The sequence below is a fragment of the Scomber scombrus genome, chromosome 18 (assembly GCF_963691925.1).
Source record: "Scomber scombrus chromosome 18, fScoSco1.1, whole genome shotgun sequence".
Lineage (NCBI taxonomy): Eukaryota > Metazoa > Chordata > Actinopteri > Scombriformes > Scombridae > Scomber > Scomber scombrus.
Window position 1 is genome coordinate 25,287,597 of NC_084987.1, and position 137,430 is coordinate 25,425,026.

General features: G+C 39.4%; 8 protein-coding genes and 1 non-coding gene across 9 annotated transcripts in view; 6 read left to right on the forward strand and 3 right to left on the reverse strand.

Moving 5' to 3' along the window:
* Window positions 1-10,650: 10,650 nt before the first annotated feature.
* csnk1da (casein kinase 1, delta a) lies at window positions 10,651-29,210 on the reverse strand. The gene is made up of 9 exons (XM_062438337.1): window positions 28,776-29,210; window positions 19,972-20,082; window positions 17,863-18,011; window positions 16,703-16,931; window positions 16,425-16,595; window positions 16,157-16,305; window positions 15,865-16,033; window positions 15,511-15,623; window positions 10,651-13,465 (listed from the first exon to the last, which is right to left on the reverse strand). The coding sequence occupies exons 1-9, from the start codon at window positions 28,849-28,851 to the stop codon at window positions 13,415-13,417; spliced, it is 1,218 nt and encodes a 405-aa protein (XP_062294321.1). The 5' UTR covers window positions 28,852-29,210; the 3' UTR covers window positions 10,651-13,414.
* A 2,313-nt stretch (window positions 29,211-31,523) lies between these two features.
* Window positions 31,524-44,621, forward strand: engase (endo-beta-N-acetylglucosaminidase). The gene is made up of 14 exons (XM_062438953.1): window positions 31,524-31,723; window positions 32,927-33,006; window positions 33,115-33,316; window positions 34,441-34,589; window positions 34,700-34,854; window positions 36,206-36,354; window positions 36,448-36,619; window positions 39,281-39,387; window positions 39,523-39,634; window positions 40,835-41,022; window positions 41,116-41,258; window positions 42,340-42,439; window positions 42,536-42,647; window positions 43,457-44,621. The coding sequence occupies exons 1-14, from the start codon at window positions 31,617-31,619 to the stop codon at window positions 43,847-43,849; spliced, it is 2,169 nt and encodes a 722-aa protein (XP_062294937.1). The 5' UTR covers window positions 31,524-31,616; the 3' UTR covers window positions 43,850-44,621.
* Window positions 44,622-46,444: 1,823 nt separating this feature from the next.
* scpep1 (serine carboxypeptidase 1) lies at window positions 46,445-54,965 on the reverse strand. Its single transcript, XM_062438702.1, has 13 exons — window positions 54,835-54,965; window positions 54,443-54,582; window positions 52,607-52,696; window positions 52,225-52,380; window positions 51,105-51,179; window positions 49,842-49,914; window positions 49,455-49,492; window positions 49,227-49,355; window positions 48,555-48,639; window positions 48,289-48,402; window positions 47,483-47,620; window positions 47,235-47,398; window positions 46,445-46,683 (listed from the first exon to the last, which is right to left on the reverse strand). The coding sequence occupies exons 1-13, from the start codon at window positions 54,893-54,895 to the stop codon at window positions 46,621-46,623; spliced, it is 1,326 nt and encodes a 441-aa protein (XP_062294686.1). The 5' UTR covers window positions 54,896-54,965; the 3' UTR covers window positions 46,445-46,620.
* Window positions 54,966-56,520: 1,555 nt separating this feature from the next.
* Window positions 56,521-63,404, forward strand: coil (coilin p80). Its single transcript, XM_062439202.1, has 7 exons — window positions 56,521-56,777; window positions 57,396-58,389; window positions 59,582-59,671; window positions 60,688-60,735; window positions 60,903-60,975; window positions 61,229-61,317; window positions 63,048-63,404. The coding sequence occupies exons 1-7, from the start codon at window positions 56,524-56,526 to the stop codon at window positions 63,093-63,095; spliced, it is 1,596 nt and encodes a 531-aa protein (XP_062295186.1). The 5' UTR covers window positions 56,521-56,523; the 3' UTR covers window positions 63,096-63,404.
* A 1,388-nt stretch (window positions 63,405-64,792) lies between these two features.
* On the forward strand, window positions 64,793-86,881 carry rab11fip4a (RAB11 family interacting protein 4 (class II) a). The gene is made up of 15 exons (XM_062439131.1): window positions 64,793-64,945; window positions 73,998-74,085; window positions 74,483-74,571; window positions 78,840-79,003; window positions 79,108-79,269; window positions 80,431-80,565; window positions 81,657-81,692; window positions 81,946-82,054; window positions 82,809-82,912; window positions 83,112-83,252; window positions 83,948-84,029; window positions 84,230-84,367; window positions 84,457-84,603; window positions 86,535-86,678; window positions 86,765-86,881. Exons 1-15 carry the CDS (start codon window positions 64,793-64,795, stop codon window positions 86,879-86,881), a joined length of 1,809 nt encoding a protein of 602 aa, XP_062295115.1.
* Window positions 86,882-90,872: 3,991 nt separating this feature from the next.
* Window positions 90,873-95,120, reverse strand: LOC133999841 (caspase-3-like). Its single transcript, XM_062439165.1, has 6 exons — window positions 95,071-95,120; window positions 92,692-93,035; window positions 92,579-92,613; window positions 92,046-92,148; window positions 91,401-91,953; window positions 90,873-91,216 (listed from the first exon to the last, which is right to left on the reverse strand). Exons 2-6 carry the CDS (start codon window positions 93,026-93,028, stop codon window positions 91,069-91,071), a joined length of 1,176 nt encoding a protein of 391 aa, XP_062295149.1. The 5' UTR covers window positions 93,029-93,035; window positions 95,071-95,120; the 3' UTR covers window positions 90,873-91,068.
* Window positions 95,121-96,108: 988 nt separating this feature from the next.
* trnav-uac (transfer RNA valine (anticodon UAC)) lies at window positions 96,109-96,181 on the forward strand. Its single transcript has one exon. It is a non-coding gene; the product is annotated as a tRNA-Val (tRNA).
* A 1,983-nt stretch (window positions 96,182-98,164) lies between these two features.
* LOC134000189 (zinc finger protein 354A-like) lies at window positions 98,165-114,768 on the forward strand. The gene is made up of 6 exons (XM_062439526.1): window positions 98,165-98,349; window positions 101,395-101,657; window positions 101,753-101,999; window positions 107,677-107,922; window positions 108,016-108,195; window positions 111,173-114,768. Exons 1-6 carry the CDS (start codon window positions 98,215-98,217, stop codon window positions 111,338-111,340), a joined length of 1,239 nt encoding a protein of 412 aa, XP_062295510.1. The 5' UTR covers window positions 98,165-98,214; the 3' UTR covers window positions 111,341-114,768.
* A 14,948-nt stretch (window positions 114,769-129,716) lies between these two features.
* Window positions 129,717-137,430, forward strand: part of igf2bp1 (insulin-like growth factor 2 mRNA binding protein 1) — a 55,077-nt gene continuing 47,363 nt past the window's right edge. The window contains exons 1-2 of the mRNA XM_062438760.1: window positions 129,717-129,891; window positions 131,143-131,203. Of these exons, the coding sequence (XP_062294744.1) occupies window positions 129,717-129,891; window positions 131,143-131,203 (236 nt within the window). The remainder of the gene's footprint in view (window positions 129,892-131,142; window positions 131,204-137,430) is intronic.

The window sequence follows — 137,430 nt, forward strand, 5'->3', positions numbered from 1 at the left end:
TGTTAAACACGGTTACCAATTCGTCAGTGCGAAGTAGACTGGCAGGGGACCTGTGGCCATCAAGATCAAGTTGGGGTGAACCTTGCATGGCCCAGACAGAGGGTTGCCACAGTACTGCCTCTTGGCTTCCAGCAACCTTACCAGAACAGAACATCTCTGTGACCATCCCCGGCAAGTAGATACTCTACCTATCTGAAGCAAAAACTTTGAAACACTGTCAAAGGAGGACCAAGAAGCCATTGCTATTCTAGAGAGCAAGACGGTATGTGGAAGAGATTTTTTTTGTAATGCCACACCCTTGCTCAGATTGAAGAATGCACCCCACCTCCAATCCTCTCCAGAGGCTGTGATGCCAAGCCTTAGGAGCACAGAGAGGTGGCTCCTGAAGAACAATGACGTACCCAACAGTGCTGAGATCAAGAAGCTTGAAGTTGCAGGCCTTGTGGTTGCCCACTCCAGAGATGACAGAGTGGGGGGAGCCATGATTTATGCCCCATCACATGGTTCAGCACAACCAGAAGAATTGCATCATCTTCAACTCCTTTTATGAATATAAAGCACTAACCTAAACAATGCTTTCCTCCCTGGATCTGCACTTGGGCCCTCATCCTGGGGTTTTTCTCTGTGCTTTTGTCAACACAGCATGGCCATTAGTGGGGATACAAAGGGAATGATTCTATTCCCTCCTAAGGTTTGTTCAGTGCAACCTGAAGAAAGAAACATGAGCTGACACATGCATAAGTGGCACGTGCTACCCTTTGGCACGACCCCCAAAGGCACATTATTGACAACGGCAGCCAAGGTGAAGATATCAAATTCTCAGTAGAGAGATGTTTTTACGTGTAAAACTGCATACAGAGCATTGCATCAGTAAAAGAAGCAAGGAAGTTTCTAGACAAGCAAGAAGGTCTCCTCTCATTGGTTTTAAGATCAGACAGTGGACCATCAATGTCCCTTCTGTGGTCAGCCATCTCCCCCAGGAAACACAATCCAACAGTAATGAACTGTGGTTCTCACAGTTCTTGGACCGGTTGTTCTGGGAAATGGCACTGCCCCTCTTATACCATTGGCTACAAACACTGACATTCCCTTTTATTGTGTGCATGAATGTTCAACCAGTAAGTTATATGTTGTTATCTTAACACTGAAACCAAAAATGGACTTGTAGCCGACAATGGAGATAACAGACGCAGTTATTTTGTGTGTATGTTGGGTTGCCATACTTCTGATTAAAATAGTTACCAGTTTTACCAGGTAGCTGTACCTCTGTTTGATTAAGACTGGTAAATCAGAATCGATAAGCCATGTCGAGATATCTGATTACATGTCTTATATCATTACATTATGTTCAACTACTCTGCAAGCAGCATGTCAGTGTTTCGCAGTTGTGTAATCATGTTTATTTTCATGGATATCAGATTGTATAATTGCTAATTGCAGTAGCTTCTCCTAAGAAACTCACATGTAACACCTATTCTAAAATGTGACTGACCACAGAGTTAGCAGGTCTTTGATGTAGGTAGTACTGGTATTGCTATTAGTGATAGTACGCCTACTATCATACTATACCTATGCTTTGTAGCATTTGTACACTTTGATTATCATTGCTGTCTGTTCATTCATTGTTAGTAACTTCATCAATGTCAGAACTGGGCTTCCATTATTGTCAAGCCCATGTACATTATCAGACACAGCTACCTAACCTGATGTGTATATATATTTTATGTCTGATTTCCGACCACACGCCTATGGTCTACTGTACTGCTGTATTGTATTAAGGATAAATCAGTCACTAAACAGTTAAAGCTGCATCCTGTCTTCTGTCTACTGTGTTCTGACCAACACCTCGGGGCAAGTGCTATCTCAAATATTCCTCAACCAGATCCCCCTATTTTTCATTAAGGCTCTCTCTACATATCCCAGGCGAAAAGTCAAAAGCATCCTTACCAGTTAATCACAGAGGACATTGAAATAAAATTTAAAAAACACAGCATTATTCTTGCATTGTAGAGTAGAGACACTTTGCCCTTCTTTTAGTATGATAAGGAAAGGCATACGATCAGACTCCAAAATAATGTCGTCTGGCTGTTTAGTTATATAGTTGGGGATGACAGCTGAATTTAATGTTCTTGCTCGAGCACACTTTAACACAACAGATGGGATCGGGAAAGAAAGAAAGATACAATCACCACTCTACAAATCATAGCTGACACCCTGTAGCTTTGGAGAAATCATAAGGCTCACTCCTTTTGTTACTTACAGATTTTCACGGGGGAAATATATTAAATATTAGTCAAAGTAACATTTTACTTCGGAGCTGCATCCACTAGTACCTCAGTTAATGGAGCAGGGTTATCAAAGCAATCAAGGGGTTTTCGAGGCAAATCAATGAAATGTTCTTTACTGACCAAATCTGACACCTGACCTCAATCCAACTGATGTTTACTGCTGAAGACCAGACTGAAGGCAGAAAACCCCAGAAACACACAAGGTGAAGATGACTGCAGTACAGGTGTGGCAGAGCATCAACAAGGAAGATAACAAGTTTCTATGGGTCAGAGACTTCAGACAGTCATTGACTGCACACTAATTAAACACAGTATATGACTTTATCAGCTTGGTGACACCTCATTTGGGTCACTCTGAGGTGATAACAAAGCTTTCTGTCAACCTAAAGGTACCCTATAGAGTTTTTAACCTCTAATAGCAGCTTTTTTTATTACGTATTAAAATGTCAATTATCAGTTTGGTAAGTTGCAGTTGAATCCACATACTGATTCTAATATATTTCCTCATCAACTCCTGTCAGTCTGCATTTACAAGTCAACATTAAATAGAGCAAAACTGTGGTTTACTGATGCACTCTATCCTATTATGGTTGGTAATGGGCCGGCACTGTTGCTGGCCCTCGTGATTTATAGCTCCACTGGGTCTCTGCAGGCAGGCTTTCGCCATCACAACTATACATTAGTACATCAGTCAATAACACCCACACATTTAGGCATAGGTTAAAATGTTAATTGTCTCTCTGGATTTCTACAAATCAAAGCAGTGACGATGCTCAGCTGCTATAAGGAAATGGCTACTGGCTCTATCAGCTTATTTATAATTTCTTGAAGAGCTGAAGGATTGAGTTTAATGCAGGCTGGGCTGAGGCCGAAACAGCCAAGAATCCAGCGTCTCCAGGTAACATGATCATTTCAAGCCTCACACTGACGGGAATCTGATGTGACCAGCCTAAAAAAAACTTTAGACCAACAGAGCCTGTATGTTTAAGTCATTCTGTAGTGCAATATGCTGCATTATTAAACACACATAGATTTAAAAAAAATATCCTGGATATAGTGTTTGGACAGCAACATTTGCCTTCATAAAAAAAAAGTCCTCTGAGTGTCCTTGGATGGAGGATAAAGTTACAGTTTGTGCCAAGATCTAATTGATGCTCCTTTTCTTATCAGCATACAGCTCAGGTACACTCTCTGATTTTAGCAGTCTTAAATGTCCTCAATGTCCTCCCAGCTCATATGATATGTTGACATATCAAAACTTTTCACTGTTCAGTTTTAAAACATCAACAGTGTGCTATACTTCTGGGAACACTGGTGGATGCATTAACAAACCTTGAAGGTAGACTCAACACATCCTAAAAGCACAACATATTTCACATTTTACATGTTCCCTCCTTAGGATTATATACATATTCTTAAAAGAACTGCCAGAAGCAGTTCAAGCCAAACTGCACTGTTGCTTTCCTAAAAGCCAAGTTCATCTATTCAAAGCATAATTCTGTTATCCAGAAGGCTAATATATGTTTAATTGAATGTGTAATGAGATCATGTTTGTTATGTAATTTTACATGCTGCATGACGTTGGCTCTGACCTCCAAATGTTTGCCATACACAGGAACAACAAAAGCACACATTAGGTAGGGTTCCAGACAGGCAGCAGCTGCACAGCTGAGGTTAGTTTGGTTGGACTTCATCTCTAAAGCTACACTGGTAAGTATTTTTTATATTAACGCTGCACATCTAACACCAAACAGCAAACAAAGGTAGCAACTAGCAGGTAAAAATGTTGGAGCCAAACAAAGCTGACAGGAGAGTGGATTTTGGACTTATATATTCATCAGGTGGTCATTAAAATGACTTCAAATGAATAATTTAATGTTAGTCTGTGTTGTCTTAAAGCAGTGGTCTCCAACCCTGCTCCTGGAGAGCTACTGCCCTGCATGTTTTAGGTATCTCCTCACTCTAACTCGTTATCAAGCAGCTGAGGCTCGTCAAAGGGCTTGATAACGAGTTGATTATTAGAATCAGATGTGTTAGAGTGAGGAGATACCTAAAACATGCAGGGCAGTAGCTCTCCAGGAGCAGGGTTGGAGACCACTGTCTTAAAGTGTACATAAGCAGCTTGGATGTTTCCCTGCTGCCCCCTAGAGGCCAGAAATGAATTGATGCACATTTAAATGTTTAATTTAAAAACAGTTTGATAATGCATTGACAAAAGCAACAAGAAAAGGAGAAAATTAAGTATTAGCACATAAAGTGATGGTGCCTTTATACACTACAATGAAATATAATACAATGCAGAATGCAAACCAGTGCAAAATTCTATTTATTGTTCAACTGAATGATCGCAAGACTGACGATTTTAAGGCAATTATTTATTTTAGGACACTTGTTGATTTTTAGACATTATTTTAACAATTAGGATGCTGCTATATGGAATGCTGCTGAATTAAGTTTCGTTGTATTGTTTTATCAGTGCAATGAAAATAAAGTATCTATTCCATTCTATTTTGATTAAGCAATATTGTAGCTAAGTTGTTTAAAGCCATGGAACCCACATAAGCCTGGTAGCAAAGAAATGAAAGCCTGCAGTGTTGAACTTTTGCATACAAATAAAGGTCTGTTGCGTCCAAGCTCTCGCCAAACAAGGCCACACAATGCTGATTAAGCCTATCACAGCAAGATAAATCTCTGTATTTCACAGTATACAGTTTTTAATCCCGTATCAGGATCGTAATTCTCATGCTGGCCGGATAACGTCATACTGTGCTCACCAGAGACTTCTGCCAACCAAGTGGCTAACTTCTAGTTAGCTCTCTACGAACTTCAATGGGCATAATTGAAGACTAGACTTTCCAAATGTTATCGGATTGAACGGACCAAATTCTGATAGTGATTGATAGTCATTTCGTGGGGGTTAGGTGACGCTCTGAACAATCATCCATCATTTTACAGCCCCAAAAATAATGACGGAGTACAGCGGAGCCTGTAATGTTATGCTGCGTTCCATTTACCTCGGAAGTTGGAAGCTAGAGCTGGGAATGTCACACCCGAGTTTGAACCGTCTCAGTTTAGAAGTAAAACCAGTTCTTGACAGGTTAGCCATTGATAGGAATACCAGTTCATAAAAATACATTTTGCTGTATTTTGTTCATACAAACAGCGTAGCAACATGTCCACAGATAGAAGTTGGACATTTCTGTGTGTATCACTGATCTAATGAGACACAAATATGACAAAAGTGCTAATAAACAGGATGTTACTACAACTTTCACACGGCTACCGTCTTGGATTTTGAGGTTCGGGCTGGTGAGGTTCATCCGACTTTCCTACTTCAGGGGGGGCGTTCCAGTTGAAATTTCCGAATAGGAACTCGGAAAAATTCCGGGGTCAACAGTTTTTGTAATTACTCTCACTGCCTGAAGGGGGAGACAAAAATCTCACGCTTTAACTTTAAAGAATAATTTACAAAGATATCATGGAGTTAAAATATTGAGTAAATACATCTTTATAGACAAATCAAATTGATTATTTTAATTGAATAAAAGTTATTAATAATTATAATGACAATAATATCAAATCCATCACTTGAGTCTCGTGCCCTTCACAAGAAAATCTTTTCAACTTTTTTTTCCATTTAGTTTTCTCTCAGTAAATAACTCTACTATATTGTATAAATAAATAAAAACAAAAATGATCACTAAACAAGCACATCCTGAGTTGTTCCACGAAAACTAACGTCACTCTCCACATCATCCCTGCATGGAGACACAGTCTTTAATGAAGACTCTGTCTGGATGCCGTTGCTTACCTCACCTCTGTCACGACATGGACCACCGGCTGGCATCGGAGAGCCAATAAAAGGGTCTCACTGTGGGTGTAATCAACGCCTCCCTATTCTTCATTCATGCCAGTCCCAATGCCACAGACATGCGTATAGGCCATATAAGAAGAGAGAGCGGTCCAGGCTGCTGGGTATCTTACCGGGTGATGCTGAGAGAACACCCTCCTCCTGACTCCTGCCTCCTACAACGGAACCGCGTTTCTCCCTGCACGTCTGCCTGCGGACTGCTCCCGCTCTGCTGGGTCCTAGTGCACCCATCTTCACAGTCCTCACTCAACAGCACCCATGAGGACGCCGCCCACTTTGCTATTTTGAGCATTCTGTTTGTTTGAACATTGTAGGAAAGACTTCTAACGAGATTAACATCAAGATCAACCGAGAGGCTAAAATATTGGCATGCTGTATCTTTGAGAAAAAAACAGACATAAAAGGTGTTATACTTTCATGAAGTTGGGGGACATTCAAGAGACAGAGGTAAAAAAGGGGTGGACAAAATCAAATTAGTCAAGATATCTTGACTTTTATAGTCATGCTCTAAAAAAGCTAAACGCCTACACTTCCCACAATGCAACTTGTCTTTAATTGAATTCTCCTTGTCACATAAATTCCCATAACTTTCTGATTCAAATGTGTCATCTCAGACTTGACAAAGCTTCTCCAGAGCCTCTGAAAACTATATGGTATGGTCTATTTGCTTTTTTATTTTCTTTCTCCCTTTCTATTTTTCTGTACTTTGTTTTATTTTTTTTATTATAATTGTGTTCTTTTTTAAATTGTATGTTTTAATGTTTCACATTTTTACTATAATTTAGTTTTATTTTTAAATTTTGTTTAATTGTATGTTTTTAGGCTTCCAATTCTTACTGTTAAATGTTTCTTTTTATGTAAAGTACATTGAGTTGCCCCTGGGTATGAAATGTGTTATTTAAATAAAGCTGCCTTGCCTTGCCTTACAGTAAAATTGTTCAAGTGCTCCTTTAAAAGCCTGTTTATTGTTTGTTTTTAACAGTGAAACAACCTGCTCATCTGTTTAGCTAGTTTCTTATCACACAATTTTTTTATTATTATTTGAAGCTAATATGACGCTTCAGCTGTCCAAATGAGTCAAATCAAGTCTTTTATGTTTCAACGTTACAGTGTTTTTAGTGGCAAAGTCCCCTCTTTATTTTATTATACTTCCACCACAGCTCATCAGGGAAACACTAAGAGGGAATTTGATGTTAAAAAGACTGTAAATGTGTGAGATATCCACTTGATATGACTAACTCAGACTGCTGAAGACTCATATAAGCTTCACATCTACTTTGAAATGAATGTGTGGACACTGTGGATTTTAGTCCTCCATCACTTTCATTGAAAGCACATTTGAAGGAGATCTTTTAATAGTCAATATGAACAAGAGGAATGATTACACAGAGGAAAACCTCCTTCCCTCCTTCAGTGTTCATATAGACACCTGAATAATGGTTTACGGCACACTTGAAAAATTGTGAACCTGTCCTTTGACCTAGAAAAACAAGTTTAGATTGGACATAATCCTTTCCTTTACAATAGAAATGTTTATACTCAACATACTACTGTTTAAAAATATATCAAACAGGTGTGAAAATGGAATAATTACTTTAGATTTTGGCCTTTTAAAAATACCAAATATTAAAAAAACAACACCTTTAACACATTAACTCTGTTGGTTTACCATCCCTATCACATGATCCATATTGATATAAAAATATTGACATACTGCAGCTTTAAGAGCAGGAGAGACTCATGCTTTAGGGTATATTTGCTTGATTGAAAGGTGTCCTCCTGTATCACAGCCAACTGTGGCGATTGCTGTTTGCTCATCCATGCTGTGTTGCACCTGGAGGTGTGTTGCTTTGCTCTTGTAATGCTCTGACAGACAGAGTGTTAATAATAAGGGAATAAATAAACTCCTGTGCTGTTGCTGTGGGGGAAGAGACTATGGTCTGCTGACGTCAACACTCCCCCTACCCCACTTCAACCGTGGATAGGGAATGTGTGTGTTTATGTGTGTGTGTGTGTTATCTCTCACTAACACACTCAACTCATCCTAGCATTTTCACTTCAGTCATTTTCTTCTGGATGCTACACTGCCCCAGATGGCTTGTGTGAAGATGGATGCTCACATTTTGTTCTACTAATGATAAACCCAGGAATTTTCTCGATGTATATAACCATAATCTGAACCAATCACATTGTTTTTTGTTTCCTTTCTCTCCTTGTTTGTGCTATCACTGTGGCAGTTATTCTTATCCTGAGCTGGAGATCCTGCAGGGAGGAGCAGCATGACCTGTTGTATAACTGTTCTGACTGTGCAGCAGCAGCAGAAACAGCACGCAGGTGCTCGGACTGTCCAACAGCACCACCCAGTGGTTATATTATGGCATTTCATCCTCTGAACCCTGCATTGATTTGCTATTACATACTGAACTGTGAAAACCTGCTCTATTATAACACCTGTTTGAAGCAGTATCTATTAATATTGCCTTAGTGGAAGCAGCATAACCTGTTTAAAATATAACAGTGACATAATATCAGCTCATGAGGTTGTTATGGTGAACAAAATAGCTCTCTATTTACACACTTACATAAGACGCAACAATAGCAGAATTTTTACAAATGCTACTCCTTTAAAAATATGTTTCTTCTTCTTCTTCTTTCAGTTGGATGTTTGAGCTTCTCTGTGCAGAATGGTGTACGTGCAGTATTTGTGCTCACATTCATCTGCTGACAATCGTATTGTAAAGGGGCGAGCCTACAAGCAGGATATGTGACATCACTAATACTTTGTAAGCCAACCCTGGTCCAATATTCAACTGACACAAGTGTGATGTGGAAACTTGAAGCCTGCAGTGCACAAACACTGAGAATGGACTTCCTGGACATCTTGTGTCCAGCAGGAAAACTATGTTATTAATGATATTTGTGTATTTACAGAGTCAGGGATTTTTAATGAGGGTGAAGTAGTAATGTAGATGTAATTTTAAAGATCTTAACAAGACAAGTGAACTTTTTTTGTGGGAAAACCACATCAGACACAGATTATTATTCAATGAGAGTATTTTATATAAATCTTAAAACATGTCTGGAGGGGGTCTTTAACAATAATACCGAGCCAGATGGAGATGGAGGTCACATGGTTATATGTTACAGAACCCACTCTTGTTAATTTGCCAGGGGCTAAAAATCTCATCCTGGTTGTTTACTTTAATTATGAGTGAGAAAGGGAAATATTTAAGCACAGCAGTGCTTTAAGCTACATGCTTACAATGTTCACCACCCTCTAGTTTAGCCTATTACTATGCCAACATTTGCTAATTAGCACTTAAAGTAGGTATCTGCTCACAAACCAAAGTATTGGGCAAATTAAAAACTGCACCCAATGATGGAAAACAGGCTCATTAAAGTCATTAAGGTAAATCCTTGGAGGATCATGAATTTCTGCATCAAATTTCATAGCAATTCGTCCAATAGTTGTTGAGCTATTTCAGTCTAAACCAAAGTGGTGGACAGAGTGACAGTCATTCATACAGCCACGCAGCTAGTGGAGCTAAAATATTGATTTGTGCCACTTTAATAGAAGTGTGTGAATCTATATTTTTCTATGCAACAGTGGGCTCCATGGAAGAAGACCCAGGAGGATTCCACAGTTGAAAGAAATGTTTTGCTAAAATTCATATTGATGAGTCACAATGCTTGTGGGAGAAACTCCTTTGGACAAAGGAGACAAATTGGAGCTTTTTGGTAATTTATACCAGCTGTATATTCACTGTGACACATGGAGGAGGCTCAGATAGGTTTTGGGATTCTGAATCTTTGCAGAGTACAATGAAATCTCAAGACTATTAAGGCATTCTGGAAAGAAATGTACTGCCCAGTCTCAGAAAGTTCCATCTCACTCACTGGTCATGGGTCCTCCAACAGTATAATGACCCAAAACACACAGCTAAAAGCACCAAAGAATAGCTACGGACAAAACATTGGACTACTGTGAAGTGACCTTCTATAAGCCCTGATCAATGAAGTCTCATTGAGAGCTACTGAAATTGCTTGTTTGTTTTTTTGTACTAATAAGCTTTTGTCAGACTAACTCAGGGATGTTCAAATTATTCCATAAAGTGCCATCATGCGGCTGTAGGTTTTCATTCCAACCAATCAGGAGCACACCAGGATTGACTCATTTTATCAACTGATCTGTCTTCAGACAATTGATTGGTTGGAACAAAAACCTGCAGGCACATGGCCCTTTATGTAATAGATTGGATATTCCTAGACTAACCTTTTTACTTGTGCCAGTGATGCTTCTACATCACTTGGGTCCGTGACCAAGTTGAAGAATTTCCATGAAATGTTTTCGTTCCTCCTTCCTTAGAATCCTTTAAGTTCCATCACCATTCTTCTAAGGAAAATATAAAGGAAAAGTTGACCCATTTCATACAAAAAAAAAAAGGTTATCCGTGTCACCCAGAAATATCCAGTCAATAAAACACAAACAAATACAAGTACTTATTAATTTATTTACACAATTTTAAAATACACAAATACAGTGGCATTACAAATGAGGAGCAAAAGTCTTAAGGTGGGGGTGGAAAAGACGAAGATTTCCCATGAATCCACAGTAAGACGCATCGTGGGACATGAGTAACCATCTCCACTGTAGTTAAAAGCAAAAATAAATCAGACAGGAGGTGACAACATAAGAAATAACTGAATGAAGCAGACATGAACGACAGACTGAAAAACAAAACAAAAAAACAACTACAATCCCATGTAAAGTGTACTTGCATTTATCATACCCATCATAAGTGAGACAAGTTCATCAATCACTTGTTTTGTTTGTTTCTCAAGCCCACAGGTGATGTATGCCTATATTAAAAAAGAAAAAAGAAAAAAAGAAAGAAAAGAACAACCTGCTATATAGCAGGAACTCTAATGGAGTGAAGCGTTCCCTGTCCCTCCGTACACTGTCATCATCCCGAACCGGAGAGCGGCTGGTGTGGATGTGGTAGACAGAGTAGGCACATCCTATACACAACATCAGAACAAACACGTACAAATAACCACTACGACCCCCCTTTTCCCCCCGCTTCAACTACAGAAAATGGCCTACAATACTTTGCAACCAGTCTACCACATCGAGAATTTTTTTCTACTTCAAAAGAATCTTTCATTGGTCAGGTCGGCGGACCAGAGAGGAGGACTCAGCCGTGACCTCGTTTCTTAAGACTACGCTCCGTCCAAAACCTCTCCAAAACCTCCCCCAGTTCCATCAAGGCTTGGTGTTAAAGAACACCCGGCCATTTTTTCCACCTGGACTCTCGCGTCGTAGTACGTCTTAGCGTCGTGGTGGGGATGTGTTGAGCTGGTCGGTTTAACCCAAGTCTGATGATCATCTTCAACCCCTTGTTTCTCTCACTTTACTAAGCTTTGTCTGAGCTGAGTTTTTTAAGGGTTGCAAAATGATTTTAAACTGAAAGGAGTTTCCCTATTATGGGGTTGATCTTCAAAAACTTAAAATTGCTGCTTCAGAACCACAAAGGACATTTTACAACTGTTTTCGCAGGCTCAGTAAAATGTGTAATAATTGGTGGAGTGTCCCTTTAACGTAGATGCTGATGTACTTTAAATGTGCACTCATGAGTTTTTTAATTACTCGACCAAAGATCTATTTATCTTGCTCAGCAGGAGGCTTCTCTCCAACATAACTAACATGAACCTGCTGCCTACAGTTTTTGAAGGTTTCCCCAGCTCTGTTAGCTCCGGGCTGGCTGACTGAAACGGTTTAAGAAGTGCAACATCAACGGTGAAAGCTGGAAATTGTGGCGAGTATCATCACATTTTGGAAAAGACATTGTTTAAGCGCTTGTGAAGTTGTTTTTTTTGTGGTGGTCTACTGGGCTAAAGGAGGACTGTGTTGTTTGGTTAGCCACGTCCAGAAAAATGTGCAACGTTCGGAAATTTTGGTCAGAGTGGATGAGCGTTGAACGAAGACTAGGTAGGAAATGGTTTGCTTGAGAACAGGAAAAATTGTTTTGGACTCAAAGTGGAAACAGATGGAAAGATGGTCTGGAGTGGCATTTAGGAGGTGAAGGAGTTTAAAAAAAAAGGGGGGGGGGGCAAATAGAACCCCTCAACATGTTCATCCCCACCTGTTTGAGCTTGTATAACCCTAGGACAGAACCACACGAACACACAGAAAAAACCACATCACTATGCACCGGGTTTTTAAAAAAAAGAAAAAAGAAACGTCTCATCTATTCATCCATTCACTTTGGGCAGAATGACCCTACCCTCCTCCGTTCACAGCTTTCCCAGGCAGCACACTGCAGTCACAACCTGAAGACGGAAAGAAAGAAAAAAAATGTGCTGCATGTTTTTTTTGTTTGTTTGGATGTTCCTGGTTCTCACACCTGAGGAGGAAAAGAAAAATATGGGATTGCCTTTAAAAAACTAAAACGTTAACATTTTTTTTAAAAAGTCTTTCATCCCACGTTTTAAAAACTAAAGATATATACTACCTTAAATTTTAAATCTAAAACATCTAAAATAAAAGAATAAAATAAAGGAAAACGTGTCGACTAGTGGGATTAAAGGAGCCCCTTTTTTAGAATCCAGAAAAAAAGAATTTAGGCACTGTCCTTTAACACTGTCTTCTTGTTTTCTTAATTACAAAAAAAAAAGAAAAAAACCCACGCGATTTCCCCCCCAGACAACGTACAGACTTGTCCCGATCCATTTACAAACCCAGACAGCTTTGTGGAGCTGTGGAGCTGGTGTGAGAGACATTTTTAATGCTTAACACGAATAAAAGTAGTAAAACCAAAAGTAAAATTTTTTTTTTTTTAAAAGAAAAGAAAACAAAAAAAAAAGCCAGAGAAAAGTGACTCCATGGCTTTATCAACAGTAAGGAAGGTGGAGGAGGGGAGGAGGGAGGTTTCCACATCTTCCATGGGAGTAAGAAGGGGGGAGGCTGTGGCTGCTACTTTGTCAAGATGGTTCTCTGTCACACACACACGCACACACAAACACACACACTTTTCCTGGTTGTGCATCTCTCTCTCTCTCCCCTCCTCCTCCCTTTGTCAAGTGAACAAGAGTGCAGCCAGACTCTTGTGTCCCGGTTGTTAAAAGTCCTCCGCGTCCTCAAAGAGTCCTGTGTATATATATATATTTATGTGTGTGTGTGTGTGTGTGTGTGTGTGTGTGTGCTGCAGGTGGTGCATGTTGAGGCCTCCGTGGTGCACGGGTTGGATGGGAGGTTTCACCGCGGGGCTGCAGACTGGAGGCCGCTGGGTGTGACCCGGGACAGAGCCTGACAACGACACACAGAAAGAGGATTTTAATGATGATGTCATCAACAATAATCAACAGTTAAATGTTGGTTGAACACAATTTTAAAGTTAATATCTTACACTGTAACTTTTGTATTATTATTTATTATGACCATTTTAAGGCAAGTATATATTTTAGGACACACACACATTATTCATTATGCAATGACAATAAATAATTTATTCTATTATTCTCCTGTTTTATCCACCTGTCTTCTATTTTAGCTTCATTTTATTTCAAATTTAACACTTAATTGTATTTAAATGTATTTTCATGTCCCCATGTGTTGTTGTGTAAAGCACTTTGAATTAAAATGTGCTATACTAATTAATCTGCCTCGCCTTGCCTAAAGAGTATGTTATGTAACAATAAATACATTGTCTTGTGTTATTACATTATGAGCACAGTTGCTTTAATATAGTATCAACTGTCAAGTCTTTATACATGTATTTATTAGCTGGTTTTCTCTAATGGAGCCTCGCAGCCATTGTATTTGACATGTTTGAACTTGTTGAACACTCTACAGTGACAGGGATATGCTCAAGTCAAGTTCATCTTTAAAGGCGCATCATGTGATTTTATTAGTATCCCCTTACTGCACAGGCTTCCAGCGTTATGATTTGTTGGAATTTAAAAGGTGCCCATTTCACTCCACATTTAACACTTGGAACACTGACAAGCTATTTTTGCTACTGCTGTTTTTTCATCCATGTTTGCAAGCTCTTACTCTTCTTCTACACTGCCTTTAGCTGGTGCATAGCTATGTTACTTTGCGCTTTACTGCTGCTAACTGTCAAGCAGCACAATACCATGAAACTAGTGGCAGGAATGTATACTGCATTGAAGTATATGTGATACGAATAAAACAGGAGGTTGCAAAAACATTCCTCCATTGTGCTACTGCTGGTCAAACACTAGTACATTTAAATATCTGAAACAAGAACTTGTAAACTTATTGATAAGAAGCAGTATATTTTTAACCAGGACAACACACAGAAAAGCTAAATCCATCAGAGTAAATCCAGATCATCCTCACATCTGTTCAGAGATACATTCCTCAAATTTATGTTCAACACGTTATGGATCCAACATTTAACACTCAATTCTAACACCACATAAACTGTTACTACTTTATTTAATCTCTGTTCTATTTATTTATTCAGTAATCTTAAAATGAGCAAAAATACAGTGAATTTTTTTGTTCATTTGGGTGAAATGACCCTTTAAAAATCAAATTAACTCGCTCCTTTAAATGGACAAATTGTCTGCTCTATAACAATGCTGGTAACTGTCTGGCTTTACACGTATACACAAGAAACAGTCATAGCCGTGCATATCAATGTATGCAAATGAGTTTAATTATTCATCCTCTGCTTCATTTGCTTATTCATGAGCTGCTTTAAACAAGATAGCACAGCCGCACACATCATAAAGATACAACAAAAGAGGACTTTAGCTCAGTGTGTGTACAACTCTTGATCAACTTCTAACATGTAAGTGTTGAGTAGAACAACAGCAGCTGGTGTGTGGTAGACTGAAATGCATTTAACATTCAGCCTTTATTTTTCAGTGTTAGTGAGGAGTGGCTGTGACACTGTTTGACCTCCTGGGGGAGCACTAGGTCTACAAAACAGAGAAGAACAAAGCAGCCAGTGAAACCATTAAACTGCAGATTGCTGTTGGAGTGACCTCAGCGTCTGTGTACATCCGCACTAACGGAACATGTTGTTCCCCTATACTAACTAACTAACTACTGTTGTTATCAGACTATGTGTAATATTTACTTTATGTATTTAAATATGTTTATGAAGTGTGTGCAACCGTTCTGTTATCTCATGTGTTCTCTTCTTGTTTGTTTGCTGACTGATTCGACGAAACAAAACCAAAAAGGGGAAGTGACATTCTGTGCAGCTAAAGAGGAAGTGTGCCCTCGTTTTAATGCTGTCTGACAATATTTTGCACATTCTGTTCTCTCGTGATATACACTTCCTTTTTGAAGTCGTGCCAATCTTCGTGTGGGTTTACCTGTGAGGTGGACATGCGGGATGTGTCCTGGCGTCCCGTCAGGTCTGAGGAGGAGATGTTGACAGGTGCTCCGCGATGAAGACGCATGCTGACCTTCCTCTCCTTCTCCAAACCTGAGGAAGAGACAATATGAAATGATTACAATCAGGGGAAAGAAAAGATGAAGTGACTTTGTGTTTGTTTGGCTCTTTATAGCTTTGAACACACAATTCTTTAGGGTATAAACTGCAGCATGTGGAACAATATAAACTACAAGATCTGCATTGTCAGCAGAAAACAATTTACACTGGTAGATGAAAAGATTTGAAGGGGCGCTTGACTAAAAAAGGGTGTTGAATGTGTGTGTGTGCTGACCTGTGTGTGATGCAGGGTTGAGCGGTGAGGGGGCTGCGACGTCCTGAGTTGCTCTGGCTCTTCCTGAGGCGGAGGCCAAGCCCCTGGCCGCGGGGTTCCTGCCGTGCCTCAGCCTCTCCTCCCGTTCCCGACGCTCCCTCTCTGTGTCCTCCACGGCTCTGTTGGCACCCTGAACACACACGAAGGGGGTTTAAGGTTTGTCTCTCAATGTGTACAGTCCTGTAATTGGGCTTTAGTAACAGAACTGCGAACAAAGTGAGAAAAGTGCAGATTTATGATATACGCAGCTTACAAATTTGAGCATGTTCCAGTCGAAGACGTAATCGTAAGAGAAGCCTTGTCTGTGGAAGAGGTTCCTGAAGAGCTGGCGGAGGTAAGAGTAGTCAGGCTTGTCGTCAAAGCGCAGCGAGCGGCAGAAGTTCAGGTATGTGGCGAACTCCGCTGTAGAAGAAGGAGAAGACAAGAAAACTTACACTCAGCTTTCTGTCACATACAAACACATATAATACCAACAGGAACCATGCAGAGAGGCACAGATCTACATAAAAGACCAAACTTACATGGGTAGCCTTTGCAGAGGACCTCGATGGGCGTGGACATTTTCTTCTCGCTGATGCGTTCATACTTCTGCCTCTTGGTGGCGGCTTTGAGGCCTTGCCAGGGCAGAGAACCCAGGTTGAAGTACATGAGGACATAGCCCAGAGACTCCAAGTCATCCCGTCTGGACTGTTCTATAGACACACGGAGACAAAAGAGGTCTGGATCATCAGCCTGGAGGACTTTTAAAGATGCTTATACAGTCATGGTAAAGTCTTTACGTTCTGGGATGTGGTCTTACCGATGCCCAGATGTGTGTTTATGGAGGCGTAGCGGGCCGTGCCGGTCAGGTTCTTGTTCTCGCGGTAGGGGATGTGCTGGTGTGTGCGGGCGTCGCGGTACTTTTTGGCCAGACCGAAGTCGATGATGTAGACCAGGTTGCCCTTCTTGCCCAGACCCATGAGGAAGTTGTCGGGCTTCACGTCTCTGTGGATGAAGTTCTTGGAGTGGATGTATTCGATGCGGCTGATCTAGAGGGAGGAGCGGATGATGTAAGATACAAGAAACGCCCTATTATCCAGCATCTAATCAGTGGGCTTAAAAGTTAATCTGGGTGATGTTGAGGCTTGTAGAACTCCAAACCTTTAGATTTTGCATTATGTTAGGATTAATCCATCAATGTGTTGTGGTGTTCTCTGGATGATGTAGGAACATTTTTAAAGGAACACTGCTTATTGTGCTCCAGAGATTCAAGCCTGTTGTTCTTTTAGCTCTCTTTCAAATATGAAGGCTGTAAACATGAACTTCATTCTCACTATCAGCTGTATTTACTGTAAACCTCTTCATTCAGTTTTTACAGCCTTCCAACATACTTTATAAATGGGAGATTTGCTGTTTTTCTTAGAGTTAGATGAGAAAATGAATACAGCTCTCATGCCTGTATAATAAATATAAAGCGACACTCAGCAGCTGGTTAGCTTAGCTTAGCATTAAGACTGGAAACGGCTGGAAACGATGCTGTCTGAAGGTGACAAAAACCCACTTGCCAGAGTTCAAAATGCTTTTAATTCAAAGTTCAAACTTCATTTTGTTCATTTACCGTTAGTCTAACCGTTTCCCCTCTGTTTCCAGTCTTTATGCTAAGCTACGCTAACCGGCTGCTAGCTGTAGCTTCATGTTTACTGTACAGGCATGTGTGGTATCAATCTTCTCAGCTTACTCTCGGTAAGAAAGTGAGTGGGTGGATTTCCAAAAATATAAAACTATTCCTTTAAAGTCCTATATATCCTGTGTTGGAATGCTGTGAAAAAATGCAGCCAATCGCCTGAGTGATTGTTAGTGATTGAGTCTGATGTTTATAGTCCTCACATTTCTCTCATCATTTTCACAACAATAATACAACAACAATCCAGGGACTGCACAGGTCCAAATGCCTGACTTATCCTCCTCTCTGGCTCTCACCATCTGGTCAGCCAGCAGCAGGACAGTCTTGAGGCTGAACTTGCGGGAGCAGAAGTTGAACAGATCCTCCAGGCTGGGCCCCAGCAGCTCCATCACCATGACGTTGTAGTCGCCCTCGGCGCCACACCACTTTATCGTCGGAATCCCCACTGTGGGAAGAGAAGGCATTTAGTACTCAATCATTTAGTATGTACATACGAATGGCAGGCTGCTTTACATTAAGAGTGATGAGGTTGATCTAAAAGACGCTGGTGTTTATAGAATGTAGGCTGGCTTTACTTTAGCTGGGATTATGTAACTTGTACTCGCAGCAGGCCGCAGCAAGTTTTGATTCACTGGAAAGCCATGTGTAGATACAAAGATACAGCACCACAAATATACCCACAATAGTTTATTTAGCAGTTATTACAAAACTGGTGTTTTGTGGTTGGTATGTTTTATTTTTTCCTGCGTGTCTGCTGAGCTAAAACTGAAGTGAAAAAAAACAACTTTCTGTGGCTGAGACCTGTTTTCAAATTTGTATTCAAATGTCTGATACAGGCTGGAGTCATGTGACAGAACAAAATGACTAAAACCTGAAAGGCTTGCTCATGCAGTCCATGTGTGCCCCCGCACACGCACGCGCACGCACACACACACACACAGAGGAGGAATGTTGAGGCACAGGCCAGCTGGTTTAGTAGTAGCTGCTAATTGGCTGACGTTGCCGAGGCAAAAAGAGGCCATCTGGCATTTCCTTCTACAGGCAGACAGCGACAAAATGCTTCTGCTCAGCACCTTGCGCCGTGCACACACACACACACACACACAGGCTCTGCATCAGCTATTTATATACGTACAAACGCAAATACATCCCACAGTCCCGGTCACCCAACATGCCCTGCTAAATCCTACCGTGCTGGAACAAAAATACAAATGCATGTGGTTGTGCTGACTGAGCTGAACTTTCATATGCTCACATAGTGGAGCGGAGCGTTTGATCAATTAAAGACGGCTAAATGAAGGAAAACTAGTCTGAAAGCTGACTTTGAAGCGTTCCACAGTTGTCAGTTTTCTTCAACAAGTTGTAGAGATCACTGATTTGTTTTTAAGCGGCCAGCAGCATCTCTAACGCCGCTGTTCGGACATATAGACGTAAGTGGCTCTCGCTCCTCTCCCACGCCTCGGGCTTGTGGGCACGGTGAGTGTCGAGTATGTCATTTGCATACACGGCTCAGATTGGGCAAGTAGTTTGGCGTAGTGCCAGTTTCACTACGGTGGCACACAACAAGCACTTCTTCTTCCTCCTGAGCAGTAAGTTTCCATGTGTTGCTTTTAACAGCGGGTGTGGCGTTGGTTCTGTGATCATGTGGTAATGTCAGTCCTTCCTTCAATTAACTCTATACTGAAATAACGGATTAATGGATGAAGTGCCATGAAATTAAGTTCAAACATTAATGCTCCCCAGAGAATAAACTACATTTCATCTAGTCACATTTTAAATGGTTCATTTCTTCCATTTATGACTAAATAGCAGTTACACTAATGATATTCCATGACAGCCTAAGCTTTAATTTGTGTTTGGTGTGAACAAGTAATTGTGTATAATATAGAATGACCTTCACATTTATACTTTTTAAATATAAAAAGTGATTTTTGGGTTTTTTGAGGTGTTTCTGAAGCTGTTTCACCATCATGCACTTACTACTATTACTTTTATCCAGCTCTGATGAACTCCTGCATTTACTTGCACTCATCTCAGAGCACATCAGCACGAAATCAAACTTTTCCCATCAGCAGCGTGGTTCAAGAGCATCACTTCACAATGAACGGCACCCTGTCATGTCTGTGTATTAGTCACAGATGAGTTTAAATACATACAGTGTTCAGGTGGAAATAAGAGAGACTATAAAAAAATCTGAAACTCTTTCCATTAACTACCTCTGCTTAGTTTTTAACTCAATACACAGTAACTTCTGATTTACACTGATTGGTTAGAGGAGTGTAGGCTTATATTTCTAAGTGCTTGTAAATATTAATGTTGACTACTTAGTTCCTAAAAGCCCCAACAAGACTTCACGGAGTCGTACGTTGTAGAATTTATGTGTGTGCGTGTAGAGTATACTGTACCTCCGCCTTGCATCATCTTGTAGATTTTGCTCTCTATGTGGAGCTGTGGGTGTTTGGTCTTCACACATTCTAGTTTGATGGCCACCTCCTCTCCCACTGAGATATCAGTACCTGGAACACACAAACAGACAGAAATAGAGAGGTTAGCTTCACATCCTTATGCTTTCAAAATATGACATACAGTAGTTTAACAAAGTACACAGGAGTGGATTCATACAGAGTAACAGCTCATCTGCAGCGTGGAGTATAAAGTCAAATGAGTGCTGCCGTCAGGTCAAAGTCCAGCATGAAACTCGCCTTTATATGAGCTTCATCCAAGCCCACTAATTCTATGAGGCTCACGTAAGCTGATAATAGTTTGCTTTGTCACAGGAAACAGAAATCCTTCAGGCTTTGATACAGAAGGAAATATCAGTGGATGTTAATAGATCTTCTTTCATGGGTCTTGTGTCTGCTTGCAGATTCCTAACAGCTCTCATTATATCTAAACTCCTGTAAGAGACAATTTGAGAAGGATTGTCACTCAGAGACTCTCAGCTGCTCTGTGTCATCTGACAAATCAAGCGCTCCAGCTGCTTTCTTCCCAAATATGGTCATGGGGTCCCATTCCCTCCACATAAACACAGCAACTGGACTCCAGGCTATGTAATCCTGTTTCACACACATGCACACACACACATGCACACACGGGCCCCATATCATGTAGCGTAACCAGCAGCCGCCGATGCTGCATCATTGATCTCTCTGTATGATGTCATGTGGGCGGGGCGGGGGAGCACTCAGCAGGGCGGGGTGCACGACCGGGGCCGTGAGCTCAGTTTAAAGCTGCTGTGTTGTACATTTTACACACAACAGGGTCAATAATGCAGCGGTGGTAACTGTGTGTATGAGGCTGTGTAGCATGGAAAAAGCTGCAGTGATGCTGCTGCTGCTGCTGCAGGTCATCTACTCTCCTAAATAAAAACAGCACTGGTGTGACTCTGGCTGCCTGCTCCACATTCATATCTAAGTCAGTTTGAGTAGTGACTTAAAAAGGGTCATCACTGGCTCATAATGTGAATTTTTCACATGGGATTGAAAAGAAAGATATCACAGTGTGCAAACTTTACTGTGCATTTTCTTCAGATTAGTTTAAATAACACAATATATTTGAGTAGTTAACACCCATATGTTGACTGTAGGGCTGCATTTTAATATATGTCAGATAATCAAATAATACTTTTGTGCATTAAACATTAATTATAGTGAAATATAAAGGGTATAAATAACATTTTGGCTCCGAAAAGGACGGAAACCATAATTATCAAAATAGTCTGATTCATTTTACATTCATCTACCAATAGATGGATCAAATATTGACTGATATATCAAGTGACCTACAAGTTGCATCAGTTCCTTTAATCTTTCCAATCACACTGACGTTTACAGTGATGTATATTGGATGTATATTTGTTACCAGTTCAGTTCTGCAGTAATCTTGACTTGACACTTCAAAGGTGGTTTTATGAGTGAATGATGCAAACTGTGCTGGAGTATTACTTTCATAATCTGACTGCTCCTGTTTAAATCAATGAACTGAAAATGATTTATAAAGTACATTTGTTTAGTGTTTATTTGGTTTCACTTTGCTATCATTTAAATATGAAGCAGTATATTAAAAAAGCATTTCAATGACTCATGTTGGCTCTGATAAAATGTTAAATCCATCTGTTATTATATACAGTAAATGATTAACTGAGCAAATAACTGATGACTGAAAATGCAAATAACAGCTACCTGCAGCCTTAAACTTCATGTATGAGATTTGTTGTTTACTTTGTATTTGAGTGTCAGTGAAACACACATCCAAAAGACTCGTAACGACTTGTTCTAGTTTCATGCTGGCCCGATCAATATCTCAACCAATCAATCAGTTGCAGTGAAAAACAGCAGTGAAGGCTGCATGCAGACTGAGCAGCACGTTTCAGTGTCGGTTGCTCCTGCATCACAGGAATGTGATTTGTGTGATTTCTATGGAAAGCGTGTGTGTGTGTGTGTGTTTTTATCCTTAAGCGGTTGCTGGGGAAACATGTTCAGACACATCCCTCCACACAAGCTCACAAACAGCTACAAAGAAAAACTAGCGAGTGGCTCAGGTTAAATATGCTCATATGAAAACATATTTTCTCATTGCTATATTAATTGTCTAGAATAGATTATAAAATGGTTAAAAAAAGCATTCGGATTTTTCTCAGAGCCTGCAGTGATGTCTTCAATTAGCTTGTTTTGTCAAAAAAACAAACAAGAGATTCGATTTACTGTCATATGACTTTAAAAAAAAGCATCAAATTATTTCATTTTAGCAACAGAAACTAGACAATGTTGAGCTACTTTCATTGAAATGATTTATCTATTATGAAAAATAGTTGTAATGAATAAATATAAAGGAGAAAAGTTGCTACACAGCTGTAACATTCTATTAATAAGGAAATGCTTATTGCTCATTAAATATTGTCATGCCACAGACATTTTGTTATTTGGATGTTAATCATCACGGCAGGAACTTCAAATGATCAAAGTGAACGCAGAAACCGAGCTCTCGCTCTGAAGTGTCAGTCGTACATCTGTGGCGCACGCGGGCAGATATGATAAGATGTTGTGAGATAAACCCGTCCCCCTATTCACAGCTGAATCCTGCGTCTACAGTCGCGTGGGACATGTCAAGCTAGCAGAGTCGACGTGTTGCACAGGAGAAGTGTCAAAGTTGGGAGTATAAGCTTTAGGTGGGGGGCTTCGGGACAAAGACCGCAACGTGCAATCTGTTAATGCGGCCGGTCGCTAAATCTCAATGTTCTTCCTCCAGGCGTGTCGACTTAATGAACCCGTCACCCTTCACACACGAGTTTTCGCAACTCAGACGTTTCTGAGAAGCGACTGTCTGGGGTGACGTGAGCGGCAGCCGCGATAAACGCAGCACAGTTTCTTTTCACACCATATAACCACAAGGGGAAAAAAAACAAACCACAAGGCAGCAGTTAATGTAGTCAACAGCTCAGGTTGTCTGTTATTGTTACAGCTTTATGTACATAAGTTGACCGATCCCTTTAAACACACATCCTTTTCAGTTTACCTCATCACTAACTCAATAAATATGTTACATAAGATCAGATCTAGTCTGGCAGGCAAACTTAGGGCAGTGTCACCACATAGTTTACCCCCACCAAAAAAGAGTCTCTATTAAAAACACACACACACACACAAGGCCTTTGCTTTTTTTTTTTTTTTGGGGGGGGGGGGGGGGGGGGGGGGGGGGGGGCATGTTGCTTCAGGTAGCACTGAGGGCATGAAATGTGATCCAGGGAGTCCAGTTTGAAGGTTTCCAAAACTGTGCACAGGAACTAGTCTGCAAATGTATCAGAGTGACACACACAAGCTTAACAGGACGGTTGTTATTGATGTTATAATCTCAGAGAAGTGTGTTCTTGCATATATTGAGCGCCTGTTTGAATTCGGCTTTATTTACCATTAAAATCCATGGAGCTAGAAGCAGGCCATGCCACGAAGGGGGAACTAAGTGGGGGTGTATTTAATTGTTACACAAGACTTGCTGAGAAAAATTCAGTTGAGGGAGTCTGGACGATGACACACACACACACACACACACACACACAGCTTCCTCTCCGGCTTGTTTCAACGCGCATACCCAACGTGCGCGTCGTCTGCCACCACCAGCAGATAAACACCGCAGGAGATGGGACAGGAAATCTGTGTGGAAGTACGACCTCGGCCGCCTGCTGCCCGGCCCCCGTGTGGTGAATCAGCGACAGTTTTGCTATGAGCTTTACAAACGGGACCTGAATATTTTAACGGCCTGCGTTCGCGCCCACCCAGTCGCAGCAGCATTCAGTACGAGGCTTTGTTCCAAGAGCTGACCTCAGAATTTTCTCCTCCTGCCAATAACAAACAGCCTCTCGCACCGATACAGGCAGAATGAACCGGGCCTGACATCAGCAATATTAAACTGAAACAACTCCAACAACAATCTAATATGAGCTGCTGACAGGTCACACAATCCACCGTCACTCCTGTTTTCCCTTGGTTATAGAATTCATTGACTTTAGTGACACTTCTGCTTTGAAATCACAAAAACACACAAAGTCCCGGCTGATTAACCCCTGTTACGTTGAATTTGTCACCGGAGTGGAGAGGGTGGGAATGATGAGTTGAGACAAAAACATGAAGCGGTTATACAATCAGCTGGCAAGCTCCCCACTATCAAACCCAACCGACGGGTCATGTGGAAGAATACAGTGACTCTGAATCTTCCTGGTGTTTGTTTAGATGTGGGTTGTGTCTCTGTGTGTACGGTACAGGGCTGGGATGTGTTTTTGCCGAGCCCGGGCTCAGATAAAGCTTTTGGTGGTCATGTTTTTGCATGGCGGGTGATGTGGGTTGCCAGGTTTGGACAGGGAAGAAGAATGTGTGGAATAAAAAAAGATAATATCTGAGGCAGAGCTGCATGGATTCTGAGCCCTTTTTAAATAGCCGTACATCGTGAGTCTGACAATTATAGAAGAGTGAAACGCTAAAATTGGAGTGTTCTTTTAAAGTTGAAAACATAACGAGAACGGAGATCTCCTTTCCAATCTTTTTATCTTTTATTGCCAGCAAAACTGTCAGCAACATAACAATAAGTAGCAGCGTAGCTTGTATATAAACAAAGAAAGAGACATTTTTGTTTAACACATAGTATGTATACAGTATACATATACTTTACATTTTGCTGATCATTTGTTAGATTTTCTTGTGTATCTCTTCCGCACATTTTATCTTTTTAACATTCGGTTTCACTGGTGTATAAATCTGTCAGACTCTTAACCACACTGCACGTAAAGTGTGCATTCATTTGTGCCACAGTAACACTGAATGCATGGTTAAAAAAAGCCACAGTGTAATAAAGTACACAGATGGCTGGTCAACAGCAGACGCCTAAAACTGTAGAAACTACAAACTGTAGATTTGTTGAAATGTGTAAAAACAGCTGCTGTATTGTTGAGTAGATGTGATTAAGAAGCACATGGACTAAAACATGCAAGACTACTGCTGTAGTATTTTTATAATACATTTTGTTTATACATAATGTCATGTTAGCTTGGTGTTGACATGATATTGAATTTACAGTTAGAGTAATAAGTGGGTGGACCTTTAAAGGGGCCTTATTATGAGAAACTCACTTTTTTCAGTTCTTTAAGGTATATATTTTGTTCTCAGACATGTCAACTAACACACAAACTGAAATAAAACAATCCAGTCAGTTTCATGTGGGCTGACTTTCTCTGTACTCTGGCGATTCAACATGCCATGACTTCTTCGTCTTCTTACATCAATTGGGGTTTCATTGAAATTGTACCTCCCCCCCATCCATGACTCTGTCTGAGTCTCCACCCGCTAAATAACCTGACATTCACCATGTTTCTCTAGGCAACGCTGACCAGGACCCTACTTAACTAAGCTGAGGGTGAAAAATGTGTGTATCCTGGGGTTGGACCAGGGCACAGAGATCCCACAAAGTCCCAGCCAGCTCTGGTGGAGAGAGTATTTCGAGTGTGGACGAAGCAGCGACAATGTTAGCATAGCCCCGATCTGAACTCCATTCAAAAAAACAAGCATTTTAAAAGTTGTTTGCTTGTCGTCTTGCAGACAGACCAGACAAACCATCATATCTCAGCATTCATTTGACCCGTTTACAGCAATTAAATCACTTCATAAATCTACATTTATTCTGGGTTCAGTAACATCACTGCGCTGGTTGGGGACTAGTCGGTGTTGGTTGTTGCTCGCTGGCTGTTGTTGGAGCGAATACACCACAAATTATTCCTGAGTCAAACTCACGCTAGTAACACAAGGAGTTCGGTGTGTTTACTGCATCGCTCATGTGCACTGCTATCTTTTCTCTGCCGTTCATGCACAGCAGTTTCAACGGGAGCCGCCACACCCTGCGGAGGAGGGGGTTGAGGTGGGCGGGACAGGAACTCAAACCAGCCGGTTTAAATGGGGCTGTTTCGAAAGGAAGAGAAGGCTGCTGTGGTGCTCGGTCCTTGTGCTATTAAGACCCTAATAGACCGTGTTAACTGTGTATAATATTTCCCTTTAATTTAGAGGAATGAAATAATAACTTCCTTTAACTCATACTACATCTAACAGTCACCGTACATACATAAAAGGGCACGTAATGCTTTGGAAACAACAGTGCTAGTATCCTGGTTAACATTACATGATATCACACACTAGCATCATGCTGTGGGCGCTGAGGGTCAGACCTGGGGGTTTCTGGGTATTCTACTTCCCTGGTTGATTAGCTATCAGTGATGAAGTGACACAGTCCACGGCCAGTTAACACACTTCATGAATTAACAATAGCTCTTCTCCATTGTTGTGTAGATGGCCGAGTCTTAAGCTCAGAAATGTGATCAGCTGTTCTCAACCGCCGTTGCCAATAGTCATGGACTTCCAACATGGCCGCCAGAGGATGTATTACAAGTCAATGTCAGGAAGGTGGCCGCCTATACATTTAGTGTATATACTAAATAAACAGTAGATTTACTTTTTCCATGATCCACTCTGCCTGTATAGTGAATTACCTTCAACCAGCACACCCATTCAACCTTTACCTTTAGCGAGGAGGCAACACACCCAATCAATTATTCCAAAGACTATCAAATCAATAGGCCACAGCCTTTGGCACTTAGTAGATGAAACTGAGTCACATATGAACATGCACCCCCCTCCAAAAGACAGACACTGAACAAGCAGGATTTATGAACCATCTTAATGTCAAAGGCACCTAAGCCGAGGCCTTGGCGCCTGATTTCATTAACCCTCAGATACTGTTGATATTATGAGCCTTCACACTTTGCCCTTTTAATTAACATACATCAAATATCTGCAACACAATCATTTCAATGAAGTGTATTAAATGTGAAGAATGCAACAGTATGTTTGAATTGGAGCCGATATCGGCCTATCACAGATATATCGGTATCTGTGAATATGTCGTTGATATGTACTGATAGTTTTATTTTTTACCTTTATATTTACATGAGTTAATATATACGTACAGATGGTTTTTGTTGTTGTTTTTTATCATAGATATTTATATGTGCCGATTTGTATTTTTTTTTTTTTTAAGTATATTGGCAGCATTTTATGTATATTTGATCCATTTTCTTGATTCAAGTTTAATATATGTTCCTTTTTCTTTTCTTAAATTCAGTTATTTATAATGGTTAAATTCCCAGTGGTGTTTTGTACTGTTTCAGTGCACTAAAATGTATTCTTAAACTATAAAATATCATTCCTCCATTACATATCTTTATCACAAGTGATTAATAACTACATTTGAAGGATCACTGCAAAAAAAGAAAGGTGTGTATATATATATATATTCTGTAGATATAACTACCGGTTAATATATCCATATCTAACATCCAATATCAGTTGGGCTCTAGTTTGAATGGTGATTTTTGAATTTTTTTCAATTAAAATGATGAAATATTTCCATTTCAGTATAGTCAGCGTCACATAAGCAGAAGTTGTGTAATTGCTGGCTATAAAAGAAAACATGTTGAGGGTGTGTTTCCTGCTCTCAAATGTAAAACTGACTGCAATGTTGGATCCTGATCAGTCTGTATGGGTTAAATGTATAATCCAAACATAATAAACATAAACATAATAGACATTCTAACAAACTTAACAACTTTCCCTTCATAATTAATATACATCAAAATTCAGCTGCACAAATCATTCGTATCATAAACACAGTGTGTGGTTAATCTTTAAAGTTTTAAGAGAGAATAAGGAGAAAAAACCTTTATAATGACACTATAACATATAGTCTATTAAATGTGAGGAATGCAACAGTATGTTTGAGGGGTTTTTTTTCATTTGAAAGTTGAAATATTTCCATTTTTAGTATAGTCAGGTTCACATTAGGAGAAGTTATGTAATTTCTGGCAATAGAAGAAAACGTGTTGAGGGTGTGTTTACCGCTCTCTGATGTAAAAACAGGTTACAATTTAAACCTGAACACACTGTAAAAGGTTAAATGCATAGCCTGAATTACCCAAAACTAAAACACACTACACATTATGACAACTGTTTTATCACGAGATTCAAATGAGTGTTATTAAATTAAACCTTATCTTCTGGGAAAGACTCCTCTGTTTATGAACCACTGATCCCATCTTTCTCCAGAGAACAGAGGAGAAGACTGGCCTGCTGTGTTTCAGCATCAGTGAGCAGGTTACATGTCATTTACCAGTGAAGGGTGGAAACTGGAAACATTTTTAGCCTGGTCAGCTTCTCTATTCCCGGACTATATTATATCATTATTGCTGCTCTTGCTTCCAGGTGAGTAAAGGCAGATGACTCACTCATATATGATTGGACGCTCATTAGCTAACGATATAAGTGCTGATAAAAGGTTTAGCTACACAGCAGCCGTTATCAGTAAGGCCTCATTCTTGTCGTTAATGCGGGTTAATTTGACTCATTTCACATTATTGGACGTCAAACTCACATATAAGATAGCATAATTCACTGAGAATTATTACAAACCAACAGTTGTATTGTAACTGCTGTTTTACCAGACAGGTTGCTATCCTAAAAGCTAATGTTGCTAACACCAACACAGAACAGCTGATTACTGACTAGCAGCTCGTCTGGAAAGGAAACCAGCTGCCAGTCTGTTATAACGTCGTGTATCAAGTTAACATGATAGAAAACATATACAAGCATTACTGTTAGCTTTTTTCACTAGGACTTACCAAGGTAGATGTCTCCAAATGATCCACTTCCAATTTTCCTGCCCAGTCTGTATCTGTTTCCAACTCTCAACTCCATGTTAAGCTCTCTGTGGTCGGCCAGCAAAGATCGCTAGCTCCAAAAATATTCAAGTAAAATGTTCCGTTTTTAAGGTCCAAAGCTTGTTTTAAAGCAGAAGAGACGAAAACATCCGGCTTGGAACCCGTTCAGGCGGTGAATTGTCTTGTCTCCGGGTTGAAGTCAGCTTTCACAATCTTTCGCCACTTGTTTTAAAATGCTACAAACCTCATATTGCGGTAATACGGTACTCATTAAAAAGCTCCAAGTGTGTACTTTATGCTCTTGCTATTTGCGAGACGGATGAGTGTTAATTATCCAAGGATGAAGATGGATTTCGAATAGGTTAGATACGCAGTTGTACCAGATCCTCTTTCCTCTCGGTGTCTCTGCTCCCTGTTCAGATCCTGCTGGGTGATCAGCTGCGTGATGACGCAGGGACACAGCCGCGTGATGACGCAGGCGCTGCCGGAGAGCGCATCGGTGAAGATGAGTCAACAGCTACCACCGCCGGTAACAGCTCCACCCTAACCCCAAACCCTCCGCTTTCAAAGGGGCTTCTCAATTTAATAAACTTTGAGACAATAGTTCTAAACTTGTGAGTCACGTTTGTTAAGTCATAAACGCTTTTAAGCCTATCATTGATTTTTTGGTTTCCTACTGAGTTGCTAAATTCATGTTCCCTTCTCTGCTTTTCCTTCCTGTGTTATTTTACTATCCTGTTTAATCCCGTTTTATTCTATTTAATCTCAATTGTATTTACTAATGTAGTCCTGTAAATATTTTTTATTTCAATGTATATGGTGTACAAATAATAGCAGGCATAAAATAAATGTACTTTTTTTAGTTGAAATATTGTTTTATGAGTATATATTTACCAGTTTAGTGTTTTTAACGCATTTTTTATTTGTAATTTTCAGGTAAACTGCTATTCAACCTGTACCTACCAATGTACAGCTCAAGAACAGTATTCAATAAGATACTGTGAAGCCCAATTATGGAATAGAAATTTGCATTTACTAACTGATTCGCTGTCTTTGCACAAATACAAAATTAAACTCAAAATGCACTGAAGACAAAAGATTTTACATAATCCTGATTTAAAATATTTTTAATTTTTGAAACGTATAATGTTTGCTGTTTTGCTTTATTTTATTTTGCGATGTTTGTACATAATATTAATTAGGTTAATGATATGTAGCCTATGTGTATTTTGATATTTTACTTTGCATTATTATTGTTTTTTATCTCATATAAGTGAGGTTTTAAGATAAGCCCATACTTTACATTGTGTGTTGCATTCAACCTCCACTGTTACATATTGTAATTGTGTATTGCACATGTCACTTTTAATGTTTGATCTCATTTCAAATGTTATATCCCATTTCAAAACTAGGCCTATTATTAATCCATTCTGTAACCTAAATACATTTTCAATTACATTTTTAAAATTTTAGTAGCCAACTACTTTGTTTAGGCTATTTCATTATTTATTATTGGATCTATTGCTTATTACCTTTCTCTTGTTCTACTTTTATTCTTAAATGTTGCATTTGTGGGAGCAAACACCAACACACTATTTGTATGCTGCATACTCAGCTAATAAACACATTCTGTTTTTAATGTCTTATATCTTATTTATACGCTAAAGCACTTGGAACGGTTGAAAGGTAGAACTATAATAAACATGCCTTGCCTTCATTGCTAAAACTTCAGCTCACACCACAACTCCTTTCAGTGCTTTAGAACCTTAACCCCATCGCACCAACTTGGGCGAATGATAACATTCATTTTACATAATTACATCACTAAAATTACATGATTACATTTGAAAACCTGTTTAAGCTCAAATAAATTACGACTTCTTATAAACTTAGAATGTTTCTAGTGCAATTCTTCGACCGTAGCTAGCACATGTAAATGTATTCAGAGAATTTACACTTTTCTAGATAATTAGTTTATTCTTACAAGACCTTTTAAATGTAGTTCACTGACACACGTAATAACCTGTGTATGTCTATGACGTGATCTAAATACAACATTTACATACAGTAGGCCTACATTAAAACCTTAATCACAGACCTCACTGATTAATTGTCAGCTTGATCAACACACAGCACTGTTGTTTATGAGTGACAGTACTATTAGGCTAACAGTACTGTGCCTTAATGCTCCTTTGGTCACTTGCTGGGGACTAATCTCCTCCTCCTGAATTGCTCTGGTCTTGCACAATAACAAAAGACTGTCTTCTTTGTCCAGCTGGCTTCAGTCCATCCTCTCATTAACGCTAAACTGCACAAATGTCTTTATAACAAACATTAAACATAAACAAAGTCACTAAATAGAGCTAACTGCTATTTAATAGGCTAAAAACTCAACTTTAGTCTATTCTAGCAATTTATTTTAATAATGTAAGGTACAAACATGCAAAATAGGAAGTGTATATGAGTGTTTTTACATTGTCTGTTTAATAATAGGATTTTGCTGGTTGTATATATTGTCATTTATCGACATAGTGCTTTCATTGTGGAGAATTTGCCCGGAAATCCTAGCTGCAAATTGCTAAATGCTAATATGTATAGGATCAACCGGAGCGAGGAAATCTCGCGGGGGCGATTAGGATTAGAGTGTTATCGCACTAATCTCGCGAGAGAGAGCAAACCGTACCTCCTGCTGCTCCAGTTCAGCAGCAGCAGCAGCTTGACATTTGTGTCTCACTACTCTATATCCTTGTTCCTCACACAGCTTGTGAATGCTTCCATGCTTTCTCTGTCAAACGTAATGCAATGGAGCCGTCCGTGGATGTAAACAAGCGTTCCCTGAGAAGGAAAGGAGAGGACGGAGAGGATAACGAGGAAGTCGCCGTGAAAAGGGACAAAAGTGAAAGCAGCCGGTAAATCTTTCTACTTTTCAATGACTTCCAACACATTTTAACTCTTACTAACTGCTTGAGCTACAACTTTCAGTAGCAGTTTTGACAATATTAACCAACCTCAGTCACTTTCATTGGTAGCTATTAGTGAGTTAACCTACTGTTACTTTACATTTAAAACGAATAGCTCTATGTGTATGTGTTGTTACACTTTGAATCATTATCAATAGTGTTGCCACGTAAAGCAGAGGTAAGTAAGAAGGACTTTTCACAACCTGCCAACCTAAAAGTTGTTATTATCATTGAGTATGAACTGTTCATAAAGGTTATTTTAATATTTAATATATGAAATTTGTGTCAGACATTTCAACATCTCATTTACTCAAAGAGGAGCAGTAGTCATTTAATATTGCAGCTCCATAAAGTTGAGTTTGAGATTAGAATAAAATAAAAGTTGTGTGGGGGACATGAGCTTCAGTGCCCAGGGGCCCATGCGGGTACTAATGCAGCCTTTGGCAACACAATAACAATTTTTCATTAGACACCTACTCTGGTTATTATCCCCATCTTAAAATAATAATCACACCTCCAGTTCGTAACACATGGTCTCTTCTGTTATGAATATGAAGTCTCCAAGCCTAAGCTGACATTCCTATGATATCATCATGGTTATTTTCTCAGGCTTGACAAAGCTTCTCCACAGATGCATTATAATTGTGTGACTGTGTTTCACTTCCTAAACAAAATTCTTTCTGTCCTCTCTCATTCATGAGTGACCTACTGTGGAAAAAAGGCTTGTTGCATGCTAAATAATTATTGTATTAATAACAAACTAAAACAAACTGTCTGAAGAAGTCTTATAAACTAAATATGGTCTATTTTTTTTTTTACTGTCTCCATTTAAATTTATTTTGGAGAGATATGGAAAACTTGCTAAATGGAAAAATGTGTACCAATGTACAGATGAATGGATTTGATGTTATGTTATAATTTGTGTTCTATGGGATGTAAAGCAATATGACTGTTGGTAAATGTCACATACATTTCACATCTTAATTGAACATGAATTATTATTATTTATTTAGTATTATTTATGGGTTCAAATTGAAGTATGTTGTTTTAGTGAATAGGTTCAGTGAAAGGTGTAGAGTAAAAATACGGACTCATAAAAAACAAATGAGGAAAAGTGTTTTACTGCTCACATGTATGTTGTTCTTTCACCAGGTTGGAGTCTTGTTTGGATCAACCCATGGATTCAGGCAGCATCCATGAAATTATCAAGTACGAACCCTCACCTCTGCCAGGTTAGTGGCTTTATCACCAGTGGTTCAGTGTTGCATCAACAGCACACATCTGTTGTGCACAGCTGTCTGGTGAACACCAACTATCTTTAATTTCCTCTGCCTCCCCAGTCAAACTTTATGATGTTGACACTACTGAGCCCATCAGCTCTGGTCTTCAGACTTTGGACGAGCTGTTGTCATGGAGACGAAGCGATGCAAATCCCTTTAACGTGGCAGTTTTCCCTCTGGCGCCTCGGGAGCCTTCTCTGGCCAGTAGTCCACGTCGGACCTTGGTGTCTCATGATATGATGGGCGGCTACCTGGATGACAGGTATGGAAGTATATGTAGTGTTAAACAAGGAGTACAAAGACAATGGTGTCCACTGTCTGTATGTATGTCCTCGCATAACTCAAGAACCGTTCATCCGATCCACTTCACACTTGGTGTTTGTATTGCACGTTTAATCTGAACTATAAAATGAAGGTATGTCTGTATGTATTTGTGTCTTTTGCGTACCTTGAAAGCTGTTCATCTTATTGACTTCACACTTGGCTAGTGTATTGCTGAGGACTCAAGGAAGTGCAGTGTCCAGTGTGAAGTTGTTTGAATGAGCAGTTCTCAAGAAATATATAAAAATATCTCATCAACAACATTGCTTTGTTTCTTCTTCTGCCTGTTGAGTCAACAAATTCCTCTCTGTAAATACAACCCACATTGTGGTTGCAGGGAGGATTACATCCATAGTAATAGGAACTACCATAGAGAATGAAAGAGTTAGGGACGTAGGATGTATGTTCAAGACATAATCCTGCCTTTCATCTGATCGGGTAACATCGGAAAATTGTAGAGTCTACTGATAGTCTGCATGTGAAGCTTTTAGAGTCTAGTGATAGTCTGCATGTGAAGCTTGTAGAGTCTACTGATAGTCTACATGTGAAGCTTTTAGAGCCTACTGATAGTCTGCATGTGAGTCTTTTAGGGGACAGGCACTGTTCTCTTTAAGTATTAAGAGACCGGCCCATTCCAAACAGGCACTGCACCAGTATTAATAAACTGTGAATAAACAAGTGAACAGCGAGCCTCTCAGCTCTGTGTCTAAGTGTGGAGTACACACCTTTATACATTTTGGACAAGCAAACAGATAATTTGGCAATCACATCAGGCCTAACTGGAAATGGCTAAATGATGCGTAATAGTCAAATAGTGTTCATTAAAACCCATGAGTTATTTCCACCACATAATATTTATGTTTTAATATTTTGGTACCCTGTGAAAATAAATAGGAGCACAGCTAGTGATCAGAGCTGTACACCAAGTCAGAGAAAAGTTTTTTTTTTTTTACATGGCGTGCTCTAAAAAGAGAAACGTAGTCTTCTTACTGTCTGTCTTGATCTTGTACCTGTGTTCACATCCATGTTCTGTAACATCATATCATGCTTTCTTCTGTTGTTCAGGTTTGTGCAGGGGACACATGCAGAATTTCCATATGCCTTCTACCACTGGCAGTACATAGATATTTTCAACTACTTCACTCACAACATGGTGACTATTCCTCCTGCTGTGTGGACCAACGCTGCACATAAACATGGAGTCACAGTTCTCGGTGAGCCAAAACCCATGGTTTGAAAAAATTCAGCCGTCTCAATGAGGCTTCCTGTGCTTGTGTCTTCTCTGACATATGACATGTCATGCTGTGATTGGCCTGCTTTCCAGGGACGTTCATCACGGAGTGGACAGACGGAGGCGTTGCGTGCGAGGCCTTCCTGAAAGATGAGGAGTCATACCGAGCAGTGGCCGATAAGCTCGTCCAGATCAGCAACTGCTACGGCTTTGACGGCTGGCTCATTAACATAGAGAACTCCCTCAGTGTGAGTACACAGACCTTCACTGCTTACATTTACATGCTTAGACATTCTAAACATGTGCTTAGATTTACTTTTAAGAAAGTATTTCATCATTTTTCATCAGGTTCTTGGTATATGTTGCAGATGTTGATAGATAAACCAACATCAAAATGTACCAGTTTTCAGCCCCTCACTTGTGCACACATCCTTAGGAGTCAAATCCGTTCATACTCCAGGCTTCAAGAACTGTATGCATTACTCCAAAACATCACAATTCCTGTTAATTTAACAGAGTTTAACTTATCTGTTAAAACAGCATATAAGTAACCTGAAAACAGCTGTGCAGTGAGATCTGGTATACTTACACTTGAAATGAGTCATTACAGAGAAAGTTAGAACCAACAAGATGTCATCATATTCAAGTACAGCCACAACGCTACAGCATGTTCCCACATCTGTGTTTACACAGTGCAAACATGCATACCTATAAATGCTGCTTCCTGTTTTGTGTTCCTGTCATAGATATTTTCTGGCTGTACTTGACTTGTATTACTCATTGTGAATGTCATGTACTCGTATTTGTATGCATTCCTGCAGCTCTGCAGATTGTTATGACTGCGGAGCTTAGTATTTATAAGCCATCATCAAATTTCATATATATAAGACACAGAAAAATGTGTTAAAGAGAATGACTATATAGTGGTATATATTGGGTGCATTACAACAGTATAGGCGATCACAGAGGGCAGGAAGGGGCTGAGTTTAACAAGGCTGTCTTGGTGTCCAAACGTGCAATGATGAACAAGCCTATTTTTTAATCCATTCACATTGATTTCCACTTGCACAGGGCAATATATATGATATTAATCCAAATATTTTGATATGAGACTAGATATCGTCTCATATTTTTGGATATCGTAATATTGTGATATGGCTTTTTCTGCTCTTAAAGGCTGCATTACAGTAAAGGTGATGTAATTTTCTGAACTTACCAGATTGTTCTAGCTGTTCCATTATTTGCTTTTACCCACTTGGTCATTATATCCACATTACCAATGATTATTTATCAAAAATCAGTGTTTAAATACTTTGTTGAAGCACCAACAGTCATCCCTACGATATTGTTGCAATATCGATATCGAGGTATTTGGTCCAAAATATCGTGATCGATGATTTTGTCCATATCGTGTTATAGTGTTGAAAATAATTGGTTTGATTTTTAACTTCAGTAAGTGTTAATATGACTTATAATTTTCCTTCCATAATGCTCAACAACAATAAAATTCACTCAAATAGAACACATGACGTAACAGCAGACGGTGGTACGTAATATCCTGTGAATAGACAGATGATGTGTGTTTCCCTTTGCTTCCAGGTGGGAGCAGTGAAGAACACGCCTTTGTTCCTGCGCTATCTGACAGACCAGATGCACGAGCGAGTCCCTGGCAGCCTGGTCCTGTGGTACGACAGCGTGATCCAGAACGGGCAGTTAAGATGGCAGAATGAACTAAACCAGTCCAACAGGTAGACAATGGAAGAAAAGTATCCTAGATGCCTGATTTTGAGAATTTAGTCCGTTCATTAACAGCAGGGCTATCAAACACCTCTCCATAACAGGATGTTTTTCGATGCTTGTGATGGCTTCTTCACCAACTACAACTGGACGGAGAAGAACCTGGAGTTGATGAGGGACTACAGTGAGATCCAAGACCGCCAGGCTGATATCTACGTTGGGGTGGACGTGTTCGCCCGAGGCCAGGTGGTGGGAGGAATGTTTGATACAAATAAGGTACGCAATGGAGATAATATGTGTCTGTTAATGAATATGAAGAACCTTGTGTTTGTCTGTAACCCCTCAGATTTATCTATGGTCTACATTTACTCAGCGTCATACATTTCACGTATGCTTTATGTCACTGTTCTTGCTAAATGTATAGATACAGCTGTATCCAAGAGTTTTGAATTCTCTGCCACCAAAGAGGTTTTTGATCAGGCACCAACCAAACTCTATACATTTTGTAGTATTTGAAAAAATTCACAAGATATCACTTTTGATTCATTAATTTATAGGGATGTCACGATCTCGATTGTAAATCGAATATCGATCGAAATGATGTCACGATCTCGACCTTCGAAATCAAAGGAGGAATCGAGGCTGTAGCCACGCCCCCAAAGTCACATCCAGCAGGCGAGTCAAGAGGGGGGAAAAAAACAGACGTGCTGAAATGCAGCGAGACATTACATCCTTTAACCTGAACCTGCAGCCGGTAAAAAAAACACCATGGTAACCGCTGATAGAGGACACACATCAACCAAACTCGAACTGGTTGTCGGTCCGGTGGGGGGGGGGGGGGGGGGGGGTTGGTCTAATAAGCAGCAACACAGAGCTATCAGGACGCTGTGCTCTCACACGCGCTGCATTGCACAAACACACACGTGCGCACAGATACTCTCTAGTGCACACTCTTGCTCGCTCGCTGCAGATTCCGGGAGATAGTATGTAATCCAATCTCCCTGAATCAGGGAGACTACCGCATATTGATAGCGTCTCCATGACGCCCGCAAATGAGACGTATTCTCCCAGAATCTGGAGTGAACGAGCAAGAGCGCGCACTAGAGAGTGACAGCGCGTGTGTGTATGTGTTTGTGTGACTATAAATGCAGCGCGTGTGAGAGCGAAGCGTCCTTATAACTCTGTGTTGCCGCTTATTAGACCGATCGCACCCCCCGCCCCCGAACAGACACCTAGTGTAACCCCCCACCCTCGGAATGGACCTCCCTGAAATGACTTTCTGCAGGTTGTCTGCACTAAAGCAATAACCAGCGCTGTAGGGGTATTTGTAGCACCAGAGATGCTACTGTTAGGATACAGTTAGGACAATGTTAGGACGGTTAACACACTTAATTGTTCAGGGATGGCTATGGACATTAATGATGATTTAATTTAGTTTTTGTTTTGTTGTGAACTTGAATATCATCTAATATGAAGAGTGCACACTGCAGTTACTAAAGGGTCACTAGATGATTCTTTTGTTTACAGTAAGTTTCCAATTGACTGCTGAAACAAGTAATTGTTACATTATATTGCTAATAAATTATTTAATTTTGACAGTAGGGCCTTAGTGTGGTACATTACAAACAACTGATGGAGATTATATCACTCATGATTACTCTAAAAATGGCATCTGTGCTAAAAGGACCCCAAAAAAAAGGGATTGAGAATCGAATCGAATCGAATCGTGACCTTAAAATCGAAATAAAACCGAATCGAGGATTTGGAGAATCGTGACACCCCTATTAATTTAACAGTCCAGTTAGATTTCTGTAATGGCAATTGTTCAGCTTTCCATTTCCAACTGGACAATTTCCAGATGTCATTAATACACAGGTATGTTTGGAGTGATCTCATGCAGACCCAAAATAGCAGATTTTCTAGTCGTGGTTGCAGTTTGTTATTTATTGAGGTTCTTGTACAAAGAGACAAACATACCAGTTTGTTTCCAGTTCTACAAGCTATAATGTGTTGCTCTATTCCTGGTCTGCGGAGAACTAAGTGTGCTCCCCCCTCCTGTGCTTCCTGTCACCTACACTTTACACTACATGTACAACCGTGTACATCTAATGACCGCCACCCAGTGTCCAAAATAATAATGCAAGATGGAGCTAAACAAAATAATATGGCATGCCAATAATAAACATACATGGCTCCTACATTTTCTATAAATTCTCTCTCTCTCTGCATTATGGTGTAAAAGCTGTTTCTACACACAAGAACACTATTCTGGTGGAGAACACAAAGCCATGATTACCCATCATTCCAAAACATGATGTTCTCAGTGATGGCTATCCCTGATTTCTATACAAACTAACACAACTTCAGCTATAAAGGTCAACCTTACCTTACTTTACCAGACCTAACTCAAGCAGGTTTCATAGCATACTGAAATAAATGGAAAATGATGGCAAGAATATGTTAGAATCACCAAACGCTGCTAGTATACCAACAAATTAAATGCTGGTACTCAACTTAGACTATAAACGTCCAGGTTCAAGTCATTTTTGGGTGTTTGGCAAGATGAGAGGAAACAAGGTGCAACAAAGGTCATGGTTGACCTAACCCCTGAGCTACAGACTGTTCTCTTTATTCATCTAGACTTGAAACTAAAACTTATTTTCATGTCAGGCTACTGTTTTAACAACCTGGTTGAAGAACTTGGGTAAACTAACCAAACCTTGAATCTGAGCTAACCTTTAGATTTTAGCCGGTATCTCTACAACTACTCTTGCCATGATTTTTTTTTAGAGACCTTCATGGTGCCAAGAGAATGAATCTTAAATAATTGCCATGAAATTATCCATCCATCCATCCATCCATCCATCCATCCATCCATCCATCCATAATGCAGCATATCATTGACAACATCCATCTCCTTGTGTTGCTTCTCTGCAGGCACTAGAAGTCATCCGAAAACACAACTTCTCTGCTGCCATCTTTGCTCCAGGCTGGGTGTACGAGACCCACGATGATAAGAGAGAATTCCGCAAGAATCAGGACAAGTAGGTTCAACACAACACTGACTTAAATACACACATAACCATTGGCTTAGGAAACGGAAAAAGGCAGTGTGTGTTGGTAAATAAATCGATTGATAGATTTAGACTGAGATGTTTTTGAAACTCTCTGGTCTGCAGGTTCTGGCGTCTTCTGTCAGACTACCTGTACGTCCATCGACCAACATCACCGCTCCCCTTCATTTCCTCCTTCTGCCAGGGCTTTGGGAAGGCTGTCTACTGGAGAGGACAGGTACTGAATTACATTACATTTTAAACGTTGTTCTGTTGTGGCTGTGCTTTTATTCCAAGTATCTAGTTTGGTGTTGTTGATAAAATCACCAAATTATCAGAGGAGTGACACAATTCCAAATCCCAGTTTCCACCAAAAAATCCCAATCTTGCTTTCACACAGCTTCATCTGAATGAATCACCAGTGCACTGTGTGTGCTGCGCTCGCCCCCAGAATACCACACGGATGACTAAAATACCAAACTGCTTACTGCTTGAGTGCTGCAGACCTAAATAACCCAGAATCCATAGCTAGCTAGGACTACCTAAGATAGTCAGCACACAGCAACTGACCAACTTCAGTTGAACTTCTACAATGTGAAATTTTGTTAAACATTGATAACTGTAAGAAAAGCGAGGGTAAATATTTGGCCATCAGTCCTCAGCAGCGTTATTATATCACAGCTGATTTCAGCTTTGGCGACCAACTGTTTGAATGAAAATTCTGACCGTGTCTGAAATGTTGGACCATTAGTGACAGCTGCTACAACCCACGTCTACAAACCAGTCAGAATGTGTCATGAAATGCACTCTGTTTTATGCCAACATTAAGCACCATCTTTTGATAAAGTTAAAAAAAACAAAAAAACAGACCAGTGCATTAGCAAAAGCTTGCTCAGTCAGATTTTATTATGTTTAGTTTAGTTCAGTGTGGTCACTTTAAATGAATGCAACTCAAATACACATGTAAATAAATAAAGTAAATAATCATATATCTGTGTTTTCTTCATATCCTTTAGAAACAGTGGCAAACCAAAAGGTATATTCATTTTTTGAATAGATCTTTATTTACATAACACGCACAAGATCTGAGCTGTAGTGTGCTTTTGTGTGTCCAGCTTCTGGGGTAAACTTCAATTACTATTAATCCAGTTTTTTACTAAAAAAGAATCACTCCTCACATCTCTGATTTAGATTCCAGCTGATAATAAAATGTTACTTCTAGTATACAAAGCTCTACATGGTCCAGTACCTCTGTGACACACTAGTTGGATGTAAGTGGATATAAGTCTTCCTGTCAGACCTTTTAAATCATCTGCTACAAGCCTACTGGTTGTTGTTAGGGTTATATTAAAAGCTGGTGAAGCTTTTTAATGTTTAATATGTGATGCTTTGGATGTGTTCAAATGTCAACATATTTTGTTGTTTTGTGTGTACACAGCGTGAGGTCAATAGGAGCTGGTTCAACCTGGCGGCCCAGGAGATCCAGCCTCTGTACTACCATGAGGAGCTGGAGGGTGGGGGCTGGCTGAGGGGCCGTGGCTGCCCTGAGGACGCCTGGAATGGAGGCTGCTCACTGCTGCTGGAAGGCCTCATCCCTGCTTCTCACACAGCTTCAGTGTCTGCCAAGTATGTATGTTTTCCTGCTCACAATTACTTCAGTTTCACCTGCTGAAGAAAGCTAGCGTGTGATCTGCAACAGGTTCTTTGTGTATCTCTCAGGATCTTCTCCCTCCATGTACCTCTTCCACACAAGACCCTGGTGAGCCTCATCTATAAACCTTCTGCTGGGATCACCGTGTCCCTGGAGCTCAAGACATCAGACGCCAGTCTCTGCACACACATGGGAGCCCAGGATGTCGAACGTGAGTTTCTTACATTTCATCCGTCATCCACAACCCCCACAGAGCAGCCCTGCAAAAATCACCCAGTTATAATTAAATGTTGGGCAAGAGGCATGATTTTATGGCTCTGTGTTTAGTGGCTGAGGGAGCTTTTTAAAGTCTGAGGAAATAACCCTCATGATGTCATAGTGATGTCATCAGGATGGAGGTTGTGGTTTCACATTTTTAACAGAAAACCCATCTTACACATGGCGTTGTAAAGACCTGAGCGTTTACCAGGCAGGGAGGGTCCGATTACAGGCATTATTAAGTTGCATTATAGGAAGTGTAGGATCCAGTGATTTTGCAGCTTGGCCCGTAGTAGCAGAAAAAAAGTTTGGATATCTTTGGACATTCTTTTTAAAAAATCTGTCTCTTGCAAGTCCCCCAACTTCATGGCAAACATTATAAGAGTAATACTAAAACTCATGTTATAGAGCCTTACCGATATATCGGTCATCCGATATTATTGGCTGATATAGGCAGCATTTTATGTATATTTAATCCTTTTTCCTAATTCAAGTTTAATATATTCATATTCAACTCCTAGTGAGGTTTACTGTTTCAGTGCACTGATGCCATTTTATAAAAATTAAATGTATTCTTAAACTTTAAAATATCATGTCTCCATTGGTAACCACATTTGGGGAAGACAGTGTGTTTATGTACCTATTCTGTATATATAAAAATATTGTCCGATATATCAATATCGGAATTTTTTTATTCCTTAATATGGGCATGGTTATCAGCCCCAATAATCCAGTATCGGTCGGGCACTATTATGTATAATCACAAAGAAGTTAATCAGATGGAGTAGAACAGGTAGATTGATACAGCATTTTGGACATGATCATTATTCGGTATTCATCAAGTTGAAATGAGCAATTTACAACAAGTTGAAGAGAGTTTGATGAATCTGACTTGAAACACTTGTAGCCTCACAAAAACAAAATAAGACAGGTTTAGATTAAGAGTACAGAATTGTTCTTCCATGTATTTTTTGGAATATCTAACCTCAGTTGTTGTCAAGCGCTAACTGTTTTTGTGTATTTTGTGTCTGCAGTTACCAGCATGTCTCCTGAGGTTCTGGATGAGGGTCATCAGCTGGTGAGCCAGTTCTCTCAGCTGTGTGGAGACTTTAATCCACAGGGTTGGGCTGTCAGGTGAGGCACCCTAACAGCTACGTTCACAGACTTTCATTACAGAGTTGTCGTAATCACTTAAGTTTTTCTGTCCTCTTCGCATGTCGCTGTGTGCAGGTGTTCACAGTTCGAGCTTCGCGGCTGCGCTCTCAGAGAAGTTTGTTTCAGCATCCAGAGGGATGGAGAGCCCCAGGACACACATTTCACCTGCAGGGTGGGAGAGATCATGGTGAGACAGCGACTCTGATAAAAGCTGCCACTGTAGATAAATGTGTTGAATTGGGTGACAGAAGATCCTCTAACACAGGTAAACTATTCCATAAAGGGCTGTGTGCCTGCAGATTATTGTTCCAACCAATCAAGAGCACACATGATTCGACCAATCAACTGTCTGAAGACTGAGATCAGTTGATTAAATGAGTCAAACCCTGGTGTGCTCCTGCTTGGTTGGAATGAAAACCTGCAGCCACATGAACCTTACTGGAATAGTTTGGACATGCCTGCTCTAATGGGACATGTTGACCTTTCCTGTACAGCAGTACACATAAACACACTGTTTATTATTCATAATACTGTTAAAATGAACTCCTGCACTGACATTTCAACTGCTTTCATTTCTTCAATGGAATGAAACTTCAACTGGCTCCAGTTGTTTTCACTTCCATTTCCAGGACAGGACTATTAACAGTTACTTTAAATTATTTCAATATTTCTATCTTGACTTCTACTACAGCTTAAACTGTGTCAGTGTTTCCTTTCAGTGTTTACACTTCAAATTTCACTTCAAATCCTTTCAGGTCTCAGTTTTTCACCTTTTTACAACAACAAAAAGGTTTTTTCCCCCCAACTCCTCTCAGGACTTGAACTTGTACTAAATTTTCATTTGATTCAGTGTTTATATTTAAGCTTCAACGTCTTCCAGCACTTCAATTTTAATGGCTATTTCAGCTTCTACTGGCACTTCAGCTGTTGCAGGATTTTCGACTTATATTCATCAATGTAATACAACATTTGCTCCTCTGTCCCTCTCTCTACAAGTTCCTGGATGTAGCCGGTCTTCAGGTACCTCCCGAGCTGGTTCAGGGTTTGTGCATTTATGACATTGTGTGGCTACGCGGTTCCGGCACCTCTTCCTCCCCGGTCCTCCACCTCAACGCCACCCTGCGCTGGGAATACCCGACCAAACTCGTACGCCACTTCAAAGTGTACTGGCGACGGCTGAGAGGACCCGATCCACGAACCCCTCCAGGTCAGCTGGTTTTGGTGGGCTTGGCGTATTCAAATCTGTTTAGGGTAACAGAGCTGGCGGTGCCGGACCCCCCCACACTCCTGGAGCTGGTGGTGGAGCCGGTGATCAGGAAAGGCTTCCTGGTCCCAGAGAGCCACTGGGGAAGAAGAAGCCTGAGCTACGCAGAGGATTTCACAAAATAACTGTTCACACGTTATCAAGCTACTTCTCTGTGACTCTTCCATACATGGTGCTACAACTGTGGCACTGATGTAACACTCAACATTTCCAAGTGGGAGCATTACAATAGCCTTCAAGGATATGGAATGAAAGTCTGGGAATATGGAATGAAACATATTTATGATACCAAACTAGCACCATGTGTTGTTTCAGATATGTAAAGTCAGCTTATCAAACAGGTCATACATAGGTAACAGTGAGCATTTATATGCCACTCTGTATACTATGTACTTTTTAACAACAAGGACCCATCACCCAAATGATTTTTTCAAATGTGATATTATATCAACAACTAAAGTGTCAGTGGCAGCTAAAGTGTGATTAATGTTTTAAGGTTATTTATACTGTAAGTAACTTTACAGCACTTATATTTTAGTCTTAAATACTGACAATCAACCGAGACACAGTGTGTTGACTTTTTCCATATTTAACCAAAATCATGATCTTTCCTTAATGTGAACCAAAGTGTTTTTGTGGCCTAGACCCACCACCAACCAGGGATGCAGGTTGCAGCATATAAACTCCAGTCTAGTGTCAAAGACCTGCTTACCAACCACTGCAACCACATCTGTATGAACACAAAAGACAATAAACATTTTCTGCACTGCAATTATGTTTCCTCAGAAGCTATTTAGTAGCATATACAGTGGCAACAAATAAACACACACACACACACACACACACACACACACTGTTTGTCCAATCAGCATTTTCACTTTCATTCCATATTCTCAAATTTCCCCATTAAATTTTCCATTAATTTAACAAAACGTCAAGCCATGTTGTGACTTCTCATCACTGCCATGTTGCAATATCAGTGATGTTATTGTTAATTGATCATCTACATATACTGTACAGATTTATATTGACTTAGCATGACTTTTATACATATAAATGCAGTCAAGAAGATGAAATATAAATCATTAGAATACCAATTATACATTTAGTATAGCTCAACTAGAGCCTGACTGATACTGGATTTTTGGGGCCGATACTGATACTGATATTAGGTAGTAAAAAAAAAGGATAAAATATACATAAATGCCTGATGCCTGTATAACTTTATGTAATCGCATATCAGACAGCATATACACATACAGTGATGGTATCGGTGTATATGTCGTCCGATATGCACTTAAATATATAATATGTAATTATATAATTTTTTAAGTTATATAGTCTGACCAATATATCAGTCGGGCTCTAGTATCAGTAAATCATTATATGTGGACTTGGTTCATTCCTTATGCAGTGGTTGATCCACAAGTGTGCTTTATAAACTGTATGTTAGCAATATGTATAGAATAATTGAGATTACTTGAAGTGCAGTTATTGGCTTGTTGGATTTGTAGTTATGCAAGTGAGACACTGTATGAAATGGGTTTGCTAAGCTCCATGTGTACTACTACTACTACAACACCTCATTATAGTACCCTACAGCATGTTATCAGCAGCAGTTTATTTCACCTCAGTCATACTCATATCACGTCTAAATCCAGTACTCCAAACAGCCGGCAACACTAGTAATCGTTCAGGTGCTTTATTGTAAATGAGTGAATGCTTATGCAGTTTTATATTTTTCTTCATTTAGATCAGTTTGTCTTCACGTTGTCTTTCTGTTGATCAGTGAGTAAGAAAAGCATACTCATTGTGATTCACTGTTTTACTAAATCATGATGAAAACGTCCAGGGAAGTGGGGCAAAGGAAACATACTTTTTAATAGGCAATGTTAACAAATTAAAGCTTTAAGTTGGCACTTTAACCCTCTTAGTCTCTGTTTTATTTCACTACAAATGACTGAATACTGGCTGACAGTATATGTATTAAGTCCACAACCATGCTAGCACCCTTGTGAGGCTGTGGCATGGATGTATTATTACAGCTAGATAGGGCTCCATCTATCAGCCCTGCAGACAATTTCCCCCCAGTGGTCACTCACGGTATTGCAGCACAAATCCCCCTGCAGCCTAAAAAGCATTTTCCCCATAGACCACCATTGGAAAACAGGTGTCTATAAAACTGTTGACAGGACACCTCGAACTGCCAACAAGCTCAATAATGACTTTTTCTAATATGGACCACACAACACAAAAGCCAACCTGGAAGATAGAAACTTTTTTTGGTATATGCACCAGCCGAGCAATCCTTATTGGCCTCAATGGGCACCATATTCGGTCCAGTATCCAGCTCTTCTGATATGTCCATATAAGCTGTAGGTGCAGCTGTGATTTAAGCTAAATGCTAAAACCAGCATGCTAACTATAATGTTTACTTTTCAGGCACTTGTGTATTATTAGGTGCCACGTCAAATATGTTGAAGTTTTCAGAGTGGGAAGTTTCCCTGTAGTAGTTACAACTTATGAACATATGACATTTTCCTGTCAGAATGACCTACTTTAGCAAAATGCAATCAGATCAACAATTTTATACCTCTCTAAAATGCAACTGTTGCTCTAAGAAAATCTGAAGATTGATGTAAAAGCGTGCAGGCACATGGTCCTAATAACAAAGACCATCATTGAACGGTTTGATACTGAACCAGAGAAGAAGCCAAGACTTAAAAAAACACAAATCATCTTTATTGTGGTTGATTGCTGTATCAGAAAACTGAGATTTTTGATTTGGTTGAGCAGAAAGTGAAATAGTAAATAACAAAAAAAAAAGGAAAAAAACAAAGTGATGTGATCATTGTGATTGTCGGAGCCATTCCAGCTGGCATTAAAAGGGGGTACATCAGACCTGCTGGGTGATCATCTTCATCATTTGCAAGGCCATAGGTCCTTGATCTGAGGGAATCTGTAACAACAGGGGAAAAAAACACATTTAATATTCACTATGGAGAAACACAAAATACTGCAGCAGCAAATAGGCCACAGTAAACACTAGCATATAAATGACTGCTCAGCAAAAATACACACCTTCAAAATAAAATTATTATTATTAAGATGTCATTTTAGGAGAAAATAAGTCATTACAAAAAATCTTATATTTCAAGAACTTAATATGGTGTAGTATTATTAGATTGGACTATATGTGTGGAAGATTTAAAATGCCTTAATAAAAAACAAAAATAATGTGTTCATGCCAAAATTTTAAAAAAATTTACTGTCCAATTATAGCATGGGTGTGGAAGCATGGTCAGAGCTCATTTGTGCTGACACAAGCAGATGGCAGCTATGATAGACAGCCTTTCATATAAACATAACTCGTTTTCTGTTCTCTCCTAAAATTGTGACTTTATTCTTGTAAAAAAAACTTGCTTGAAATGATAAGAAAAAGTGGCCCAGTATCATCACCATCACAGTATCTGCATTTCACAGACTACATCATTCCAGCTGGTGTCTTACCATGTGACCGGCTTTCAGGATCCAATAGAAGGCAAAGTTCTTGTAGTTCTTGCAGAAAGCTCCGGTAACCCCTGGGGAGACCGGGTCATCGAGGGCAGTCCACTTCAGATTGTTAAATCCAGATAGGCCGTCCCACTTCAGCCGCTTGACCCACATCTCCTGACCTGAAAGAAGAAAGTAGAAATGAAAACACTTGGATCGTTTACACTAATGATGCACTAATAGTTTGAGTATGTTGAGTAGTTTACCCATGGTGTCCACTATAAGATCCAGCTGTCCATTGTAGACGGTGACGTTGACTCCAGCGCTCAGCAGCTGGTCGACTATATCCACCACCGGCTTCATGAAGTCTCCTGACATGTAGCTGAACACTGCCTCTGCCTGACCTGAACACACAGCAAAGACAGTTTTCATCTTTTGAATTTGTAAGTAAATATGAAACCAAACCTGTCAGATTAGACTGTATGCAAAAAGACAAAAAGGAGGGACACATTTACAAATGTAGGTCTGTCTGTGACCCAAATTTCATGATTATTTTAAAAGCAGCCCTGGATAAAGCTGACCCTTTCAAACAATACCAATACTTACACCAAAGTCATATTTCAAAGACTTAACTAAACACACATCTGCTTACATCTGGAATAAAAAATTGCTCTGAATATGGACAGTTTTTAGACAGGCAGAATGAAGATGGAAGGTTTGTTCCATCAAAATAAATGTATAATTATTAAACATTGGACACATTATAATTTGGTATCACTGTGTTCTCTGATTGGTGCTGAGCTTCAATTTAACATGGCTCAAATTATGGTTAGTGGTCAATTTAGTGTCCCCCCAGATGAAACTGTATTCCAATTGTGGGTTACAAAAAAGGTGCGACCTGTGTAAAGGACTTTATTAGAGAGGGTTAACATACCCCAGTCTAATCTCTACTGATAATACTTTATAAAAAGGGACCAGTTCTTAAGTCAAACTGTATTTTTCCACTTGTGGAGAAAGAGATGCTTGACTCTTACAACAGCTCTGAACCGCTCAGAACACTCAGATACAGTACCTCCCCAGGTGACGTTCTGGGGGATGATGCCCAGTTTCTTCCTGATTGGTCCATTCATCAGCTCACTCAGTGATTGACTGTGGAGGGGTCGAATATGGCGACGGGCCTGCAGAGCTGTTGGCAAGAGGAAGAACGTGAGTTATAAAAACAAATGGACAAATGAGTATTAAAAAGGACTTATATTTACAGATAAGCTGTCATGTAATGAACACATTCATTCCATGTCACCAAACCCCAGCAGCTTTTTTATTTGTTAAGTGTCTTACAGATGAAGTCCTCTCCTGCTGAAGAGGTAAGTTTCTCATCTGGCTGCTGTGTGAGGATGTTGTAGAAGTTGACTCCGTTGGTGTTCTGACATGACAATCAAAATAAGACAAGATGTCACGTCATGATCCCTAAATGAAAACTGGGTAGTAGTGATGTAATGTTTTTCTTTTTAATGTTAATTGACACACAGTTTCATCATTTACAGAATCCAGACCAATATATCAGACCGATATTGGCCTATTACAGATTTATCATATCTATGATTATTCCATCCGATATTTTTTTCAACGATCTATAGGCTGTATTTCATGTATATATTTAATAATTTTTCCTAATTTAAGTTCAATATATACATATTAAATTCCCAGTGAAGTTTACTGTTTCAGTGCACTGAAAAATCAAGTTTATTTTTAAAACTGTAAATATCATGGCCTCCGTTACATATCTGTCACAAGTGTCAATCAAATCAATATTGGAATTTTTTTACTCTCCAATATCGGTAACAGCCCCAAAAATCCAGTATCGGCCGGGCCCTAATTAGATATAGTCCTTTGCATTTGCTGATATGCTTTAAATAGCTGCATGCATATGAAAAATAACAGCATTGAACAATGAAGCGTGACATTTCCTTCATTGTGCGGCAGCTTTGGGTCCCACTGTGTTCTACAAACCTGCTCCACCACAGTCTCCATGACAGACCACAGTTCAGTGGCTTTCTGAAACTGCTCCTGCTCCACTGCTTCCTTCACCGCCTTCGCCGCACTGCTGACATCGTTCAGGCCGTTATCGTCCAGCAGCGACTGCACAGCAAAGAGACCCAAAACTCAACACACCAGCGTGCTTCCGAAATCTCTCTTTTTCTCAAATGAGAAAACATTTGCCTTCCGTTTGTTACTTACAGTAGTGTAGAGGTATGGTCCCCATGTCATGACAGAGTCTGTGGATGAAACACAAGTGTAACAGTGAGAAGTTTGGTCTCCTTTCTCTTTCTCTAACTCTGCAGCCTCTTATATTGAGACTGACCAATGTAGTGTTTTACTTTTCATGTATTGGACTGTGATTAGGTAATATAAGTAAAAACAGCAATACACTCCTGCTGTAGTACCATAAGAACTCCCTTCAACAAGACTTGGAGTCCATCAAAATACCTGCATTTGAGTTATTTGAGAATATTCAAGTCCTTACTTGTGTGGCATATTTCCAGTAGCATTTCAATGGGTTTGTTATTTTAAATGAAACATGTACCAAAGGTTGAAGTATAGGTGTAAAGAGAGACTGATACTGACCCAGTGGGGATATCCATGAATCCCCAAGTGCCACACCAGCAAAGTTGCATTTCACTTTCCCTTGTGCTATGGCCTGGACAGACAAGAGACAAAAAGTTAATAAAACAGCACCTGGTGTTGATCACTGTATTTAAAAAAAATTTTAATCAGTGATAAAAAGTTTATCCTGTAGGGTGGTCCTATAGAAGAGGCTGTAAAATAATTTAAATCAAAAATGTTACAAGCGTTCCACTGTAACACCATGGTACAAGGAAATCTTCCAATGGAGAGACTCAGTATAAAAGGGCAAAAAGGGCATCTTTATGAATATATGGCAACCTACAAACTTAAGTGAGCTAATCATGAGGTTCTGGTACACTGAACAGGACAAACACCTGTGCTCTACATTCTTGACATGTGGCTGATGTGTGATATTGTTATACTGATGCATACTTTATAAATGCTTTCACTCTGCTAGTACCAACCCATCTAAATGCCTGTTCATGTTCCAAGAGGAGTGTTATACCTCACCCTAACCCTAACATTACTAAAAACATCATTAAGTATTTCCAAGTCAGTTCTACATCATCAATAAGAGAAATCGTCTGATTGTTGCTGTAACACAATGGTCACTCATCATTTGCAAAGATATCAATATACAAGTATTTATGGAGTAAAAATCAATCAAGAAAAAGGATTTCTCTGGGAATTTATGATATGGACAAGTTGAGCTATTAATTAGTAGTTTAAGATTAAATGATTCAAATACATTTAAAATTTCAGAGATAGGAGGACAATCACTACCAGTTATATTTCTCCAGCAAGGACAATCTCATTCAAATCTATGGTTGTTTATTCAATTATGATAAAGGGTCACTGCTTGCTAAGGGCTTCTGTAACAATCTACAAAAGTGGTAAATTCGCCCTCAAAAAATTCCCGCTTCAAGGCAAGAAGTTCAACTTCTTTACTCAACACTAAAGCAATAAACGTTTTATGTTAATACTGCTATAAAGACCAACTTTTGTTGACTGTAATTTTACTAAAGGAAATAGAAGCTGTTATATAGATGTTATACACCTTCTGTAAAACATTACAGTTGTTTATTACTACTTCTCTAAAACTATTTGCTGATTTTGCAAGCCATGTGACTGTTCTTTGGATCATGTTTTTTTCGCCCACTCATCCATCACATGATAATTGTTTAGCACAGGGACTTTCTTATATCAATAAGTTTAACGTGAAGGTTGAGAAGTGAAGTGGTTACATCCTGCTGTCAGACTCACCTTGGTGAGTTCCATGGAGATAGCAGCAGCCATCTTCCCTCCGTATGACTCAGAGAAGATGTAAAAGGGAATACTCTGCAGATAATACAATTATATTAGTGTAAATTTAACAATAGCATGTATGGGATAAGTGTAAGTAACCATGGTATGTATTTTTGTATGGTTTTGGGGGGAAGTTTGATGTTTCATAAGCAACTGTCAATGAAGCTGAGTTAAGCTAGCCTCCAGCTAGCTAAAATACTACTCTTACTTGATCAACATTGAGAGCATTTCTACGTAAAGAAACTATTCTCTTTAAAATGCATGTGATAACACACAATGGGCTGTTCCATTATTAAAAAAATATTGAAGACAACAAGAGAAATGTCCTGTCTGAATGCAAACTAGACAGGAATTCCTGTTTGTATCATTGACATTTTCATATTTGCTGCATCAGACACACAATTTAATTTTGTGCCCTCCTAGTGTTTATATTTTTGATTTTTTTGATCAGAACATTGCTACTTGTGTGTAGCGTTTTATCCTTTTCGCAAACAAAAGGCTGGCTAAGGTAGACTGGCTGGCTAAGCTTAGTAACTAGTTACGTTAGCCAACTTGTTAGCTATAGTTAGTACCGTTCTCCAGTTCTGAGTCTTGCTAGGAAGTTCGCCAGCCAGCCTAACCAAGCTTTTATTGGTTAGCCTGCATCAGCTAGCATTGTGCAATACACTCTACCCAACCTTTCTTTAACATGTTCAATTTGATTTTTTTCCAGTTAAACATTACAAGCATTACTGAGAATAATAATTAACTTGTTGGCCATAAACATGTTGAGATGTCCCAATCTGTCTGACACATGAAAGCATTTAATAACTAACTTAAGTCCTACCACAATGGAAATTTCATTCGATACTCCTGAGTGTTTGGCCTTCTAGGTATGAGAACCTTATGTTTGTTAGACCAGATAATGCTGGCACTTGAAAATTGGATTGCAGTATTACAATGTTTGTGGGTTTCTGGTGTCTTCCATGAAATTTAAACCAGAACTAACATGTTCTTAGCCACTCCTGTTTCACTGTGGAATAATATAACATGCTTCGGTGAAGATTACTACATTGTCGTGAGTGTCCAGCTGGCATACCTGAAACTCATCCCTCTCGGTGAAGAAGTGTTGGAGCAGTACCAACATGTCCGAGGCCACCGTGGCCACATTGGTAGCATAGCCATCTGGCCTCTCGGCGTAGCTAAAGCCAGTCCCCACAGGGTTGTCTACAAATAACAGATTGGCTGCCTGTACCTGTAAGAGCCAACACATAGAACCATGTTAACCTGCATGTCCTTCCTTTCAACAGATTTCACATAGAGAATCGTTGCAAGTACAAGTTACAAAAAGGTGTCCGTCACAAGATGTTGGGTGAAGGTTTTTAATACAAAAGGCAGGTAATGACTCAACTGAGTGGACTCTTCCTTGTTTCGTAGTTTCTGATCACTAAACAGCGTGTTCAACAAACCATAAATCTTACCCAGCTTGTCTTCCTTGGCTTAAGGTCCCGATCCAAAGGTCCAATCTCCTCAAAGTTCCCAAAGCCACTTCCGGAACCTCCTGGACCACCCTGAAGACACATGAGTAGACATTCTCGTCAGGTTCAAACATTAGGAGCAGAGGTGTCACTTAATACAGCAAAAAGGCCATAAACATACTGTTATTTAGACACTTTAAGTAACGCAATTGATCACAAACGATGAGATGAAATTAAGGGTCAAGTTTGATGATTATAAGCTGGACCATATATTATAGAGACAGAGATACATTGCTCTCTATCAATAGTTTCACTTTCTCTAATCAGTTTTATTTTAAAAAGGAAGAGCACAGGGCACATAAATGTTTTAATGTTGTAGTTCTAATGAGGATTTTCACTGAAGAAACACCACAGTCATTTGGAGGGTAGGCTCTTACAGTTAAAGACACTTTGCATTAGTTAGTTCCTCCTCTGTAGATAAAAATAGAAGCAACCCTCTTTTTACTCATTTAGTCACATGGCCAAATGCGTTTTCCTATTTATGTGAAGATATATATATATGAACAGCCAGCTTCTAATTTTAACTCTGCTTATTGAAACAGACCATATTTACCAGTTTGAGTGCTGTTCCCTACAAATTCTTGTGTATGTAACTATCAAATATTTCCAAAGTCATACCATATTGTTTCTGAAATTTGAATGCAGTCTTCCTACTTTTGCAGCAGCCATTGGTTTTTATATATTTAACTATGATTAAAAAAATCAATGTGCAGATACTTTAAACCTGCATCAGTCAGCGTTTTAGTTTTGCACTTCCATAAAGTTGGAGGACTTGTGACAGACTACAAGCAGTGGATCAAAATCGAGGAAGCAGAGGCAGAGATGACTCTCTGCTCCCAGCTTGTAATGCAGGCTTTGTTATACATTTGTGTTTGTAAGCCCAAGCTGATGACATCAAAGTTACTTTGCACTCAGAAGACAATACACATCTGTATGTACAGGCTCAGAAGTCCTCTGTGTGACTGGTAAACTGATCTTGATGTGTAACTTGGGTCACTGATTGGGAATCAAAATCTCATTTTTCTTGTGTATGCAAAGGTGAAAAATGACAATAAACTTGAACTTGAACTTGAAAATAAGTGTCCCTTAGAGGATATGTTTACACTTTATTATACTATTTTTCCAAATCTGCCCTAAAACCACAGTCAGGAGCCCAAATGAACATTGAAACCTGTTTTTCTTCCTGTAATCATTCCTCCTATTCTATTCTTAGATCCATTCTTAATGCACATTCAATGTAAGTGATAGGGGGCAAAATCCACAGTCTTCCTGTGCAAAAATATATTTAACCATTTACTTGACACTAAGATGAAGCTTCAACTGCCCAAACTAGTCAAATCAAGTAGATATCTTTATGATCCTTCCGCTGAAGCTGTACAGGAACACGTTTTTGCACAGAATGAGGACAGCAGATTTGATCCTTTATCACTTCCATTGTAAATGTATTATGAAGGCATCTTCTAATAGTCAGTATGAACAGGAGGAATGATTACAGTGAGCAAGATCTGCTTCAATGCTCTTTTGACCTGACTGTTGTTTTCAGACATACTTGAACAACAGTGAATCTACCCTTTAAAATCTGCTTGTCATGGTGTTCAATGAAAAAGATGACCTACTTCATATAACATCTGCTGACTGACTGGCATTCCGGAAGTTAGGGGAATACCAAAACAACCAGAATCAATATACAGTATGCAGTGTGTGGCTTGGTGCAAATAGATTAAAACACGCAGAAACATGACCTGTCAGCAGAACACAGTGGACCTGCTCGTGTCCTACCTGCAGCCACATGACCAGAGGCAGATCCTTGTATTGTGCAGTCTGGCTGTCAGCATAATACAGCCACCAGAACATGTGGGCTCCATTTCTCACTTCCACATAGTTCCAGGTTTCTTTACCCGCCAGAGGACTGGAGAGCCCTGCGCAGAACAATAACAGTCACTTTCCGTGTTACTTACAGGACAATTAAACTCAACTAGAAAACCAGTATCGTATTAAGCTCTTAAAATGAAGCGTAGAAATCAAATTATTCTTTCGTTTTGCAATCAGCTGAGTCAAGCCATCATGTAACATGAAACCAGTATTAGTGATCGGTACGTCTAACTTTAGCCGGTCAGAAAACAGTATATTAAATCACTTTAATGCACATATAAATAGACCATTAATCATACCTTTATTGACGATGACGGCGAGTAAAAACAACACACAAGAGGCTGCCTCGGTCCGACCCATTGTTGTTTAGACGTGAGTTAGTAGACTGCGCTCAACTGCTTTTATTGCTACAAAATCACGTGACCCTGCCTGGTGTCAGCTGACTGACTTCCTTTTTTGTTTGCAGTTCAGTTTTGATTTTTAACTTTGCACTGCAGTGTAGACTATACTTAAAAAAATTAATTTAAACAAACAATTGAATAAAATGTGAATTTAAGCAATTAGGACAGACAGAATTTACTGCTTTCTAACGCCTGATGTTAAACTGTTCATTAAAGGATAAGTTCATCATTTTTCTAATTTGTCTTAAACAGTCAGGAACCCAAATGAACACTGAAACACTGTTTTTCTTGGTGTAATCATTCCTCCTGTTCATACTGACTATTAGAAGATGACCTTAATAATGCACTTACAATGAAAGTGATGGAGGACAAAATCCACAGTTCTCCTTCTGTGTAAAAATGTATTTAAAAGTTGATCTGAACCTAATATGAAGCTTCAACCATGCAAATGAGTCAAATCAAGTCTTCTATGTTTCAACGTTACAGTCTTTTTAATGCCAAAGTCCCTCTTTTTGTTACTATACTTCCACCACATATCAACAGGGAAACACTAAGATGGAATTTGATGCTAAAAAGACTGTAAATGTGTCATATATCACTTGATATGACTAACTCACACTGCTGAAGCTCAATAGAAGCTCACTTACACTGAAGGAACATTGAACTGTGGCTGCATGATTTAAATCTGTAATTAAGCTTGCTTCTCCACGCCAGCAGAGGGCAGGGTTCTGATTGAGTGGCTTTAAAGAGGACGCTGGCCACGTGAAGGTAAGACTTCCTGTTGAGCATTTGTCCTTCAAAACAAAAGTACAAATCACCACAACCACAAAAGGTCGTTTTTGATTTTAATATTATAAAAAAATAAAATGCAGCATATGTAATTTCATACAGTATAAGCTGTAATCTTACTGATACTGTTCTTACTGACAGCAACTAGCATCCATACTGAATACACTTTTGGACAATGTAGGCAAGTGGTTCCCAGCTTTTTGGCTTGTGTCCCATTAAAATAAGGCAAGATGCTTCATTTTATGGTTGCAACATCAATCATTTAAACAAAAGAGGGCTTTTGACACAATTTTAAATAACTTTTAGAGCATAAATGAGATAAAATACAGAGCAAAGGTTGAATTTATTTTGAAGAAACCGTATGTTTTCATAGAAAACCGTATGTTAGGAATATGTTTTTTTCTTGTCCAATCATCTCACAACCCCTTAGATCAGTCCAACGACCCTTTATAGGGGTCCCAATCCCTAGATTGGGAAACACTGATGTAGGCCATTGTAACTAATAGTTTTTATATCATGTTAATACATTCTTCACTGATATATAGACACAATAATAAAGAATAGTAAGAGTAACAATGCAATTGTAAATGTAAGTAGGGTATTAACAAACGGTCATAAATTGTCACTTTCTAATAAGCAGTTTATATAAGCAGTTTACTTTTGCACATGTTAATCATTTGCAAATGATGTAATCTGATTATATGCAGCCTCCCTGTTTATCTCTTATTCTGAAAAGTCCGCCCGGATGTATATCACGTTCATGCCGGTTCGAGCACGCGCGCGGTGTGTTTTGCATCCATGATGGCTGCTCATAGTAACAACTTTATCCGTGTGCGTTTACACTTTGACTACCCGCCGCCGGCTGTCGTTGATTGCCGCATGTGCTGGCTGCTCGTGGACCTGAACAAGTGTCGCGTGGTGGCGGATCTGGAGAGCATCATCAGAGACAAGTTTCAGTTCAGCCGCAGAAACATCCTCAACCTGTTCATAGAGGACTGCTACCTGCCGCACACTGAGAGCATCTATGTGGTGCGGGATAACGACAGTGTCAGGTGCTTTTACTGCTGTGTTTTTCTTTTTGTTGCTATAGCTACATGTTTGAGCTTCACTGTGCAGAATGATGTATGTGCAGAGTTTGACACTTAAAGGCTGTTTTTACATGCATCTGCTGAAAGTAGAAAGTGTCTCTGTGCTCGGTATACATCTGATTTTAAGGGCATGATTTGTGATATAAGAATATGTTTGGAGCCAATCTTAAAGTAGTATTAAACTGACACAGATGTGATGTGGAAACGTGAAGCTTCCAGTGTACAAACACTGAGAATGGACTTTACAGTGAAGTGGAAAACATCTTGTGTTAAGCAGTTAAACTTCTGAAATGAAACATACCTATATAGATTATGTAATTTTTAATGGAGGAGTTTTTGTGGAAAAACTGTATCAGAGTCAGACACTAATTATTATTCAAATTATTTAGAGTCCCAGGTTCAGGGGCCCCAAAAGACACAATTCCATTGTCAGCTGCAAAGTGTCAGGGGACACCCCTCAAAGTTATGACTGGGTATTGGTACTTGATATATTCTCATTTGCTCCTGGACAAGGTGGCAGAAAGAAAATATAATTCTGAAAAAGTTAGTCTCTTCCTTTAAAGATGTGTTTCTGTTTTCTAGGGTGAAGGTGGATTGTCTGACTCAGGTGAACGGGCACAGCAGCCATTCAGATACAGCAAGTGAAAACTGCAAAAAGAGAAGTAGACCCGCAGAAGAGGAGGACGGGGCAGGAGAAAATGGAGTGAACGTAGAATGGAAGAAAAAAAAGAGGAAAAAGAGGAGTGAGGAGAGCCCAGAGGGGGACCCCAAGCAGACTTTAGGTGACGAGGGCAATAAGAAGTCGCCAGAGAAAAAAACAAAGAAGAAGAAAAAGAAGGCGGCAGAGCAAAATACACCAGCTGCTACCCCTAAACCAGCTGCTTCTACTAAAAAAAACCCAGCTAGTGTAGACCAGCCGATAAAAAGCACCAAGAAGCCTCCTGTGGCATCAAAAACACAGAATGCCTCCTCTTCAGATTCCAGCAGTAGCAGTGAGGAGGATAAAGCTCCCAAAAAACCAGCTGCTAAAAAACCAGCTACCAAAACACAGTCCTCCACCCCTGCTGCCACCAAGGCGCCTCCAAACACCAAACCTGCCAAGACGAAATCACGCCCTCCCCCGTCATCCTCTTCAGATACAGACTCCTCATCCTCCGATGATGAAGCCACCAATGTAAAAATCCCGCCAAAAACCAAACCTTTAACCTCCGTGACTCCCAAGTTAACAGAAAGCAGTATCTCTAAATCTCAGCAGTCTACAAACTGTGCACAGAAACCGGTTTCGGGTGAGTCTGTGCCTCCTCGTGATGACGAAGAGGAGATAGAGTTCATCATCCGAAAGCCTTTGCAGCAGCTGGCTCGAGGTGTGGGTAACCAGTCATCTTGGCGAGGTCACGGCCGGGGAAGAGGCATGTTTGGCAGCGGTGGTGGTGGTGGTGGTCCTGGAGGGAGGGGGAGGGGTGAAGGTAGAGGGGGCTTCACAAGGCGTAGCGGCAACTCCGAGTTCAGCTATGATGGAGCCAAGGAGCCGTCCTGTCAGACTGATTCACTGACCAACAAGTCGGTGGTCCTCCAGGTCTGTCTGAAATATATCTACGATTTCATGAGTAGACATGAGTGTTAAGATACTGTCATTTTGAATACCATTGCTTTACTCAGTTGTTGAAATAATAATAATTGAAATAACTGATTTATCTTTAAGGTTAAGTTATTTTTCTTCCATAAAAGAAAATATTCACGATTTAAAGGAACTTAATAAAAACTGAAACTAGTCTCTATAGAGAAAGGTTTTCATTGACAGTAAAGTCCCACCATCTCAATTACTCTTGCTACGCCTGTCAATATTTCCTTTCCCGCACTTTTTATGGAGATTACAAAGATAACGGTGGCACATTTACCATGAAAATATGCAGTTTTTGAAAAATGTTGATTTTACACAGATGTAGCAAAAGTAAACTTCTCATTTCTTGCTGGCGATTATCAATTTTGTCGGATAAACGGACAGCTCTTGCTGGCAGATTTATCGGCTGTGACTGGCTAGCTAATTAAGCTAATGTTAGTTCTGTGAGCTAGTTGAAAACACACTTCTAGTAGACTGGGGCTTCCTCGCTATGTAGAAATAAAGACATGGTTGCTCAGAACAGGAACACGAATGCTTATGTTCTTGTTGGGATGTGTTTGGCAAAGTTAACATTATCTCTGGTAATGTTGGCGGCGGTTCCCTAAATACAAAAAACCTCAAGACAGAGCTGCTAACATTACCCTAAATGCTAACAGCATCCAGGGCCAAACAGAACCTCTAACTCTATAATATATTCTTGATTTGGTTTCTACGGTATGTGGTAAGCTAGTTAGCTGGGAATCCTAACGTTAGAGCAGAAAACCACATAGTTTAATTAATTTAGTGTTCTGTTTTTAGTTTTCTAAAGTCTAACAAAGACGCCCCCCACTGAATTCTTTATATAAAGAGCATACTCTTACTAAATCTTCATTGTTTTAGCGTATAAAGAAATAAAAGCCTGACAGGCCTGCTGTAGCTAGTTACATTTGTTTAACTTTAATTGGACAGACAGTGGTTGTAGGGGAGGGTTTAGTAAACAGTCCAAAGCTGAGCATGGTATTTTTAATAAGTTCTGCTTCAGTCACTGTATTATTAAGAGTAAACAGTAAATATGTTTTGTGCATGTAAACATGGTCATTGTATGTACATACTGTGTGTGTGCAAAGATATTGGATTTAATCCTTCCTGCATGTGTCTCTGTGTGCAGAATGGAGTAGAAAGTGCTCCAAAACAGGACTACAGCTCCATGCCTCTGCTAGCTGCCCCTCCACAGGTGGGACAGAGGATTGCCTTCAAGGTATGCCGAGTCCAGTCTTATTAGCTACAGCTTATCTGCTCTCACTGTACTTAGGCTATTTGGCCTCATAGCCTTACTTCCACTGTTCAGGTTTGAACTATAATGGGAAAACTCTCATTTTTCCTCAAAGTCTCCTGAAGAAACTGCTTTCAATCAAAAATGGTCATATGAATTTTTTGTTACCCTTTTTCATAACATTTGGGGGCGGCTGTGGCTCCTGAGGTAGAGCGTCGTCCACCAATTGGAAGATTGGCGGTTCGATTCCCGGCTCCTCCAGTCCACATGACGATGTGTTCTTGGGCAAGAAACTTAACACCAAATTGCTCCCGTTGCTGCGCCAACGGTGTATGAATGGTTACTTTCCCTCTGATGAGCAGGTTGGCACCCTGCGTGGTAGCTCCTGTCATCAGTGTGTGAATGTGACATGTAATGTAAAAGTGCTTTGAGTGGTCATTACGACTAGAAAAAGCACTATATAAGTACAGTCCATTTAAGTACAGTCCACCTTTAACATCTTTTATAAACTACACAAGTAATTGATTAATGAGAATGTAATATGCAGACTCCACAAAACATTTGTTATTTACAGTTATAAGACAGAAGCTGATGGTACAAATAAGGGTGTGAACTTAATTTCACGTTAGCAACCGAACTAAGAATTAGCAAGCTTGCTACCTTTTTCTCCATCTTCAATAAAAGTCTTTATTTAATTAAACGATGTGCTAAGAAATGGAAGAGAGGAGTGAACAGCACAGCATAAAGAAAAAAGAAATAAGGTCAGAGTTATTGTGATTGACTAGTGCTAGCATGTTCCTAGCTAGCTAATGTGTGAGCAGTTAGCTCTCCAGCTACATTATTTCACCAACTAGCTCTTACTAGTATTCTGTTTATACTGTTTTAAACTGATGCAGGTTCAATGTTCTCAAGGGAAACTTCTTTCTGTGGAAGTGAGAGCTTGTATCAAGTTGTGAGCTTCGTTTCCTAACACCATTTCTTTTTTGTGTATGTGTTCACAGCTGCTGGAGCTAACCGAGAGCTATACGCCAGAGGTATCAGAATACAAGGTGAGTAAGATTTTCTGCTGCAGTAATCAAAAATGCCAGTCAGAGTGTTGACGATTTATCTCTTGCTATTTGAAAGTACATTAGACAGAACACACTAATGAAGTTTTGTTCATTCATATTACTGTAGTGACTACGTTACTCACTTCACATGTTGCTGTACATTTTAGGAGGGAAAGATTGTGGGCTTTGACCCAACCACCAAACAGATTGAGCTGGAACTGCCTCGAAATGCCTCTAAAGGTAAGGACCATTTCACCATTGATGGGCATGAACTTAACATTTGAAAGACTTAGTTTCAAATTTAACATCTCCACATGCCAAACATTTCTTTGTTCTTTGAAAACTTGAAATTCTGCAGTATCATGGATTTTTTTAGAGTGAAATTACACACATAAAATTTTACAAATCGTTCACTTAGCTGGAGCAGGTTGTACAGTATTTTCCAACATATTAAACACATTTATTAATCATATTTTTTCTGCTTCTGTCTCAGTTCACGTAGAGCCCGGCAAGTTTGACCTGGTCTATCAGAACGCAGATGGCTCAGAGACGGTGGAGTACGCTGTGTCCAGAGAATCTTGTGTAAGTGTTATATATCATATAGCCACTACTTTATTAATTACCCAGAGAGCAGCAGCTCTTCCCATCTGAGGTTTCATGGGGTTTGCCAGCTACATAAGGAATGGTCTAATTGTTGTGTAACTTGAAGCTTCATATTCACTCTCCTTTTATTTCTCTTTTGGCTACCACCAAAAATCCAGCTCTTCAACTAGTCTTTAACTTAATTTATCTGCTGTTTGGTGCTAGGCAGTTTTTGCTAAAAAAAGACTTGCAGTTTCCAGCCTTGAATATCAATCCAATGAACTAAAACAGGCCGAAAGACTCAGTAGACCTGCAGTTTAGCAACATTTTGAGCCAAATTCTGATTGTGAGGTTGTTTGCTTAAGTTGTCAGGTCCTTGTCAGTCACCTCTGGTCAAACCACAGCCATACAGTCCTGTTTAGGTCTGTCACGATAACTACTTTTGTTGGACGATATATTGTCTCAGAAATAATCGCAATAAACAATATTATTGTCATCATTTTATACCACTGATATAATAGTATAATAATGCAAGAGGGGCGGGGGCCGGGGGGTGGGCAGAGTTATTTCCCTTTAATTCTTCTGCAGAGTCTCCACTCAGAACATACACAGTGAGGAATGGAGGACGCTACTTGCTTAGCCAATGTGACATAAATAGCTTCTTAGCTGCTAATGTGAAATATGGCAATATGGAGGTCAAAAAAATGATCAGGTTCATTTCAATGTATCATACGATAAGTCCATATATAGACATGATGTTGTTGATAATTACATTATTGTATGATTAGTTGATAACGTAATTATTGTGACAGGCCTAGTCCTGATCAAGCATGTATTCTGAATGTTGACCTCATGATAAATCATAACTAAGGCTGGTTTTGTTCTGAATTTTAACTTTAATTGTTGCTTATTTAGTCTCGAATATGAATAACTTTAGATTAGATTCCTGACATTAAATTTTAAACTTTCTTAGCCCCTGAAAGGTAAATGTTTAAGTAACTTTAACCACACTTTTACATTTACTGTATCATCATATCATCAGGACCATATAGTCACTATACACACCCTTTACTTAAAACAGATGCTACTATAAGTATGAATCCTGTGCTGATACACGGTCTTTTAAAGTTTCTTTATCAGTTTTGCCTCCACTATTCTTCTGTGTGTTTCCTGTTCCTGTCTCACCATCAGCAGTCTGATGGGGAACAGGAGCCGCTGCTGCTCAGAATGGCCACTTTTCTAAGTTCCTCTAGGCAAATTATTGTGTTAGCGTTCATTTTGTTATATTGGCTCCCTTTACAAGAGAAGTATTAAAGATCTCATATCTGTACACAAAGCTTATTCCCTCATGTGCCTTATCAAATCACAACTGGTCTACACAGATTGAGTTGTGTTTGGGTCCCTGACTGTACAATTGGCAGTTGACAACCCTTACAGTCAGCATAAGCAGTTAAAGCCAAAGCCTTTCCTTTTGTCTTTGAGCCCAGGTTCTACCCCCCTTCTCTCTACTTTGAGTGAGCCCATTCACCCAGTGATCCCCTCTTTTCAATTACTCGTACAAACAGGAGAAAGGTGGGGATTGACAAAAACTGCTGCATATGCAGAACACAGCAGTTATTGTCTTTGGGATGCTGCATGATGTGGTATTGTTTTTGATAATATCAGTACAGATGTTGTTTTTAATCTAATTGTAATCAGGTTGAAATAATATCTGTACTTTCCTCCCACAGCTGACAGAACGATGGGACGCCCTGCTGGAGCCAAGGCTCATCATTTAAATGTGAAAGACTTTATACATTCACTCTGTTTGGAAAGATGGATTTGGCTTTTCTGCAGTTAATTTTATTTTAGGGTCATTTTAATATTAACCAGAGTCACCTCTTCACTTGGCATTTGACAGCTAAGAGATTTATATATTGTTAATTCAATTTTATTCTCTGTGCTTCTAGATAAGTCATCACTTTCCACAGAAGAGCTGCTACATTGCAAATACAGATCGAAAAATATTAAAACTTTTAGAATTATTGCATTGTAATTGGCATTGGATATAAAATACTGTATTTTTTATTTGTAGGTAGGATAAATGATTGTTTCCAGTACTGGGACGTAATGGTTTTATGCTTTGTACAGTGATGCAGCTTCAGCTGTCAGTCGTGTATAAACTGTTTTTCTAATAAAATACTGAGACAAGATGGCTGTCATACTTTGCAATATATTCCAGCAGGGAGTTGTCACGAGCTATATGATACCGACAGAGCTGTGGTCCAGACAAAGACAGGTCATTTAACAACATCTATCTATCTATCTATCTATCTATGAAAAGACACGTTCTTGTTGAAATGGTGTAAAAAAAAAAAGGAAAAATTAAAATGTTCACTTTTTAAAGGATGGGTTCACAATTGTTCAGGTCTGTCTTAAAACAATAGTCAGGTGCCCAAATGAACATTAAAAATGTATTTTAAAGGAGCCAAAATTCAGAACCATCCTGAGCAAAAATGTGTTTAAAACTATAACTAAAGCTAATATGAAGCTTCCTATTAAAAGTAGACCTCACTCACTCATATATTTTTTCACTTTAAAACCTGTGCAATGACAGGATCAAACTAAGGTATCTTATCATTCAACACCAATAATACTCCTGTACACAATGTTACTATTTTTTTTTACTATATGTGTTATATGTTCTTTTTATTGCTTGTGTACTTAGTTATTATTTATTGTTCTTTATTCTTTCTATTGATGCTCTTTTTATATTTTACTATCCACTTGCTGGTGCAATAATGTAAATGTCCCCACTATGGAACTAACAAAGGAATATCATATCAAATTAGTCTTTCAGCATTCATGTAAAACTTTTTTTAATTTTTTAAGATAGTAGAGAATTTTATACTAACAGGAGAAGACTTACTATCACATCATTTTGACGTACTGTGAGTTTGTGGACATTCCTAGGGTTTAATATGTTTTATTTGTTTGGCGGTAATGAACCTCCATACAGTTTCACACAGTCCTAGCCTTAAATAGCTTTCAGCACTAGATGAAAGGGTATTTTAGGTCACGGAAGTAATTGCTTAATGTCCCGTTTTATTTTGGTAGAAAGCAGGGAATAGGGGGCGGGTGGTAACACACCTCTAATTTATTTATTTATTACTCCAATTAATTTATTAATGATACAGTAACAAAACAATTAGGCGTCAAAAATGATAAAAGCCATCATAAAATCCATGCATTTATTTTTTTTTAGCTTGTTGGCATCACACCTGTATTATTAATTGGCAGCTGATTCTGACGCAATGCCTCGTGCCTGAATCGTAAATCATCGTCCTTTTCCGTAGGTCGAGCGAGCGAGCGAGCGAGTCTGCTTATGTCACAGCAGCAGCAGTCAGTCCGGCGGAGCTGAAGACAGGAACGATGATGGCGACCGACGAACCCGCTCTTTTACTGTCCGTTTCATAAAGAAAAACAACTCCCCGCGATGGAAGGACATGCTTTCCCCGACCAGGAGCAGCTCTTGCTGTTTCTCAGGAGGCTCAAGGAGGTTTTCGATGTGTGTGACGAGGATGCTGACGGATTCATCCGGGTGGAGCACTTGGTGGACCTCGGTCTTCAGTTCGGTCAAGGAGACGAGGTGGGAATGACTGGTTAACCATACACACATAGCTCCTTTACATTAGTCTACATCTTATTTAACCAGCTGTAGTCGGTCAGCTAACACTTAAAGTGGCGCCTCATAGACATTATAATCTCCTGACAACAACAGACAAGCTGTCATATGTACTGAATGTCACAGGTGTGCTAGTGACTCATTACTCATGACATTTGATAGCTGGTGGTATATCTGTTGGGTTGGATGTCAATGATGCTGTTTGACATGTATGACAGATCACTGCAATGACCTGTCATGTTTACTACCTTCAAAATCTGTTGATCTCTTTGTGTGTCATTCAATCAGTTTAAAACTGTAACCTTATAGGAAAACCTGAGGAAGCGAGGGATTAATTGGATGCAATACAAGTTTACAATTGACAAAAATCTATTTTTTAAATAAACTTGGGATAAAAAAACTCGGCATTAAAAAAGATTCAGAGAATGAGATCTTTCACTTCTAAAGCTCCTAAACCTATTTTGTAGTGTTTCATTTTACGTATGCTAACACACTTTCATTTAAAATACTTTTGATATCTGCAGTTTCTTCATAAGGAATCATTTTCTCTGTTTGGTGGTGTATTTTGTGAAAAAGAGGTTTTTGGTGTTGACTCATAATCTAATAGCAAGGCCTTCCTTTTTGCAATGTTATATACTGCATATACTGACAATGCCGTTTATACTGTGTAGGCCTGCAACTAACGACTATTTTCATTATTTGATTAGGTATTTGTTCTATAAAAGGTCAGAAAATGTCAATTACCGTTTCTCAAAAACCCACGATGCAACCTTAGATGTCTTGTTTTGTTCTCATCAATAGTCCACAACTCAACGATTCACATATAAGAAGCTGGCATTACAGAAGTTAAAAAGAGCTGCAATGATTAGTAGATTAATCAATTAGTCAGTCGACTCAAATTTAATTGGCAACTATTTTGTTAACTGATTTAAAATCATTTTTTAAGAAAAAAATGCCAAAATTCTCATGTTCCATATTCCTAAATTCATCTACGATAGTAAACTGAATGTATTTTGGTTGGGGATTGTTTGTCCGGACAACACAAGACATTTTAGGTTGAATCTTGTGCTTTGGGAAACATCAACATTTTATAGACCAAACAACTAATTGAGAACTGATAATGAAGATAATATCCAGTTGCAGCCAAACATTTAATATTATTTTCTTTAAGAAATGACTTGATTATCAAAATACTTCAGTTTTCTGTAGAGCGACTAGGGCTGACTGTTATTTCACGTATGACGATACCTGTTCCAATCTATACTGATACCAACTGAATAATTCATTTGATACCCATCATGTGAATAGAGGCATTAAATTGAAAAAAAATGACCACTCCTCCACATCTAAATGATTAGATTTTTTACATAAAATTATTAATATTTATTAATCGAAGAATGCTTGTGTTGATTGGCTGTGAGAAAGTCCATACAAATAGTCATATGTTGTAGCTCTGGGTGCAAAAAGGATCGACTGCAGGTATCGTTTGACGGGAGATGTTTCCATACTACTTGGTATGAATTTATTTTGGTCGATACCTTTTAAGGTGTCGAAATGACTAATTGATACCTTTTAAACTGACAGTCCTGCCTGGTGATTTTACTACTACTGTAAACAGTTACTAAATTGGTTTCTAAGATAATGCACTATGCCATGTAGATATTCAGATATGTTGCGAATAGGGTTTTATTCATAACACCATCCCTACTACAATCATAACAGTTACACTAGTGACAGAGGCCTCATTAGACATATCTGTCCAGTTACTTGCTTGGTCCATTGTGGATGGTTCTGTCTCCTCTGCAGACTCGTATCAGACCAAACACAACTACACTTCCTGTATGTTTGGTCCATCATGTGTCCCCATGAGCTGGTCAAGCAGCAGCCATTGAATGTGTGGAACCTACATTTTCGTAGTCTTAGCCCTAGTACAGTGTCATTTAGAGTGGCAGCCAACCCTTTTTTGCTTGTGACCCTTTGAGTTCAATCAAATAATGACTTTTCTCTTCACAGATTGGTTCATTTGAATAGCGTATAGTGGCCATAGGAGGTTAAACTATATGTATATAAACACAATTTGTTGTGGTAGAATTTAGCTTTCTTCTTATTTTCCACCTGGACGATCCTCTAGCACCTCTTTGGAAGGGCCCAGACCTTCAGGTTAGGATCCACTGATTCAGGGGACGACTTATTGTTTGCGAGTGTCAGACCACAGATTATACAGTTCTCCAGACACCACATCAGTGTGACATCAGCTATCCTCCTGCGTTGCCATGCTCACCATTTATCGAACCCAATTTAATGGGTTTCAGCATCAGCGTTGTAGGTCCACTCTCCATGGTACTTAACCTAGGGCTGCCAGTGATCAGTTTTATCTCTCAGGTATCATTTCATTGCTTACATTTGTGTAGCTGTACATGCTCTTTGTTTCTATGTTGCTTTCCATACATCATGTTAAAGGATTTAGTTGGTGATTTTCTATGTTTTTCTCATTGTGTACAAATTATGACAAACATCATTTTCATAGATGATGTAATATGTCACCCAGTGCAGCGGTGTGACTCACTGACGTGTTTTTAACAGTTTCTGAGCAACACAATAGGTGTACGGCACAGAGGAATAAGATCTATCAGATTTTGGGTACGCACACAATATTTTAAAGTAGATCAGCTCATTGCTGGTTTGGCTCTGCATGAGATTGGTTGACAATAAGGAAAAACATAGAGCCAAATCCTTTAAGCTGTAATCAGTACAACTGTAAGAGATTAAAGGGATACTCCATCTATTTATTATTACTGCACTTCTATAGAACTAGGCAGATTTTTAAAAAATAATGTAAAAACTGAAGCAAGCTTAACTTGATCTAAAATAAGAAAAGGCCAGTTTTGAATAACCCAAAATAGTTCATTTAATGTGTGACTGAAACAGTCAAAGCTCCAGCAACACTTGTAGTATAAAACAACTTTATTATTAGACCAATGTGTTTGGGCTTGCAGCCTTCATCAGGGTCATCATAAAACATGTTAGAAGCAATATTTAAAGAGTAGATAAAAAAAGAAAAAAATTCAGAAAGGTAAAAAAATATATCCAGTCATGTGCATCCAGACATGTATTAGCCAATGGGGTATCGACCAAGATGGGTTGGGACAATCATTATCCCAGACAGGCAGGGAGGCAAGGGGAGTATCCTATAAACCACATGTCTGACACCATATTTGGTCCATAAACCACAAAAGTGCAACCAAAGGGGGTGATACTCCAGTTAGTACACAAGTGGCTACAATCTAAACTGTGCCTACTTGATATGCTGTATTTATCTTTAATGTGTGACTGTAAATGATTCCAGCCAAACGAGCCTTAAAAACGAGCCTCATATTAGTTTTTATAGGGACCAGAGAAAACATTGATGTATGTGGCTGTAAAGGTTGCTTCAAATAAACCAGGAGTTTAAAATGAATGAATTTAGAGACAGCCTCTGAAGATCCTCATACACATCAGCATGACTCATATGAAACAACTCAACATAAATCTACTGTACATAAGCTGTCATAGATCACATTTAAAGATAAAAGATGAGACTCAGTCATCTCATACTCAGTATCAGCCTATCCCTAAATGGACTGCAACAACTGGGCGACTCTGTGTAGTTTATCTATCTGTTTCTGATAGTTTACAGAATAAAAGATACTCTGGATGATTAGAATAGAATATAATAGAATAGAAGTCTTTATTGTCAGTGTACATGTATAACGAAATTGAAAGCAATCCTTTTTGGTCCCATAAGTAAAAAGTGCTTATAAAAGATAGTATAACTATAAAAAATAAATATGTAGTACTAAAATTAAAAGGAAGGTGAAACACATAATACACACATCCCACATGCTGCTGTCATTATAAATAAATAAAATAAAAGATAATAAAATGAAATAATAAAATAAAGTCACAATAAAATAAAGTGGGTAAAACCAGAAATGTGAGGAGGGGTATTAAAATTTAAAAAAAAGATGAGAAGAAAATAAAATGATAAAACAACTAAGAGGAAATGTTTTGTAGTAAAAAGCAGACATACAAGGTGGATTATGAAAAGGAGGATGGTTGGGATTAAGTCAGATCCACTGTGTGTGATGTATTTATGGATGTGGACCAACATTGTCTCCATCAGTGTGCCATGTGGTTAAGATAAGTAATCCATTACCAAAAAAAACATCACACCACCATTATTTTTCAGTCAAACTTATCGTTACCGTCATATAGTGATATACAATGAAATGAACTACCTGTTAGTGTGTTCACTTCAGTTCTGACAGCCAAGGTTTCTGAGCATGTTGCTGTTTGTCAGCCAAATCAGAAGCTTGAGGGCCGTTTCCACGGCAGGAACTTCGAGGTAATTTTACGGGGTCGATGGTGAGGCTGACTCGGTGCTGATTGGGTATACTCAAAGCGGAATGTGACGTTAACAGAAAGCGCCAAAATAAGCGGCATTTTTAAAACCAAGCAGTAGAACGCGACAATGGAAACCATTGCAGGATGATTACGCCACCTCCAGAGTCCGGTGGGACCAAGTGAGAGGACATTCCTGTAAAGTTCCCAACTCCAAATTTTTACCCAGAACTTCCTTAATGGAAACGGGAATTTGGATGTTGGATGATCCATAAACGGACCACCAGAAAGTTTCCGATATGCTCCCTTTTTGCTAATGCATGCACAGACAAAACACAAGTTGAACATAAGAAAATTAAAAACACATTTTGAAAGCCAATAGCTGGCTGAGAGGCTTGGAAATGATTTTAAAAATGTGGTAGGATATATTAGAGCTCATGTATTGTACTAACGTTGCTAAAACTCAAGAATTAATTTAATATGAAGGATATGTCATCTATCTTATTACCACCCAGTTCGTCAAATACCTTGTTACACCTGTGTTAGAGTAACTCAGGTTGGTTGCTGTTGTGTAGAACAAGGAGGAAAGAGGAAACCAGTGGAGAAATGTGTATGAGTAGTAGATGAAGCAGATGAAATCCTGGATAAATAATATCTGAACAGTGACAGTGGATTTTTCTTTTAAGCTGTCATGGCGGCTGAGCACCCAGAACACATCACTAAAAATAACTCTCCAGCACTAAGAGGACGCTACTTCTTCATCTTCCCCCTCCCCTCCTCTCACCTCTCTCAGCGCCCCGCTCGTCTCTGTGTTCTTTGTCACCATGGCGACGAGAGCTACGCGATGGAGCCCACGAGCCGATTGGCCGGTTATTAAGTAATGAAATCCGCCTAACTGCCGGATGCAGCCTATGAGACGACGCCATGCACCAGCACTGTATTTACATTAGCTTCATTTAGAAAGCTGTATTCTCTCCAATGACACTCCAGAAACATCAATGCAGTGTGTGGATTATAGAGCTCTACATATTAAAATATCATCTTTTATTTCACATGATAATCTTGCAGCCGTTCCTGTACTGTATGCATGCACTCAAACACACCAGGGAGTATTGCAAGTACACATACATTATTTATCAAAGCACTTATAATGCATTTTATATAATGCATGTGCTTTCTGTATTCAGTATTATTCGTGCCTGGATGACTGTGAGGAAAACATAGCTTTCATCTATAACATTACTGAGCTGTATTTTCAGGAGTAAACCATGTTGTGCTCACTTTAGCCCAGATTTGGAACTTAATCTTTCACATTGCTTACATATTGTTTTCTATTACAGCTGCAGACTCATTTTAAAGGTCTACTGCTGATGTATGGTTACAGTATGTATGTATTAGTTAATGAGAGACTTCAAAATCACGGATATAAAAGTTGGCAGCCTCAAGCTCTACATTAAAAACTTATAATATTATAATATAAGCAAACATCCTCTAACTTCTGTCGAACTGTCTAAAACACATGCTGCTCTCATGCTGTCATACCAATAACAAAAACCCTAATGTTGTAGTAAAAGTGTGTGTGACCTGAACTGGTGACTATTCAACCTATATATGGAGAATGAAAAAAAAAAAAACCCACAACACAACAAAATCCAGCACATCTCTGAAATAAGGTAAATTCATCAATTAGTTGAAGTCTATTTTTTGTTATAATTGATGAATTATTTAAGTATAATATCCATCCATCCATCCATCCATCCATCCATCCATCCATCCATGTCTGAATGGTGGTTTTGACTGGGTTGGACAAAACAAGACATTTTCAGAAGTCAATAAAAAAACTCTTTTACTAAAAATAGCCCTATCTAACTGATAGTGAGCAACAACAGTATGTGTCAGTGATGTATTCATCTTGGATTTTACTAGTTGTTTAAATGGAAGCTTTAGGTTGCATCTACATTGTTGGACATCCCTTAATTATTATAATAGGTGCTATAGAGGCATGATTATAATGCATGATAAAAAAACAAGCTTTTATCTGAAGTCAAATGCAAATTCAAATATTATTTTTGTCCTAAGAATTACAGATACAAAGTAGTCTTCTGCCTGTGTGTGACACTTAGGACTCTGCGGGCGTTCGATGTTCAATGTGCGACACAGAGAACTATGAAGTTCAGGCACAGCACGTCAACATCTGCATTAAGCTTGCGTGATGATGATGTGGCAGTGAGCTCTGGGGATGTGCGACTGAATGTATGTGTGTGTGAGATAACATTCTTCAGAAAAACACGCCGCCCTGTGAACGCTGGTTGTTCCACAGCATACGGTCATTCTGATCTGCTTATCCACACTCAGAAACATTCTCCCTACTAATGCTCATTTCCAGATCAAAGCTTACGTCAGATGATATTTCAGCACCTGCTCTGAGCATGACTGTTAGAGCCACCGTCTTTTGATGTGCGACTGTGGGCTTATTTCAACCGAAGGAAATGTTGCGTCAACATTGTGTCAAGAGCAGATAGATAATGATGATGAGGGCAGAAATTAGGCTACAAGGCATCATCGGCAAAGATCACTTCTGACTTTCTCATGCAACTGAATGAATCAACTAAAACAAAATAGTGCATGTACACCAACAAGCCAGTGAGTTCATTTCATTAGTTCAAGACACACAATTCAGTTCATTCTCCCCTAAAATAACTTCTGTCATTTTCTCATCCTCCACTCTTCTTTTCTCACACCTCCATCCTTCCTCCTCCCTTTGTTTCCATCTGTGATGTTTATTTTTATGTTTCTCTCTGCTCTCTCCTCTTTTTCTTTTTCGCTTTGAAACATGGACTGAAACTGTACTTTCATGTTTAGATGCTTTATAAGAGAATACTTAAACAGTCTTTGACCTTCATTACATCTTTATAAATTCTGTAAAAGGGAGAAAGGAGGATGAAAAAAATGATTACACTGCTATATGTATATATACATATACATTTTAATTTATTGAAGCCACATAAAAGCTGAAATCCTCATACATTTTCATTATTGTTATATAACAGATGCTTCTTGTATTGGTGCTCTTTGATGCAGCACCAGCAGAGGCTGCTGGTGGAGATTGGCCGGTTTCCCGACTAGGTTCAAGGAAATAAACTCAGTTCCACTTATATGTGGTGGTAATGTGCAAAGAAACACAGCTACGCTGCTGTAAAGGCGATAAAGCTGTAAACATGGAATACATGGGTGTAAACCATTCAGGGAACCACACAGGAACCACTCAGCTCTTTAGTTACACTATAAGGATACAGACGGTGCATTTTAGCGTGTAAACAGAGACTTTGTTTCCAAGAAAACTCTTCAGGGCAACATTAAGTTGAACACATACCTCCAAATAGTTCTTCATGAGTGGGAATATCTGCACTGCAATCTGAGATGGTTTGGAAGATACATTCTAGGATGCTCTGGGACACAGCATCAGTGATGTTCCAGAGATCATTTCTTGACACCCGCACTCAGTCGACCCAGCAAGGCTTGATCAGACCCCGACTTTGGCCCACGGTTCGGACTTGATGATCCAAAGTCACCTAGATGCCTTCTCTGCAGCCTCTATGGCTGACATGATGGTTCTCCTTTTGTTAGCTCCTGTGATGCCAAGAAGGGTGTAGAGCTCTCACAATGAGCGGCCAGCAAAGCCTCTACACCCTACCTCAATGGGCTCACAGCGAGCGTACCGACCCTGCTTCACCAGGTCTTGGTACTTGGATCGCTCTTGTTTGTTAGCCTCTTCTATGCGGACAGTCCACTCTATTTGGAAGAGGCAGCTTCCAGTCTGTCGCCAAGGTGAACAGGCCAGCTGGTGATGTAGGCTGTGGCTGTTGTTTCTCTCCAGCCCTGACAAAGGCTATGTTCCTGTGCCTGCAGCCTTTTTTTAAAATTATTGGTCAAGGCTTTAGAGATATGTTGATGCAACGTTTCAGACAACTGAATTTCCCTGGTGCAGATGTTCACCATGTGGATGTGGTTTCCCAATGTTGCACAGTTGTGCTTCAAGTTCCTGTCCCCATTGTAATTCTGTACATATCCTTGGTGTAATGGTAGAGGTTAAACCAATCAAGGCAGGTGTATACTCTGTCAGAGCTGCTTGTTAGTTGATTGAGTAGCTTCGGAAACATCTCCCTCCCATCTCCACCAATTTCGGCCATTCATGCATTGCACTTGGTTGTCACATGAAAAGTGACAGAAAGAGCTTGTGATGAATGAAAAAGAGAACTTTAGAGGGAAGTTCAAACCCTGCGTAATAATTTATAGGAATTGTGTAGCAACCTACACTTTGTTTGCAAAGTTACAATTTCTCCTACTTTGTGATGATGTCAGATTGTTCATGCATTCCCACCAACAGCCATCTGTTCCATAGCCTTTGTTGTTAAGGTCCATGGCTTGTTCACATTGTCCACTTGGTTGTCAAATGAAAAATGACAGAAAGAGCTTGTGATGAATGAAAAAGAAAACTTTAGAGAGAAGTTCAAACCCTGCGTAGACCCCTTGAGTGTTTAATCAGATCAGATGCTGTATTGTGTCCTTTGAGTCAAATTGGTGACTTATGATTTTATGCTACAAAAAAAACTCACTTAACATCTTTCTTTTGCAGGTGAAGAAGTTGACTAGGTACCTGGATCCTAACGCTCATGGGAAGATCAACTTCAAAGACTTTTGCCATGGAGTGTTTGCTATCAAAGGTATGAAATGTGTCAATGAATGAAGTTTGCTACATACTGCACCATATCAGCCCTTCCTCTACCCAAAGAGAATGTGTAGTGAGCTTTACAAGTAATATTTGGTGGATTTTGTTAGGGCAGATCCAGGCTTCCCCTGTTTCGTGCTAAGCTAGCTAAGCTAAGCAGCTTCTGGCTGTAGCTTCATATTTACTGTACAATCACGACAGTACAATCAATCGTTTCATCAAACTCTTGACAAGAAAGCCAAGAGGTAAACTATAATGATATTCTTTCTTCTAAAAGGTTTAAGACTTTTGTTACCTTGACACAATAGTGAAACATGTATTTAAGGTGATACAGCCTTCCTCCTTCCAACAAAAATGATAATTTTCCTTCTTTCCGGCCTTCTTCCTTCTAGGTTGTGAGGAGATACTGAAGATGGCTGTGGGTCCTCGCAGTCGTACCTCCAGCCAGCCAGCTGTTACTGACAATGGTTACATTTACCAGGTACAATCTTTTAAACTGTCCTCTTTGAGTCTTTCTGTCTTTCATCTACTCTTTTCTACTCTCTGATTTGAAGCTGGACAGTCTACTCAAGAAGAACACGGTTGTGTGCCACGTTGTTGCCTCCGCATTGAAAAGCCAAGTTTTAATGTCCGTTCCTCAAAGGTGGAACAAGACACTGGAGGGGGGCCTTAAAGAGACAGGAGCTAAAAAGGCCTATTTGATACAGAAGCTGAACTGAGGGGCTGCATACAGAGCCAGTAAACACCAAATAAAAAGTTTTTAACTGTAAATCATGCAAAGATATTCCAGTAGAGCCCCAGAATATAAATACAGAGTTGGAAATGTGTGTCTCCAACATTATTTCTTAGTTTCTCACACATTCAATTAAAAAAGTTAGGTTATGTCTAAATTATGACGATTCATAATAATGAATTTTGATTCACCATGAGTATTTTAATTTTCATCATTATTAGCTTAGAAGCAAGAAAAAGGTCTGCACACTGCAGCTCCCAATGCAGGTAAATGTATTAGGTTACCACCAGCAATGTTTTGAGCACAATGCTCTTCTTCAGACTAAAAATAGTTATATAGTAAATAATTTAAAGCTAGATTTAAAAAAAAAGAAAGAAGCACCTCTATTTTCTGAAAAAGCCCCTTACCCCTTATTTAAATGTTACAGAATCATAGTTCATTATTTGGTACAGTACCTATTTTCTTTCTTTTTCTGGATGTGTGCGTTCACCGCAAACTTTTTTCATAATTCTTAGCTTACCATCATTTTTATTCCAAGAGGAAACCGGCTACAGTTGTTTGTCCTATTATGAGACAATAAGTCAGTATACATTATGAGATACATCAAATGTTATATATATATATATATTTTTTTTTTTAATTATATGTAAATTAGTTTCTATCTAAAAAATCTGCCTTCAGCTTTTAATATTATTTTTTTATTTCTAACGTTTCATCTAATGTTTTATTTTCCTGGCAGAAATGACCTTTCATGCAACTCTAATTTAAGCAGTATGTCTTTTTTTGTTTGTTTGTTTGCTTGGACTCCAGCACAGACTTCTGCATGCATGATAAAAATATCAATGAATATGCAGTATACATATCGTAAGTTTCTGTGTATGTTGCAGTGCATGACTGCTGATGTCCCCTCTAGATATCAGCTGAACAGTTACCTAGCAACAAAAGAGAGAGAGAGAGAGAGAGGGAGAGAGAGCAAGAGAGAGAGGTGGAGGTGTGGCTTTGTCCCGGCTAAAGCACCAGTGTGTTTTCAAATGAGCTGCAGCGATACATGTGTTCATGCTTTGAACACGCCGAGCCTTCAAGCTCGAGGAACACTGCAGATTTTGGTCCCACCTCCACCACAAAGGATACAGTTTGTTTATATGGATGATACACTTGCACATACCCACACACACACACACACAATGGCGTGACTGGTGGCTCGGGACTGGAGAGGAGACACGTTGCAGGCTCAGTTGATCGGTAAGTTGTGTGTATGTGTGTGTGTCAGATTGAGAGAACTTTCTCAAAAAAGGGAATCAATTCTCACATAGTAAATAAAAAAGAATGGTTTAAATGTACACAGAGATGCTAAAATAATCTGGTTATATCACAAGACTGGCTGTTTTTGAATTAGGAGTTTTACACTTGTATAGTTTGTAAAGTAAAGCTGTTTACACATGATCCACCCACACAGGTGTTTTCACTTAATTTGGCTGTGTAATATCCTCTCCTTACTGTTTCCGTGACAACTTAAGCCTTCAATCACCCTCATCAACACAAGTTGATCACTGTGGAATCACGCAGGTGCTTTGAGTTATTCCGCTGATTAAAAGACGTCTGCTGAGGGGGAATTTGGGTTGAGCCGTGCAGGGAATCATCTCAGGTCGCAAACTTGATCTACTAATAAGAATAATTCCACCTGGGCTACATAATGTAGGCAGGCTCATCCATTTCTATTACAAGAGGACACTCTGGAGAAGGATTCGATTACACCACACATTGCTGCTCAGTTAAGGGTCGCCGAGCAAAACTACATAACACACATCTGTGAGTAGTTGGGAAGTATGTGATCTGACACTGCTGGTTCATTTTAGCAGTTAACTTTGTTTTCTGCACACTTTCTTTATCTCTTAAACATTCTGTAGACTTTGCACAACCCACAATTCATAGTGTTGTGACGTTAAAACGCAGATAAGAGTGGAAACCCTGAACAAAGAGAGAGACATTTCCCTGGGAAATTGCTGGAACATTGGTGACTTCCAATTATGTTGGTCTAAACACTAATATTCATTCAGTTACAGATGAGATATGATACTCACTTCAGTCTACAGACACGCCTCTGTCCAGGTTACTTAATATCACAAAGGTCTTTCTCTCAGTGAGTCCTCCATTGGTGACTTTTACACTCACACAGAACACAATAATTAAGTCTGTGAGGGTTCAGTGCTTGGGGCTTACTGAGGACATGGGAACAAGGTCAAAAAGGTGGAAGCTGTCTCGCCCGTCGATGCTGAGCAAAATACTGTTTGCTCCAAACTGTACCTGCTTCACATATTTCCCAGCTAGCATTAAAGAATAATATCCTCTCAATTAACTTAAACACTTTATTTACCCTTTTTCTTTGTGATAGTTTCATATCTCCACACACACCTTTTCATCCCAGACAAAAACATGTGTATAATTGATGAATGAAAGCTACACAGCAGCCCCCTCAGAGACCATACCATGTCCTCTGTTTTGTGTGGAAGTGTGCGTTCATGCGTGTGTGGCCATACACCAAAACACAAACTGAAGTTAAGGGAGTAAAACAAGAGGAAAGTCATTTTAGGTTAAAACCTAGTGTGGGAATGTATGTGTGTGTGTGTCAGACAGGGTGTGTACCTTGCTCTGGCATCTCAGTTGGGTGAAGCCAGACAGGCTCATGTATAATTAATGACACGCAGATCTGAGGCATACTACATCCCACTCTGCTTCTGATAAATTAACCCAGGAGACAATCTCAGGTCAAATACTAGAGGTGATCTGTACTGTCACAGCCTTAAAAATACAACTATAGGAAACACATTCAAAACACAATGGGGCTGTTCCTCTCTAATATAAGACACATTTAATATTTACAGATAGACACAGCAGAATAATATAGTTAATATTGCAGTGTCACTGTTTAATGTAATTTTCATTTGTAAGTATAGACTATTAAAAATGTGAAAAATTACTAAATTCTATATGATAAAACAGTATGGTCGCTGAAATCGAAAATGACAACCAATGTCCTTATTTACCATTTTTCAGCTGTGTGAGACAGGACAGACCTTAACCCTGCTCCTGGAGAGCTACTGCCCTGCATGTTCTAGGTTCTCCCCACTCTAACACACCTGATTCTAATAATGAACTGGTTATCAAACCCTTTGATGAGCTTCAGCTGCTTGATAGTTATTGTTAATTATTAGAATCAGGTGTGTTAGAGTGGGGAGTTACCTTAAACATGCAGGGCAGCAGCTCTCCAGGAGCAGGGTTGGTGACCACTGCCTTACAATGTAACTTCCTCATAAATCCAGTTCAGATGCTTAACCTGGGCTTCTTTTGTCATAATGGTTACGTCCAAATTAGCATGCTGCTGTGTCCTAAACCCCTGCACATCCCGATTTAGCTGAGCCAGTTCTAAACCAGAGTTAAACTAGTCAGATTGTGACACAGAAATAGCTCAAAGGGTTTATTGGCATAAAACAGGCATGTTCAAACTAGTCCAGATTGGATTATGTGCCTCAAGAGCACACGATTCAATCAACTGTCTGAAGCCTGAGATCAGTTGATTAAATGAGTCAAGCCTGGTGTGCTCCTGCTTGGTTGGAATAAAAACCTGTAGCCACGTGGTTCCTTATGGATTGGTCTGGAAACCTCTGGTATAAGATGTTCATTTCTGGTTTCCTGCAAACAGTGTTTCCAAGTAAACAGAAAGTGTCTCCTAAATATTTCTGCATATGATACGCAGTCGACATTAGGAATTTGTGTTCATTCCATGAAATATTACACCTTAGTATGTCAACTGCACTTCAGGGTTGAGGAGTATGTTGATAGGACAGACAGGAGATGGGTACAGGGTGTCTTTTGAACCCTGGATCTACTCTTTGTCTAGACTCAGTTTTTGGTCCGGTTAATGCAGAAATCATAAAAATGAGGCTTGAATTTAGCAGTTTAGTTGCTGAGGAATTCTTTGATATGCTAATGATTTAATTTGTATTGTTTTTGTGTAGAACGGTGAGGCAAAACTGGGTCCTCCCATTATCATGTGTACGCGGTCCTACCCAGAATGCAGTGTGTACGGTGAAGGCAATGGCGCTGACGGGGAGTGCGACATGGACAGCAGCACCGAAAACGCCAACAGCTCCGACTGCCTGGACCCAACACAGCCACGCCGGTCAGTCAAAGCAACATCTGAGAGACTCATAGTGACACTAGAAATGAGCGGATATGAGTATTGATTGATCACTCTGTCCTGTACTTCCTGCCATGCAACCCCAGCAACCTGATTGGCTCAGCGTCCGCGTCCGTCATCTCCGGGGAGGAGCAGTTCGAAGACTACGGCGAAGGGGAGGACGTGGATTTCACTCCCAGCAGCCCCTGCCCTGAAGATGACACCCGAACAAATGGCTTCTCAGACCTGGGGTCCTCCCTTCCCTCCAGGTTGGTGGTCGCGCTGGAAACACACCCTCACATGTCACACTCACATCTTTTAGAGGAAAGATACAGAATTTATTGTCATCACCAGGAAGGGTTTTTTTGTATTACTTGACAAAATAGTCATAATACTACTTGGATATACTAAGATAGCACATTTTGGTCTTCTACTACTATTCTCCCACAATTCACAAAGCAAAAAATGAAACATTAAAACCAGATTTATATCACTGCATCAACTCAACACTGGAGGTACGCCATTGCCTCGAAACAACTCTGCGTTGGGGTTGAATGATGCTGTGCAATTCACCGCTAAAACACTAGGGGGTGTGAGGTTCCTGAAGGGTCTATCATGAAAGTTGTTGATTGTTTGTATTCATTACATTTACAGGCACATTTACAGCTTAATGTCTAACATTTTGTTTTCACAAAGTGAAAGCACAAAGCGTTATTATTATTATTATTATTATTATAGGCCATGTGCTATGTGCTTTTACAATCTGATAGCATTGCTAGCTTGCTAGCTCACCCAAACATATGCTTGGACTGCCAGAATTGATGTAGTGCAGACCAGTCACAGCCCTACGGTCTACATGGCCTCAAGGCGTAGGGCTCTGTTGGGAGTACACAGCGGGGCTACAGCATCAAGTTGATACAGTACTTATAAACCTGGCTTAACTGCTCAATATTTAAAACAAACAAAACAAAACAAACCACCTTAAATTAATTTGGTAGCAACAAATACTATATTTTGACTGTTAGACCTGGGTTATCTTCCAAAAGGAATAATTTCTCTTTAATTGTTACATACACATCAGTGCCACTGCTAAAAACAAAAACAAAGGGACTGTTCTCCCATGGATGACAAGTGTAACTGATTGGCCGCCGGCTTTCTTTGACATGTCAAAACAACATGGCATCAAAAAGTGAAAGCTGCACTGCCAGCTCTTTATATTGGGCGTTGATTTGGTCAAAGTTGACATTCAAAAAACATTTTCTTGGATCAGCACAGACCTTCTGGCTTGCTAAGCAGTTGGGGAGGTTTCATTTTTGTCACACTAAGGTAGTACAGTTGCTGCTTCAATCAGCTGTATTTAATAGCATTCATACTAATAGTACGGTTTTATATTTGAGTAACAGATATTGATGTAGTGTTTGTAATTGCAGTGCAGGGCAGACTCCTCAGAAGATGCGGCAGCTGTATAACAGTGAGCTGCTGGACATCTACTGTTCTCAGTGCTGCAAGAAAGTCAATCTGCTCAATGACCTGGAGGCACGCCTTCGAAACCTCAAGGCCAACAGGTAAAGAATACACACACAGAGAGCATGAGACTGTCTATATACTCAAAGCAAAAAGGGATGAGTGGAAGTAAACAGGACAGTGGAGTAGATGCACTCAGACTGCTGCCTCAGCATCACTCCAGACAGCTCAGATAAGCTCCATGACAGACACACACACACACACACACACACACACACACACACACACACACACACACACACACACACACACACACACACACACACACACACACACACACACACACACACACACACACACACTTTGGGAACATTCATTTTCTGGAGACTTACCCTAACAATCCCTGCTACTAGCCTAACCATGACCTTAACCACTGACCCAATCATCAACCTCTGCCCATTTGGGAACACAGTTTTTGTCCCCAATTGAATTTAACTGGTTCTAAGTCAGAATTTTGTCCCCGAATGTAGCCTATGACAGCGCACACACACATAGACATGTCAGACCATGGTCACTTTTGGGGACATTACATAGACTTACATTCATTTCCTGTAGACTTAACGTAACATTAACCACAAAAAATCCGCTTTTTCCCCAGTTGGATAAGCTGTCTGAAATGTGTCCCCTCAATGTAGCCTAAGACAGAATACAAACACACACACACAAAAACCCATCCGCCCAAATCCCACCCTTTTGGCACCAGACTGCTGCACCCACATCAAAGGGTGAGCTTGAGCTGTTACTATGGCAACAGTATCCCAATCTGGTGGGGTGGCTGGTTGCAAGTTTTTGTCTGCGTGTGTTTGAGATGGCTACAGTGCAGCAACAAAGAGGGGACGTAAGAGCTCAGCCAAACTGCAGGAGAAACTTTTAGTGATTTGATATTTTAATAAATAAATAAATAAATGAATAAAATCCTGTTAATGTTCTTTTCACTTAATAGTTGATACTTAAATCATGAGAAGAGACATCAGAGGTAACGGTGGTAGTATTACTACCAGCTGCAATAAAAGCGTTATTTGAATTAGTAGTTACTGCTGTAGTAGGAATAATAGTATTATTCTGAAAAGCTGTGTTATTATCAGTGTGTGTGTGTGTGTGTGTGTGTGTAACTCACTCTCTTATGTTTCAGCCCTAATAGAAAGATTTCCAGCACAGCATTTGGACGGTGAGTGAATTTCCCACACCATTAACCTTTTAAATAAATACATACAAATACTACAGTAATGTTATATTTGTATAGAAATATGGGGCTGACCAATCACTTATTACAGAACATAATGATGGCTCCAGCATTCAGCAGGGTGATAAATAGAGTCCAATAGAAAATGATAGAAAAGCTGCTTCTGAATTCTAATCATGTCGGTTAACTGTGTCCTCTACTGTGTCCTCTACTGTGTCCTCTACTGTGTCCTCTGCAGTCAGCTGTTCCAGGCCAACCACAGCGTGTTTGGGTCCAGTCAGGGCAGCAGCACAGAGGATCTGTTCAGAGACAGCATCGACTCCTGCGACCTTGACATCACAGAGAAGGTGGAAACACACACACACACACACACGAAAAACCAGGCACTTATTGTACATTCTGGGGGGAAAAGACAGTTTCTTTCCTCTGGAGATCTGATCTTTACTATAAATGATTAGCGTAATTACTATGAATCGTAAATCTACTTTTATGAAGCTCATCTGCCAAGTAGTACCACCAGCAGTGGGTAGGATTCCCCTCTGGTGTTGGGTGTGTGATGTGTTACCAGTTCTCTGCAGAGACTGACAAAACCTGCTGACCTCGTCTCCTCAGCATTTATCCTTACATACTGTTCATATTTCTAAACCCTCGCAGTATATTCTAGGTCAGTTTTGACCCGGTCTAAGAATCCCTTCATAAAAGGGATACCAAATTTTGAACCACAGATGTGTTTAGAAAACATCAATAGATGATCTGACTGATCAATAAATGTGTGATTAAACCTTGATTCATGTTTCAGAGAGTGTATTTTTTCATTTTGGAGAAAAAAAAACGCTACTATCACACAATATCATGTCCTATTTGACCTAAGACATGAAAATATAGCAATAATGATTGAAATGTATGCCACACAATACACACATGTCAAATTTAAGTTGGTGGAATAAAAGCAGCTGACAGCTTACATGTGTCAAATATTGAGTTACAGCAACATCAATTCCTTTTTAGGAGATGCTGACAGTTTGTGTCCAGGTGTACCTAATAAAGTGGATATTTAGTATAACACTGTGAGAGTCAGATATGAGAATGTTCCTCTCTCAGGTCAGTTATCTGGAGAAGAAGGTGACAGAGTTGGAAAGCGACAGCCTGGCCAACGGTGACCTCAAGTCTAAACTCAAACATGAGAACACACAACTGGTCCACAGGTGGGGAAACACACACATGCACACACAGAGAAAATACTTTAATTATTCATATATTTATGTTGGTCTAAAAGTCATCAAATGTACTCATACAAAAACAGCATCACTCTATATGATCTTATCTGGAAAGCCAGGTTTATTAGGACTATGTGTAATTTTTTCTCCCACTGTGTGTGTGTGTGTGTGTGTGGTTGCATCTCAGGGTCCATGAGCTGGAGGAGCAGGTGAAGGATGCAGAGACGAGGGCCTATCAGAGTCTGGAGGAGGAGACGAAGAGGCACCGGGAGGCTTACACCAAGATGGAGAGAGACAGAAACACGGAGATAGACCTGCTGTGTTGCAAGTAAACTCACCAACAACAGAATCCAAACCTTTAAAAGATGCTGTAGCACACTGTGGTTCTGACTCTAGACCAAATACTGTACTGTATGTAACTGAGGCTGTACACAAGTAGTTATTCTCATTTCCAAGACTGACACTCTCAAAACTGTTCACTGCTGCCACAGACCATCACAGAATGAAGAATGATTTAATGCTTGGCTTCAATTTTGAAAGTTGGAGCTCTTAAAAACTGTTGCATTCACCTGTCATGGGTCTTATTTTGTCTCAGAAAATGGCCATACATCACTTCTTCTGTGAAACCCAGCACATTTCCTTATCACTTTTCTTTAACTTGGCCATGGAACAAATTCCTTACCTCCTCCTTTTGGGGTGGATGATTGAGGCATTTTACACATCCAGCTGTTTCCTCCCCCTTTTTACACATGTGAAAAAAATAGTTCCCCTAGTACAGTATCAATACAGTTCAATTCAATGCCTTTATTGTGATTGTACAGCAGTACAATGTAATTATGTGTCCCCAGTGGCTGATAACACATGAAAAACAGCAACAGAGACACATAAAAGACACTGGATAAAAAAAGAGAGAATATATATAATGTCAGTAATAAATACAGGTGCATTATTAATTAAGAGCAGTAGTTGCAGACTTAATTGCACATGCCGGCACATCACCTGTGTGTGTCTGTTCATACACAGGGTGCAGCAGTTGGAAGAAGAGAATGGAGAGATGAAGTTAAACGTGTGCAGACTCAAATCTCAGACAGAGAAACTTGACCAGGTGAGTGCCATTCACCAAATGGAATATTCCAGTTTATTACAAGTTGGGTTGTATTTGTTGTTGTTTTTGGCTATTCAGTCATAATGATATTGTAGTTTATTTAGTGAATTGCTCCTGTACTGTTTGTTTGGTTACTTCGAAAAAGCGAATGGGGTGAAAGAAGTGAATTTTCTCAACGTCTCAACAATGTCTTCCTGCAGGAGAAACAGAGGATGACGGACAAGCTGGAGGACACTAGTCTGAGACTGAATGATGAGATGGACCTGTACAGGAAGATAATGGACAAGCTCTGGCACAACCGCCATGAGTTCCAGAAAGAAAAAGAGGCCATGCAGGAGGTGAGGGGGGTACTCCCACATAACTGAAGAGTTACATGGTAAAAAATTGTTTTAGGAGACGAATTGAACTTCTTAACTTCTCCCTGCAGCTGATCGACGATCTCCGCCGGGAGCTGGACTACCTGCAGATGTTTAAGCTGGAGATGGAGCATCCCGGGAAGGGAAAGGGTCTGTCTGAGTACAACGTCAAGTCCAGGGAGATCGAAATGGAACATGAAGTGAAGAGACTGAAACAGGTTCGAACACATACAACACACTGATGCTTGTTCTTCCGTCCTTACATTCCCTTCTCTACATTTATTCCCAAGTACTGAAGGTTTGTTTGAACTTGGACCACAGATATATTGGCATGGATGATATTATGGGCTAATATTGGCTTATCACAGATAGAACTATATGTGTATGTTTGTTTAATTTTTTTTTTAAAACAGCTGCCATTACATCATTTATCCACCAGAGAGCACTAACAAGTTTATTTTTCAACTGTCAGAAATCTCACATAGTACAAATCTTGATCAGATTCTTTATTAATGCAATTAATAAGATAGTTATTTTAAAAAAAGTTAATATTATCAGATTTATTGCTGAACTATAATATATACATACAAGAGCTGCCTCAATCATCCAATGAGAGGACTGGAAAGACCACTCTGAACACCCGGGTTAATATAAATAGTGTGCGTCACCTGTCAGACTATAGAATATGAGAATTAGAAAGAATATGTCACTTGATCAATAAATACTGTATGTAATCAGTGGTCAGAAATACAACATAGGATACAGGTAGAAATAAGATGGTGCTAATGATCACTAGGCCACTTATACATCATTATACATACATACAACATAGACTACAGGAGCAGTAAGAAAAAAGACCCTGTATCACAAGAAAAACTAGTGTGAGATATTTAATACCCAGCTCTAGAATACACCAAACAGAGGATGTATTTATCTTACAAATACAGTATTCTTACCTCCTTTTGGAAGTACAAACGGCAGTGAGCCGAGACAGTGTGCAGGAGCTTTTTTCATTTTTTGATTTCATTTCCTCCCATGCACCTGCCACCACTCAGGTGTGCAAAGATTCATTTCTTTAATTTTTGGATAAACTCCAAAATTCATTATTAGTCAGGCTCCATTATTTAGTATATATCACAAATTAACATATCAAATATGTTAGTGAGAATTTTGTGAGATGCTGAGGCTTTAAATGTTTCTGTCTCACATATTTCCTCCGTTATATGTAGAACCTCTTGATTTGGTGTTAAAAGCAGCATCAGGTTTGTTAAAATGTACATTTTGTATTTTTGTTTTTTATTTCATTTAAAATGACATTTGCACCATTTTTTACTTAGGACTGAATACTATAATAAGTCAATATTTTATCCACCTACAGTGTATTTAAGGGCACTGTAGGTTGCAGTTTAAAAAAAATGTAAATGGTTCCCAATCTCCATGGTAACCCAGATGAAATGTAATATTTAGAACTTTGCACCATTTTTTTTAACCAAAAGTAAGATTGAATGCTCCTGAAAATGTCAAATGGTGTAACCACAAAATAATGATAAATATTACATATTTTATCCATCTACAGTGTGTTTAAGTGGACTTATACTAATAATGACTTCATTTAAAACTCCTGATCTCCATGATTCCCCAGATGAAATGTAATATTTAGAACAATTGTATTCCATTACCTTTTATTTAATATAAAAAGTTATAATGTAAGATCATGCCAAACTAGTTGATATGGTGTTTTATTGAGAATTTACTGTTTTTAAGGAAGTTGAATAATTTGGTACAAAGTTATTATGGTTATACCACTTAGACATTTTTGCCATAATCCTCTAATATATTCTCTCAAAATGGATTAAAAGCAGACATTTGATGCTGGGTCCACAAAAAAAGAATGTGTGCAAGTTATTCATATGTTTATTTTCACATTTAACCCCTTTTTTAAAATTTGACTAAAACACAAGGCACATAAAAAAAGTACATTGACCCACATACATTATGATACTGAGTGTGTTCACCCACATACATTATGATACTGAGTGTGTTGACCCACATACATTTTGATACTGAGTGTGATGACCCAACTACAATGGGCAAAGTTTCATCCAGAATCCTCTCTGAAAGCAGATGTTTTATCTGTTGTCTTCCTCAGGAGAACCACAAGCTGCGGGATCAGAACGACGACCTGAACGCTCAGATTCTCAGTCTGAGTCTGTACGAAGCTAAGAACCTGTTCGCCTGCCACACCAAGGCCCAGTGCCTGGCAGCAGAGATCGACAACGCATCCAGGGATGAGGTTTGTCTCATGGATGTTATGCTGATTTTTTTCCCTTTTTCTATCATTTCCCTTCTCATGCATCCCTCTCTTTCTGTCTCTTTCAGCTGGTAGACGCTTTAAAGGAGCAGGAGGAGATCAACCTGCGTCTGAGGCAGTACATGGACAAAATCATTCTGGCCATTCTCGACCATAACCCCTCCATCCTGGAGATCAAGAATTAAACACCACACACAAACACACACTCTAATACTATTGTAGTTGTGGGGACCTTCCATTAACCACTTATAATCTAAAGTGCACCTGAAGGTGAAGCCCAAATTATGAAAGTCCCAAATGTTCTCACAACTTGTGACTGAGTGTCGCTCACAAATGCAGTTACTCACTATTTAAAGGCCGATCTGTCAGTCACTGTAGAGATGTTGTGCTGCGTTTAATCTATCCACACCAATGTTTCATTACTGTATATTTGAAACAAGTGACATCTACTGAAAGTTGGGAGCTGGAGAATATTTGTGAATACACAAAAAAAGAAAATAAAGTATTTTGATCACTTTATTATTAGTAGAAACACTTCCAGTTGTTTAATGATTATAACTGGCCTGTCATTCACTCAGAATTCAGACTGATACAGAGGCTACATTTAAGGAGAGAGCCATCTTAAAGGACCATACCAGTGTTTTGCATGTTTTCTACAAGCTATTTAAATTGTAAAACATGATAGACTGGTTCGGTAGTCTTTTTACTCTCCTCTAGGTAGCTGTCTTCATTGTGTGGTGATGCTGAACAGATGTTCCATCTTATCTGCAGTAATACAAGTTGATTTTTCATACTCTATGGAAATAAATAGAAACCAGTGGAAGCATCAAAGGGAGAATACTTAATGGTATAGTTCAACATTTTGGGAATTTCATTCCATTGCTTTGTTTCCAAGATAAAGATGGAAAGGTTTATCAGTGTCATGACTGTGTTTAATACACAGCTGGATTCAACATGTAGTTACCCTACTTTACCACAAAGACTGTAAGCAGAGGTACATGGCTAGCCTGGGTCTACCATCTGCATCTTATTAGTTTAATCCATACAAACGGTTTTAGGTTGAGTTCTGTTTTGGGACTATTTCTTGACCAACAGCCGTTTATATATCCGCTCAGCACTTCTGTGGTTAGAGTCCAAAAATATATTGAACAATTTCTTTAAAAAAAACACTTCAACAAAATTTGTACAGTGGTCAGAAGTCATGGAAGGTATTTGAAGTATATCTTGTAGATGACTACAACATGCAGATCCACAAGTACAGTCTTAAGTGACTGTCCAGCAATCATATTTCAAGTTCTGTTTTCATGCGATTGTATTTCTAACCTTTTAAATTCGGCTGTCTCAACACAACTGAATGTCTACATGATGAACACACACTGTTTACTACATCACATCAGTTTTTAGCCAGATATTAACAACATTAACATTGATAGCTGTTATTGAGCCTTTTGAGAGACAATTCAGTGCTGTGCCAAAAGCCTTTAACCAGTATGGGTCTCTGAGGAATACTGGTGATAAAGGTATCTATAGGTGCCAATATTATGTGCCAATATCCATATCTTAACACTTCACTGTTCTAATGTGCAGAAGGTTTTTTTTTTGTTAAGTAATAGTTGAAATAGTTGAATTCCTGCAGTTTCTCAGCTCAAAAGAAAACTACTTTCTTTTAAAATGGGATTTAGTCATTCACTAATAATTAACTCAAGTCTGTTTTACATAGATTTCAGAAAAATAGAAACACTATTCAACTTTGCAATGTTGCACCTAATTACTGTAAGCAAGTGATCCTGTGATTTTAAAATGAGGAAACTGTTCATTTCTACGCTGCCTTTGGTGTCTTTGTGAACTGGCCTCGAGACTTAGGGAGTGTTGTTCTACCAGTGTTGTAAATTAGTCTTACTTCAAGTAATTTAAACAAAGTATTTAACTTGAATATTTTTTCACACATACTTGAAACCCACGGTGTTACCTAGAGAAGCTAGTAAACACACCGTAAAGGTATTCCACAGGTGTGTCACCATGAGGAAGGCAGTATTGAGCTGATAATAGTGAGCACTATATTATGTAACAAATAAAACTAGTTTTGCTCCATTGCACAAATCATTCACCTAGTGATTTCTTTTTTTTCCCTTTCTTCGCTTGTTCTTTTGTGCGTTAGCATACGAGGTATGAATAAGTATATTATTTAAGCAGTTCAGCTCTGATTTTGTCCATTGTTGCCATTGTAATTGAGCTTTTTTTTTTTTTTTTTAAATATTGACATTTTTACTTTGACACAGTATTTGTGATTTCATACATTGTACATGTTGTACAGAATCTGGTTACTATTTATGTGCAAGTTATTCCGCTTATTAAAATGTCTCTAGGTTTGACACTAAATAATCAAATGTGTTGTAGACTATAATATGAACTCATATAGCACACGTCTTTACCTGAAATAATGATATTAATCATGATGGGGGAAAAAAAGTAATATAGTCTGTCACAACTCACATGTTCACTTTGATTTTGTTTTATTTGTGTAGCACACATGGAACTATGGGATGACCTTGTTGTACAAATTAGATGTGTAAATAAAATCCATTCGCTTTGGCATGATAAAATGGGCTGTTTCTTTTCTGTCCAGTAGGATTTATCACTTTCCTTTCCCGTTACAGAGTTGGAAAAAAAATGTACATTGGTAAATTTCAGTGAAACCGTTTTTGACACAGAGACCCTCTATAAGACAGGATTAAGTAATAAGCCATTTCCACACCAGACGTTTAGACTTGTCACATTAGGAAAAGCACAGGTGTAACTAAACCTCAACGATGATTCTGTTCTATTGAAGTGTCCCCATGAATCACAACAGTGTCACAACACCATGACCCTGAAACTGAAAGCAGCTAAATGGAATACAGCCATCATTCATTTTATTCACACCTGTGCTTTTCCTGCTTGTGACATCCGATTGTCTTCTGTAATAAAGGCCTGTGATGCAGGACCTGTCTTAGTTGCTATTGTACTTCAGTGATGCACATACACAATTACATTTTGCAATTAATTCAATTAACATGATTGACATGTAAATAACCTGGACTTTTTGGGGACCCTAGGGGTTTGGGCAGTGGGTCATTTTGCATGCTTGTAATACAATCCTTCACTTTGTTTTAGCATGCAGCAGCTTTTAAGTGACTGAGTGGAATTATTAATATTAAAAGAGATATTACAAAGTAGTAGTATAAGTAAGTAGCTGTATAATTAAAAAAAGAAAGCTTGAGAGAGAAGTTCACACCCTTCATACTTTCTCACCTCTGCCAACCACTGTGTGAAGAAGGCATGCTTGTTAATGTGTTGATTTTCAAAGTTACACAACCCCCCAGTGCCAAAGTCAGAACAGTGTGGGGGAAGGGTGTTTCAGACGCTGTTCAACCATCTGACAAACGCTTCAATTGAAGAATACTAACCACTTTAGTTCTATTATGTTCCCCTAGCTTTAATTATAAGTCAGTTTTTCTCAATGTTAATATTGTGAAGAAAAAGAAAAAGAGGATTCACGCTTTATCTCGATGCCAAATGCAGGGTAGAGAGGTTCAGTGACTGTAGAGCGGGAGGTGTAGAGGTGGATCAGTGTGTCAGAGGAGACTGTAGAAGGACAAGATGCCAGATACACTGCTACTCTGTCAGAGTCAAGGCAGGAGGTGATGGGTATGATAGGCAGAGTAGTTATTATGACAGTGCAACAGACTCCAGCACTCGTCATCTTGCCCTTTCCTTTTGATTCCAAAATCCTGCTTGAACATCCACATTGAAACTGAGATTTAAGGTGATTTAAGCTAGTTCATCTTCTTCTAAACTGAATGTACAGTTAAGTCAAGAAGTCTTCCCCCTTGAATCAGTCGGAGCAACCAAACCAACACTGCAATACTCTAACTACATCAAGATGATAATAATGATGTACTGTGACTTATGTACTGTGATTTTTCATGCTGGACTTTTATAATTTACTATTGCTTTTACTATTTTACTGCTTTCTTTGTTTGTCTAGTAAATATTAGTTCTTAACGGTTAATATTGACCTAATTTGTAAAAGAAAGAAAAATACTGCTGAAGTTTCAGACATACATTTGCACAGGTAAATAAATGTGACCAGTATTCATCCTTTATGAAATCTTTTAATAAACCGAAGATCTACAAGTGATCATCAAACTTTGTGAAAAATAGATTCATTAAGACAATATAGACCTATATCATAAAAAGCAATAATTCAATGTGATGTTTTAAAAAATTTAACATTTAGGGTGCAAAGAGAGACAAAGAAGTGCATTTTATAAAAAGCCCTAATTCAAGACATGAACTGTAATGTGTTTGCGTGGTTTTCGAAGATTAAGCTTCATTTGTGATGCGGCGACAACACAAGACTCTTCGTCAGGGTGCTCCTGATTTCAGGCACCTGCTTGAATGGACCTTCTTTGGTTCTGCCGTCTTTCTTGCTTACTTCATCGGTCACACTGGTAAAGATTTCGGAGATGTTCTCACCCCTGAAACAACACGCAGTGTAAAAATACATATTACTATCAGTGCACATATTACAACCATATAAACAGTACAGTATACACTGCATTGACTAGAATATCAACAGGTTGCTGACATATTGTGGACCAGAGAAGACTATTATTTTTATTGGTTAATATTTCAACATATAATAATCAGTTTTATATTTACTTTAGACAACCCTCCTTCAGCTTCTGACACACAGATTGGATGAACCAGCTCCCATGATATGGATCTCTTCCTGCTTTATAATCTTCAACAGTGGCAATGGCAACCAGAACATTAACTAAATCAGCAGTGGTTTCTGGTTTAGAACTATCACACTGCAGATTTTGTTCTGCAGATTTCACTCCTGATGGTGTCATACTCCCCTGGCAGGCCTGGATCAGGAACACTTTGGGTTTGCCGGTGAGGGGTGAGTCTTCTGTCTCCCTGAATGTTCTAGTTATTTCTTTAATAGAGAGGTACTTGTCATCAATCCCTGAAACTTCACCCAATTTTCCGTGACTCAGAACACAGCATATGAAGGCATCTCCATGTTCAGGAGCCTTCTGAGGATCAATGAATTCACTGCCAGACCACTCCTTTGCACTGAACTCCTGCAGCTGAGACAAGTCGCCTGGAGAAGCAAAGTATTGCAGAGTAGCCTTCATCTTTTCACTTTCTTGGTCTTCACACATCAGGACTCTGAACCCCAGCCAGCTGAACACCTCTGCCAAACTTTCTGCAGAAAATTGAAGTTAAAAAACAATACATTTAAACCACCAACAAACAGAACACAAGTGTAAAACAGAATTTGTCTTTTGTGTAACATACCAGCGTCTTTGTCAGTTCCCTCTCTCGGTTTTTTTTTCATGAAGTTCTTGTTGTTTATGATCACACAGAGGCCGACAGGCTTGCACTCCCATTTATACGGCTCCTAAAAACAATGAAAACACAACTATGGTTGGACATTTCTACAAACTGATCCCTTCTCCTTTTTAGTATGTTACTATTTGACCAACGCACTTGTTAAAAAAGACCACTCAGGTGTGCAAAACTGATGATTTACAACCTGATGTGGAAAATGACTGGAGTGGGACATTTCTGACATCGGGTAAATACTTGAAAAATCTTTCCTAGTCTAGCTTTTATGAGGTGTTACAATATTACAAAGCTAATACAATTTAATAAGCATGTGTATTCAGACTTTGAGATGACGATGTGTCTTACAGTTATCCGTGAGGAGGAAAAGTGTTTTCTTTCTAAATTCCTTCTTATCTTTTTAAGAAACCTTAATTCAACATACTGACTGAAGCCATGTAACATAAAGTGTGCTGTATTAACAATAAGGTAACATTAGACCTCACCTTTTTTTGAGTTTGGCTTCCTTGTGATCCAACATCTGAGGAAATCAGAGTAAACAGAATTACATTTCCAAACATTCAACCATTTTTGATGAAGCCTTCAGTTGCTAACATACCACTGTTAACTGAACTAGTTGCTTGGACAGACGTAGGTATGTTCCTGGTGTTCATTTGTATGTTCCTCAACGTTGGGTAAGTCGAGATAATGTCTTCATCAGTTTGCAGGAGTTCCAGGAAGTCCTGACAGGTCGGCTCTCCTTTACTCATGATCTTATCCACAAGTTCAAGGACGTGCCCCTCCACAGTCTTTCCGGGGATGTCTTTGAGGTTGATGTATTCACGTTCAGTTATGAGCTCTTCCTCTTGAACTTTGTTGAGGATTAGACTGCGGTCTCCACGCAAAGCCTCCACAATTTTCATTTTATTGCTTCTCATTGTGTCTTTGGCTGCCATGATGGATCTGAAATACAGACAGAGACATGAAGAACAAGATATTCAAGAGTAGAAAACTTGTTTCCCTGTTGCTCATGAAGTGCACCAGTCAATACAGGCACACTGGGTTTCCTGTTTATTAACCGTGAAGTTAAACCTGTTTTTTGGAAAATAATTGGCCATAGTGGCATTGCTTCATCACTCAGAGCTATATGGCACATATTACACTGTATTAATTCATTTTGTAGCGTTTTCACTGCAGTGACATAGGGAGGACTGGGGATGGTTGTGTTTGAGATTACATCGTGCATATTTAGGGCAGGAGGTGATTCATTTTGTCTTTAATAGTTATCTTATCTTATCTTACCATATTCATTCTGACACAGCCAGCTAGTGGTTGAATGATGACATGAGGCTATACATGTCATCAATAATCAAATAGGGTAGGGGTCCAGAGAAAATTACAGAGTCCAACATGTCTTTGCAAATGTACACAATGTCTCAACATTCATTTTTGTGACGTCCGATTGATGTAATCGGGTGACATTTCAACCAACATGTATAATAAATTCAATATTAATCATTAACTCCACTGTTACAGTATAGAGACTCCAAAATCACTACACCCATCAGTGGTCTCCTCATGGTCACACTACAACAGCTGTTTAGGAAAAATATGCTTTTTCATAATTTTGGTGAATTGTTTTTGCAATTAATGATCAATAACTCCACTCCAAAATCACTACACACATCAGCAGTCTCGTCATGGTCATACTACAACAGCTGTTTGGGGAAAATATGCTTTTGTATTATTTTGGTTAATTGCTGATAAGAGATGAATCATTAATAAGTTCAATATTAATCAATAACTCAATTTTATACAGTATAGACACTCCAAAATCATCAGGTGTCTTGCACATGTAGCCTCATTGTTTTCTTATTTTCATATCTATCTTATTTTAATCCCTCTCTCAAACTTCGCTCCTAATATAAAAAAGATATGTTAGCCTACGAAAACAATAAAAGAAATCAAAACAAACAAAAGCAATCAAATGGAATTGTTGAGCCGACAACCCCTATTAGAATAGATGGCATCAGTGGTGAAAATTATGCAAAAATTGATTTTGGAGTCTCTATAATGTATAACAGTGGAGTTATTGATCATTAATTGCAATAAAAATTCACCAAAATTATGAGAAAGTATATTTTTCCTGTTTCCTATTTTTACTGTTGTAGTATGACCATGAGGAGATCGTTAATGCGTGTACTGATTTTGGAGTCATTATATTGTATAGCTACCAGAGCAGTTATTGATTTTTGTTTGCAGCATCGTCCTCTGGTATTGCAATTTGCAGACGGTCCCTGCGCACTCTCGTGTCACTGCCGACTGTGCATGTTATCAGTCCAGATCGGAGGGCGGCTTGTTTTTGTAAAAATTGAGTTTTTGGTCCTTGTAGCTCGTAATCTAGGCTATTACGGTGTGGAAAATGCATCATTTATGTTTTAAAGAAGGCTTCGCCCGTGATTTATTGATCCCGGAAGTTCGAATCTGTGAATATCTTTCCAACTTTACCGAACTACAAAAGTTTACTGAGTTGAGAGCAGCACTAACGCTAATTCACAGCAGGAAACAGCAGTTTAACGGCACTAACTGTCACAAAAGTGTTTACATTCCATCCATTATTTTACACCGTAATGTCAGATGAAAAGGAATGACTCCATTAAAGAAAAGAAATGCATTAATAATATAATTTCAACGTTGTGTCTGCTGCTGAGATGAAAGTGAAAGTAATTGCAGACAAAGAAAGAGGAAGAGAGAGAGATGTTAACATAGTCTACAGCCTCACTGAACAAAAGAGTCATTTAGAATGTAAAATAATATATAGGCTACTGCATTAATAAAAGAGAGATCTGAGAAGTCAGTAATGAAATAAGATGATTTTTTTGTCATAGAGATCAATAAATAATACACAAAGTGCAGATGATTGTTGCATAAAAAATATGTTTAAAAAACACATTAAGCGCCCAAATAGACTTTCAAAAATCAGCAGGGTTACACTTACTCAAATTGTTTGCATGAATATTTGTTGCAGTGACCACCAGCTCAGTTGTGTCAGCCTTCTGGCATGGAGTGTTGTTTTTCCAGGAAAGACAGAATAACCCCCCCCCCCACACGCACTTAAAGTGTCCCACCTTAAGTGTGGTCTCAGGAGATTATGGAGGTACAGATCTGTGTATTTGAGGACAGGTTGTGACCTCAGTTTAGCCAAAATATACATTATCCTCTGAAATACTTTACCTAAACACTAATTCATGAATTCAGATCTGGAATTAATCTGCTGTGTGATTGCTTAGTGAAAGTGGTATGAGGTCATTTGATGAAATTAAGCGGGAATATAAACTTAGTCAAAAGGATGTTTGGATTTTTTTATTTTTTTTTATTTTTATTTTTTTATACAAATTAGGCACTGCATTAAAACCAATCGGGAAAATTACTATGACCCCCCACTAGGATTCAGGATTTATTCCACATAACTGGACACCCAGTAAATGGGCCAAACTAAAACTAAAGGACAGTGACACCTACTGGAGATGTGAGAAAGAAGTTGGTACTGTCTGTCAAAAATATTAATTAAAGAAAAGGAAGGATGGGTGGAAAATACACATTGTTTTGTTATTTGACAAATAGGGACATGACAGGAGTTATGGTTCACAAGACATTGTGTAAAAATATTGATTTTAGTTCAAATAAATCTTGTGTCAGTGGTTTCACAGTGTAGTGGTCATCAAGTCTGCTTTACATGAACAAGGTCCTGGGTTCAATCCCCTGTGGAACTGGTCACTCATAGTGTTTACTTTATGTATGGCTGGATTCCTAAACATAGTTTAGTCTTCACACAAAATGTAAAAATATTGTTTTGGATATATATACAAATAAATAGTACTGCATGTCCCAAATGAATATGAGCAGAATAAATTAAGGCAACAGTAAAAGCTGCTATAATAGTGTTCAGAATAAAATCTAATATTCTGACCATTTAGCTACAAGTGTTTTATTGTGTTTTATTGTATTTATGTTGTAGCCAAATATGAATCACAAAGGTTCCATAGTGTAGTGGTCATCACGTCTGCTTTACACGCAGAAGGTCCTGGGTTCAATCCCCAGTGGAACCAAAAAACTGTCATACATATCCAGTGTTGACAGGCTTTATGGTCATAGACGAAAACGTTGCTGGCTGTAACTACAATATACAGTCCTTCTTTGTCACAGTCTTTACTGGTGTTACTTTATTATTTCTTTCCTGTGATCTTAAATAAATGGACCTAAACCACTTCTGACTGCTGGACTATGGTCAGAAACACTTACATAACCAGATTAGAGCAGAAAACACTACAGTAGTTTCCATTATGTAGTGGTCATCACTTCTGCTTTATATGCAGAAGATCCTAGGTTGAATCCCCAGTGGAACCAGAACTCTTAATTCCAAATACTTGTGATCAATTAAGTTATTTCTGTACCATTAATTGATCAAAACCTGATCAACATGCTCTCTTTATGCTGAACCTCCGAAAAGTGTCAAAGACCCCATTTACACCGAACATTAACATGCATCTCAGGTGATCCCATCACAAGAGGGCAGCACTGAAGTATAAACGACCTCCAGGACGTATTGTGATCCAGCCGCTCAAACCACTTGCCGACATGGTCTGGGACATAATCTGCACCCTTCTTCACACAGCCATGCAAATTCACATACAAGGTCGGAGAGAGAGTGGTTATTCATGAAATTGATCACAAGACTCCTATGTCATTCCTTCTTGATGAAAGTAACACTTTTACAACTATCCCTTTGTTAGAACCGCCCAGACATTTCAAAAAGTGTTCCTTTACTGCTCAAGCTGGAGGTAAATTTCATTTTATTTGAAAGGAAGAAAAAGAATAAGCATCTCAGGGACGACATAATTTGCAGAATTTTACTTTAAATAATCTAATAATTTATTCTTTATAGGCAATGAGATAAAACACAATATCCCAGATATTCTCTAAATCAAATCTGGAGACCCATTTTCACAGCCATCAAACCCTGGATCAATAATCTTTGACAAAGCTTTCTGATAGTTGTGTTGATTAAAAACTGTCTTCACTGTCTGTTGCGCAGTTGTTGATCAGTTGGCTAAAATGTACACATCACTAGTTTTTTTTGGTCTTACATTCAACAAAATACAAACATTACATCTTTTTTTAAACTCATGTAGGCTAGAAATGTTGTTTTTTTTGCTCAGTGGAATGTCCACCTGATTGTATGACTAAATAAATATAAAGAAATAGTGAAAAAATGATATAACCATCAACTTGTAGTTAGAAAAAATCATATGACTTTGTGGGAATGATGTCATAAATGGCGGTAGGAAAATAGACAAACAGGAAGTACCTCTTGTGAAGTCCATTTAAAGGTTAGTGACACAGGATTTACACAAAATCTATATTAAGGATATACATCTGACATAAATAAAACCATCTTCCTAAATAATTAATTAGTATTATGATGTATTTGAGCATCAGATGATGCATAAGCCTAAAAACTAGTGTCCTAGATTTTGGCACAATTCACAAATTCATATATGCCATTTTCCCTTTGAGTACAATATCTAAAAGAAAGTATTCTGATTTAACAAGGAAACATCATGAGGTTTTCATAATGATATAAGGTGTTGATATAATGTATTGGATTCATATGTAAATATGATACACAGAAATGCAAAAAGTGTCCCACATTATCTTATTCTACCCAAATGATTTAAACATGTTATATATATATATATATATATATATATATATATATATATATATATATATATATATATATATATATATATATATATATATATATATATATATATCAGCTGAATCGGTAGCCAAATGTATTCAGGTAATATTTTAAATAAAGCACACTAGCCTGTTGTTTAATTAATTCAATGGTTATCTCTAAATACTGCCCTAATAAATAGCATGATGGGTTCACCACTCATGCGCTGTTACACTCCAGCCCGAAAGGGGGCGGTAGTGACCCGCACGCTTCGATATGTCCGCCGCCAAAAACGCTCATTTCACAGAAGAAATATTTTTCTTTTCGGAAGAAGATCCCGACAAAGCGGCCCTATTTCTTTTCAGTCAGAAAACAAGGCGAAGAATCCGAAAACCGACGATGTACGCCAGGACAAACACCGGCAGCACACATGGAGACTTCCAGGACAGAAACGGAGTAAATTATGTGACATCGACAGAGTCTTTCGGCCACTGCTCCCAATTGTTCTGGAAAAAGGATCCCAACGACTCCGGAGTAAGAAAGCCAGATGCTACCACCGCTAGCCAGCAAACAAATAGCATATCAAACGGCTTGCTGGAGCCTTATTTTTTTACTACTTACACCTTCGCCTAAGTATCTTTATCATACAGGTTTGCTAATTGAATGTTTGAGCAACCTTGCGCTACCCGAAGCTGCAGGTTGAGCCACAGAGCATCTTCGTTAGCGTCCTGCTAACCTAACCGTCGTCATGCTGAGCGGCTCACGGCCTAGTTTCACTCTTTAGCCGCCGAGCTAAGCGGCTAGTCACGTTAAACACTGTTTCTGTGTATTATTGCTGTTACTCCACCGGTTTGGTGACATTGCGCGGGTGTATTCAGACCGTTTTGTCATTGTTGTGTTATGAAGAGACGGTAGCGGTAGCGTGTTAGTGAAATACCTGCTAATGTAGCTAAGCGTCACCGAGCTATGTGAATGCTAACAGACAACACTGGCCGCCTCACAGCCGACTCGAGGACTGTTGTCTACCGCCGGAGTGTGCGTGGAGCCGGGTAGCCCTGGACAGCAGTGTTTCTCGTTGCATTTAAAACTATATGTTAAAGGTTCGCTCTCATATTGCTGACCATAAGGAGTTTAATTCGAGCGTTAAAAAGCAGATAGGTGTGTGTATATGTGTGCAATGGGCCTGCAATATTGTTAGCAGCAGCGCAAAGTAAACACGGCGGGGCTGTCCCGCAGGAAACGGGAGCGGAAGACGCCCCGCGGAGGACTTTGAAAGACCTCTTTGTGATGCCAGACTGTGCGGTTCATTCATAGTCGCTCTCTGAGATTATCTGCACAGCACAGACACCTACACATTCATTTATGTTTAAAGCCCCTCTTTACTCAAAAATCCGTTCTTCTTCTCTCAGTTGGATGTTTGAGCTTCTCTGTGCAGAATGATGTATGTACAGAGTTTGTTTTCACATTCATCTGCCGGAAGAGGAAAGTTTCTCTGAGTTCATTAAAAATCCAATTTTAATGGCAAGTTTTGTGACATATACTTTTGGAAACAATATTGGTTAACTTGCACGAATGTGATGTGGAAACTTGAGGCCACCAGTGTACAAACACTGAGAATGGTAGGAGACAGTTAAACGTGGGAATTTGTATTAAGGGATGTCATTTTTAAAGATTTAAACAAAATAATTAAAGTTTGTTTGGGTGGAAAAACCATATCAGACATAAATTATTATTCAAGGTCAAGTGTTTTATGTACATTTGAAATGTGCAGTGTAGAATTTGGTGGCATTTAGTGTAATGGACTTCGCAGGAAATACATTTTTAAATATGTGTATAATCCCATGAAAATAACAATTGCTGTAATTTCGTTAGTTTAGAATGAGCCTTTTATATTTAATTAGTGGGCAGGTCCTCTTCCACAGAGCCTGCCATGTTCCTACAATAGCCCAGAACATACTTACTTACTTTATCCTCTTCATTTCTTGTGGAACATAATGCTGTGACTAACTATCTATAACTGTAGATACGGCTACTGTTTCTCCTACTCATTTGGAGGGTCAGGGGAAGGGTATTCTATTGTTTGCAGTTGGTGACCTCACCAGTAGGTGCCAGAAATCCTGCACACTGCACCTTTAAGACATATCTTGAGCGAGATCTTTAAAAATAAAAGTCTACATTTCACTTTGCGCTGCCATATGTGCTATTGCTATGTTATCTTCCTCTGTGACGCACACATGTAACGCTGTATGCGTATGAGGGGCTTTGACCACCAAGGCACTGGATTTCCCTCCAAAAAACTTAGCTTAGTTTTCTCCCATATCTGTTTTATATACATGTCAGCTTCCAGCATTCACCTGCTGTTCCTCCACTCATTCTCTCACACACCGCATCTTCAAAAAATGTTAATTTGCAAATGCGTCTTATTATTGTGCGACCCAGCTTGACACACACCAGCACCCGCGCAAGCTTTTACATGTATGGTGTTTTATATCTGTTGATGTTTTGGTCCTCTCTCTCTCTCACATGAACACCTGCTTGAGACAGAGTCACAGTTGCACCATACTTTAGTAAAGTAGTACAGAGGAGTGTTATAAATAGAGACAGGTTTGTTTTGTGTTGCAGTGTTTAGAAATGGTTTAGAGGTCAGGGGCAGATTCTTCCCAGAGCCAAACCCTTATTTCTCTATTTACTCAGACTCATTGACAGTAGGATGTCTTGCATTCATACACATTCTCTATATTGAGTCTGTCTTTTAATATTTTTATTTTTTTAATGAACTATTTTAATACCATGTTTTTTTTTTAAACTAATAACCAGCGTGTTCATCATTTGTTTGTGACCCCGGAACACTTCTCTTGTTTTATTTATTGTTTGGGAATTTTATAAAAGTGCAGCACAACAAACATCAGTCTAGTCAGATCCTTTTTTTTTCCAGATTTTTTTTTTGTAATACTCAATAGTCCCGTTTCCATTAAGGAAGTTCCGGGTAAAATTTAGGAGGCAGGAACTTTACAGGAACGTCCTCTCACTCGGTCCTACTCTCCATTGCAGAGTAGGACCTCGATAGGACCCAGCGAATTATCATTCTGCAACAGTTTCCATCGTTGCGTAATCGTTGCTCAAAAGTTTTTGACAGTGACGTCACCGAGACGGTGCGAGTATACCCCAGTCAGCACAGAGTCAACCTCAATCAGGAATTTTTCGGGGGCTACACGGAGTACATACCCTTAGCCAGGGACTTGTTTTGCCCCCCATAAACGTTCTTGAAGATTGTCCATCAGTGGCTATTCTTGCTACAGAGACACGCGCCAAAGTCACGACCTGTAAAAATACCCCAAAGTTCCTGCAGTGGAAACAGGCCTAGTGTGTCGTCTGTTAGCAGCAACCTCCAAATAACTAATGATTGTATTTGACTCCATTATACTAAAATTGTTGTGTAGTTGGAGGAAATATTATAAATGCTACTCCACTTTTTAATTCAGTAAGAGCCAGGAAAATAATGAATGAATCAGTAATGAAAGCGTTAGTTGAATCTTTACACATAGATTCCTCAGTTTTAACGTACCTCTTCTCCTACAGCCAAGTTCGACCATCAGCTGGTGTGATCAGCTCCCCTCCTCCTCAGCAGCACTCTCCAGCTCCAGTCTCTCCTCAGCGTCGCTCTCAAGCTCCAGTCTCTCCCTGGAATCCCGAGCGCCAGCGCCGCCGCCACCAACGGCGGCGGCGTCAGACGACATGGACTCGGACGAGAGGCCGTACGTCTGCGACATGTGCACCTGCGCCTACAAGCATGCCAGCTCCCTGCTCAACCACAAGCTCACCCACAAGACCGGGGACTTCAGGTACACACTCTTGTTAGATTATAAGATAGACGAGTAAAGACGCTCTCACCTCCAGGTACAACTTCTGATCTTCTTCCCCTCCAAAACTCTCTCAGGTGTGATTTCTGCAGCAAGCCCTACACCAACTACATGTCCCTGCGTAACCACATGCGGATCCACGGTCAGAAGCGCTACATGTGCGACCTGTGCGGCAAGGCCTTCCGCCTGGCCCGGTACCTCCGCAACCACCAGAGGATCCACGACGACGGACCAAATCGCTTCGACTGTCCCTCCTGCTGCAAGAGCTACAGGACCATGCTGGAGCTGGCGCAGCACCGCTGCACCGCCGCCTCAACCACCCAGGTAGGTCCACGTGTGAGAGACGCTGCTGTGAAAGGAGAGGACGAGCGAGTGCGAGGAGCAGGGCTAGATTAAAAATGTAAATGAAATGTAATGAGACATTTAGATGTAGAATGTTTTTTTGCAGAGAAGATGAGCTGATAGCATGCTGTGCTCTCATCAGCTGTTCTTTCTGTGCTGCTCTTTTCTTTCGATTTACAAGCATCTGACTTGTGAATCCTTCATCTTAACAGTAATACATACATATATATATAAATGCTGGCTTTGCATAAACAGGGAAATCTTTTAATCTTTGGTACAAGGTGACATCTTTACTGACGATGAAAATCTTTAAAATCAGGTCACACGCGTATAGTTTCATTAAAAAAACAACTCTGTAGTCTGTAATGTTACTCAGACTGTAGGATCAGTCAGTTTGTTGGGGACTAGTTTCTGTTGCAGATTAATACACAAGTAAAATTATGGCTATCATCACTTTTCAGCTCCTCGCTATTTATTTGCAATGAATTACTTTTTCCAATTGAAGACCTTTTTTTCTAATTTTAACACTTTTATTTTGGTATCAGTTTGTCACCCCCCCTCCACACACACACACACACACTTCTTCCCTCCACTGTGCGGCCTCGTCACTGCTAACTCTGCTGCTGAGGAGCATTCAGACAGCCTCCTATAGTTAGTGACTCGCTGCTTTCAGAGACTGGGTGGGTGGGGGTGTTATATCGTACACAGCATCACCCCCCAGAAGGTTCCTCGAGTGCACCTGAGCTCTCCCAGGCAAACATAACCTGCTGTGTTTACCACACACGAGCACATGATGGAGTAATTAATCAAAGTCTCCATCAGTCTTATTCGTATTTAAAGTCACCATCACTCCTCCTCGCATCACTCCCAGCACTCTGCCAGAGGTCTCCGCCTGTTCACTGTGCAGCACACCATGTGTCTCCAGTGCTGACATGTACCCGCTTTAATCAAGGAGGTGGGGGACGGTGTCGGGAAGCGGAGGGCTCACGCTGCGTGGCAACTTCCTGTAGCGCTGCAGCTGCAGTGTTTTTAAACTTTAATGTGGTGGTTATTATTAGACCGCACCACTCACCTGGTCCACTTTTCTTTCCTTTTTTTTCTCCCACTTGAGTGATGTTCTGTCAAGTTGCATCAAACCACACTGATGGACTGCTGCTGCACATCTGCCACTGTAAAGAACTGTACTAAACACTTATTATTAATACCAGCAGACTGATTGAGAGCAGTGGATGGTGTGGTCCTTTGGGTGTGAGGGTGATTGTAACTGTGTAAACTAACACTTTGTCACAGTCACTATGTGATGAGTTTTATCTGCTGCTGCTGTCAACAGTGTGTGTGTGCAGTGTTTCTACTGGTGTGAGGGTCATCAGTGAGATTTCTACAGTACATTTCCACTGTATGAACTTTATAAAATCAAATTAAACTGGTAATTAATGATTAATAACAGAAAAAACCAAGCAGCATTTTGTTAGTGTACAAAACGATTGAAACAATGCTTCTCGTTAACTACACATGGTGCATTGCTATGAGGAGCATTAATCCTATTTGTGGGTCAGTGACAAATAAGGGTTGGCTAGATGAGCAATTCAAAAATATGTTTAAAAAAATAGTTTTAAAAGCAGCATCAGGTTTGTTAAAATGCACATTTTATATTTTTGTTGGTTTTATGTCATTTGAAATGACACACAAAAGAACACCATTGACCCTTTTACATTAAAGGTGGAGGACTCACTATGGACAGATTAAGCAAGACTGGCCATAAGCAGCAAAAGTATCCTGACTTTAGAAGTATGTGTCAGGCTTCAAAAACACTGACTCTTACCACAATAGCATCTGTTATTAGACCTCACCCCATGTCTCTTAAATATCCTGTTGTTAAACCTAAACCACATGTTTTTAACACAGAAGTCCTGTTTTAACACGTTAAGCCTGTAGCTCAAGCTGAGGTAGTATAATGTCATCATCAGGGTTATTTTCTCACCTCCACAGAACCACAGAAGGCCAGGTCATCTGCTAATGAAGCCTTCAATTCAGTTCCCTCCAAAACGAGTCTTTTTTTGTATGTGGTTGCAGGTTGTCTAGAGACACTCTGCATTTATAAAGTACATGCACCCACTCACTCAGAATGTGCACATGTCAATATTTAGTCAACATTTTATATAAAAACAAGCACTTATATTGTAATTAGGTAATCCTATCATTCATTTGTGTGATTTATGAGTCCCAGTCACATGAATTGACTAATGACATCAGTAGAAATGATTGTAATGGATACATATAAATTGATAGACTTTTACAGGCCTGACTGTCCTTGCTGGTTTCCTGTAGTTCTTCTGTAGTGTTAAACTTCATGTGAAAAACGAAGTGTATTTCCCCTTTAAAATGACGTGCTGTGGTAATACTTCAGAATAGATTTATGTGGTAAAGCTGTGGCACAGATGGCCCCATTTTGGGGAAACACTGGTGTGTGTGTGTGCGCGCGCATGTATTTCAAGGCATATTTTGTATACTTTACTTGTATTAAGTGTGTGCATGTATTCCAGCACTACTTTTTTCTTGAACCTCTTGTCCTCTCTCCAGCTACAGTCTCACAAGCACCCTGCTTGGAAGAAGTGTGTGCCAACCCTCGTGTAGTGAGAGCGTGCTGTGGAGTCAGAGCAGGGTTAGATCAGGGTTAGGATGAGTTTAGGGAAAGGGTCAGGGCTTAGAGCTCAAGCACTCACTTTCTTATTCAATTCCGTGGATTTTTCCAAGTATAGTAATACAAATTTATGTGTGTGTGTGTCTGTGTGTGTGCGCGTGTCTGCGCGTGTGCATGTCTGCGCGTGTGTGGGTTTGGTTCATAAGAACCGGTTCAACTGCCCGTCCTGCTTTAAGAGCTACCGAACCATGCTGGACCTGGCCCAGCACCGCTGCAGCGCCGCGGCCAAAAACCAGGTTGGTGTGAGCGTGAGTGAGCATGTGTGTGTGTGTGAGTGTGAGTGTGTGACACAGACTCCGAGAGGTTGAAGCGTAGCTGCGAGTAGGAGCCAATCTGAAGGAGTTTAAGATGTGATGGTAAAGATTAAAAGTGATGGTTGAGTCGGTCTCTGATGTAAAAGCCTCAAACTTTTTACAGTGTTACTTTCTGACAGAGGGATTTACCCCCCCAAAAGTAGATGATTGATGGCTGTCAGAGCTGTGGTCTGACCATTAAATCTAAAACCTCACACACACTCGGCTTTTGAAGTAGTCTAATTTCATCAGAGTAAAGAAAATTCTGTTTCCTTACAGCATGGGTCTTATTTTCATGTTTTTCACCATCGTTGGCATAGCTGGAAATCACCTGTGGCTCTCAGCAGCAGGTCAGCATGTTTTTAACACATCCAGTTCATCAAAAGTACTTATATATAAATATATATTATATATTGGAGTTGAAAGTGAAGGTGCATATTAAATCTTACCCTACAGCAGTGGTCTCCAACTAGTGCTGGGCGATACGGGCAGAATCATACATCACAATATTTTTGACCAACTACCTCGATATCCATATTTTGACAATATAGTAGGGATGACTGTCGGTGCTTTCACAAAATATTTAAGCGATGAGTCAATAATCACCTCAACCTGTAAAAGCAGGAAAAGACAACACTTATTACATATTATATTAGGATGTTCAAAATCTAAGACGATATCTACAAAATATCATGATATCGTTATATCGATTTATTGCCCAGCCCTATCTCTGACCCTGCTCCCGGAGAGCTACTGCCCTGCATGTTTTAGTTATCTCCCCACTCTAACACACCTGATTCTAATTATTCACTCTTTATCAAGCAGCTGAAGCTCGTCAAAGGGCTTGATAACGAGTAAAAAATTAGGATCAGGTGTGTTTGGAAAAAAATTAATAGATTTAGTTTTTTCTATATTTATCTTTTAAGCTGATGATTAAGCAAAATGAATAGACTTACACTATTTGCCCGGCTGTCACACATACAAAAAACCCCAATTATTTCCAAACATAACTCATAATCAGTTTCAGCTAAGACAACTCAAATGTATCCTGCCGTTTGTGATACTTTACAAGACATCTACCGAGCAGATAGAAACAAACCATCACAAAGACAAAAAAGGAAAACAATTGCGAAAAAAAAAATAGATGAAATAAAATATAATCATACAAAGCAATTACAAGTAGATGCTGGGATGTTTAAGATCAAATTTCCAAAATGTCCAAAAAGTATAAATGTGTTGATGTTAAGGACTCGTGGAACAAGTAAAAACGTGTCAGTAGATCAGGTTTGGTAAAAGTCCATCTTGGTGACAGAGCAGTTCTGAAAGGTAATGTGGTCATTTTTCCTATCAGGGTTTTATAGATGAAGAGATACCAGTGAGTATCACGTCTCTCTTATAGAGAGAACCATCCAACAATATTAAACAGAATACAATGATGTGTAGCATAATGTTCAATACTGTACAAAAAAACGTTGCAAATGTTTCAATACAGATTCAGAACCTAAACTAAACTGAACTGCAGATAAAATTGGCTTCAATTTTAAGTTGCGTTCACACCAAAAGCGAATTGAGCAGCAAGTCTACATAGAAAATCAATGTTAATGGCGCAATAACACACGATTTCATATCAAGGGGCGCGAATGAAGCGTCTGAAGCGAATAAAGTTGGAAAAATGTAACTTTTCAGGCGACATCGCACCGCGACATCCAATCAGCGGCGAGTTTCTACCGACGTCACATCTGTGACGCAAGCACGAATGAATGATCCAAAATTGATATTTATGATCAAGCGGCACGCTTCAAGCGATTTTATGCATATTCATATTCATGTCACCGTTTACAGGACTGTCATGACTCAAGACGCCTAATGTAGCAGCTATCCTCTACGTTACTTTATGACCAGAAGTAACCTTATTTTACATGTTCTAACTAAACTACCATTTATATATTTAATAGTAAAGCTGTGTCTTATAGTGTCTCCATATCCCACCGTCCACTGGGATGGACGCTTAGTCACATGTTAACATGGCTGATGCTCCAAACTACAAAAATAAGACCCGGGTTGTAAAACAAAAGCAGAATTTTATCTTCATGGCTCAAGTTTGAGGTATGATCAGTTCAAACTTACTCTAGCTCTTTAAATGTTGAGGGCAAAGGTCAGGGACAGAGTTAAGATTCAAATTAATCTCAGAGGAATTACTTTAGTTTTCAGGGTTACTGGATAAGATGATGCAGAGAGGCTAGCATCCTCAGTTGTCATGGTTACAGCGGATAGACAGATGCATGTTAACGCTGGGGCTCAACAAGTCTGTAGAGCTATGACGAGTAGATTTTTGGAAGATTTAAGTTTGTGTGAGTGTATCTGTTTGTGTGTACAACGTGACCACTCCCATCTCATGTTAAAAAGATCTATATATTTAACAAAAAAGAGGATCCAGTTGTGAGTCTTACATCACCCAAAAAAGGTCATGAGATTCCAATCCATCTACTTTTCCACCGAACAGCAGAAGAAAGCGCAAAGCATCCGATCACACTCATCCGTCACCTCTCCTCCTCTCGCCTTTTATCTCCTCATAAACTCTGCATGAATGTGGCACCAACAACACACATGAACCTCATTATTTTAGCGTTTAAAAAATCTCCCTTCTCCTTGATTTTCTTTGCAGTCTGGCGGCAGTCGTCGTTCCAATTTCTCCAACGCTCGCCGTCAGCAGCAGCAGCAGCAGCAGCAACAACAACAGCAGCAACAGCAGAACAGCGCTACGTCCATGATGCAGCCGCAGCACGGAGGACACGGCCCACAGGAACCTCTGCCCTCCCACTGCGTCTCCCCCATGTCCCAGGGAGGACAGGGCGGAGGCGTGGCCAGCCAACCGGTGCCTGATCCGCATCAGGTAGGGAGGAGATATCAGGTTCGTTATCCGTCGTCTGCTACATTTTAATTCGCTTTTTTCCATCTACGCTGCTCGAAAGCGTTACTGAGCCTCTTCGTCTTCCTCCAACAGGGCCGTCCCAGCTCGGTGTCATCCCAGAGCAGCCAGCAGAGCATGAGGAGCTCGTCCTCCAATAAACACGTCTCCTCCTCCAGCGCCACCCCGTCCTCCTCCTACTCCCTGCTCCAGCCCCTGGTGCCTGAGGTAAAGGAGATGAGCTCGGGATACACTAGGCTGAGCGCCAACCCCATGGTAGGAGAGAGAACCGCCGCCTATTCCGCCGCCCCGCCACCCGCTACCTGCCGGCTATAGCTTGCCCCTTTTTCCTCTCCCTGTCTGCCTACTAACACCAGGACAGAGCCACTAATGCTTTAACACTACGTTGTGTCCACCAGGAGCCTCTGCTCACAGCTCACTGTCCTCTTCTTCAACGTGGAGGGTCAGACACACAGAGAACTGTAGTAGTAGTGGCAGTAGAGACACCTGGTAAACACAGTCTTGGTTCATTTAAAACTAGTTTCTACAGCACAACATACGACAACAACCCCCTTAAATCGTCAAATATACAACCTCACCAGTTTGTCCACTTTAAACCAAGGGCAGAATTAAAGCACACTGTTCACTACCTGCTCAGCAAACATAGTGGAGCATTTAGCAGCTACAGAGTCAGATATTTCCTTCAGGAGTTGGTAGAGAGCTATAAAAGAGTGAAGATTGGAATTACTGCTGCTCTTAATACTTAGTTGGTACACAAAAACAACAATCTACAGGCTCAAATCACAGCACTGTATAAAATGATGTATGCTGTAAAAAAGAGCAAACAAATCAGTTACTGTATGTATGATTTTGCCCAATTAACCCTTACATACTGTTCATATTCTGACCATTTACTATATGGAGGGCATTTCAAATATAAGTTATCTTATCAATTGTCCGTTTTATAGAGAAAATACACTCACAATCACACTACATTATGATCTAATGTTATCTAAAACAAGACAACATGACAACCATAATTATTTTTAAGTGAAAGATGCAACACATTTTGAAATGTAGGGTTCATTATAACATTAAAACCATTAATCAACATTGACCCAGCTGCACAAAAAAATAAACGATTTTGAAACATTTCCAGTTTTGTATATTCTGGGCAACTTTAGGGAAAATGTCAGTCATGAATAAAGTCATTTAGGGTCTTCTGATTCAAATGTAAACATGGGTCAAATTTGACCTGAGGGTTAAAAGATTTCCACATTCAAAAAAACAACAGAGTGGCAGGTCTAGATCTAGAATTAGTTTCTAATGCATATCATTTTCCAGTCTCATGAGTTGTAACTAACCAATAGACTGTGTGAGTTAGTAGGAATATCTGTCATCATATGAGCAGCAGCATGTTCTTGTCCAGTGAGTAGAACTCTCAATATGAGCTAATGTCAGCTCAACAGCCAATCAGCAGACAGAGAAATCAACAGAGATAGTTAAATTAGTGGATTTTTAAAAAGTTTTTTAAATTCTAAGAAAGAAAAAAAAAAGTAAAATACAGATTTAATATTTAAGTTCTGCCCTGGTGAAACAACTGGATGTAGGTTTCTTTTTAAATAATCCTATTTTCCTTCCATATGTCATTATTCCCTTAAAGTTTCCTTAGTCTAATATAATATGTGTAATTTAGAATTAAAGAATTCTCACATTTTAAAAAAAATTAGTAGAACTCACCTTGTTTTGAAAAACTGATACTAAAACTGATGCTCTGATTCTCAGCTTGGTGATAGTGTTAGTTAGTACTGTAGCACTAATAACCAGTATTTAATGTAGTCTGAATGGATTAACCTCCAGTGGATGGGCTGACTGTGTAACTTGGCGGTAGGAGCTCTCTAACATTACTAACTTGGGGCTGTGCTGCTGACTTTCACTTTCCACTAATCATTCACTCAGCTTGAGTTGAACATCTTCATGTTGTACTTTGGGCTGCACATCAACCTTTAATCAGTCACACTGACATAGATGTTAGGGAGGGCATAAACAATTATCATGTAATTGTCCTGATTTTAAAAAAAAAAGAGAAAGAAAAACAATAGATAAAATTTGATTTCATTATATATAATCATTAGAGGCCATTTGCCTTTTTATTATTTAGAAATGTGACCAATAATTTTATAATTAGATTGATTCCTCCTCTCTAAACTGTCTCTCAAACGCGCTACGATGCTCCAGCTCTCCATACTGCACTGCCTAAACATTCTGGGTAGTAGTCGCACTTAAGAATTATTGTTCCACTGGTCAGAGTAAGTGGATTATTAAATGATTTTGACAGTTTGCATGCAAACGGTAGACAGAGAATACTACAGTACAAAGGTCTAAAAGGTCATAGTATTTTTTTTTTTTTTTTTTTGTTTAGAGGTCAAAACGAAACCGCATAAATGAGATGCTTACTGAGCTGCAGTACTAGAGAAACAACTTGTGAATAAAAATGGCACTTTTATAAAGTTAATTTCTACATTTATGTATGCTTGATAAATTAGATTAAACTCTCTGTACATTATTAATTAGTTGAATGATGCTATTCATTGCATCATTCCTAAATAAATAGACTGAATCATGTCATATGTTGGTAGTTAAATATATATACATATAAATAAATATGAATATATATAAATCTTTAATGTATCTGACTGTTGGCAGTGCATTGATATACTTATTGATCAGCTTCAGTGACCACGTTCACATGCACAAAATAATCCAGATTTGCTCAGCCTATTCCACCAATATTCGTACTGAGCTGTTAATGAAAATAAATATTCCACTATTATTCCTAATGTTTACACACAGAGACACGCTGAAGCTTTGAGTCGTCATGACAACAGATCAAATGATAGCAGTTCAATTTGTGCAGCCCTGCTCTTCATGTTCTTCTGCTTCATTGTCTCTGTTATTTCTGTGAGTGTGAGTGTGGTGCTGCCTGTTGTTGTCGAGGCAGCAGTGTGATAGTTTTTTTTAAACTCTTCTGCACCTCATTCATATGAACTTCATTGCATCAAATGTTATTTTATGTGCCAGTTCATTCCTCTGATACTGACGTTTTACTCTTCTGCCCCTTCTCCTCCCTCCACCTCTCCTCTCTTTCGCCTCCTCTATAACTTCTGCACGCTGATTCTCTCTCTTTCTCTCTCTCTCTCTCTCTCTCTCTCTGGCTCTTTTCCTCCCTCTCTCACTCCCCGCCCTTTTACAGCCGAAGCATCAGGACACTTTCTCTCTGGCCCCCCAGCGTCCCCTCACCACCATCAACCCCATCAGCCACTCCCTCCATCCGAACGGAGCGCCCACGCTCAAGCCTTCCCCAGTGCCACGCACCATCCAGGCCATGCCCTGGGAGCAGCGCTCTCTCTACAATCAATGAAACACCCCCCCACCTCCCTCCCTCGGGAACCAACAGCTCCCCCCCCCTTCACGTCTCGTCCAACATCGCCCCTACACACCCACCTCCTCCTCTTCCTTCCCACCCCTTCCAGATCCAGCATCAAAGATGGAGGACATCAGCTGCCCCAGTCTTTGGATGCCGGCCCCCTCCTCTCTTCTGCCTCACCCCTCCTTTTGGAACGTTGTGTTTGGGAATGGGGAAGGGCACCATTGAGAACTAGTTGAGATTGATTACTGAGTAGTTAGGTTTAAAAAAAAAAAAAAAAATGTGTTGCCTTGACCCTCATGTATGATCTATGCCATGTACTGGATATAAGTTAAAACGTCTGTCCTTTCACCAAGAATTTATCCCCCCCCCCCCTCCATCCTCGTCTCCTGCTCTAGTTATGAAAATATCTATCCTTCCCATTATAAATAGTGTCTCTCCGAACCCCACCCTTCCCTATCCACCCCTCTTTACCATATGTTAAACGAAAGGCTGTTTCGATCAGGAGCGTGTTTGTTCGAACCACTCGTTCCGAACCCCTGAACGACGAGGTCACAGGGCGCCAACTTTTCAAAGTAAATGTCACAAAAAAATTCTCCCTTCCATCTAAAATGTTGTTTTTTAGTTTTTTTTTAAAACATAAAAAACCCAACTTGTTTTGTAAAATGAGGCTTCTGGAAAGGAAAGAAGAAGGGGAACATGAACTTTTTTTTTTTTTTTTTTATAAATTAAACTCTTCATCCCTTCATGCTCCAGAATGAACATTGTGTATATTGTGCGTTTAGGAAGGTGTCATGACTGTTTTTTTTTTCTCAGAACGCCGTTTCAGTTCTTCTTCCGATTGTTACAGCAAAGCGCCCGCACTTCTTCTCCATTATCTCTCCGAGCACCCTACCCGACGGCGAGGAAACCGCAACTCCGCCAAACATTTCCAAAAATGCCAGTTTTGTGTGAAGACTTGAAGGACCCTCCCCATTTTTACCCCCTCTAACTCCCCCCAGCCAGAACCACAACCAACCAACCAGGACAGTTTGGCACGGTTACCTTCTTTTAACACACAACTGAAAGCTCACTTTTTTTCCCCCTCTCTCTCTCTAAAGCTCACATCTGACTGGTGGCTTGTTGTTATTGTAGTTTTTAACAATCTATTGGCTGGGACTCGCATCTAAAAGATAACAAGTACAAGTCTCCATCCCTTCTTTTTTTATTTTATTTTATTCTCCGACCTGACTGTTAACTTGTCCGTTCCTTTCACTTTGAAGCACTTTAAGACAAGTGCTGTATACCCACCCACCTCCACCTCTATCTAAAGCTGTGTTGGCTGTAAAGATGTAACATTGCCTTACATCCAACCCCATCACTCACCCAGCGGTTAAAGCCAAGCATCACAACCATCACCAGTGACTTAACAGCAGTCGACTGCATCTGGAAGCTACAGTGGCCAAAATGACACTACCTGTGCAGCTCTGAACCCCACCCCCACTCTCCGCCCGCCTCAACCTCAACTCCACCAGTGTTGCTTTTCCTGTAGAGAAAAAATCTCACCGCATCTCCCAGGATGGATTTAGTTAACACCTGCAGGGTGTTCCAATAAGCAGCCAAAACCCAGTTGGCCAGATAACTCCAAATAAATCCATAAAAGATGAAGTTAAGTCATGTGACGGAGCGTGATGGTAGAACCAGGAGTTCCAGCTCAACCTTGTTAAAGGGCAGGTACATACATTTTGGGAGTTTTTGAGGTCTTTGTATCATCCTGTGTCTTCAGATTAGTGTTCCTTATTTATTCAAATCCAAAAATTTCAATTTTGGTTGAAGTTACAGATGTATTATAAGAGCTGGATACTGGACCGAAAATGGTGGCCATTCTGTACTATTGGAATTACTCAGCTGGCGCATATACCAAAAAAGTTTCTAGCTTCCACGTTTGGTTCCGTGAGCGGCCCACTGAGTACACACAGCAGTGTTTCCCACCTTCGGCCCACAAACTTTAAATTGTGATGATGTCAAATATTTTTAAATTGCTTTTCTTGACTCAAAGAATGTTTCTCCATGGAACACAAATTCGTACAGTTTTGTCTCTTTTATAATGGTGGTCTATGGTGGAATTGCTTTTTGGGATGCAGGGGGATTTTTCACCTCAGTTCCACAAGTGGCCACCAGTGGTGTGAATCTGATTGATACAAGAAGTCAGATAAATATGAAGTCCCTTTTTTATTTAGAAAGTACTTTAAAAATCTGAATGTCAACATTCAACATGCATGTTAAACATAATGTTCTTCAAGTAGACCAAAAAAAGTCAACAGTATAGACGTGGTAGGGGCGAAGCTCACCTGCCTGTATGAGAGTAACAAACCGAGGGTGGAGTGCAGGTGTTTGTTATCATGTCTCCATGATCTCTGATGCATTGTATAATCGATTAATTTCAACACCCCTAGTGGCCACTGGGATAAATAAGCTTCAAGACTGAGCAGTGGAGCTTTTATCCAGCTCTTTTAATACATCCAAAGTACGTATGTCTTAGCCTCAAAATGCAGTTTTTCCCCAAGCCCTTTATAAAAATGTTTTCTCATTCATGTTACCTGATGTAGGTTTTTCAGCACGACATTGCTACCCTTGAACCCTGCTACCCATAAACCCATATGAACCTGATTATCCAGTAGCCACAGAGATGGACGGAGCACTCTCTGTGCTGTTGCTCTGCTAAACTTAAACAGATAGATACACAGACGGAGCAGTCACTGTAGCTGCTGCTCCTCAAAGTAAAAAAAAACAAAAACTCTTATCGTGTCAGTTAATGGCTCTGGATCAGAGCAGAATCTGGTGTGACTAAAAGGTGTTAACTGTCCCAAAGTTCCGGCTCTGCTCCAGAGCTCCCAGTACTCCCAGCAGCTCCTCTTCGTCCAGTTCATTTATAAAGATCTCACACACTGAGACTAAGAGCTGCGGCATCACTCAATATATCAGGACATTTTCTGCTCTCTCTTACAGCAAGCAAACATGTTAGTACACTGTCAGCAAACTGTGTGGGTGGGTGTGGGTGGGTATAGGGGCGGGGGGGGGGGGGGGGGGGGTTGGTGGTGGTGGGGAGGTGGCGGTGGGGAGGTGGCGTCACTTCACTGCTCTTTTGCTAACAGCTGAGTGGGCGTTTTCCATGTGATCAAACCCTGGACATGAAGGCAGGTGGAGTCATCCTTTAATAACAGTTTAATCATGGATCCAGTATGTAGTTCTGTCGGAGGTTATCTCGCTAACACGGTGTTCATTGAAATACCCACAATTCTACTGACATTGTATTTTCTCTTTTTAAAAGTTGTTTCTATTTTTATTCATGACATGTTTTCATTGTTGCTTTCTCTCTCCTTGTAAAGTGTCTTTGAGTATTTAGAAAAGTGCTATACAAATAAAATGTTTTATTATTATCACCATCAGTGCTGGTTTCCTTACGATAAAGATAAGTAGCACCTGCCTCATCTCTTCTCACATGTTTAAGAATTAAAAAAAAAAAAAAAAAACGGAGTTAGAAAGTTTTGTGATAATCAGAGATACATGCTCCTGTTTTAGGCTAATGTGCTTACAGTTTTTTGCCATCTAAGCAAACCTTATCAGCTGATGAAGAGCATGTGATAAAGCCAAAAACTCTACAACATGCAAGTAAGTGAACCGTGAGTGACCAAAATGTGTTATTTTTAACTTTTACCCCTTATTTGGTGGGATTTTATTAGTTTACTAATCGTGTAGTGTTTGAAAGCGGCCACCAGGGGGTGTCGCGTCTTTTCCGTAGTCCAAAACAAGCAGTTTGAGATCCATTTATCTCATTGTCTCTAAACCAAATGGCACATTTACATTAGTTAATAAGTGCAGACAACAAGCTTAGTCCTGTTAATCCTACATAGAAACATTCATCTGAAAATTACTTTTTGTTTTTGACTGAATTAAACAAAAATTAAAAAAAAGAATGTATGGTTCTGTGTGTTAGACCATCATCAGCTATACTGAAGTTCAATAGTTCAACACTTCAATAGATAATACCTTCATTATCAATCAGCAGAGACAAAAGAGTTCAACAGATCAATGAAACATCTTAAACAAACACATCCAGGTAAAGATTAGAAAGTGACAGCAATAACTGAGGATTCCATAATGATATAATTCTTTTTTCTGGACCACGTATCTTTATTTCATCTCAATTTCATCTAATTTTTCATCCAAAATCTAATGAATTCCTATCCAAGAGACATAATAATAATATTCTAAAAACAAAAGCTTAAATATTAGATCAGTCACATTTTTTGAAAACAATCATAAAAAAGAAAAATCACTACATTTAAATTTGTAGAAATGTTGAGATCATTTTATTTTGGACAAATCAAAGCAAATCTTTTTCGCAATGAACAGCAGGTGGATCCAATCAGGTACTTTAAATTCAATTTACAACTTTAAGGTACACTTAAATGTATTGCATATTTTAGTTTTACGCCATATGTAGGATACATTTATTTAGTGCTGGTGTGTTGGTCTGTAATGAAGGTGCTTTGTAGTGGTGAAGTGGTTGTGTGCTCTGAACTTGATGGGAGCTTGGAGGTGATGAGTGGGGGGTTAGTAAGTAATGTTTTGTCTAGGGACCTCCTCACAGCTGGATCCAGCTGTGTTGTCAGAAGTAGGAAAACTGTACATCCAATTCAATGTGTTGCTGATAACAGACTTTAATTGAATGCTTCATTGTAGCTGATATAGATCTTATACTATATGCTGTTTCCTGTCAGTGTGACATATTTAGATCAGCACAGGCAACTTCTTTAAAACCCAAACTGATGTAAGTCTGTCTGGATGTTCCATTTATTGGCTTTCATCCAAAACCTTAAAGACACATTTAAGCAATTTGTTTCATCTAAAATATAAATGCTGATTATTCTATTTTATTTGATTGTTTTTTACACATCCTCCTAAAGCTCCATCAGTTTGCTGCTAGTCAGAATGTCTCCATGTGTCTGAGTATTTTCTGTACTGATCAATACTATCCTGATCTATGGATTCTATTCACCTCTTCAAACTTAAAGAATATTTAAGAAAAAAGAAAATAATAGGCTATTGTAGACTTATTGCTTCACATTCCACATCTGGATGATCCTAATATCAGAAATTGGCTGAAATCTAATTGATAACTTTAAATGAGAAAATTGGACCATTTTGAAGCATTTAATTTATTTAAAAATGTTTTAAAATAAGGATGTTTGTTTTACAGATATTTACAGAATTAAATCAAAGTGTTGAAAGCCATTGATTCATTTGTTATTAATTTGATCATTATTATTTATATGACGTGACGGACAGCTTTATTTCACATATGTCAGCATAAAGTCAACAGGTGTTCGTCCATAATCCCACTGTATCAATAGAATCCATCAATCTGCGTGCGCGCGGCGGGAACGCGCATTCGAATTCAACTCTCAAAGAAATGAACGAGCCGAGCCGCGCGTGCTTCCCGGGCTGTTTAAAGGTTGTGAAGGTTTCGGCCGCGCGACCCTCCGGTGCGAATCATCGTGAATTCACATCCGCTCCCTGTCGGATTAAGCACGTGAGCACTGTCGATGCTGATTATTGATAAAAAATCGTTTGTCTTTTCGATGGCCGGGCTCGTGCTGTGCTGTGCCGGGGCCTCGCGCCGGCTGTAGGCCCGGTTTCTAACAGCGGCTCCTTTAATCAAAACACACCCGACTTGCACGTTCTACAAACGATTTCTGATCAATGATAATCAATACACTGAGTCTGCGTTAATTAGTAGCAGCTGCGGTATTGGATGTGATCAACCGGAAACGACACTAGTTTAGTCAAAACAATAAGACGCTTCTCTTCCCGACAGAGCTCATGAATTTAATTCATGTTTATTTTAAATACAGAAGTTAATTATTTGTAGTGTTTGCTCACATTCATTATTTATTAAAACATGAATATTTATAAGGAAAGAAAAGAACGCGTCTCAACCGTCACACACAAGTTAAATAAAAAAAAAAAAAGCTGATTAAGAAATTGGCGCCAAAATAAAAGTTGATAGTATTTAGACTACATGATGATACTTGTGTGTTTTGTAGGAGTTTCATGCTGTCGGGCCTCCGCAGGCCTCCTGGCTGAAGTCCCCACCCACATACACACCCACCTTCCCCCCCCCACCCACCCCTCCTTACACACCGGGGAGAGGAGTCCCGCGTTATCCGCACGGTGGCGCTAACGACACGGCGGCGCGCGTTTAATTGACTGTAGGCTGTTTTATTTTACAGCGTCTTTAACCGCAACCAGAATAAACAGCTTCTGTCATTTCAGGCTTCACTGGCAACAGCCAAAGAACGAGTTTAAACGTTAGAATTCACAATAAACCAACAAAGAAAAGAATACATGTAAGTATTAGCAGATATTTGATATTTCAACCGTGTTAAATGCGGGGTTTTTTTTTTGCACGATCAATTAGTGTGAAATATCTGTTTAATAGCAACATTTACAACAATCCTCCTCTTTCTTCCATTATTTCCTTTATTCTTCCTCGGATAACGATCCGCATCATTGACTCAAACTGAGTCTTTTAAAAGTAATTCTACTAGAAGAAAAACAGACATCTCGTGTTTCCAATCATGTAGAAAAACGTTGTTTTCCTTCTTTGAACTGTCCTCACTCTCTCTTTCTTTGTGTCGTGGTTTAACTCATTGATTGTTCTCACTCGTTTCAGGTGCAAATATGAAGCAAAAAAGTGTAAATTAGTCCTGTTATTGTGTTTTCTTCTTTTAAATGATTTGTTTCTCCAGATCAGAGGAAACAACCCGACCCCCCCCCCCCCCCTCACCTCCATCTCTCCTCCCTCCCTCCCCCCTCTCCCCCCCCCCCCCTCTCTCTCCATTTTGTGAGCAGTGTGAAGCAGCAGCTGCCGCCACATGAGGGATACGGGGACTTATTATTTTGATCCAGCTCGTGGTCGGTGAGTCCGATTCACAAATGGTTAAACTCCCTGAAATGATGTCTTCTTCTTTTTTTTTTCTTTTCTTTTTTTAAAAATTCGTTCATTCAATCCCAATCTTTGACTAAAGATCTCAAGTTCTGCACGAAGGCAATCCAAAAAAAAAAGATCTGCGACCAATCATATAAAAGAAAAGTAGAAACAAACAGGTTTTGTTAGTTTGATACGTTTGATAATTATCTGCTTCGAACCAATGAATTCAACTCCTCTTAATTAACAGTTCATTCAGTGGCTTGTTTGCAGTTTCTTATCGATTCCACTTGGCTTGTTTTTGTTCATTCATAAAGCTGAAGAAAGAAAGAAAGAAAGAAAGAAAGAAAGAAAGAAAGAAAGAAAGAAAGAAAGAAAGAAAGAAAGAAAGAAAGCGTGTTTTGCATAAAACAGCCGATTGATAATTATAATGCACACTCTCATTAAGTCTCATACAAGTCCAAACCGTGTTGTAATTAGACTTTAATGTGTTTAAACTACTGCTTAACACTTTGTAATGTTGCTATTTTGAGATTAATTTTTTAATTATTATTACGTTATTGGAAAAGTTAGATGTATTCCTCAGTTAATTTTCATGTTGAAGAAGACTGTGATAAGTAGACTTTGAAGTGTTTTTTAAAAATGATTTAGAAAGTATATATTTTTGAGGTTTCTAGTTGTTTATTTTGTATAGTTCTGGATATGATTTAGAACACAAACACCATAGGGTCATTTTTGTTGGGTGCATATTAGCGTGTATACAGCACATATTTACAGTAAGATCAGCTTGTACAATATTTCTCAGTTTGAATCAACACTTGTCACATGTGAATAAATGTCAAATTGATCTTCTGTTCTTGATCACATTCACAGAACTCTTCTCTTGAAACTTTCTCACCTCCTCTGCTCTAAAATCCCCCCAAAAAAAGAAGCCATAAAAAGTTTCAACACATTCACCACATTTGATCAGTGAGGTTGTTGGGAAGGTGAAAATGTGCTGCTGTGAAATAGTAACACCCACAAACTGGGTTTTGTTGTTGTTGTGATGAAAACTCAGATCATTCAATACAGAAAAGAAACTGAATTTGTTAAAGATGTGTTACCATAACAACCATCACTGATGAGTTTCAGCCAGTGGAGGAAAGTCACTAAACACATTTAATACCAATACTATACAGTTCAGAGTGAAATACTGCTCTTCATATATCTTACAGTCAGTATAGTTACTAGGCACATTATAAATATGATGATTTTATGAAATATGGTACAGCTCCACATTAATCAGCTACAGCACAATAACATATCTATACAGAAATGAGTTTACAGTAGTGAAAATAGTAATTAAAGAATATTATATTTATAATAGAGGAGCTTTTAAAAAAAACCTTTTCATATTGTAAAATGTCTCTAATAGTAGTCAGCTGTTTTCAGGTAGTTTATTTTGAAGTCATACTTTATATTTCTACACATTTCTGTCCTTCTCAGAGTTTTGTGGCCTTTTTTCTACACATTGAACACATCGTCAGTATGAGCTCTAATGAAGCTTACAATTATATAATAAATCCATCAAACTGAAAGCAGTTTTTTTTTTTTTAACCCTTCTCTACAATCTCTCACTGAATCACAAATAACCTTTTTACTCACGTGAGGTGTTTTAAAAAAAAATCTTACGCTTCCATCTCAGCCGCTGAAATAGAACATCCTGTTTCCGTGATGTCAGCACAGGAAGTGAAGCGTACGCACGATGAAGTCTTTCATTTTTTTTTGGGGATTTTAATTGAAAGCGTTTCTGGAAATGGTTTGAAACTAAACCACGTGAAATAAAATGTTTCCCGAATTCGGCCAAAAATTTGACAGAATTTCAGAATTTTTCGGTCAGAAATCGTCAAACATGTTAGTCCCGCTCTGTTCGGTTTGGTCCAGCTTCATTGAGGCTGTTACATGATTATAATTAATGAAATATTTATTCTTAAAATGCTTTTTTTCTCCATTTGGAAATATTCCCTATTTTATTAGCCTGACTTACTTAATATCTTTGGGAATCTGAGGATAGAATTTCTAACTCTGATTATGAACAAATGATACTACAAATCCTTCTTTAGTATCAACAAATCAGTGTTTTAGAGCTTCTAAATGAAGAGCTCTCATTGATTTAAAGTAAAAACTGTCAAGCTTTAGTATGCTGGGTCAAATCTTTGTGTCAAACTAAAATCTTCAAGACTATTTTTGCCAAAGAATGTTGAAGTCCTGCTGAGTCAGCGTCAGCTCACATTCATCTGAGTTTAACTCCAGTTAACAGCAACACCTCTCATATACTTACTGTATGAAATGTAAAGGCCCCGTTTTCTTAATGTATTTATATGTTTGTCTTATAGGTCAGAATGGGATCAGCCCAATTATCCTGACTGAAGCTTTTTGTGGAGCCACATCAAGAAGAAGACTGTGATGAGATTGAAAGCTCAGGTAAAAGCTAGTAAGTGGACATTAAGATGGGCTTTTTGGTTGAATTTTAAAAGTAGATATTTTTGGGGTTTAGGGTCAAATTTTGTATAGTTTATGGATATGATTTTATTGTCTCAACAGTAGAAAACAAACATCAAATAGAGCTTCTGGGGTCATTTTTTTGTACATATTTGTATGTTTACAGCATATGTACAATAAGATCTGCTTGTATAATATTTATCAGTTTGAACTGTACATTCATCACTTGTCATATCTGAATAACTGTAATTGAAACAAATCCAAATGAATTCTTTTCATTTTTGAAATTTACAGTGAAACAGAAATATCAGCATCATCTGTCCAACTTTCCACCAATCACAGCAGTTCAGTCCAAAAAGACAGAGGCTGGTTTTACTGAGACTGAAAGAGGAAGAAACAATATTTACATATTCATAGATTCTTAATATTTCAATAATAAGTTATGATTCAAATCAGAGTATTTTTGATTCAGGGATTTTAAAAAAAATCAGCCAATGAATACAGTGATGATGTTGTGACTTCACTTTAAACAAACAAGAACTCATGTGTTGGGTTATCAATTAAACACAAATGACTTGATTGCAATTAATTAGCTTTCTTGCTCTCTATATGCAATGTGGGAACAGCTGGTGCTTCTCAGGTACCGTCAGAGATCACCTGCCTGCTTTTCAAAGCAAAGCAAGGCACGTTTCTATGTATAGCACATTTCTATAACAATGGATCCATTTATTACATTTCCAAGAAGGCCAGTAGATGATGCTCCCATAGTCAAAACGTTGAGATTTCACTCACATTTTTACAATTTTGAATATGTAGTAAATTGATCATTTTTTTTGCATTTATAGCTCTTGTAGTTTTTTTTTCTTCTGTTATCCAGAGCCTGTATGTTCTGCTTGCTACATTCTTACTTTAATCGAATGAATGTGATTTGAACGGATGATTTATTCCCAGTATAATGAGGTGGAGACTGGAGCTTGGTTAATCATCACACATGTACAGTAACACTGAGACTACAGTCCTGCAGTCATGTCAAAGTGAACATTATTTTCACTTTTGAACTATTTCATACATTTCTCGTGCAGTAGAATTTACCTTGAAAAAAACCCTCTAAAGTTAACTGACATCAAGAAGACATTTAACTTTGCATTTTTTTCATTTTTAAAGTATTAAAACAATTTGTATGAAAACACATTTTTATGGTGATTGATGGAACATTTTTTTTTCATAGTTTTTGGACTTTTAAGAGTTTTAAAGTTGAAACCTAAATACCAAAAAAATGTTAATTATTTGTATTTCATGACAGGAAGTTTAATGTGCTGCATCCTATTGGTCAGATTCTACTTTGAATTTTTCCTTGTTCTTGTTTTCTCCATGCAGATGTTCATCAACACATCTGGGAAATAACAAAGGTTAACTTACCTCCGTGTTGCCGTACAGATGCTGGAAAAACTGTTCAGCTGTGGCCAAAAAACAACCACCTTAACTCAAGGTCCTCTTACTAGTTTTTCTCCAACGCTTTGGACCACATTTCATGACCGTTCCGAGCACCAAACACAAAGATTCCAAAGCTCCATAAAAAAAGCAAATAAATAGAATTGAAGTTTCAATCTTAATCTCATCTCAAGGTCTATTTAATAGCTATTGTGGAGCTTTCATTCATATCATATGATCTTCATCGGCGGATGTATTTGTTTGAATTTCGATCTTTTCTGAGCCCTTTAGGGACATCTCGTCACCCGCTGATGAAGATCATGTGGTATGATCAAAAGCTACTCCACTTCTACTAAACAAACCTTGAGGTAAGATTATTATATTTACATAGCTAAGAAATTTGTTGTGTAGAAGAAGCGAACATCTGGAATAAGAAAGAAGGTGCTGGACCAAATAACTAAATCTGTAACAGCAGAAAAAAAAGCTCCCAATGCTGGTAGAAGTTCACCTGCTATCACTTGTGACATCATATTAAATTCTACCTGCAGTGTAAGACATTCTGATGAAACTTGTGTAGCCTTCTTGAAAACAGATGTGTGATATTTGTTGATACGTTTATTTGAATGAATGAGATCAGTCATTGACATTTTTTCTGCACTCTAAATAAACAGAACACACACACACACACACAGGTGTTATCAGGTGAGTGCACGTGTGTTGGCTCACATCTGGCCAGCTTTCATTTAAAGGAAACCAACCTGTCTGAATAGTTCTCCATTTGTTTAATAAGCAACTAAGAGTCTCATTATGTCCACACACACTGTAGTAAATAAGTACATTCAGGCTCTGAGCTCAGACTCACTGCTAACAGGTCAACTAGTTTAATAGTTTATACTGTAAACATACAGGCACTAACAATCTCCTGCACGCTGATGGTGGATCTCATTAGTCCAGCAGCAGATGTTCTGTTTCTCTTCTTGTTGCAGCAAATATGCATAAAAAGCTTCGGATGAATGAAATCAACACATTTTAAATGCAGAAATGATACACGTGATACACAAGTCGTTCCTTAGAGACGGCAAGCGGGCATGATGGGAAGTTTTTTTTGAGAGGGAAAGACAGTTCAGAAAGGGAGGATGTGTGTTGATTTATAAAGGAGCTATAATTGTAATCAGTTTGATTCAGGTTACATTTTATTAAAGGAATTCAAGATTCTGGCGTTTGCCTTATCCTAAAAATACAGATGTGGACATATACAGATGTTTGACACAGGTGTCTCAAGTCATGTCATATTCTTTTTTTGTAAGTAACAGTCAGATTTGTGCGGTTTGGTCTCGCTACTACAAAACACACATTTCTGGTTTACATTATGGACAGAAAATGGAAATCTTTTGTTTGTTCAATTTGATGAGAAAAAAACAAAAAAACCCCCCCGCTGCCTGGATGTCATTATTTGGATTTGAATGAGGGGCTCTTTCTGCCTCAGCTGTCTCATCATTACAGTTCAGGCCCGTCTAATGAGGACTCTTCTTCCTTTTTCTCCGTCTCTTTGCTTCTGCAGGATTTTGGCTGAAGTTACATGAGATGTTTTGTACCTTCAGGCGCTGGAGGAGGAACACCACGCCTAAAAAATGCAGCAGAGGAAAACCCTGACTTGAGATTTGTCGCGTAGGTAAAAGACTTTGCAGATGTTAAAAAACAGCATTGTGGAGTTTCTAAATGACTCTTCTTGGCTCTTTTTTTTTATTGTGAGTTCATAAATAAATAAATAAATTGTTCCATCATTCGTTTCTTCAGTTTGACCAAGTGATTCTAGCCTCATTTTGCACTTTGACCTGAAATCCTTGATTTAGCATCAGTTGATAAGATCCTATATAAAAAAACAATATCACAACACGATATTTCTGAATTTTATCTTTACTATTCTCAACTAAAAAATGTTTCTCCATCTACTGAGAGGTTGCTATGAAACCCTGATCTTAAAATTAAAAGGTTACATTATTCTATAATTTCCCTTTTGTCCACAAATCCCATGAAAACACTGAAATCTTGTCTGTTTTTTGTAGCTTTCAGCCCTAAAAAAGTTTAAAAGCACCTTATAAATATAGTTTCATTGAAAAAGAGTCAGCTGGGCACTGTAGTTTTCAACAAATGCCACTCAAACATGAGGAAACTGTGCATTTTGTTGGGTACTACTTTCAGCTGGGGATGAATACAAGTTTGTTGTTTTAGCTAGTATTACAGAATAATGGAGTCCTACAGCACAGAGGAGTAATATATCACTTATCACACATAATATCTGTTGGTTTTAGTCCTTCCATGACATTTATTGACTGCAATAAAGAAATAAATGAGCACACACAAGCTTTAAAGCTTAATTTATATGTTAAAAAATGCCCTGGAGCTTATCACTGACTTCAGACACAGATAAAACTTTTCTCTGTATTCATAATAAAAAAATGTTGATTCCTCTAATCTTTCAGTTAAACATTGCACATAAATGGAAAGCTTTGAAGGGCTTTTGAGCTTATGTGACTCAGCTCTGTGGAGAGTTGGGATGGGAAATGACCCCCAGCGCAGAGCAGCATACAGACAAACATCCATACTGTTCCTCTGTCACCTTTTTTGACCTCTTTGGTGGGTAAACAGCGTGATTCTATCTTAAACATGTAGTTTGAAGGCAAAACAGTGGTTAGGATGGAATATAACCCCTGAAGCTCCATTTAAATATATAAAAACATGTGTACACCTAAAGCTGACAGTGTGATGTACTCATTTAGGAACTTGTTTTTTTCATGTTGAAGCAGCCATAGAAAAGCATTAGAAGCTCATAACACACTCTCCAGTCATATTACATTACAAGCAACACAATGCAGTGATCTAACAAAAGATGAACATTAACCCCTTCTACATTTTTTTATCTCTTCCTTCTTCTGCATTCCCGCCCAATTCACCCTGTTTCTCCACAGCCTTTGACCTCCCCCTATCAACCCCTCCCCCCAAACCCACACACACACACACACATATATATACACACCCATAAGGGAAGACTGTTAACAGGGTCTTGTGATGCCATTGAGTGGTAGGAAGTGTAAAAGTACAAACAAAAGTCATTTCCTAATTTCCATTTCCCCAAAGTGTACTAGAGGACGAATATATGTGTAACACTAACTACTCTTATACTAATATGAGGCACTTTTTTTTTTTTTTTTTTACATTTTACACTACTTTCTATTTTTACTCTACTAGATTCTGAGGGAATATTGAACTTTATGCTCTGCTGCATTTATTTGAAAGTAATTTAACATTTAAAGATTTTCTATTCACCTATTATCACTTCATAAATTATGATGTTATAAATAAAACTGAATGATTTATCTATTAATAAAGAGGTTCATCAACTCAAACATACTTATTTATTAATTGTCATTTTTAAAACAAAGAACAAGAACATTTGATAGTTCCAGCTTCTTAAATATGAGAAGTTATCACTTTTCTTTATTTATAACATTAGAATAAGTTGAATATCGTTGTTAGGTGGACAAAATAAGACATGTAATGACATCATTTTAGCCTCTGGGAATTTTTGATAGTCAGTTTTCACTGTTTTCTCTCATGTTTTAATTAAATAACACAATAAGCTCTACAACATGAAAATGCAATGTACACATTATTACAGCAGTTCTAATAATAATACATTCATTTGAAACAGTGTAAAACTCAGAGGAGCAATTATTCTGCATTATGAAAACTTGAACTTTTGTTGCTTTAAACACATTTTGCTTGAAACTCTTACAACCTGCTGCACCTGTTACAATTTAGATAGTTGATTCTTATGTCAGAGCTGAAACTGAAAAAGACTGACTTTAAATTTCAACTTAAAAAATGAAGAATTCCATTGGTTAAAAGCAGTTTTAGAGAAGCTTCTAAACACTGATATGTTAGACCCAGACTAAATGTGTGGGTTATATATGAAGGAGGAAACTAAAACGTGAAATGACAGCAGGCGGGCACTGCTGTTAGGTTGAAGAAAAGATAAGCAGAAAGGAATTTTCAGTTTACACAGGAGTTGGGGTTAAGAGGTGAAGGAGGAGGGAAATTATGAAACTATTAGTGAGGAAGTTTATTATTATTTTTAGAGCACAGATTATGGAGTGATTGAGTGGGCTCAAAACACTCACTGACTCCAAAAACTATAGTTTCATATTTCTGCTTCTGTGAGAAAAATATACTTTAAAAAAAATGTTTTTAGAAAACCTGTCACAAGCTTGTCTTATAACTTGTACGATTAAGTCTTTTAATCTTTCTGGTCTTGGTGAATCATTGAATTGGTGTCTATGGACAGCTGAATTTGTTCCCCTAAATTCAATAAAACATCAACCAATCAACATCAAACTAACAAAAAAACATTAAAAAACATTTTTCTTCACTTCAACCTTGGACACAAGTCACTCACTCACATTCTAAAAGCCTCCAAATACCTTGGATCTTATTTTGGTTATTTGACCCTTGGAAACCCTAGCCTGTGACCTCATCAGCTTCCCTGTGAACACTGTTTGTGTGTGTGTGTGTGTGTGTGTGTGTGAGAGTTTCAGAGAAAGAAAAAGAAAGAGGGGGGTTGGGAAGAAGGGTTCAAGCCATCTCAGGACAGAGGGTGTGTGAGAGAGAGAGAGAGAGAGAGAGAGAGAGAGAGAGAGAGAGAGAGAGAGAGAGAGAGAGAGAGAGAGAGAGAGAGAGAGAGAGAGAGAGAGAGAGAGAGAGAGAGAGAGAGAGAGAATCTTAACGTGTATGTCCTCAAACAGCTGGAGTGGTAGAGGTAGGATGAAATGAGGAGTGTGATGTGACTTCACCATGAAAAAGATCATGACGCTACATCCAACCACCCTGACGCTGTTATACATAACAGCATAATTACTGTGTGTGTTCCCATTCTTCTTCTTCACACTGCTCTTCAGGCTATCTAATCTAATAAAGATATTGCTGTGAGTAAGACGTGTCACACTTGTGCTTATAATATTGAATGTGATAATTAGATCAAGTTAAGAGGAACAGGTTTTCAGGTAATGTTTATTCTCTCTATTGATTCTATTCTATTCATTCTCAGGGCTGAAACATACATGCTAATACAGATATATTCAAATACCATTAAAGTTATTATGAAAGATACAATTAATAGCTCATATATTCATGTAGAAAAAGAAGCATAGAAATTCATTGAGAAGCTATGCGAGCACCGTTTCATCAGATCCACTCAACAATGGCGGATTTCTTCCTTTAAACAAATAGTAATGCTTTTTAAGATGAACGTGTATGATTTGTTAGCATCTTCCATTGTGAGGCAACAGTTACTCTACAGACAGTTTGAGAGTTTGGCTCCATTTTGAGAGCATAGGAGCCATTTTCTAACCAAGCGAGCGCGCTTGAGTGCCACGTTGCCTCCGGGCGTCAACAGTTTGGCTACAAAGTCTAAATTGTCTCTTGCACGGAAGAAAAACCCTTTCAAAAAACCTCAATCATGGACATCAATTTTTTTACCAACACAGGAAAGCGTGAGATAGGCACACAATGCACGCACAGAGCGCAAATGTGAACCAGAGCCAAACTCTGTAGGGCTGTGTGTGTGAGTGTGTGTGTGTGTGTGTGTGTGTGTGTGTGTGGGAGAGGCAGGCCCGTGCATCAGTCACTGCCTCCATTTTGAGAAGCCTCCATCCACGCAGAGGGGGCGCGTGGTGTGTGTGTGGTGCTGTAGACTGCGCCATACTGCCATTTCCTCTGCGCCCCCCACTCCAACACACACACACACACACACGCGCACACACACGCGCACATATGACAAAACGGACAAAGCATGAAGCTATATGCTCCTGCTTGGGTGGGGCGCACACTGCTCAAGTTGGATTATAACTGTGGCCGTCGCCTGTTGGAAGCCGTGACCCTTGCGAGCAACTTAAAAAGCCCGATAATTGCAGAAAGTGGCTGAAAAGCAGAGGGGCGGTGCAGTTTAACGTAAACTACGAGCTTCCCCGCCCGCCTCGAGCACAACGGCACGGACTGTGCTGTAGTAACACGCTGCCGCCGCCATACATGATACATTGTTTCAGTTAATGGGGCTCTGGGGCAACAATGTATCACAGTGACTGGATGGGTTTCCGCAGGTTGCAGTAGCAGCGCCCTCGCGGCCCCTGAAACAAAATGGGGCCCTGGACCTTTTGTTCCACCGCCCCAAACAGCCTGAGGTTCACCATAGGTCATTTATGTAACATCAGGACTACTAACTTCTTTACCATGCATCATATTCACCCAGAGGGCGGGAACAGCAGAGAGGTGGAGGGGGGTGCTATGCTATAGAATTAGCAGGCGGTGTCTTGTTATTTAAATTGGGAGAAGTTGTGAGCACCTAGGCCTTCACATATTCAACAGGGCGACGTGAGTGGAGGCAATAAAAACAGCTCGACGCCCAAAGGTTGTCCTCTCTTAGCTTGAAGCTGACATTACTGAGAGGTGAAGGAAGTCTCGTGTGTCTATACTATAGCTCAATGTTCGCCTGCACGAGCCGAAGAGCATAAAGCGCATGTGTGGCTACGTCGTGTTACATAAAAACCCCAAACTGCCCCGCGTGCACGTACAGTCCAGTACAGTACAGTACAGGATGGCGCGAGCACAGCGCGGAATTAGGGGTCTCGAGTTGTGTGCCCAGACGCGTGCGCGTACACGCACACACACACATATACACACACGCGCACTCAACCTAGGATGAGAGGGGGATGCCCCCTCCCCTTCCTTCTCGCTCTAACCTACTCCAAAAAAACCAACGTGGTTTCCTCTTTGCAAACAAAAAAAAAAAAAACGTGAATTGGAGTCGGTGGAGGGGCGGCGTCACCCATCTGCCGGCAGCAGGCGGATCGCTGAGAGAGAGGGAAGGGTAGAGATCTAGAGAGAGAGAGAGAGAGAGAGAGAGAGAGAGGAAAACATTTCTCCCGACCTGATATCCCGCCATAGTTTTTCCCACTCTTCCACCATAGACCCATCATCAAATCCACCCAGTGCAACCCACCTTCCTCCACAGCGCGATAGAAAGGCTGCTGCTTTATTCGCCTGCTGGGGCCGGCTGCAAGTCAAGGGATTTCATTTCTCCTCCTGCTCCACTTATTCATCTGGATTTACAGCTAGAGTCAGCGTTACCATCTATTTTTACACTTTTTTTGAAATCTCGTTTTGTTTCATTTTTTGTTTAGTTTGCCGCCGAGAATTAACATTTGTTTCGTATTGTATCTTTCTTTTTAATCTTGTTTCCCCCCCCTCTTTTTTTAGACGTTCTTGTCTTCTATAGCGTGATTTCCACTTTCAGTTAGTGTGGCAAGTGTGACAATATCTTGTTGCGCTATTAACAAATTCAGCAGAGAAACTTTTTTTTTTGCTGGCTTTGATTTCAGTTATTTCGAGCTTTGTTTTTTTTTTTGGGACTTGGAAAAACAATTATCCACCATGCACAAGCTGTACATTGGGAATCTAGGCGAAAGCGTGACTGCCGAGGACTTAGGAAAAACCTTTGACGACCACAAGATCCCATACTCCGGACAGTTTCTCATGAAAACCGGCTATGCGTTTGTGGATTGTCCGGACGATCAATGGGCCATGAAGGCTATCGAGGCGTTTTCTGGTGAGTTAAGGTGGACTACTGACCACCAAAGACCCTCTTCCACCTTTAGTTTCATTCATTCTGAAGGCGAGCCGTAGACACCGGTGTATCACCACGAGTGCATGCCCACATTGAGCGGTGTGTGCCCCACTTCCACTACCCGTCAACCTCCGAGGCTCTTTACATGAACATGCTGGATAAAAATAAATCCACACAATTATTTAACTGCTGAATGAATCGTGGTGTGTGTGTGTGTGTGTGTGTGTGTAGAGCTACACGCCCAGGGGGGAGCCATTCAACTTTTGCAGGGGGGAGGGACACACGTAGTGTAAACGTAAAGCTATACAGTAAAGCCTGAGCGAACGTAAAGCACTAGCCTACTCTACTATATTGCTATTTAACCAATGGAGGTCATGTAAAATGCTGTGATAAACAAGGCTCGCCCGTTTTCGGCCTCAAAATGTGAATGTGAGTGATTTTTTCATGTGCTTCTTTTCCTGTGATATATAATGAAGCCTTGCTGGTTCCCCTCCCCCTTTAAGCCGGCTCTCCACTATGACAAAGATAGAAAAAATATCTTACCCTGTCTACTCACCGAAACAGGCCTCACAACCGACATTCATCCAAAAATCGCCTAGCTGCACCATTGTTGTAAAAGCTTGCTTCAGATGGAGGCTCGGCTGCTTTTTTAAAATTTTATTTTAAAGGCCGTTTCTCTGTATTCTCATGATTTCCTACATATGTAACGTGAGTAGCCAAGGTCGCCATGCCAGTCAGCTCCCCTCTGCCTCTTCTACATGAAACCTCACCAAACACCCAAACTCCCAAAGACACACTCCCTCTGCGTACAAGCACAGTGGACTTTAACCCGTTTACACACAAACATGGCCGGTCACTGTACAGAAAATAAACCCACGTCTAGCTGTCACAGAGTATCTCTTGAGGCTTTGAGAAGCTCATTTAAAAGGCAGAATGTAACATGCCTACACACTTTACTTCCACTGTTCCACGACTTTTTCAGCTAGCTAGTGTTTTAAGCACACCTGAACATTCCCGCCTTCTCTTCTTCTTCTTCTACGTTTCTGTTTTTTCTACTACTTTAAATAAGTTGCAGCTTTAAAAGTTAGCAGTGAGGGGTCCTCCACTATAGCAACGCACCCCCGAATACAGGATATTCCCACCATAGGCCTGCAGTATAGCACAGGCCTACAAACAGTTAGCATGTAGCCACAGTGTGTTTTTCAACCTCGGCTCTTTTCTCTTTATTTTCAGGTAAAGTGGAACTTCAAGGGAAACGTATTGAGGTCGAGCACTCCGTCCCCAAGAAGCAAAGGTACTAAACAGCATTCAGCACTGTGTCACCCCCCTCTCTCTCTCTCTCCTCTTCTTCTTCTTCTTCCTCCTCCTCCTCTTCCTCCTCCTCCTCCCCTTCTCCAAGACCCCCTTTTTTCATGTGTTGCATCACCTTGTTCAGGCCTTTCTTTAATGAAGTTATAACTGTATACAACTATTTAATTCATGTGCATTAAGTGGCGGAGGGGTTTGTTGAAACGTTCCTTTTTGGACTGTGTCTGGAGCCATATTCGAAGCTGTTTCCGGCTGCTACTTTTAGGGCTTGTGTTGGTTGTGACAGTGTTGAGCTTCAACTTTGTCGGCCATTGCTGTGAAACTGAAGCTGTCACTGCTTTAGCTGGAGCTGCTCCCCGCCGTGCTGTGTGGTGCAGTTAAGGGTTTTTTTTTTTTGAAAATGGTGGCATTGCTTGAGTGGTGTTGGGTGAAGCCAGTAAGCATGTAGAGATAATATTCTTCGCTAGGTCATCACATTAGGATAGAAGCAGTCCTGTAAGCTGGCAGGCTGCAGGCCAAGTCTGTCATGAAGCCCGCAGTTTTTACACTCACTTAACATAAGATTCAGAATTACACAGGATAATATGCATTAAGGGAAACGTGTGTTTATATCTTGTATAACTTTTAAAAGTCTGTTTTTGGAGTGCATGCTTCATTATTAATATTTTACTCATACACATAGTTTTCATGCATGTACTTCTCCACAAAATTGGTGTGGTGTGTGTGCCTGTGAATGCTTAATTTAATTAAACATCTGGCTGCGAATTATTTAAAAAAAAAAAACGACTTCTTCTACAACTCATTATGACAGATTAATGTTCAATTGAGGCTAATAATAATTTATTTAATTTACTCCTGACTTGTTAAAATATTTCCAGCAAAGGTGTGGTTGTTTACTTTGTGTGATTCGAGTCTTAATAGTTTCAAAATGTTCAATAAACCGAGCACAGCATTTGTGTGAAATGTCACAGTTTTCTCGTAAAATCACAACAGTGTGTTTGGAGTTTTTTTTTTTAATGGAGGATAATTCTAATATTTTTATATTACTTTGAGCTCTTTTTTTGTTTTTTTCCCTAGTTGGGAAATTAAAGCAGAACTGTGGTGTGCATATTTTACACATTTGGTGCATCTGCACACCAAAGCATTTTAATGGAGGAAAAAAATAGAAGCTGTAGTTTTAGTATTTAAAAAAAAAAAAATTGGATTTTCAGGGTCCAGAGGATAAACTGAAGTCCACTGTAGATCAGCTGCTCTGTGCTAAGAGCCAGACTTGACCTGCTTTAAACAGTATTATGGAATTCGCCTATAGACCATCATTCATGCCTGTAACCTTTGGCACAGATACGAGGTGAGCAGTCAGCACAGCTCTCCATGTTCCGCCATTTGGCCACATGTGTGCGTATGTGTGTATCCCATGATCAAAATGGCCTGTGAGCTTAGCTTTCATTATTTTTGATCCACTTTTAGCTCTAAATAAATCATCACATTTATTTTCTAATTTCCACTCGTGTGCTTTTGTGACAATCTTGCTAAATATTTGAATTTGAGCTGGTTTTTGTGCGCCCGCCCTGCGCCACGAGAACACACCAAGCAATGTTGCAACACAGATCCGGCGCAAAAAAAAAAAAAAAGAATGGGGAAGAGGGGGGGGCACAGTGTGATCTTTATGTTAATGTATGGCGTGAAGCAGTGGGTCTGAATCACGTAGGAGTCAAACTAAAGAAACAGGTCACTTGCAATGCTCAGGGAACCAACATGGCAGCAGGCTGTAATTTCTTCTAATCACCCAGCGGGTCGGTAAATTATTCTGATGGCGCTGCCGTTTGTGCTCAGAGCGTCCCAGACCTTCTCTGTGATAACCTTGAAGAGCCATAATGATAAAAGGTGATTTGTGAGTATAGGGAGGGGGGTGGGGGTGTGGGGGGCACTGTGGGTGAGCTTCAAGCCTTTACCGTGGCTCTCTCCACACAAACACGTGGTGTGTCCACGCAAAAGAGGAGTCACTCCACGTCAGGCAGTGTGAGGGCAAAATGGCGAGGCAGTGAGTGAAGCAGGAGCACAGTGGAGGCTGCTGTGGGGCTTCACTGCGTGTCGTTCCGGGTCTGCTCAGCGCCCTGCTCGCCCTGTGCTCCACAACCACTGGCCTACTTCACATGTTTCAATATTCCTATGTGAAAGCAGACAATTCATATCGAGGGAGGGAGAGGGGGAGAAGAGAGGGGTGGGGGGGTGGAAATATATATATTTTTGGAAGCCCATTCTTAAAATGGCCGTTCATACACTCCCAACAAGCCACAGGCACATTATCCAAAAAAAAAAATGATGTGCCAAATAATTGTGCTTAAATGTTGATGTCAAACATCTGCTCAGCTGTTCACCGTCCGCGCACATGTGAGACGTTTGAGTTCACACACTTTTACTTCATTATTTTGTAAATGTTTTAAAAACCCTCCAACAACAGTTTAAAGTGTAGTGGCGTTTTTATTAATGAACGTCAATGTGAGCACACACACGAGAAGATCCAGAAAAAAACCCCAAAAAACCCAACTGTGACGGTGGTGTAGTTTTAATTTATTTACATATATATTTCACAGAAATACGTGTCAAGCTGCTCCTGTAATCCTTTTCTTTTTATTATTATTATTTTTGAAATTTGTCTGTATTCTTGTCAAAAGTCAGTTTGTGTGTGTGTGTGTGTGTGTGTGTGTGTGTGTGTGTGTGTGTGTGTGTGTGTGTGTGTGTGAGTGAGAGAGAGTTTGGAGGTCAGTTGTTGCTGTTTGTATGACTGCTGGCTGCTGTGTGACTCTCATGAAGTCAATCAGCTGTGTTGGATCCTTTAGTGCACACCTCCAATTGAAATACGTGTGTTAAAAAACGCCATGAAGTTGCTGTGATGCATGTACATGGAACCAAACTGGAGGTGTGTGTAGCCTGTGTGTGTGGGAGGGAGGGGCGTGTGTTTAGTGGGAACAAACCCTTTTTTTTTTCTCTTTTTTCTTTTTTCTTTAAAGGGGGGGAGGGGGCCGCCTAGAAGTTCTAGAGTTCAATTCCTCCTTTCTGTTCTGTTCAAAGTGTCTCTGCTGAGCCCTTACAGGCTGCAGGGGGCGCCGCCCCTGACTGCTGCTGACCCCTGACCATGTTATGGACGTGTACTGTGCTATATATGTGTGTGTGTGTGTGTGTCTGTATAAAAAGGACGTGCCAGTGAAAGATGGAGGGGTTTTGCGTTTCAGAGACGGTGATAATATTCATCATGAAGTTGACTGAAATGTGTGTCAGGCTTGCAGAGGTTTGTGGGAGGTCAGCTAGAGTGGTGGAGGAGGTGGAGGGTGGGGAGCTGGATTGTGTGTGTGTGAGGAAGGGGTTGGGGGTGGGTAAATGGTGTAGGGGGGGGGGGGGGGGGGAGTGTGTTCAGAGGGAACAAGCTATTGGCCCTTTTGGAAGGAAGATAACGTATAGAATGGCAGTATGTGTGAGCGTAAAGAGAAGCAGCAGCAGCAGCAGCACGACAAATGAATGAATCTTCTACTTGTGAAATGAAGATTAACTGATTGACCTGCACAGACTCAATTTCAACAGTATCTCTAATTTTTCATTTATTAAAAAAAAAAGTGAAAATGTTCTGAATCCTTCATGTAAAAAGACACATTGTGCTGCACAAACTGAGCACATAAAATCACTTTGACTTTAATATCTTTAAAGGCTGCTTAGAGATGATGTGTTTGTATCTTTAGAATTACAAATGTAACACAAGAAATTGTGGCAGCAAATTCTATGAATTAGAGAAATGTTTATTAAAGGGGAAAACAATTTAAACACCCAGTTTATGACTAATGTAATCCAATTATTTCTTTTAATTAGATTTAATTAAATTTAGAAAAAGTTTTCATTTGAGTCTTTTTTCCTCTAATTAGATTTAATTTTTGTCTTTAATCCTGATTGGACTGTCAGAGCACTACATGTGTGTTCATTTAAACTAAACAAGGACAAAGAAATTGACCCCATTTTGTAATATTTCCAGATTTAGGAGTATGGTTGTGTGTGCTCAGTGTGTGTGTGTGTGTGTGTGTGTGTGTGTGTGTGTGTGTGTGTGTTATAGTGTAGAAATATTTAAGGATTGATTTTGGCAACTTCTCACCTTTTGACATGAAATCCAGTAGTTATTTTGAGCTTGAGGCATTCTACAAATAAAATGAAAATTGGTCTGTGCTCTCGAGGAATAGAGACCCGCCCCCCCCCCCCTCCCAACCGCCCCGCTCACTCACACCCCTGCTGATAACTAGACTTGGATCTCCACAATATGCACAACATGCAGAACTCCAGAAATGTTTCCATTTGATTAACAATATAATGTGATTAACTATGAGGGCTTTTTTTTTTTTTTTTTTTTAAAGTACATCATATGGTCTCATGGTGCATGTTTCCAGTTAACCTGTTATTTATATTATTCCCAATAAATTCCCATAAATGAATTCCATGTGACTCATGAGAACACTCTACATTCACTTTCATTCACAACCCCTTCCTCTAATTGTCTTTGCATATGACAGACTGTCAGTAATCTTTAGATAATATAGGTAAAGGCATTAAAAACAATAGCATTTAATATCAGATTGGTAGTTTTCAGTGTTTAGAGAAACCAGCGACTCCAGCATTTGTTCTGTAATGATACGATTGACAGCAACTTAATGAATTGGTCACTTCCTCTTTTGTGAACTTCCTCAAACCAGCTGTTGTACTTTCTCCTTTCCATCCTCACTGCTCCAAAACAAGTCTCTGTCTCTTTATTATTTGCTGTAAACATGCTGGCAAACTCACTTATTATTACCCCACTTTATTATTAGTTATTAGTTGTTGTGCAGTTAGAGCTCATCTTGTGTTTAGTTTGGGTTAATTCTTCAGTAACTGCAACTCAATACCTTCTGCTGCTTATTCTACACCAGACTCCATTCAGAAAACCTGCCATTTTATAGCTAAAGTGAAAAAACCAGCCACATGCTGTAAAGCTTGATAAGAAACTTGCAAAAACAGTTTCTATTATTGTTAGATAGAGGGGAAAAACCCAAAATTTGCTATTGGATTTAAGTTTCTCATCTAAGAACATTAAAAAAAAACTAAGTATCTTTTAGTTGTTTTCTCTATTTTGAATCCTTGTGTGTTCTATTTATCGCTACATCTAAAATAACTGTAAGGTGTTACTAAGCCAGCTTGAATACCAATACAGCAGTTTGCTTGCTTTCTGTCCACGACTGTGAGTGTGATTTCAAAATCTGCCCCCCCCCCCATCCTGCTCTCGTCACCTATATTCCATCACCATCCATCCATCCATCCGTCCGTCCAAGTTCATCACAAACCGAAGCGACGCCACTTGCTTTAGTGAGTCACTCCTTCTGTCATCCATCCCTCCATCATTTCCAGCCCCATTAGTACGACTTCTATTTGAAAACACACACACACACACGAATTTCTGCTTATTACATTTCAGTTTATGTAGAATGAACTAAAATAGTAACACATCTTCCTCCATATCTCTTCTTCTAAATGTGCTTCATAATGAACCATCCAACAGCTCATGCATGCTTTGAATAGAAAGAAAAGAAACATGGAGGACAGATGAGGGAGCCTCTATGTCCAATCAAAAAATATGATGTCACTTCCAGATATGAGTTTATAATGTTAAACAGCTGCTGGTGTACTCTATAATCATATCTTCACCAAATCTGTCTTTATATATCATTAAAAATGCTATATATTAGTCATCTGTATTTTTAAAAAAGCAATATACCAAAAGCCACTTTATATCTAACTTCCTCCGAATTAAACATTTTTTAAAAAGAGAAAGAAATCATCTTTCTAGTCTTTTTAATTTTTGAAGTATTTAGAATCTGTCAAGCTACCAAATCTCCCTTTAAGATTTAAAAGTTAGAGTAAATCTCAGCTGTTTACCTTCTGTACATCATCAAGTTTGCATTAACGTCACCAAACTACCTTTTTTGTTCCCCCCCCGCAAGCTATCAACCACTTCTCACACTTCTCACACTTCCTCCCGCTTTATTTGATCAAACTGCTGTTTCTGCTTTCACCTCAGTCCACTTCCACCATGAAAACCATCTGACACACATAAACACATTTATGATTATTATCCTATACCTGCGTCTATTAAAGCATGAACTGAAGAAATACACTTAAAGGTCACATTAAAGACTGCAGGAA

Bases quoted from the DNA above. Each gene is read 5' to 3' on its own strand.
- csnk1da (XM_062438337.1), bottom strand. From the start codon at position 28,851: ATGGAGTTGAGAGTTGGAAACAGATACAGACTGGGCAGGAAAATTGGA. The intron at 15,624-15,864 runs GTCAGCACACAC...TCTCTTCCTCAG, and splicing joins CAACCCTGCATCACACACAG to GTTTGGAGAAGGAGAGGAAG. The intron at 13,466-15,510 runs GTAAACCCACAC...TGTCGTTGTCAG, and splicing joins CCCGCATGTCCACCTCACAG to GCTCTGTCCCGGGTCACACC.
- engase (XM_062438953.1), top strand. From the start codon at position 31,617: ATGGAGCCGTCCGTGGATGTAAACAAGCGTTCCCTGAGAAGGAAAGGA. The intron at 33,007-33,114 runs GTTAGTGGCTTT...CTGCCTCCCCAG, and splicing joins CGAACCCTCACCTCTGCCAG to TCAAACTTTATGATGTTGAC. The intron at 33,317-34,440 runs GTATGGAAGTAT...TCTGTTGTTCAG, and splicing joins GGCGGCTACCTGGATGACAG to GTTTGTGCAGGGGACACATG.
- scpep1 (XM_062438702.1), bottom strand. From the start codon at position 54,895: ATGGGTCGGACCGAGGCAGCCTCTTGTGTGTTGTTTTTACTCGCCGTC. The intron at 49,356-49,454 runs GTAAGTAACAAA...TTTGCTGTGCAG, and splicing joins GACCATACCTCTACACTACT to TCGCTGCTGGACGATAACGG. The intron at 47,399-47,482 runs GTAAACTACTCA...TTCTTCTTTCAG, and splicing joins TCTTATAGTGGACACCATGG to GTCAGGAGATGTGGGTCAAG.
- coil (XM_062439202.1), top strand. From the start codon at position 56,524: ATGATGGCTGCTCATAGTAACAACTTTATCCGTGTGCGTTTACACTTT. The intron at 56,778-57,395 runs GTGCTTTTACTG...TCTGTTTTCTAG, and splicing joins CGGGATAACGACAGTGTCAG to GGTGAAGGTGGATTGTCTGA. The intron at 59,672-60,687 runs GTATGCCGAGTC...ATGTGTTCACAG, and splicing joins GACAGAGGATTGCCTTCAAG to CTGCTGGAGCTAACCGAGAG.
- rab11fip4a (XM_062439131.1), top strand. From the start codon at position 64,793: ATGGAAGGACATGCTTTCCCCGACCAGGAGCAGCTCTTGCTGTTTCTC. The intron at 74,086-74,482 runs GTATGAAATGTG...TCTTCCTTCTAG, and splicing joins TGGAGTGTTTGCTATCAAAG to GTTGTGAGGAGATACTGAAG. The intron at 84,604-86,534 runs GTTCGAACACAT...TGTCTTCCTCAG, and splicing joins AAGTGAAGAGACTGAAACAG to GAGAACCACAAGCTGCGGGA.
- LOC133999841 (XM_062439165.1), bottom strand. From the start codon at position 93,028: ATGGCAGCCAAAGACACAATGAGAAGCAATAAAATGAAAATTGTGGAG. The intron at 92,149-92,578 runs GTGAGGTCTAAT...CATTGTTTTTAG, and splicing joins GAAGCCAAACTCAAAAAAAG to GAGCCGTATAAATGGGAGTG. The intron at 91,954-92,045 runs GTATGTTACACA...AATTTTCTGCAG, and splicing joins GGGAACTGACAAAGACGCTG to AAAGTTTGGCAGAGGTGTTC.
- LOC134000189 (XM_062439526.1), top strand. From the start codon at position 98,215: ATGTACGCCAGGACAAACACCGGCAGCACACATGGAGACTTCCAGGAC. The intron at 101,658-101,752 runs GTACACACTCTT...AAACTCTCTCAG, and splicing joins CACAAGACCGGGGACTTCAG to GTGTGATTTCTGCAGCAAGC. The intron at 107,923-108,015 runs GTTCGTTATCCG...TTCCTCCAACAG, and splicing joins AGGTAGGGAGGAGATATCAG to GGCCGTCCCAGCTCGGTGTC.